General features: G+C 38.4%; 2 protein-coding genes across 4 annotated transcripts; one reads left to right on the top strand and one right to left on the bottom strand.

Moving 5' to 3' along the window:
* The first annotated feature begins 51,956 nt into the window (after positions 1-51,956).
* Positions 51,957-81,003, top strand: nr5a1a (nuclear receptor subfamily 5, group A, member 1a). Of its 2 annotated transcripts, none has more exons than XM_074637473.1 (7): positions 51,957-52,227; positions 54,326-54,444; positions 54,815-54,956; positions 55,734-56,377; positions 69,096-69,215; positions 70,701-70,848; positions 76,930-81,003. In XM_074637473.1, the coding sequence occupies exons 1-7, from the start codon at positions 52,206-52,208 to the stop codon at positions 77,181-77,183; spliced, it is 1,449 nt and encodes a 482-aa protein (XP_074493574.1). In that variant the 5' UTR covers positions 51,957-52,205; the 3' UTR covers positions 77,184-81,003. The 2 variants fall into 2 exon arrangements, with proteins under 2 accessions (XP_074493574.1, XP_074493573.1); XM_074637472.1 differs by having other exon boundaries at positions 51,958-52,227; positions 55,722-56,377.
* Positions 81,004-81,412: 409 nt separating this feature from the next.
* On the bottom strand, positions 81,413-120,773 carry adgrd2 (adhesion G protein-coupled receptor D2). Of its 2 annotated transcripts, XM_074637471.1 has the most exons (25): positions 120,339-120,773; positions 120,057-120,114; positions 119,637-119,876; positions 118,903-119,532; positions 116,754-116,876; positions 114,120-114,214; positions 113,195-113,485; positions 109,993-110,104; positions 108,586-108,720; positions 108,132-108,240; positions 105,781-105,886; positions 105,643-105,698; positions 105,314-105,440; positions 105,051-105,154; positions 104,715-104,817; positions 102,119-102,272; positions 98,705-98,838; positions 97,148-97,263; positions 93,557-93,677; positions 89,502-89,543; positions 89,308-89,361; positions 88,971-89,118; positions 88,263-88,321; positions 88,139-88,169; positions 81,413-86,081 (listed from the first exon to the last, which is right to left on the bottom strand). In XM_074637471.1, the coding sequence occupies exons 1-25, from the start codon at positions 120,381-120,383 to the stop codon at positions 86,074-86,076; spliced, it is 3,201 nt and encodes a 1,066-aa protein (XP_074493572.1). In that variant the 5' UTR covers positions 120,384-120,773; the 3' UTR covers positions 81,413-86,073. The 2 variants fall into 2 exon arrangements, with proteins under 2 accessions (XP_074493572.1, XP_074493571.1); XM_074637470.1 differs by lacking the exon at positions 81,413-86,081 and having other exon boundaries at positions 87,984-88,169.
* Between the last annotated feature and the right edge of the window lie 23,406 nt (positions 120,774-144,179).

Here is a 144,179-nt window from a genome sequence, read left to right as displayed (position 1 = left end):
AAGACTCATTCCATATTCTCAAATTTCATTCCATATCCTCAAGATTCATTCCACAAGATTCATTCCATATTCTCAAGATTCATTCCATATCCTCAAGATTCATTCCATATCATCAAGACTCATTCCATATCATCAAGACTCATTCCATATCCTCAAGATTAATTCCATATCATCAAGACTCATTCCATATCCTCAAGACTCATTCCATATTCTCAAATGTCATTCCATATCCTCAAGATTCATTCCACAAGATTCATTCCATATCCTCAAGATTCATTCCATATCCTCAAGATTCATTCCATATCCTCAAGATGCATTCCATATTCTCAAGTTTCATTCCATATCCTCAAGATTCATTCCATATCCTCAAGACTCATTCCATATTCTCAAGTTTCATTTCATATTCTCAAGATTCATTCCATATCCTCAAGATTCATTCCATATCCTCAAGACTCATTCCATATTCTCAAGATTCATTCCATATTATCAAGATTCATTCCATATTTTAAAGATTCATTCAATATCCTCAAGATTCATTCCATATTCTCAAGTTTCATTCCATATCCTCAAGATTCATTCCATATCCTCAAGATTCATTCCATATCCTCAAGATTCATTCCATATCCTCAAGGCTCATTCCATATTCTCAAATTTCATTCCATATCCTCAAGATTCATTCCACAAGATTCATTCCATATCCTCAAGATTCATTCCACATCCTCAAGATTCATTCCATATCCTCAAGATGCATTCCATATTCTCAAGTTTCATTCCATATCCTCAAAATGCATTCCATATCCTCAAGATGCATTCCAATTATCAAGATTCATCTCATATCCTCAAGATTCATTCCATATCCTCAAGATGCATTTTATATTCTCAAGATTCATTCCATATCCTCAAGATTCATTCCATATCCTCAAGATGCATTCCATATTCTCAAGTTTCATTCCATATTCTCAAGTTTCATTCCATATCCTCAAAATGCATTCCATATCCTCAAGATTCATTCCATATTATCAAGATTCATCTCATATCCTCAAGATTCATTCCATATTATCAAGATTCATTCCATATTTTAAAGATTCATTTCATATCCTCAAGATTCATTCCATATTTTAAAGATTCTTTCCATATCATCAAGACTCATTCCATATTCTCAAGATTCATTCCATATCCTCAAGATTCATTCCATATCCTCAAGATTCATTCCACAAGATTCATTCCATATCCTCAAGATTCATTCTATATCCTCAAGACTCATTCCATATTCTCAAGATTCATTCCATATTATCAAGATTCATTCCATATTTTAAAGATTCATTCCATATCCTCAAGATTCATTCCATATTCTCAAGTTTCATTCCATATCCTCAAGATTCATTCCATATCCTCAAGATTCATTCCATATCCTCAAGATTCATTCCATATCCTCAAGGCTCATTCCATATTCTCAAATTTCATTCCATATCCTCAAGATTCATTCCACAAGATTCATTCCATATTCTCAAGATTCATTCCATATCCTCAAGATTCATTCCATATCATCAAGACTCATTCCATATCATCAAGACTCATTCCATATCCTCAAGATTCATTCCATATCCTCAAGACTCATTCCATATTCTCAAATGTCATTCCATATCCTCAAGATTCATTCCACAAGATTCATTCCATATCCTCAAGATTCATTCCATATCCTCAAGATTCATTCCATATCCTCAAGATGCATTCCATATTCTCAAGTTTAATTCCATATCCTCAAGATTCATTCCATATCCTCAAGACTCATTCCATATTCTCAAGATTCATTCCATATCCTCAAGATTCATTCCATATCCTCAAGATTCATTCCATATCCTCAAGGCTCATTCCATATTCTCAAATTTCATTCCATATCCTCAAGATTCATTCCACAAGATTCATTCCATATCCTCAAGATTCATTCCATATCCTCAAGACTATTTCCATATTCTCAAGATTCATTCCATATTATCAAGATTCATTCCATATTTTAAAGATTCATTCCATATCCTCAAGATTCATTCCATATTCTCAAGTTTCATTCCATATCCTCAAGATTCATTCCATATCCTCAAGATTCATTCCATATCCTCAAGGCTCATTCCATATTCCCAAATTTCATTCCATATCCTCAAGATTCATTCCACAAGATTCATTCCATATCCTCAAGATTCATTCCATATCTTCAAGATTCATTCCATATCCTCAAGATGCATTCCATATTCTCAAGATTCATTCCATATCCTCAAGATGCATTTCATATTCTCAAGATTCATTCCATATCCTCAAGATTCATTCCATATCCTCAAGATGCATTCCATATTCTCAAGTTTCATTCCATATTCTCAAGTTCCATTCCATATCCTCAAAATGCATTCCATATCCTCAAGATTCATTCCATATTATCAAGATTCATCTCATATCCTCAAGATTCATTCCATATTATCAAGATTCATTCCATATTTTAAAGATTCATTCCATATTATCAAGATTCATTCCATATTTTAAAGATTCATTCCATATCATCAAGACTCATTCCATATTCTCAAGTTTCATTCCATATCCTCAAGATTCATTCCATATCCTCAAGATTCATTCCATATTCTCAAGTTTCATTCCATATCCTCAAGATTCATTCCAATATCATCAAGACTCATTCCATATCCTCAAGATTCATTCCATATCCTCAAGATTCATTCCATATCATCAAGACTCATTCCATATCATCAAGACTCATTCCATATCCTCAAGACTCATTCCATATCCTCAAGACTCATTCCATATTCTCAAATTTCATTCCATATCCTCAAGATTCATTCCACAAGATTCATTCCATATTCTCAAGATTCATTCCATATCCTCAAGATTCATTCCATATCCTCAAGATGCATTCCATATTCTCAAGTTTCATTCCATATCCTCAAGATTCATTCCATAACCTCAAGATTCATTCCATATTATCAAGATTCATCTCATATCCTCAAGATTCATTCCATATTATAAAGATTCATTCCATATTTTAAGGATCCATTCCATATTATCAAGATTCATTCCATATTTTAAAGATTCATTCCATATCATCAAGACTCATTCCATATTCTCAAGTTTCATTCCATATCCTCAAGATTCATTCCATATTCTCAAGTTTCATTCCATATCCTCAAGACTCATTCCATATTCTCAAGTTTCATTCCATATCCTCAAGATTCATTCCATATTTTAAAGATGCATTCCATATTATCAAGATTCATTCCATATTTTAAAGAATCATTCCATATCATCAAGACTCATTCCATATCATCAAGACTCATTCCATATCCTCAAGATTCATTCCATATCCTCAAGACTCATTCCATATTCTCAAATTTCATTCCATATCCTCAAGATTCATTCCACAAGATTCATTCCATATTCTCAAGATTCATTCCATATCCTCAAGATTCATTCCATATCATCAAGACTCATTCCATATCATCAAGACTCATTCCATATCCTCAAGATTAATTCCATATCATCAAGACTCATTCCATATCATCAAGACTCATTCCATATCCTCAAGATTCATTCCATATCCTCAAGACTCATTTCATATTCTCAAGATTCATTCCATATCCTCAAGATTCATTCCATATCCTCAAGATGCATTCCATATTCTCAAGTTTCATTCCATATTCTCAAGTTCCATTCCATATCCTCAAAATGCATTCCATATCCTCAAGATTCATTCCATATTATCAAGATTCATCTCATATACTCAAGATTCATTCCATATTATAAAGATTCATTCCATATTCTCAAGATTCATTCCATATTATCAAGATTCATTCCATATTTTAAAGATTCATTCCATATCCTCAAGATTCATTCCATATTCTCAAATTTCATTCCATATCCTCAAGATTCATTCCATATCCTCAAGATTCATTCCATATCCTCAAGATTCATTCCATATCCTCAAGGCTCATTCCATATTCTCAAATTTCATTCCATATCCTCAAGATTCATTCCACAAGATTCATTCCATATTCTCAAGATTCATTCCATATCCTCAAGAATGGAGATTCATTCCATATTTTAAAGATTCATTCCATATCCTCAAGATTCATTCCATATTTTAAAGATTCTTTCCATATCATCAAGACTCATTCCATATTCTCAAGTTTCATTCCATATCCTCAAGATTCATTCCATATCGTCAAGTTTCATTCCATATCCTCAAGATTCATTCCACAAGATTCATTCCATATTCTCAAGATTCATTCCATATCCTCAAGATTCATTCCATATCATCAAGACTCATTCCATATCATCAAGACTCATTCCATATCCTCAAGATTCATTCCATTTCCTCAAGACTCATTCCATATTCTCAAATGTCATTCCATATCCTCAAGATTCATTCCACAAGATTCATTCCATATCCTCAAGATTCATTCCATATCCTCAAGATTCATTCCATATCCTCAAGATGCATTCCATATTCTCAAGTTTCATTCCATATCCTCAAGATTCATTCCATATCGTCAAGACTCATTCCATATTCTCAAGATTCATTCCATATTATCAAGATTCATTCCATATTTTAAAGATTCATTCCATATCCTCAAGATTCATTCCATATTCTCAATATTCATTCCATATTCTCAAGAATTCATTCCATATCCTCAAGATTCATTCCATGTCCTCAAGATTCATTCCATATTATCAAGATTCAATCCATATTCTCAAGTTTCATTTCATATTCTCAAGATTCATTCCATATCCTCAAGATTCATTCCATATCCTCAAGACTCATTCCATATTCTCAAGATTCATTCCATATTATCAAGATTCATTCCATATTTTAAAGATTCATTCAATATCCTCAAGATTCATTCCATATTCTCAAGATTCATTCCATATTATCAAGATTCATCTCATATACTCAAGATTCATTCCATATTATAAAGATTCATTCCATATCCTGAAGATTCATTCCATATTCTCAAATTTCATTCCATATCCTCAAGATTCATTCCATATCCTCAAGATTCATTCCATATCCTCAAGATTCATTCCATATCCTCAAGGCTCATTCCATATTCTCAAATTTCATTCCATATCCTCAAGATTCATTCCACAAGATTCATTCCATATTCTCAAGATTCATTCCATATCCTCAAGAATGGAGATTCATTCCATATTTTAAAGATTCATTCCATATCCTCAAGATTCATTCCATATTTTAAAGATTCTTTCCATATCATCAAGACTCATTCCATATTCTCAAGTTTCATTCCATATCCTCAAGATTCATTCCATATCCTCAAGTTTCATTCCATATCCTCAAGATTCATTCCACAAGATTCATTCCATATTCTCAAGATTCATTCCATATCCTCAAGATTCATTCCATATCATCAAGACTCATTCCATATCATCAAGACTCATTCCATATCCTCAAGATTCATTCCATTTCCTCAAGACTCATTCCATATTCTCAAATGTCATTCCATATCCTCAAGATTCATTCCACAAGATTCATTCCATATCCTCAAGATTCATTCCATATCCTCAAGATTCATTCCATATCCTCAAGATGCATTCCATATTCTCAAGTTTCATTCCATATCCTCAAGATTCATTCCATATCCTCAAGACTCATTCCATATTCTCAAGATTCATTCCATATTATCAAGATTCATTCCATATTTTAAAGATTCATTCCATATCCTCAAGATTCATTCCATATTCTCAATATTCATTCGATATTCTCAAGAATTCATTCCATATCCTCAAGATTCATTCCATGTCCTCAAGATTCATTCCATATCCTCAAGGCTCATTCCATATTCTCAAATTTCATTCCATATCCTCAAGATTCATTCCACAAGATTCATTCCATATCCTCAAGATTCATTCCACATCCTCAAGATTCATTCCATATCCTCAAGATGCATTCCATATTCTCAAGTTTCATTCCATATCCTCAAAATGCATTCCATATCCTCAAGATGCATTCCAATTATCAAGATTCATCTCATATCCTCAAGATTCATTCCATATCCTCAAGATGCATTTTATATTCTCAAGATTCATTCCATATCCTCAAGATTCATTCCATATCCTCAAGATGCATTCCATATTCTCAAGTTTCATTCCATATTCTCAAGTTTCATTCCATATCCTCAAAATGCATTCCATATCCTCAAGATTCATTCCATATTATCAAGATTCATCTCATATCCTCAAGATTCATTCCATATTATCAAGATTCATTCCATATTTTAAAGATTCATTCCATATCCTCAAGATTCATTCCATATTTTAAAGATTCTTTCCATATCATCAAGACTCATTCCATATTCTCAAGTTTCATTCCATATCCTCAAGATTCATTCCATATCCTCAAGTTTCATTCCATATCCTCAAGATTCATTCCACAAGATTCATTCCATATTCTCAAGATTCATTCCATATCCTCAAGATTCATTCCATATCCTCAAGATTCATTCCATATCATCAAGACTCATTCCATATCATCAAGACTCATTCCATATCCTCAAGATTCATTCCATATCCTCAAGGCTCATTCCATATTCTCAAATTTCATTCCATATCCTCAAGATTCATTCCACAAGATTCATTCCATATCCTCAAGATTCATTCCACATCCTCAAGATTCATTCCATATCCTCAAGATGCATTCCATATTCTCAAGTTTCATTCCATATCCTCAAAATGCATTCCATATCCTCAAGATTCATTCCATATTATCAAGATTCATCTCATATCCTCAAGATTCATTCCATATTATCAAGATTCATTCCATATTTTAAAGATTCATTTCATATCCTCAAGATTCATTCCATATTTTAAAGATTCTTTCCATATCATCAAGACTCATTCCATATTCTCAAGATTCATTCCATATCCTCAAGATTCATTCCATATCCTCAAGATTCATTCCACAAGATTCATTCCATATCCTCAAGATTCATTCCATATCCTCAAGATTCATTCCATATTATCAAGATTCAATCCATATTCTCAAGTTTCATTTCATATTCTCAAGATTCATTCCATATCCTCAAGATTCATTCCATATCCTCAAGACTCATTCCATATTCTCAAGATTCATTCCATATTATCAAGATTCATTCCATATTTTAAAGATTCATTCAATATCCTCAAGATTCATTCCATATCCTCAAGATTCATTCCATATCCTCAAGATTCATTCCATATCCTCAAGATTCATTCCATATCCTCAAGGCTCATTCCATATTCTCAAATTTCATTCCATATCCTCAAGATTCATTCCACAAGATTCATTCCATATCCTCAAGATTCATTCCACATCCTCAAGATTCATTCCATATCCTCAAGGCTCATTCCATATTCTCAAATTTCATTCCATATCCTCAAGATTCATTCCACAAGATTCATTCCATATCCTCAAGATTCATTCCACATCCTCAAGATTCATTCCATATCCTCAAGATGCATTCCATATTCTCAAGTTTCATTCCATATCCTCAAAATGCATTCCATATCCTCAAGATGCATTCCAATTATCAAGATTCATCTCATATCCTCAAGATTCATTCCATATCCTCAAGACTCATTCCATATTCTCAAGATTCATTCCATATTATCAAGATTCATTCCATATTTTAAAGATTCATTCAATATCCTCAAGATTCATTCCATATTCTCAAGATTCATTCCATATTATCAAGATTCATCTCATATACTCAAGATTCATTCCATATTATAAAGATTCATTCCATATCCTGAAGATTCATTCCATATTCTCAAATTTCATTCCATATCCTCAAGATTCATTCCATATCCTCAAGATTCATTCCATATCCTCAAGATTCATTCCATATCCTCAAGGCTCATTCCATATTCTCAAATTTCATTCCATATCCTCAAGATTCATTCCACAAGATTCATTCCATATTCTCAAGATTCATTCCATATCCTCAAGAATGGAGATTCATTCCATATTTTAAAGATTCATTCCATATCCTCAAGATTCATTCCATATTTTAAAGATTCTTTCCATATCATCAAGACTCATTCCATATTCTCAAGTTTCATTCCATATCCTCAAGATTCATTCCATATCCTCAAGTTTCATTCCATATCCTCAAGATTCATTCCACAAGATTCATTCCATATTCTCAAGATTCATTCCATATCCTCAAGATTCATTCCATATCATCAAGACTCATTCCATATCATCAAGACTCATTCCATATCCTCAAGATTCATTCCATTTCCTCAAGACTCATTCCATATTCTCAAATGTCATTCCATATCCTCAAGATTCATTCCACAAGATTCATTCCATATCCTCAAGATTCATTCCATATCCTCAAGATTCATTCCATATCCTCAAGATGCATTCCATATTCTCAAGTTTCATTCCATATCCTCAAGATTCATTCCATATCCTCAAGACTCATTCCATATTCTCAAGATTCATTCCATATTATCAAGATTCATTCCATATTTTAAAGATTCATTCCATATCCTCAAGATTCATTCCATATTCTCAATATTCATTCGATATTCTCAAGAATTCATTCCATATCCTCAAGATTCATTCCATGTCCTCAAGATTCATTCCATATCCTCAAGGCTCATTCCATATTCTCAAATTTCATTCCATATCCTCAAGATTCATTCCACAAGATTCATTCCATATCCTCAAGATTCATTCCACATCCTCAAGATTCATTCCATATCCTCAAGATGCATTCCATATTCTCAAGTTTCATTCCATATCCTCAAAATGCATTCCATATCCTCAAGATGCATTCCAATTATCAAGATTCATCTCATATCCTCAAGATTCATTCCATATCCTCAAGATGCATTTTATATTCTCAAGATTCATTCCATATCCTCAAGATTCATTCCATATCCTCAAGATGCATTCCATATTCTCAAGTTTCATTCCATATTCTCAAGTTTCATTCCATATCCTCAAAATGCATTCCATATCCTCAAGATTCATTCCATATTATCAAGATTCATCTCATATCCTCAAGATTCATTCCATATTATCAAGATTCATTCCATATTTTAAAGATTCATTCCATATCCTCAAGATTCATTCCATATTTTAAAGATTCTTTCCATATCATCAAGACTCATTCCATATTCTCAAGTTTCATTCCATATCCTCAAGATTCATTCCATATCCTCAAGTTTCATTCCATATCCTCAAGATTCATTCCACAAGATTCATTCCATATTCTCAAGATTCATTCCATATCCTCAAGATTCATTCCATATCCTCAAGATTCATTCCATATCATCAAGACTCATTCCATATCATCAAGACTCATTCCATATCCTCAAGATTCATTCCATATCCTCAAGGCTCATTCCATATTCTCAAATTTCATTCCATATCCTCAAGATTCATTCCACAAGATTCATTCCATATCCTCAAGATTCATTCCACATCCTCAAGATTCATTCCATATCCTCAAGATGCATTCCATATTCTCAAGTTTCATTCCATATCCTCAAAATGCATTCCATATCCTCAAGATTCATTCCATATTATCAAGATTCATCTCATATCCTCAAGATTCATTCCATATTATCAAGATTCATTCCATATTTTAAAGATTCATTTCATATCCTCAAGATTCATTCCATATTTTAAAGATTCTTTCCATATCATCAAGACTCATTCCATATTCTCAAGATTCATTCCATATCCTCAAGATTCATTCCATATCCTCAAGATTCATTCCACAAGATTCATTCCATATCCTCAAGATTCATTCCATATCCTCAAGATTCATTCCATATTATCAAGATTCAATCCATATTCTCAAGTTTCATTTCATATTCTCAAGATTCATTCCATATCCTCAAGATTCATTCCATATCCTCAAGACTCATTCCATATTCTCAAGATTCATTCCATATTATCAAGATTCATTCCATATTTTAAAGATTCATTCAATATCCTCAAGATTCATTCCATATCCTCAAGATTCATTCCATATCCTCAAGATTCATTCCATATCCTCAAGATTCATTCCATATCCTCAAGGCTCATTCCATATTCTCAAATTTCATTCCATATCCTCAAGATTCATTCCACAAGATTCATTCCATATCCTCAAGATTCATTCCACATCCTCAAGATTCATTCCATATCCTCAAGGCTCATTCCATATTCTCAAATTTCATTCCATATCCTCAAGATTCATTCCACAAGATTCATTCCATATCCTCAAGATTCATTCCACATCCTCAAGATTCATTCCATATCCTCAAGATGCATTCCATATTCTCAAGTTTCATTCCATATCCTCAAAATGCATTCCATATCCTCAAGATGCATTCCAATTATCAAGATTCATCTCATATCCTCAAGATTCATTCCATATCCTCAAGATGCATTTTATATTCTCAAGATTCATTCCATATCCTCAAGATTCATTCCATATCCTCAAGATGCATTCCATATTCTCAAGTTTCATTCCATATTCTCAAGTTTCATTCCATATCCTCAAAATGCATTCCATATCCTCAAGATTCATTCCATATTATCAAGATTCATCTCATATCCTCAAGATTCATTCCATATTATCAAGATTCATTCCATATTTTAAAGATTCATTCCATATCCTCAAGATTCATTCCATATTTTAAAGATTCTTTCCATATCATCAAGACTCATTCCATATTCTCAAGATTCATTCCATATCCTCAAGATTCATTCCATATCCTCAAGATTCATTCCACAAGATTCATTCCATATCCTCAAGATTCATTCCATATCCTCAAGACTCATTCCATATTCTCAAGATTCATTCCATATTATCAAGATTCATTCCATATTTTAAAGATTCATTCCATATCCTCAAGATTCATTCCATATTCTCAAGTTTCATTCCATATCCTCAAGATTCATTCCATATCCTCAAGATTCATTCCATATCCTCAAGATTCATTCCATATCCTCAAGGCTCATTCCATATTCTCAAATTTCATTCCATATCCTCAAGATTCATTCCACAAGATTCATTCCATATTCTCAAGATTCATTCCATATCCTCAAGATTCATTCCATATCATCAAGACTCATTCCATATCATCAAGACTCATTCCATATCCTCAAGATTCATTCCATATCCTCAAGACTCATTCCATATTCTCAAATGTCATTCCATATCCTCAAGATTCATTCCACAAGATTCATTCCATATCCTCAAGATTCATTCCATATCCTAAAGATTCATTCCATATCCTCAAGATGCATTCCATATTCTCAAGTTTAATTCCATATCCTCAAGATTCATTCCATATCCTCAAGACTCATTCCATATTCTCAAGATTCATTCCATATCCTCAAGATTCATTCCATATCCTCAAGATTCATTCCATATCCTCAAGGCTCATTCCATATTCTCAAATTTCATTCCATATCCTCAAGATTCATTCCACAAGATTCATTCCATATCCTCAAGATTCATTCCATATCCTCAAGACTATTTCCATATTCTCAAGATTCATTCCATATTATCAAGATTCATTCCATATCCTCAAGATTCATTCCATAACCTCAAGATTCATTCCATATTATCAAGATTCATTCCATATCCTCAAGATTCATTCCATAACCTCAAGATGCATTCCATATTCTCAAGTTTCATTCCATATCCTCAAGATTCATTCCATAACCTCAAGATTCATTCCATATTATCAAGATTCATCTCATATCCTCAAGATTCATTCCATATTATAAAGATTCATTCCATATTTTAAAGATCCATTCCATATTATCAAGATTCATTCCATATTTTAAAGATTCATTCCATATCATCAAGACTCATTCCATATTCTCAAGTTTCATTCCATATCCTCAAGATTCATTCCATATTCTCAAGTTTCATTCCATATCCTCAAGACTCATTCCATATTCTCAAGTTTCATTCCATATCCTCAAGATTCATTCCATATTTTAAAGATGCATTCCATATTATCAAGATTCATTCCATATTTTAAAGAATCATTCCATATCATCAAGACTCATTCCATATCATCAAGACTCATTCCATATCCTCAAGATTCATTCCATATCCTCAAGACTCATTCCATATTCTCAAGACTCATTCCATATCCTCAAGATTCATTCCATATTTTAAAGATTCATTCAATATCCTCAAGATTCATTCCATATTCTCAAGTTTCATTCCATATCCTCAAGATTCATTCCATATCCTCAAGATTCATTCCATATCCTCAAGATTCATTCCATATTCTCAAGTTTCATTCCATATCCTCAAGTTCCATTCCATATCCTCAAAATGCATTCCATATCCTCAAGATTCATTCCATATTATCAAGATTCATCTCATATCCTCAAGATTCATTCCATATTATCAAGATTCATTCCATATTTTAAAGATTCATTCCATATTATCAAGATTCATTCCATATTTTAAAGATTCATTCCATATCATCAAGACTCATTCCATATTCTCAAGTTTCATTCCATATCCTCAAGATTCATTCCATATCCTCAAGATTCATTCCATATTCTCAAGTTTCATTCCATATCCTCAAGATTCATTCCAATATCATCAAGACTCATTCCATATCCTCAAGATTCATTCCATATCCTCAAGATTCATTCCATATCATCAAGACTCATTCCATATCATCAAGACTCATTCCATATCCTCAAGACTCATTCCATATCCTCAAGACTCATTCCATATTCTCAAATTTCATTCCATATCCTCAAGATTCATTCCACAAGATTCATTCCATATTCTCAAGATTCATTCCATATCCTCAAGATTCATTCCATATCCTCAAGATGCATTCCATATTCTCAAGTTTCATTCCATATCCTCAAGATTCATTCCATAACCTCAAGATTCATTCCATATTATCAAGATTCATCTCATATCCTCAAGATTCATTCCATATTATAAAGATTCATTCCATATTTTAAGGATCCATTCCATATTATCAAGATTCATTCCATATTTTAAAGATTCATTCCATATCATCAAGACTCATTCCATATTCTCAAGTTTCATTCCATATCCTCAAGATTCATTCCATATTCTCAAGTTTCATTCCATATCCTCAAGACTCATTCCATATTCTCAAGTTTCATTCCATATCCTCAAGATTCATTCCATATTTTAAAGATGCATTCCATATTATCAAGATTCATTCCATATTTTAAAGAATCATTCCATATCATCAAGACTCATTCCATATCATCAAGACTCATTCCATATCCTCAAGATTCATTCCATATCCTCAAGACTCATTCCATATTCTCAAATTTCATTCCATATCCTCAAGATTCATTCCACAAGATTCATTCCATATTCTCAAGATTCATTCCATATCCTCAAGATTCATTCCATATCATCAAGACTCATTCCATATCATCAAGACTCATTCCATATCCTCAAGATTAATTCCATATCATCAAGACTCATTCCATATCATCAAGACTCATTCCATATCCTCAAGATTCATTCCATATCCTCAAGACTCATTTCATATTCTCAAGATTCATTCCATATCCTCAAGATTCATTCCATATCCTCAAGATGCATTCCATATTCTCAAGTTTCATTCCATATTCTCAAGTTCCATTCCATATCCTCAAAATGCATTCCATATCCTCAAGATTCATTCCATATTATCAAGATTCATCTCATATACTCAAGATTCATTCCATATTATAAAGATTCATTCCATATTCTCAAGATTCATTCCATATTATCAAGATTCATTCCATATTTTAAAGATTCATTCCATATCCTCAAGATTCATTCCATATTCTCAAATTTCATTCCATATCCTCAAGATTCATTCCATATCCTCAAGATTCATTCCATATCCTCAAGATTCATTCCATATCCTCAAGGCTCATTCCATATTCTCAAATTTCATTCCATATCCTCAAGATTCATTCCACAAGATTCATTCCATATTCTCAAGATTCATTCCATATCCTCAAGAATGGAGATTCATTCCATATTTTAAAGATTCATTCCATATCCTCAAGATTCATTCCATATTTTAAAGATTCTTTCCATATCATCAAGACTCATTCCATATTCTCAAGTTTCATTCCATATCCTCAAGATTCATTCCATATCGTCAAGTTTCATTCCATATCCTCAAGATTCATTCCACAAGATTCATTCCATATTCTCAAGATTCATTCCATATCCTCAAGATTCATTCCATATCATCAAGACTCATTCCATATCATCAAGACTCATTCCATATCCTCAAGATTCATTCCATTTCCTCAAGACTCATTCCATATTCTCAAATGTCATTCCATATCCTCAAGATTCATTCCACAAGATTCATTCCATATCCTCAAGATTCATTCCATATCCTCAAGATTCATTCCATATCCTCAAGATGCATTCCATATTCTCAAGTTTCATTCCATATCCTCAAGATTCATTCCATATCGTCAAGACTCATTCCATATTCTCAAGATTCATTCCATATTATCAAGATTCATTCCATATTTTAAAGATTCATTCCATATCCTCAAGATTCATTCCATATTCTCAATATTCATTCCATATTCTCAAGAATTCATTCCATATCCTCAAGATTCATTCCATGTCCTCAAGATTCATTCCATATTATCAAGATTCAATCCATATTCTCAAGTTTCATTTCATATTCTCAAGATTCATTCCATATCCTCAAGATTCATTCCATATCCTCAAGACTCATTCCATATTCTCAAGATTCATTCCATATTATCAAGATTCATTCCATATTTTAAAGATTCATTCAATATCCTCAAGATTCATTCCATATTCTCAAGATTCATTCCATATTATCAAGATTCATCTCATATACTCAAGATTCATTCCATATTATAAAGATTCATTCCATATCCTGAAGATTCATTCCATATTCTCAAATTTCATTCCATATCCTCAAGATTCATTCCATATCCTCAAGATTCATTCCATATCCTCAAGATTCATTCCATATCCTCAAGGCTCATTCCATATTCTCAAATTTCATTCCATATCCTCAAGATTCATTCCACAAGATTCATTCCATATTCTCAAGATTCATTCCATATCCTCAAGAATGGAGATTCATTCCATATTTTAAAGATTCATTCCATATCCTCAAGATTCATTCCATATTTTAAAGATTCTTTCCATATCATCAAGACTCATTCCATATTCTCAAGTTTCATTCCATATCCTCAAGATTCATTCCATATCCTCAAGTTTCATTCCATATCCTCAAGATTCATTCCACAAGATTCATTCCATATTCTCAAGATTCATTCCATATCCTCAAGATTCATTCCATATCATCAAGACTCATTCCATATCATCAAGACTCATTCCATATCCTCAAGATTCATTCCATTTCCTCAAGACTCATTCCATATTCTCAAATGTCATTCCATATCCTCAAGATTCATTCCACAAGATTCATTCCATATCCTCAAGATTCATTCCATATCCTCAAGATTCATTCCATATCCTCAAGATGCATTCCATATTCTCAAGTTTCATTCCATATCCTCAAGATTCATTCCATATCCTCAAGACTCATTCCATATTCTCAAGATTCATTCCATATTATCAAGATTCATTCCATATTTTAAAGATTCATTCCATATCCTCAAGATTCATTCCATATTCTCAATATTCATTCGATATTCTCAAGAATTCATTCCATATCCTCAAGATTCATTCCATGTCCTCAAGATTCATTCCATATCCTCAAGGCTCATTCCATATTCTCAAATTTCATTCCATATCCTCAAGATTCATTCCACAAGATTCATTCCATATCCTCAAGATTCATTCCACATCCTCAAGATTCATTCCATATCCTCAAGATGCATTCCATATTCTCAAGTTTCATTCCATATCCTCAAAATGCATTCCATATCCTCAAGATGCATTCCAATTATCAAGATTCATCTCATATCCTCAAGATTCATTCCATATCCTCAAGATGCATTTTATATTCTCAAGATTCATTCCATATCCTCAAGATTCATTCCATATCCTCAAGATGCATTCCATATTCTCAAGTTTCATTCCATATTCTCAAGTTTCATTCCATATCCTCAAAATGCATTCCATATCCTCAAGATTCATTCCATATTATCAAGATTCATCTCATATCCTCAAGATTCATTCCATATTATCAAGATTCATTCCATATTTTAAAGATTCATTCCATATCCTCAAGATTCATTCCATATTTTAAAGATTCTTTCCATATCATCAAGACTCATTCCATATTCTCAAGTTTCATTCCATATCCTCAAGATTCATTCCATATCCTCAAGTTTCATTCCATATCCTCAAGATTCATTCCACAAGATTCATTCCATATTCTCAAGATTCATTCCATATCCTCAAGATTCATTCCATATCCTCAAGATTCATTCCATATCATCAAGACTCATTCCATATCATCAAGACTCATTCCATATCCTCAAGATTCATTCCATATCCTCAAGGCTCATTCCATATTCTCAAATTTCATTCCATATCCTCAAGATTCATTCCACAAGATTCATTCCATATCCTCAAGATTCATTCCACATCCTCAAGATTCATTCCATATCCTCAAGATGCATTCCATATTCTCAAGTTTCATTCCATATCCTCAAAATGCATTCCATATCCTCAAGATGCATTCCAATTATCAAGATTCATCTCATATCCTCAAGATTCATTCCATATCCTCAAGATGCATTTTATATTCTCAAGATTCATTCCATATCCTCAAGATTCATTCCATATCCTCAAGATGCATTCCATATTCTCAAGTTTCATTCCATATTCTCAAGTTTCATTCCATATCCTCAAAATGCATTCCATATCCTCAAGATTCATTCCATATTATCAAGATTCATCTCATATCCTCAAGATTCATTCCATATTATCAAGATTCATTCCATATTTTAAAGATTCATTCCATATCCTCAAGATTCATTCCATATTTTAAAGATTCTTTCCATATCATCAAGACTCATTCCATATTCTCAAGTTTCATTCCATATCCTCAAGATTCATTCCATATCCTCAAGTTTCATTCCATATCCTCAAGATTCATTCCACAAGATTCATTCCATATTCTCAAGATTCATTCCATATCCTCAAGATTCATTCCATATCCTCAAGATTCATTCCATATCATCAAGACTCATTCCATATCATCAAGACTCATTCCATATCCTCAAGATTCATTCCATTTCCTCAAGACTCATTCCATATTCTCAAATGTCATTCCATATCCTCAAGATTCATTCCACAAGATTCATTCCATATTCTCAAGATTCATTCCATATCCTCAAGATTCATTCCATATCATCAAGACTCATTCCATATCATCAAGACTCATTCCATATCCTCAAGATTCATTCCATTTCCTCAAGACTCATTCCATATTCTCAAATGTCATTCCATATTCTCAAGATTCATTCCATATTATCAAGATTCATTCCATATTTTAAAGATTCATTCCATATCCTCAAGATTCATTCCATATTCTCAAGATTCATTCGATATTCTCAAGAATTCATTCCATATCCTCAAGATTCATTCCATATCCTCAAGATTCATTCCATATTATCAAGATTCAATCCATATTCTCAAGTTTCATTTCATATTCTCAAGATTCATTCCATATCCTCAAGATTCATTCCATATCCTCAAGACTCATTCCATATTCTCAAGATTCATTCCATATTATCAAGATTCATTCCATATTTTAAAGATTCATTCAATATCCTCAAGATTCATTCCATATTCTCAAGTTTCATTCCATATCCTCAAGATTCATTCCATATCCTCAAGATTCATTCCATATCATCAAGACTCATTCCATATCATCAAGACTCATTCCATATCCTCAAGATTCATTCCATATCCTCAAGGCTCATTCCATATTCTCAAATTTCATTCCATATCCTCAAGATTCATTCCACAAGATTCATTCCATATCCTCAAGATTCATTCCACATCCTCAAGATTCATTCCATATCCTCAAGATGCATTCCATATTCTCAAGTTTCATTCCATATCCTCAAAATGCATTCCATATCCTCAAGATGCATTCCAATTATCAAGATTCATCTCATATCCTCAAGATTCATTCCATATCCTCAAGATGCATTTTATATTCTCAAGATTCATTCCATATCCTCAAGATTCATTCCATATCCTCAAGATGCATTCCATATTCTCAAGTTTCATTCCATATTCTCAAGTTTCATTCCATATCCTCAAAATGCATTCCATATCCTCAAGATTCATTCCATATTATCAAGATTCATCTCATATCCTCAAGATTCATTCCATATTATCAAGATTCATTCCATATTTTAAAGATTCATTCCATATCCTCAAGATTCATTCCATATTTTAAAGATTCTTTCCATATCATCAAGACTCATTCCATATTCTCAAGTTTCATTCCATATCCTCAAGATTCATTCCATATCCTCAAGTTTCATTCCATATCCTCAAGATTCATTCCACAAGATTCATTCCATATTCTCAAGATTCATTCCATATCCTCAAGATTCATTCCATATCCTCAAGATTCATTCCATATCATCAAGACTCATTCCATATCATCAAGACTCATTCCATATCCTCAAGATTCATTCCATTTCCTCAAGACTCATTCCATATTCTCAAATGTCATTCCATATCCTCAAGATTCATTCCACAAGATTCATTCCATATTCTCAAGATTCATTCCATATCCTCAAGATTCATTCCATATCATCAAGACTCATTCCATATCATCAAGACTCATTCCATATCCTCAAGATTCATTCCATTTCCTCAAGACTCATTCCATATTCTCAAATGTCATTCCATATTCTCAAGATTCATTCCATATTATCAAGATTCATTCCATATTTTAAAGATTCATTCCATATCCTCAAGATTCATTCCATATTCTCAAGATTCATTCGATATTCTCAAGAATTCATTCCATATCCTCAAGATTCATTCCATATCCTCAAGATTCATTCCATATTATCAAGATTCAATCCATATTCTCAAATTTCATTTCATATTCTCAAGATTCATTCCATATCCTCAAGATTCATTCCATATCCTCAAGACTCATTCCATATTCTCAAGATTCATTCCATATTATCAAGATTCATTCCATATTTTAAAGATTCATTCAATATCCTCAAGATTCATTCCATATTCTCAAGTTTCATTCCATATCCTCAAGATTCATTCCATATCCTCAAGATTCATTCCATATCCTCAAGATTCATTCCATATCCTCAAGGCTCATTCCATATTCTCAAATTTCATTCCATATCCTCAAGATTCATTCCACAAGATTCATTCCATATCCTCAAGATTCATTCCACATCCTCAAGATTCATTCCATATCCTCAAGATGCATTCCATATTCTCAAGTTTCATTCCATATCCTCAAAATGCATTCCATATCCTCAAGATGCATTCCAATTATCAAGATTCATCTCATATCCTCAAGATTCATTCCATATCCTCAAGATGCATTTTATATTCTCAAGATTCATTCCATATCCTCAAGATTCATTCCATATCCTCAAGATGCATTCCATATTCTCAAGTTTCATTCCATATTCTCAAGTTTCATTCCATATCCTCAAAATGCATTCCATATCCTCAAGATTCATTCCATATTGTCAAGATTCATCTCATATCCTCAAGATTCATTCCATATTATCAAGATTCATTCCATATTTTAAAGATTCATTCCATATCCTCAAGATTCATTCCATATTTTAAAGATTCTTTCCATATCATCAAGACTCATTCCATATCCTCAAGTTTCATTCCATATCCTCAAGATTCATTCCACAAGATTCATTCCATATTCTCAAGATTCATTCCATATCCTCAAGATTCATTCCATATCCTCAAGATTCATTCCATATCATCAAGACTCATTCCATATCATCAAGACTCATTCCATATCCTCAAGATTCATTCCATTTCCTCAAGACTCATTCCATATTCTCAAATGTCATTCCATATCCTCAAGATTCATTCCAAAAGATTCATTCCATATCCTCAAGATTCATTCCATATCCTCAAGATTCATTCCATATCCTCAAGATGCATTCCATATTCTCAAGTTTCATTCCATATCCTCAAGATTCATTCCATATCCTCAAGACTCATTCCATATTCTCAAGATTCATTCCATATTATCAAGATTCATTCCATATTTTAAAGATTCATTCCATATCCTCAAGATTCATTCCATATGCTCAAGATTCATTCGATATTCTCAAGAATTCATTCCATATCCTCAAGATTCATTCCATATCCTCAAGATTCATTCCATATTATCAAGATTTAATCCATATTCTCAAGTTTCATTTCATATTCTCAAGATTCATTCCATATCCTCAAGATTCATTCCATATCCTCAAGACTCATTCCATATCCTCAAGATTCATTCCATATTATCAAGATTCATTCCATATTTTAAAGATTCATTCAATATCCTCAAGATTCATTCCATATTCTCAAGTTTCATTCCATATCCTCAAGATTCATTCCATATCCTCAAGATTCATTCCATATCCTCAAGATTCATTCCATATCCTCAAGGCTCATTCCATATTCTCAAATTTCATTCCATATCCTCAAGATTCATTCCACAAGATTCATTCCATATCCTCAAGATTCATTCCACATCCTCAAGATTCATTCCTTATCCTCAAGATGCATTCCATATTCTCAAGTTTCATTCCATATCCTCAAGATTCATTCCATATCCTCAAGTTTCATTCCATATCCTCAAGATTCATTCCACAAGATTCATTCCATATTCTCAAGATTCATTCCATATCCTCAAGATTCATTCCATATCCTCAAGATTCATTCCATATCATCAAGACTCATTCCATATCATCAAGACTCATTCCATATCCTCAAGATTCATTCCATTTCCTCAGACTCATTCCATATTCTCAAATGTCATTCCATATCCTCAAGATTCATTCCACAAGATTCATTCCATATTCTCAAGATTCATTCCATATCCTCAAGATTCATTCCATATCATCAAGACTCATTCCATATCATCAAGACTCATTCCATATCCTCAAGATTCATTCCATTTCCTCAAGACTCATTCCATATTCTCAAATGTCATTCCATATTCTCAAGATTCATTCCATATTATCAAGATTCATTCCATATTTTAAAGATTCATTCCATATCCTCAAGATTCATTCCATATTCTCAAGATTCATTCGATATTCTCAAGAATTCATTCCATATCCTCAAGATTCATTCCATATCCTCAAGATTCATTCCATATTATCAAGATTCAATCCATATTCTCAAGTTTCATTTCATATTCTTAAGATTCATTCCATATCCTCAAGATTCATTCCATATCCTCAAGACTCATTCCATATTCTCAAGATTCATTCCATATTATCAAGATTCATTCCATATTTTAAAGATTCATTCAATATCCTCAAGATTCATTCCATATTCTCAAGTTTCATTCCATATCCTCAAGATTCATTCCATATCCTCAAGATTCATTCCATATCCTCAAGATTCATTCCATATCCTCAAGGCTCATTCCATATTCTCAAATTTCATTCCATATCCTCAAGATTCATTCCACAAGATTCATTCCATATCCTCAAGATTCATTCCACATCCTCAAGATTCATTCCATATCCTCAAGATGCATTCCATATTCTCAAGTTTCATTCCATATCCTCAAAATGCATTCCATATCCTTAAGATGCATTCCAATTATCAAGATTCATCTCATATCCTCAAGATTCATTCCATATCCTCAAGATGCATTTTTATATTCTCAAGATTCATTCCATATCCTCAAGATTCATTCCATATCCTCAAGATGCATTCCATATTCTCAAGATTCATTCCATATCCTCAAGATTCATTCCATATCATCAAGACTCATTCCATATCATCAAGACTCATTCCATATCCTCAAGATTCATTCCATTTCCTCAAGACTCATTCCATATTCTCAAATGTCATTCCATATTCTCAAGATTCATTCCATATTATCAAGATTCATTCCATATTTTAAAGATTCATATCATATCCTCAAGATTCATTCCATATTCTCAAGATTCATTCGATATTCTCAAGAATTCATTCCATATCCTCAAGATTCATTCCATATCCTCAAGATTCATTCCATATTATCAAGATTCAATCCATATTCTCAAGTTTCATTTCATATTCTCAAGATTCATTCCATATCCTCAAGATTCATTCCATATCCTCAAGACTCATTCCATATTCTCAAGATTCATTCCATATTATCAAGATTCATTCCATATTTTAAAGATTCATTCAATATCCTCAAGATTCATTCCATATTCTCAAGTTTCATTCCATATCCTCAAGATTCATTCCATATCCTCAAGATTCATTCCATATCCTCAAGATTCATTCCATATCCTCAAGGCTCATTCCATATTCTCAAATTTCATTCCATATCCTCAAGATTCATTCCACAAGATTCATTCCATATCCTCAAGATTCATTCCACATCCTCAAGATTCATTCCATATCCTCAAGATGCATTCCATATTCTCAAGTTTCATTCCATATCCTCAAAATGCATTCCATATCCTCAAGATGCATTCCAATTATCAAGATTCATCTCATATCCTCAAGATTCATTCCATATCCTCAAGATGCATTTTATATTCTCAAGATTCATTCCATATCCTCAAGATTCATTCCATATCCTCAAGATGCATTCCATATTCTCAAGTTTCATTCCATATTCTCAAGTTTCATTCCATATCCTCAAAATGCATTCCATATCCTCAAGATTCATTCCATATTATCAAGATTCATCTCATATCCTCAAGATTCATTCCATATTATCAAGATTCATTCCATATTTTAAAGATTCATTCCATATCCTCAAGATTCATTCCATATTTTAAAGATTCTTTCCATATCATCAAGACTCATTCCATATTCTCAAGTTTCATTCCATATCCTCAAGATTCATTCCATATCCTCAAGTTTCATTCCATATCCTCAAGATTCATTCCACAAGATTCATTCCATATTCTCAAGATTCATTCCATATCCTCAAGATTCATTCCATATCCTCAAGATTCATTCCATATCATCAAGACTCATTCCATATCATCAAGACTCATTCCATATCCTCAAGATTCATTCCATTTCCTCAAGACTCATTCCATATTCTCAAATGTCATTCCATATCCTCAAGATTCATTCCACAAGATTCATTCCATATCCTCAAGATTCATTCCATATCCTCAAGATTCATTCCATATCCTCAAGATGCATTCCATATTCTCAAATTTCATTCCATATCCTGAAGATTCATTCCATATCCTCAAGACTCATTCCATATTCTCAAGATTCATTCCATATTATCAAGATTCATTCCATATTTTAAAGATTCATTCCATATCCTCAAGATTCATTCCATATTCTCAAGATTCATTCGATATTCTCAAGAATTCATTCTATATCCTCAAGATTCATTCCATATCCTCAAGATTCATTCCATATTATCAAGATTCAATCCATATTCTCAAGTTTCATTTCATATTCTCAAGATTCATTCCATATCCTCAAGATTCTTTCCATATCCTCAAGACTCATTCCATATCCTCAAGATTCATTCCATATTATCAAGATTCATTCCATATTTTAAAGATTCATTCAATATCCTCAAGATTCATTCCATATTCTCAAGTTTCATTCCATATCCTCAAGATTCATTCCATATCCTCAAGTTTCATTCCATATCCTCAAGATTCATTCCATAAGATTCATTCCATATTCTCAAGATTCATTCCATATCCTCAAGATTCATTCCATATCCTCAAGATTCATTCCATATCATCAAGACTCATTCCATATCATCAAGACTCATTCCATATCCTCAAGATTCATTCCATTTCCTCAAGACTCATTCCATATTCTCAAATGTCATTCCATATCCTCAAGATTCATTCCACAAGATTCATTCCATATCCTCAAGATTCATTCCATATCCTCAAGATTCATTCCATATCCTCAAGATGCATTCCATATTCTCAAGTTTCATTCCATATCCTCAAGATTCATTCCATATCCTCAAGACTCATTCCATATTCTCAAGATTCATTCCATATTATCAAGATTCATTCCATATTTTAAAGATTCATTCCATATCCTCAAGATTCATTCCATATTCTCAAGATTCATTCGATATTCTCAAGAATTCATTCCATATCCTCAAGATTCATTCCATATCCTCAAGATTCATTCCATATTATCAAGATTCAATCCATATTCTCAAGTTTCATTTCATATTCTCAAGATTCATTCCATATCCTCAAGATTCATTCCATATCCTCAAGACTCATTCCATATCCTCAAGATTCATTCCATATTATCAAGATTCAATCCATATTCTCAAGTTTCATTTCATATCCTCAAGATTCATTCCATATCCTCAAGACTCATTCCATATTCTCAAGATTCATTCCATATTATCAAGATTCATTCCATATTTTAAAGATTCATTCCATATCCTCAAGATTCATTCCATATGCTCAAGATTCATTCGATATTCTCAAGAATTCATTCCATATCCTCAAGATTCATTCCATATCCTCAAGATTCATTCCATATTATCAAGATTCAATCCATATTCTCAAGTTTCATTCCATATTCTCAAGATTCATTCCATATTCTCAAGATTCATTCCATATCCTCAAGATTCATTCCATATCCTCAAGATGCATTCCATATTCTCAAGTTTCATTCCATATTCTCAAGTTTCATTCCATATCCTCAAAATGCATTCCATATCCTCAAGATTCATTTCATATTATCAAGATTCATCTCATATCCTCAAGATTCATTCCATATTATCAAGATTCATTCCATATTTTAAAGATTCATTCCATATCCTCAAGATTCATTCCATATTTTAAAGATTCTTTCCATATCATCAAGACTCATTCCATATTCTCAAGTTTCATTCCATATCCTCAAGATTCATTCCATATCCTCAAGATTCATTCCATATCATCAAGACTCATTCCATATCATCAAGACTCATTCCATATCCTCAAGATTCATTCCATTTCCTCAAGACTCATTCCATATTCTCAAATGTCATTCCATATCCTCAAGATTCATTCCACAAGATTCATTCCATATCCTCAAGATTCATTCCATATCCTCAAGTTTCATTCCATATCCTCAAGACTCATTCCATATCCTCAAGATTCATTCCATTTCCTCAAGACTCATTCCATATTCTCAAATGTCATTCCATATCCTCAAGATTCATTCCACAAGATTCATTCCATATCCTCAAGATTCATTCCATATTCTTAAGTTTCATTCCATATCCTCAAGATTCATTCCATATCCTCAAGACTCATTCCATATTCTCAAGATTCATTCCATATTATCAAGATTCATTCCATATTTTAAAGATTCATTCCATATCCTCAAGATTCATTCCATATTCTCAAGATTCATTTGATATTCTCAAGAATTCATTCCATATCCTCAAGATTCATTCCATATCCTCAAGATTCATTCCATATTATCAAGATTCAATCCATATTCTCAAGTTTCATTTCATATTCTCAGACTCCAATTTACTAATGGTAGCAACTGGTGGTAGATAATATCATCCGCATGAACACACACCGCAAGCATCTACAAATAGCAAAATACAGGCTGTATTACAGTTTTTCTCAATTGTTTACACACAAATACTGGTACTTGACACACAATGACCACAACATGTAACTCATGCACCAACCCCCTGAACCAATTCTGCTAAACTACAAGCACAATTCCTGCTTTACACTCAAATTGCAGTTCTAAAACACACATTTTTCAAAACACTACACACAATTCTCTGCATTTGGCACAATTTTCATGAAGAAAATCTCGTTTTCACAAGGAACACACTGTCATTCAAAATTCTAAAGTCAATTGCCCTACTATGCACACTGACTCATCACATGGGCAAACACCTGTCACACAGTGTTACAATTAGCAATCATGGAAAGTGTATGACCGAAATCCACAAACGCGTATACCCCTTCTCCAAGCTATGGAAGACGCATGTGGAGATATAGCAGTTGATGCTTTTCATGGCTGGATTCGACATGCTAAGCGATATTTCCCCCGCTGCTTGTCCAGGGAAAACATTGCTTGTGATGTGGATGAGGTGCTGTGGCCAGACCGAAACAGAAGAGAGGATGCAGCATAGTTTTTTTTTTCGTTTTTTTTTTTACTGTAACTGTATACAGTAAATTCTTCTGTTGTTTTGTATTTAGACCACTGTATGTGCAACTTTGTGTTGGTTGGGATGTACACTGTGTACATTGTTTTTGTGGGGAAAATAAAATATATTTGTTACCGTGTATTTGTGTGTTCTGAGTATAAAAACAATATTCTAAAATATTTTACAACACACTTATGTATGTACTGTCTGTAGTAAGTGTAACACTGAACAAAAAAAAGGCCTAAGTCATTATGATGAATGGAGAAGAAGTGTTTTCCATTCATCATAGTGTTTTACATTGAGCACATCAGTGTTCAACTGGTTCTTATAAATGTCTATTCATATGATGGTTTGTGTGTGTCATTTGAAAACAAAATACCATTTTGAGAAGAAATAACATTGTTTTGAATGTAAAGTTTCATTTTGCAGGAGAATTGAGGGGTTTTGCCCATTGTGTGTGTGTTTTTTGATTTGTGTGTAGAGTTCTGAGACTATGAGGCATGCTTTCAGAAAATGTGTGTAAACAATCGAGAAAAACTGTAAATGACGGATTGAAAGTAATGAGGCAGTGCATCAGATGGGTTTCACTCACAGTCCAGGATCAAGGCTAGGATTTATTCATGCTTCCTTTACAGACACTGACACTTAATGGACAAATGGGATTCAATTAATATCACTGCCTTTGCTTTCAGATTAGAGTATTTATTCAAACTGACTCTAATGATAACGTCAATAGACATTTCTTTACCAAAGACACAGTGACTTATCACAGAATTCAGGATGTATTGGTCTCTTGCAACATATAAATAAATTAAACAGCTTTGGAGTTGTTGGAAGCATTGTCAGAGTAATTCAATATTGGAGGAAAGACGCTTATTTGCTTTGTTGCAAAGAGTAAGATGAGAAGATCGATGCTACATTCCTATTTAGGCACAGAGACTTTCTGGAGTGTCCAGGAAGTAACTGTGCCTGAAATAACACATAACCCTCAGTAAACCATAGCTTGTCATTTGTACGCTGTGGTTTTTGTACGGATGAAACAAGATCTAACGTGTTAATTAAATTAGTGAGCTTTAGTGCTAAATTAATACCACCCGGCGGCTGGCTGTAGCTGTACCTCCTTATCTAGGCCTAACTCTCAGAAAGAAAGTGTATAAGCATATTTCCCAAAATGGCTGTCCCTTTAACCAGTGTTGTGCCAGTTCGTTCTCATTCCAAGGGTGTCAAATACCGAGGCTTTGTCACGGTCGTCGACCTGTGCCCTTTAAAACCGGTATGAGACGCACCGGGCTTTCCATTAACCTCGATGTTAACCCGTCCGCAGCAACAGTAAACGCACAGAGAACATGCTCCGGGAATGACTGTGGTGACGTAGTTTAAAGAGCTAAAAGACCCACTAATAAGGGTGGGCGGGAGTGATGGTTTATGGGTCCAACAAACACAATGCTTCATCTCGGAGACCACTGTTTGCATCCCATGTGTTACGTTTCACTTTCATGTTATAGGAAGGAGAGGAAAACATGCACAGTCTCAAAATAGTTTGTGGTGCTGGGAGTAGATCCCCTCCAATAAGTACTTTTTCAAAAAAATGACTTGCTCCCGCATACACTTTTCTCTGCTTTATTAATCAACGTTTCGGTCAACAAGGACCTTCATCAGGACATTAAGAAGATAAAATGGTGGTCTGTGTTTCTTTTAAACACCACCAAATTAATGGGATTGGATGATTTGAAGTGTCTGCCATCCCTATTGGTTGAGGAAGTGACATCATCACATATCCATTGCACCATGAAAAAAACAGGAAGAGAAGAGAAGAAAAATACATGTCAAACAAAGAACATCAAATATACATCACTATTGAAGGAAAATACTAATAATCTTACCATAAATTATCACATGGCACATGATCATAAGTATATAAAGTTACACATTATTCACTTTCATGTTACAATCAGCTATTCGTTCCTGTCCCGTGTTCACAATGTTGAGACTTTTATTGTGAAGAATATAGGACATGAAATGTGTTTTACAGCCCTGTTGGGGGCTAGAGGAGATGCAAATCCCTGCCGTGCTGCGCTGACATGCCAAGTCAAACTGAGTCGTGCCGAGTCAAACTGAGTCGTGCCGAGTCAAACCGAGTCGAGCCGAGCCAGCACACGTGTATGGAAAAACTCTACAAGCTTCAATGTGCTTTTGTTTTTGGTGCTGGGACTGCCACTACACAGTGATGCGAATTATATCATTCTACTCATCTGACTTTGACAGCTAAGACAAATATTTCTTTAAATGTTGGACGGATCCTTTAATATGATGCCAATATCAGCCCTGCATTGCTAAAATTATACGTCAGTCTAAGCCTAAACGCCCAGTCACCCTCCCACTCCCACGCACATATACCGATACCACATAGAGATTATCTTGTCGGAGATTGATGGTTGTCAAGCGGGCTGCTGATTGCATCATGAGTGCAGAGCAGGCCAGAGGTCCACGAGGCATCACTTCATCTCCTCAAGGCTGACAGAGGGGATTTTGACAGGCTGTCCTAACCCTTCCAACCCACCCCCGTCCCCACCCCCCACCTCACCCCCCTCCTAACAAGCCTCGAATCAGATCAGAGTCAGTCAAGGCTGCGGATCCCCCTGGGCACAACAACACCACTGACGGGCTGGGGGTGGGGGGTGGGGGCTCGGAGGATGGATTTCGTACGTGATTACATAAAAGGGCAGGACCTGCAATGAGTATCAGTGTGAAGAGTGTTTATTTGCCTGATGTGTTGGTGTTTCTGGTCTCACCTTGGCACAAAGCATCAGACGCTGCCCTTCGCAAATGCCAACCACTGCGATTGCGTTATCTGTACATAAAGTCCGACATCCTCTTTCTCTTTGATAAAACACGTAGACGTCTCACACACAGTGATAAGACCTCAAACTCACAGTGGGACCACAGATTTGATCGTAGTCACGGATGAAGTGTAAACGCAAATGTGAGTAATCAATAAGGTGATGTGTATATAAGGAACAAAATCAACCAATAGAAGACAGTCAACTGAATTTAGTTTCCACTTCAAGATACCTTTGTTCATCAGTTTACGTCACAGTTTATCCATCAGACTTGTTCTATAGCCATGTTGCCATGTCCTCAAATCTCAACAATTAATTTTTGTTACCTATAGAAATAATAGCCACAGATAGGAAAATATAACCCAACTTGCAATAAACCAGAACCTTCCTTTAAGATTTACAGTGTGCCAGCCTAAAAATTATGCATTGAATTTGTTTGCATGGTTTACCCTTCCCTTCATCACTGCTCCAAACTAACTCAGCTGTTCCGACCTCCTATGCAGCATGCTCTTTATGCTTCCCAGTGCACAATTTCTCAGATTACATACAAATTGAATGATTTGTGTCTATGTACATGAATCAATACATTACGTTTCGTGACTATTGATTAGCTCAGCCCCAGTGACTGCTTTCACTCTGGCAGAGTTTGAGGCTAACAACATCCACTTCTCCTCTTTTGTTGCAGACTGTCCACCTCGCCTCACCTCCAGTCCCTGCACCAAGCCAGCATGTACCTGCTTGGTCTGTCAACTGAACACATGGCGATCAAACTTATATCAACCCTTCATCAAACTATCCACAAACTGATCCCCAAAATGTCAAAGTGTTAACAGAAGTGTTACTGGGATTAGTATGTGTCATGTAAATACTAAATTTAAAATTATAATCCTTTACCGAAGTAATACGTTACTGATCATTGGGTAAAAAAATTATCACTTATTATCACTTACAAACATGAATCTTCTCAAGGCTAATCTGGCAAAGCAATCTCAACTGAAGGACCACTTACTAGCTTGTTCAGGAGCTTTCACGGTTGGATGGAGATTGCTCAGTTGTAAATGATCAAATTTACGTGATTCTGAGAATTTATAGGACTTCTCCCTCGAGCTGGCTTAAAGTCCAACTGAAATCACATTTACTCATTCTTTTTGTAGTCAAAAATAATGATATATAATAATAATAATAATATATACACAGAGGTGTAACAATTTGTAAAACAGTATATAAAGGTAAATAAAGGTAAAGTGACAAAGTTAAAATGATGAGCTCAGGAGCTCAAGAGTTCAGCAGTCTTATGGCCTGGTTGTTCATGACCTGATGCTGCGTAACCGTCTTCCAGACGACAGGCAGGCAGAACAGCGTGTGATAGGTATGTGATCATAGTGAACATTTGTTGTCCAGTTGCATTATTGTTGTTGACAAAAGAATTATTTAGAAAAGTGACTGTGTGTGTGTTCAAGGACGTCTGACAGATGGAGCTCACGGTGTGTAGACTCAGGATGGAACATAAAGCCATTAAAGCAAACCACATTGGCTGATCTCCCTCAGTGGCACCTATACACACATTGACGTAACACAGTACGTATAGTGCTATCAGACAATGTACACTAATACTTTGCAAGCTGTAAACATACCAGCTACCACCGGTCTGACTCATTTGAAGCTATTGCTGCTGCTAACTGATATTGCTACTGCTCAGAAGTATTCAGTTGCCAGTAGCAATGCAAACTGACTCATGTCACTATTTCTGACACATCGGACAATTGACGCCTACACATCAGAATTAGAATCATGTTTATTATAAGTAGGATTTCATATACAAGGAATTTGCCTTGGTATGTTGGTCTGGAGTGCCTACCAGCCCACAAACTGTGAAATAAGACAACCCATCTGAGTATCTCCAGCCACAGCTTGAGAACTAAAGAAAGGTGCACCATATTTTTCTCACAAGCAAATCAGAGTAAACTGTTCTTTTTTTGGGAGGGGGACTTAAAGTGGCAGTAGGCAGTATATTTTTGTCATCATTGGGCAAAAATCCCATAATAACCTTTCAGCATATTGTAATTCAAGTGTTCTGAGAGATAACTAGACTTCTGCTCCTCCTCGTGGCTCTGTTTTCAGGCTTTAAAAAATCTAGCTTGTGACGGGAGACTTTGACCAATCACAGGTCATTTCATTGAGAGAGCGTCCCTATTGTGACCGGTACATGGCGTTCCTTCAACAGATTTCAAGATGGCGGCGTGACAAAGATTCTCATTTTACAGCTAAACCGTACACTACAAGATGATTCTGAAAACATTTGAGGAGAGAAATAAGCATTAACGTAACATAATATTGATTCATATTTGATCAGTGCTGCCTAGTTTGACCGTTTGGTCGGAGTTCGCCAGTGATTGACAGCCGGCTCTCATAGACGATAGCTGGACAGCAGACCTCAGATCAGCTCTTACTGCTTGTTTTCCTCCGGTCTGTGAAATCTGGGGGCGTTAAACAACTTGGGGAGAATTTACATTCTACAATTGGAGAATTGGTGGAAATGTTAGAGGCTGATTTCAGTATTTTATATTATCAACGTATTTAAAGTGGACTACTTCAACAATAAATGAATGCATGAAACTAAAAGCTCTGGATCTTCATATTGGGAAATAACTGATAAGTTAACAAAATAAATAAAATATGAAAATCCAAAAAATGAAAAATGAACAGACTTAATAGACAACCACCTTGTTAATGACTGGATTGAAATTTTCGATTCGGCAGCTGAACGCAAACTTTTTTAAAGCTCGACATTCACATTGTCCTTTCTGCAACATCCATGTTGACTTATTATTTGCCTTCTAGGTTTGATTCCTCAACAACATAGCTTGTGAAGGCCAAGCTCTTTGGCAGATGATAATCAATTCTTGGGAGTTGGATCACCACCAAGTTTCTAAACATAAATGTCCCTGGAACCAAATGACTGTACAGAAACGTGTTCATCCATGACTGTGATACAGTGTGGTCTTTCAAAAAAAATAACAAAAATAATTGCTGTTCGACGACGTCACTGCAAAACATGTGCTGCTTTTAATGCTTTTAACATTTCTACTATAATGTTTTCTGTTCATTCATCTCTGCTTTGAATACACACTGACACAGCTCTGTGTCAATACTATTGCGTATTATTTCAACAAATGACCTTGTTTCGGTTAAGGAAATGTTCTGCGTCACTTGTGTCTCATTAATGGAACAGTTCTGACATCAACTCTGTGAGCTGTCCAACAGCACAAAGAGTTGATTCAGCCAGTTGAGTTGTTTGAAGAATATTCTGTACTGCATGATGAAAATACACCTCAGTGTGCCTGATTATGACTCATATCAAGTTAGAAAAAATAAATTACCTTTTTCATTTAACCCTGGTTAGGCTGATATGTAATGTGGAAGGACTGTAGGTGGACTGGAGCTATAAATAATCTGTACATTTCAGTCATTCATGCAGTTATTATTCTGCAAATGTAGCCTGACATCCAGTTCTTTATGACCATTTACTATATATGCATTAAATGAAATATTTGTTTCAATATTTATATCGTTATTGTTGTGAGGCATGTCAACACACATATGATGTGTTTGCACAAGTATAGCCATAATAGCCAACATCACAATATATTGTATTGTGACAAAACAAATGAAGTATTGGTTAGATCTGCAAACCGTGAACTGTAATTAGCTGCACTTTGTTCATAAGAGATTATTTATTATTACAATATTCGAAGGGTTTGTTCTGGTTCTAAATGCTTATTAGGTATGTTTGAGATTGCATCACAAGTGCGTAACTATTATGAAAGACTGACATTAATCATATGTAGTACTTGATCTGAAAAGAAAGACTTTGAAATAATGCAATCTGTGCACAATGTTGAATTGGATTAAACAGTGTTTGGCATTAATAGAACAGAATTTCTCATTTTCCCATGCTTTCTTTATATCCTCTGGAGAAGGTATTTTAGATTTTGAAAGGCATTGTAAAAGTCAGAAATGTGATTTTTTTTACCTCACACCCAATCAAAAACACTGATCAAGTTCATCTGGTTCAGTCTCACAGTCTCACGGCAGTTGGTGAAATAGTCACAAAATTAAATCTATTTGATTCATGTACATAGACACGAATTTCCCTTTTTTTCGTGACGCTCAGCACAACTTTCAGCAACGTATTTTTCGTGAGTTTCCAAATATCCAGCAACATGTGATGCACTTCTCAATTTCTGCTTCGGTCTTTTCAAAATAAAACTACTCAGTTAAGTTTAGGAATATATTGACTTGGTTAGGCTTAGGCAACAAAATACTATAGTTTAGTATATAGGTTTAGGAAGAGATCGTGGTTTGAGTTTAAATAACACCGGAAGTGGAGTAACTTTAGATTGACTTGTGGTGTCACAAGGGACACGAACGACGATCTCCTGGGCAAAACTCCTGTTCCCGCTTCACAATTATGTGGATTACATACAAATTGATTTCGTGCTGAACATCACGAAAAAAAAGATGAATTTGTGTCTATGTACACGAATCAATACATTCAATTTCGTGACCTTTTCACGAACTTCTGTGTGACTGGGCTGGTGATTCACTGAATTCCTAACCTGTAAAGGCAGTTGTATTTCACATGACATGACAGTAAAAAGTTCCTCCCAGATACACAGAAGCCTACATGTAAATCACTAATTGTCTCTAGCTTTATCTTTTTAGATTTTTTTTTACTTGAGCAATGTCTGAAGTGGAGGGAAAAACATATTATTATATGGATTTGCTGAAATAAGCATTTAAAAGGATAATATAGGCTACTTTCTAATTAGCTTTTTTACAGAGATAAAAGTGTTATATTAGATACTGAATGTGATATACAATGCTCCCTTTTTATCTTTAACCTCTCACCACAATCAAAAATTTCAGCAAATAAATCAGTTCAAATATTAAGATGTTTCAAGACTTCATCTCACACAAGGGTTAGAGTCTTACAGTAATCCGTGAAATAGTCACAAAATTTAATCTATTTGATCCGTGTATGTGGACACAAATTTCCCTTTTTTTCGTGATGCTCAGCACGACTTTCAACAACGTATTTTTAGTGCCTTTTCCTGAATGTCCAGTAACTTGATGCACGTGTCAATTTCCGCTCGAGTCTTTTAGAAATAAAACTACTTAGTTAGGTTTAGGAATGGATCGACTTGGTTAGGTTTAGGCAACAAAACGACTTAGTTAGGTTTAGGAAAAGATCGTGGTTTGGGTTAAAATAACTCTGGTTACGGAAGTTCCATGAATAAATCAACGCTGAATCGTGGTTTCACATGGGAAACGAACACCGGCCTCCTGGGTAAAAGTCCTGTGTTATTTGATCCACCCCGACCTACTCCCTACCTGGCGTTTGCCAATCTTTATACTTCCCGGTTCACAATTACGTGAATTAAATATAAATTGATTTTGTGCTGACCATCACGAAAAAAAATTAAATATTTGTGTCTTTGTACAATTATCTTTGCAACTATTTCAAAAACTGCTGTGCGACTGCTCTCGCTCACAACATCGTACTCTGCAAATGAAGCGTTCAGGGTACAGTGTACCGAGAAGACCCCCCTCTCTCTTCCCCTCCGCATTGTACAAACACACATTAGTTTGGTTTTTCGCCTACTGTATTTACGTCAGTCAGGACATCTCAAGGATAGAACTGGCTGTGCAGCTCAGCCTAAACTCTTCCACTTTGGCTTCTCCTGGCTTATGTTAGCAGTGCGTGCGCTCCACCACTCTCCTGAAGCGTGCCTTCACCAGGTGTGGTCCTCCTCCCTCCGCACTCCTCCCCTCTCCCTCTCATCTTGTTCCCCTTGACCCTGATCCGCCGCGACCTAGACGCCGATAACGGGAGAACGGCCCCGCCATTCCTCGCCCCTCGCCAACTGACACACTTCCAGAGGGGGATAACCTTGTTCCCTCACATTTCTCTGATGCCTCTGCAGCCGTTTCCTCAGTGCTCCTGAAAGTGCTCTCTCTCTCTCTCTCTCTCTCTCTCTCTGTCTTTATGACTACTTCCACTCTGATTTAATGAACAATTTACGACACAACCGTACCAATAAATTTCCACTTTGCAATTATCACCAGTTGAAATAACATCAAGATGATCCATCTTATAAAATATTTTACTTTTGCTCTTTCAAACACAAAAAAATCTCCATCTGCATTTTGACCAATGTATTTTTTTGTGTACAAATATAAAGATACTACAGACATCTAGCAAATAATGTGGGCTCTGCATTCAATTTGGGTAAGAACAATAATAATTGGACCAACACATGCCCCCTGACCGCAAAGGAAAGAGACAAAGAAACAAAAATGATTTTGATTTAGGTCTCATTTTGTCATTGTGTTTTGTAAATATAGGCATTCAGAATTGTCTTTCTCTCATCAGTGTTTTGCTCGTTCCTCAGTCTGAAGTCCATCCGTGGGTTTTTAAAGGCCTCTTTTATGACAGCTAATTACCAACCAGCCTGCTGTGGCCTTGAAAATGAATGTGACTCTGGCATGAATCTACACTTCAACATCTGGTGTCCAGATAATAAAATCTCTCAGCACTACACTCATAATGCAATAAATTCATTTTCAAAATAAATAGCGATAAGACTGGCAATTATCTGGCGAGGAAAAAAGAGATTTGAAGAAACCAAAAGGAGTCCGTTTCATTTCCCATTTTCAGCTGTTATGAAATGTATGCAAAAACTTTTAAGATCTCTTTCCAAATTCTCAGAGGGGAGTGTGGGTCAAGGATTATTTGAAAGGGGTTTAGACAGTGCTTGGCATGGTTTACGGCAATATCTGCACTGTAAAATGTCTGCAAACTCACATAGTTTTTTCAGACTATAAACATTTACACCGATCAGCCATAACATTAAGACCACTGACAGGTGAAGTGAATAACATGGATTATCTTGTTACAATGGCACCTGGCAGTGGGTGGGATATATTAGACAGCAAGTGAACATTTTGAACTTTGAACTTTGTGTTGGAAGCAAAAAAATCGGCAAGTGTAAGGATGTGAGCGACTTTGACAAGGGCCAAATTGTGATGGCTAGACGACAGGGTCAGAGCATCTCCAAAACTGCAGCTCTTGTGGGATGTTCCCGGTCTGCAGTCGTCAGGACCTACCAAAAGTGGTCCAAGGAAGGAAAACCGATGAACCGGCGACAGGGTCATGGGCGGCCAAGACTCATTGATGCACGTGGGGAGCGAAGGCTGGTCGTGTTGTCCCATTCAATAGAAGAGCTACTGTAGCTCAAATTGCTGATAAAGTTCATGCTGGTTCCGATAGAAAGGTGTCAGAACATTCAGTGCATCGCAGATTGTTACGTATGGGGCTGCGTAGCCGCAGACCGGTCAGGGTGACCATGCTGTCCCAATGTTATGGCTGATCGGTGTATATAGACAGGTACCAAACAAAGTGACTTAAATTGTGTGTATGGACTTCCGTTGGCCTGCTGTGCATCCCTCAATGCATATCTGGTCTTGTATATTTAATAATTCAATCAATAATAACAAGTTCTGGTGATAGCCTGTATTTTTTCACTGTCTTCAAATCCCATGAATTGACCAATGATTGGTATTGTGTGTTTATCAAAGCCTGATATATCTTCTTCCTCTGTGCCATAGAGCTCCATTGTTGTCTAAACTCTTAAAAACACATCAATGAGCCCCATTGTTGCACTGGGTGACATGTTCCTTCATTACAGCGAACACACACAGTGTAGTTTAGTCTCGCATACACCGTCCTGCTGCACCAAATAGGTGGCAGCAATACACTGCCATACCAAAACACTCACTAGAGCACTAAATGTATTAGTTTTAGGAAATTACTGAGACTTAATTTTTTTTTTTTACATTGTTAAATATTATCAAAGATTTACCTTTTCAGTGGGCAGGGATTAAAAATGGTGCTTGACTTTTGACCCAGAGTTATATATCATGAACTCCTTTTCACATAATACAGTCAAATACGACACTACCACAACAAAAATGACCACATAACTGAGTCAACAAACAACTAAATGAATAGTATCAACAATATCTGAACATCCCATAAAAATGTCATGAATGCATGGCCAATTTCTTATGGGTTAATAAGTGAGGCAACAAGTATTTATTGCTTTGCATTACATTATACAGGTGTTTGTAGTTTTTATGTTCCACTCACTGTATACTAACTTCAAGTATTAGTACAGACTAGAATTGATTAGAAATATTTTTCTCTTTATATAAACCAAATTTATAAACCGGCACATTGGGAGAGCTCCCACTACTCCAGATTGCAAATCCATTTTGTTCAGTAGGAATAACTAAAGTCATATTATAGTATGTTGAAAAAAGTCATGAAAAAATCATAGTATAGTATGTTGAAAAAAGTCATAGTATAGTATGTCGAGTGAGGGTCGCACTGTAGAGGACAGACGGTGTCGTTTCTGTACAGATTGTAAAGACCCCTGAGGCAAATTTGTGATATGTGATTTTGGGCTATACAAATAAATTTACTATGTCGAGAAAAAAAAATCATTGAGTCATAGTAAAGTATGTCAAAAACATAAAGTCATAATATAGTATGTCAAAGAAAATTATAGTATAGTATATCCAAAAAAAGACATAAAAAAGTCATAGGATAGTATGTCGAAAAAAGTCATAGGCTAGTATGTAGAAAAAAATTCATAAAAAAGTAATAGTATAGTATGTCGAAAAAAGTCAAAGTATAGTATGTCGAAAAAAGTCATAAAAAGTCATTAGAGCATGTCAAAAAAAGTCATAAAAAGTCATAGTATAGTATGTTGAAAATTTAAAAAAAAATCATAGTATAGTATGTCGAAAAAAGTCAAAGTGTAGTATGTCATAAAAATGTCATAGAAAAGTCATAGTATAGTATGTCGAAAAAAGTCTTAAAAAAGTCATAGTATAGTATGTTAAAAAAAGTCTTAACAAAGTCATAGTATAGTATGTCAAAAAAAGTCATAGTGTTGTATGTCGAAAAAAAGTCATAGTATAGTATGTTAAAAAAAGTCATATAATATTATGTCGAAAAAAGTAATTAAAAAGTCATAGTATAGACTGTCGAAATAAGTCATAAAAAAGTCATAGAATAATATGTTTGAAAAAATCATGAAAAAGTCATACCATAGTATGTTGAAAAAAGCCATAGTATAGTCTGTCGAAAAAAGTAAGGTAAATACACCTCTCGTTTTAGCTGCACTGTGGATATTATTCAGCACCAGTTTGTGATGTCTGTGGTTTCATCCACCTCAACTGCAACAAACTGTGCCACACTCAGTTCCTCTTTTATGTCTTCCTTCAGAACATCTGCAATCGCTTCCATTAAGTCATTTGGGATTTTGTTTGACCTGCCGGAAAACACTGTAGATGATGCCAGGTGGGAGGCTATATTAGCATCCTTGCTGGCTAACAGGTGCAACAGTTCAATTAAATTCCCCCGGTTTGAGGAACTTGCACTCTCATTGTTCCCACAGAAAGCTAGCTCATGTTTACCAAGGAAACATACAGCATCTATGAGACATTTAATGATTTCTCTATTTTTCTTTACCTTAGCTTAGCCGCCGTTGTTCATCCAAAGCCAGATCGATTCTGTTGTGTTCAAATATTTTCAGAGCAATCTGGCTCTGAATGTGGACCACCCACTGACTTTTCGTGCTTGGCTATCGCACAGGGCAAGTTGTTCGGGTCAGAATATCCTGCATTGGTCCAGACCTTGTTGGTGGTACAGCTAAACAGTAAACATGGGAAACAGAACAGCCTGTTCAGTGTAGCACATCCACAGAGCCAATCCTTCCTTTTGTACCACTCGGTCTGAAAAGTACGAACAATTTTCTGTCCCTTCCTTTGGTGAAGATCCGCTAGGTCAGGCGTTGGTCTCCCGACACTTAAAGGTTGACGCTTTTCTTCCGAAGAAAGCCGTGGAAATTGTTTTAGCAGTGATAGCGGTGTCATCATGTCGGTGAGCCCGCGCTTGAACTTGCTGTACGTACGAAGGAGCTGCCGGGAGGGTGTGTGTCGATTCAAGAAAGCATCATAGTATAGCATGTCAAAAAAAGTCCTACTATAATCGGTTGAAAAAAAGTCCTAAAAAGTCATTAAAGCATGTCGAAAAGTCATAAAAAAGTCATAGTATAGTATGTCAAAAAAAGTTATAGTATAGCATGCCGAAAAAAGTCATAGTATAGTATGTGGAAAAAAAGTCATAAAAAAGTCATAGTATAGTATGTCGAAAGAAATCATGAAAAAGTCATAGTATAGTATGTTGAAAAAAGTAAAAAAAGTAATTGTCTAGTATGTTGAAAAAAGTCATAAAAAAGTCATAGTATACTTATTATGTTCTGGTTAACAAAACGTGGGCCCAAAAGCAGCACACAACTAGTAACTTGAAGTTGCAACAAAAAGAGAATTTATTATAATAATAATTGTACGGGGGACAGGGCTGGGGGTCCTCAGAGTCCGACATGGCAGTGAAAATGACTATCAGTCTTAAAGGAAGCGAGGGGGCATGGGGAATGGGGTTCCAGGGATCCTCCAGATGGTGAGTCGTGTCAACGAGTGATCCGAGCAGGAAGAATGGCGTCGGAGAGTGAGCAGGCAGGTGGGCAACTAAGGGAATGGATCCGAGGTGAGTAAGGACGGCGTGGAGGAGTGAGCAGGCAAGTTACTGGCAGGAAACGGAGGCAGCTGACAGGTAAGTAGACCACGCTGGGTGACGGAACGATCTGGCGATGAATGGCAGGAAGACCGGAGTTGATATACTGCAGGAGCACAGTTTCATATAGTATGTTGAAAAAAGTCATAAATAAAGTCATAGTATAGTATGTCGAAAAAAATTCATGAAAAATTCATAGTATAGTATGTCGAAAAAAGTAATAAAAAGGTCATAGTATAGTATGTTGAAAAAAGTCATAAATAAAGTCATGGTATAGTATGTCGAAAAAGTCATAGTATAGTATGTCGAATAAGGTCATAAAAAACTCACATTACAGTATGTTGAAAAAAGTCATAGTATATTATTTTGAAAAGAGTCATTAAAAAGTCATAATAGACTTGGGGCTGAGAATCACAGACACGTTAGGTAGGTCAAAACGTATTTTACTGTAAGATGGAAGAACACATTGTTGGTTTTTGCTCATTTCATGCAATTTGTTGACAAAATGGAAAATATAGCAAAACAAGCCTTATCTGTGTACACAGCTCCCTCTGATTGGAACATTTCAATCAGGAACCTGTTTCCTTGCAAGTTATTAGATCTTATTTTCTTTGAATTAGAGGCAAGCAAATCTACCTATAATAGTAATTTGTTTTGTTCAATGGTGTCATCTGTCTCATGATTTTATTTATCCATTTTAATTTTTTATTTTATTTCTATAAGCACTGAGCACAGGTGAACTGTCACACGTATATTCATGCAAACCAAGTAAGCCCACCAGGGGAGGATCCAGACGTTGTAAACCCCTAGGTTTGGGGGGTCCAGGGGCCTGCTCCCCTGGGAGATTTTATTTTCCCATTTACGGCAGCTATATGTACTATTTTTCAAGTCATTTGATAACAGAATACCTAAAAACATGTAGCCTACATCATCTGGGAAAAACATATGGTTGCCAAGGAAAAAACGTATCCTGTAGCCTCGATCCTATTTTGTATCTAACTGTTCTCCAACTGTCTTCATCATTCTGAAACCATAACACAAAAGATATTAAGGGTGATTAATTTTCTCTCCTGCCACCTAAAAAGACGCAAAAATTGTCTGATGTTATTATTTTTAAGTTAATTAGAGGGTAGGAATTTGGTGTAGACCGCATTACTAATCTTGTATACTAATCTTGTGTTGTACTATGCTGGAGCAGAGTTCACAGAATGAATATTTAGCTGACAAATCTGCTACATTTGAATCCATGCTATAATAATCTGGGCTGCTCTAATTGCAAATCAAGGATCCCCAACAATTTCAAGTAAATGTGCATGTCTTCCATACTCTGAATTGAATATTAGGCCAACAGAAGATCTTTTTATATTACAGATATTAGATTTCTTTAGGAAATAGCATAGGCGTAGTGGTAAAGAACAACCCCACATGACAATGTTAGGGCGGTCAAAGATTTCAATATTTTCCCAGTAATAGAACTTTTGCTCTATTGATTTGCCGGTTCAGTCAGAGAGACTGAGGGGAAATGACAAAAAGTTAGAGGTATTTCAAAAACCTAAAAGATTCGAGGCTTTTGAGAAAACATATCGAGGCTGGAGCCCCAGAAGTCCTCCCCCAGAAGCCTACAGTGATGGATTACTACACAGGAGATATATTTAAGAGTGAGCAAGGTTGCTATTGAGTTTAGCCTTAACTAACGTTTTCCTATTGTTAACCGAACACAAAAGGCGAGTTCTGAGAGGGGCACTGTCAAGAATAGGCTGTTCAAAATCAGGAACCTTGTCAAGGGCAAGAAGAGGTGGTGATTTGTAATGTACCCCCACCCCATGCGTTGATTCTGTACAGCTCTTACGAGTGTCATGCGTCACACAGCGTACACTGCTAAGACAATGTTTTTGTGCTGTTATTCATTTGGCATTCACTGTCTTGATAATGACTTTCTCACAGAATATTGAAATACCTATTCATATGTTATTTGCTACCAATTTAATCTCTGCCACAGTAAAAATGTTACTGTAGAAAAGCTCTTAAATCATTGCATATAATGTGAAGAAATGTCATATATAACAAGTGCTTACTGATTTATTTGCTTGCTTGATTATAGTTGTGCTCATGTATTTGCCTCTGCTTATCTAATTATATCTATTTTAAACTTAAAAGATACTCTCTTTGTATTTAGATACTAATTTAGTATCTACTTAACTCGTATCGTTTTAAATTATGCTGCTGACCTTGGCCCATTTCATGGGAGCAACTTTAAACAACAACAACATTAAACAACAAGATATGCCCTCCAGATAATCTTAAGTGTTCTCTGATCTGACAGCCCTATCACCAGGACAACATCATTCGCCTGCGCCTTCCAACATCTGTTACAAATCCCTAAAAAACGATATGAGTTTTAGGATGTGTAATTAACAACCCTTAAGGTTTGGTTAGGTTTAGGTACAAAAACAACCTGGATAGGGTTAGGGAAAGATCATGGTTTTGGTTAAAATAAGTTGTCTGTTGATTGGATATGGGAAAAGAACAGCAGTCTCCCGTGGTATGGTCTCATGTTTTGTTTATTCATATATCCACTGCGATTAAGGGGTTGATGGTGTGGGGCATGGGGAGAGATATTTTGGGTGGTAAGGTACAAGGGGGGCCAGAGGGCTGGCTTATGTGAGCTAGTTGTGAAGTCGAAAAGGCTCCAGAGAGGGACGCTGCTGAGGATCTACAGCCAGACACAGACGCAACACGTCCTGGCAATTTTTAGACAACTCCTCGTTGATGTTGAGTTTGTCTCTCAGGAACCTTGATGTCTCAAATCGTGTGTGCCTGTGCAGCATGTCATACAGAACCACTCCCAGTTGTCACACTGTGGTGGGACCAGCCCTGCAAGTCCAGCACTGGTATACCATTCTCGTGGGATGTGGGCTGAGGTACTGTACCATAGAAGATCCTGTTCGATGAGGTCTTCTTTGTAAAGCAGATGAGGCTGCAGTCAATCAGCGCTGCTTTCAATCAAAATGTTTTCCGCCCCGATGTCCCGGTAGAGGACAGACTCAGAGACACTCTTCCTCTTCTGAGGTGGTGTCTTTGTCAGTACCGATCTTTCTCTTTCTGCTCCTGGTCCTGACAGAGACATCACTGGACTCTGTGCTTGCTGCTGTTACTGTCTATAAATGAGAAAAATCCAGTGAACCATCATGTTGTTAAGTGCATGCAATTCTGGTTACTAATTGTATGAAATGGCCTCTCTTGTGAAGTCACGACACAGAGCCAGATCACAAATGCCTCGTCAGTATTTTCGAAAAGGAACAGGAAAAGGAATCTGTGCAATAATTCATCATACTAGATTTCATACTACTTGCATGGATTAAGTAGTGGTTGAAATGAACTAAGTATGTTTACTCATGTAAGTACAATTTTGAGGTACCTCTCCTACATTTCAGACAGAGAGATATCTGATAGCTTCAGTTAAGGGTTACTTTCTAGAAATGTTTACACAAAATGAGATGATCCTGTTACAGACAGTAGTGGAAGACGTATCCTGATAATTTACTTAGAAAAGGTAGCCTACTACATTACATTGAACGCACTCCATTGCAAGCAAACATCCTGTATTTAACATGTTACTAAGGTAAAACTAGATACATAGACTACATATTAGTAGGTAGTTGGTAATATTTGTGTCTGCTACTAATGAGTAGCACTTAATACTGTCTGTACATGGTGTGTAGGTGTTTAAATATGTACATTGCCTGAATTGGTAATACCTTGTGGTTCAATGATCAGTTGTCAGTCAGTGATTAATTTATACCAGCAGGGGGCATGAGCCAATAAGACAAGTTAACAGCTATGATTTATTATCCTACTCAAACAATCCATCATTCAGTGCAATGCTAAGGCAGGTCAACTGATAGACTGAATTAATTTTCTTGAGTAAATTTTAAGAAGCTGAGTGTTATAGGATCAGAGAGATAGATTAGTTTTTTTTTTTTTTTTTGACCTTGTAGGATGACACTGAGGAAAACCCCTGCCATGTCTGCTTTCTCTCCATGCTATTGTAGTCGTTCTATTTAATTTCCCTTTTCTAAGTGGTTTGTTGTGGTTGCGCCCCAGCTTGGTCAAGGACAGACATGAGGACACTGAATGCAGGCTGTTTAGCACAAAATCGCACTATTCTTCTTTACTTATTGTGGAACATGATGCCCTGGCGCTCTCACCTGTTCATACAGCTCTCCTCTCTGGTACAGATTAACCAATTAGTTAAATATAAAGGTTGTGGCTGTGTCTCATAGTTGGAATACAGGCCTTTCTTGAGGATTTGAACATCTTTTCATTGGTAAATAATGGGATTAGTGGTATTTGGTAATGTTCTCAATGATATGAGGTGACCTATATGGAAGGTTATTAGTGTCAAAATGATCGGGCTAGCCATAAATGTTAATCAATCTTTAGTCAAAAGCACACAGGGACAAATTAATATTACAAGCCAGGTTTTGATGTCAAAACCCCGATTTCATGCATGCTTTGTTCAAAATAAGTTATAGCACTGTCGCTGAACCAGAAAATAGTCACAGTGTAACAATGCAGTCACATAACATTTTTTTTTGCGGAAGCATAAATTAGCCTTGGAGGTCATAGTATATTTTACTGTCGTGCCTGGCAAATACGAAAGCTTCTGGACCATGCTCGGAAGTAGCCTAACACGTCATAGCGGGCAGGATGACACTTCACTCGAAGGTCGAACCCTGTAAAACTGGAGTTTGCATAGAATAGAGACAGAGCGCAACGCATCATACTCTGAAAACCACAGCCAGCGGAAGGGGAAAACAATCGCCGCCACAATATGCAACCAAGGGCTGAAACGCTAACAAAATGCCTGTAGCTAGCTAAAAACATTAGATTTCAGCATGTCAAATGATTGTTTCAACACCTTACGTCTACCAGGGGTGCAGTTGATAACTAAAATGATGATGAATGTTGATGAAGATGATGAAGTAAGCTATACAGTGGGTATGGTGCAGAGAAAAGGGAAACACCGGGCACAGGAGTTCTGGATTGTGGTTGAGACCGATATGCTTTATTCGCCGAAGACATTGGCTGTCATCTCTGCTGCTGGTCCACAACCTTACGAAGCAGTGAAAGCAAAGTAAACTTCCATGAGGAAATATATTCTAGTGCAAAAGTAAACAGAGTAAAATACTAATCTAACACTGAAAATGAATTACAACACATCAAATTATATAAGGCACTCTTAACATCTAACATAAGCTCTAACGTGAAAATAATTTAAATGAAACAACAAGACAGATAGCAGACAATAACTGAAAAGGCTAATTCTCCAGCCTGCACTGTTTTCTTCTCCACTGCTCGTACTCAGCAACAAGCCAACATTACGGCCACCATTTATATACGAAACATATCTTCTCACTTTTACAACTCTCGCCAGTAAAAGTCAACATCTTAATTAACGCAACAGATTAACTGCAAGAGTGTTTATAGTTTTAACTATACTATGACCTTTTTATGATTTTTTTTACATTCTATAATATGACATTTTTATGAAATTTTTCGACATACTATACTATGACTTTTTTTATTACATACTATGCTATGAAATTTTCAACATGCTGTACCGTGACTTTTCATGATATTTTTCTATATACTATACTACTAGTTTTTTCTGACATTTTTTAGACATACTATACTATAAAAAAAATGTTGCATACTATACTATGACTTTTTTTCATGAAAGTTTTCGACATTCTATGCTGAGACTTTTTTCATGATTCTTCGACATTCTATACTATGATATTTTTCGACATACTATTGGATGACTTTTTTCATGGAATTCTTTAACGTACTATACTATGACTATGCTATGACTTTTTCTATTCCAATTTTTCAGTATACTATGTAATATTATTTAATTTTTAAATATCAGGGTAAATTTGATCGTTGCGACTGTGATGGGAAAAAAACTAGGACTGTCAATTGATTAAAATATTTAATCGCGATTAATCGCACATTCTTTTATCTGTTCAAAATGTATCTTAAAGGGAGATTTGTCAAGTATTTAATACTCTTATCAACATGAGAGAGGAGAAATATGCATGCTTTATGCAAATGTATGTATATTATATATGTACTGTATATTGGAAATTAATTAACAACCCAAAACAATGACAAATATTGTCCAGAAACCCTCACAGGTACTGCATTTAGCATTAAAAATATGCTCAAATCATAACATGGCAAACTCAAGCCCAACAGGACACAACAGCTGTCAGTGTGTCAGTGTGCTGACTTGACTATGACTTGCTCAAAACTGCATGTGATATCATAGAGTGGGCATGTCTGTAAAGGGGAGACTCGTGGGTATAATAATTTAGCGTAAGTTTTGAGCGTCATTTAGCCTCCTTCACGACAAGCTAGTATGACATGGTTGGTACCAATGGATTCCTTAGATTTTCTAGTTTCATATGATGACTCTAGCTTTAAAACTTAGCCTGTTACAATCTAAAAATCACTAGTTGCGTTTATGCATTAAAGAAATCAGTGGCGTTAAAACAAATTTGCTTTAACGTGTAATTATCGCGTTAACTTTGGCAGCCCTAGAAAAAACTGAAACTTTAACAAATAATGGGTTTCTAATTTGTGATCTTGTTTGGGAAAGATGACAATTTTGGGATGATGGCTTCTAACAACCCAACTCAGACTGGATGTCCATTCACTGTGTGTTAGAAAAAGGTTGTCTGTCATCCCGAGTGTCGAGTTTGCTGTGCATCCTGTTGAGCAAGTAACACAGCCAGGTCGCAGGGCATCAACTGATGGCTGAAGCACACAATGAATGCATCATACAGAGAGAAGAACTAGTCAAGGTACTGTACAGTATCCAGCATGTGCTGATCCATGGACAGTAAGAACGTGATAAATTACTGCTTTTCTGGAGGGTTGATGCATATCAACAAAGGAAGTAGGACAGTGAAAGAACTGCCATTCACTGGATATTTTCTCTTTTTCAGACTTTTTCGGTCCCAGTAGATCAGCAGTTTCTGAGATACTCAAGCCAGCCCGCCTGGCGCCAACAACCAAGCCACATTCAAAGTCACTTAAATCACTTTTCTTCCCCATTATGATGCTCAGTAGATCGTCTTGACCATGTCTAAATGCCTAAATGCATTGCGTTGCTGCCACGTGATTGGGTAATATTTGGGTTAACGAGCAGTTGAACAGGTGTACCTAATAAAGTGGCCTCTCTCCCTCTTTCTCTTTTCCAGAACTTGACTCAAAGTGAAACTAAAAGAAAGAAGTAGAAACTTAGGTAGAAAAAGAACTATAGGCTTTGTGTGTAAGTACAATCGAAGCACTGTGTTATCCCGCTGGTCACTATTGTTGCCATCAACATGCACTGAACAAAGTTGAGTAGCCCAATTGCAAATGTATATATCAATACTAAACACCTTAAAGATGATGTGTACCAAAAATATTTGTCCTATCTTTATGTGAATGTTCTTTAATAACCTTTTGTTTGGGAAATTTGATGCAGCCATCCTCTTCTCATAGTGCAACCAAGGACTGGAGCCGATCCCAGCTGACATTGGGCGAAGGCGGGGTACACCCTGGACAGGTCGCAAGACTATTCAGGGCTGACACAAACAGACAGGACATACAACCATTCACACTCACATTCACACCTATGGGCAGTTTTTAGAGTCAACAATGAACCAAACCTCCATGGCTTTGGACGGTAAGAGGAAGCCAGAGAAAAACCCACGCTAACACGGGGAGAGCATGCAAACTCCTAAACTCTAAACATGTAACATTGCATATATTTAACTTAGACCCTTTATTATTTCAATATTTGCTGCTAAATAATTCAGTAACAGTTTTAGAGTCTTATAATTGAAACATTTGTGACTGATGGGATTAAATCAGTTAATTGTCCATGATGTCTGCACAAGCACTTTTTCACATTACACAAGCCCATTTGGTTTCAGTGTTTCATGGGGTGATTGACAGTGTAATTCTGATTTAAGTTTAGCACCATACAACAAAGTTGGTATAACAAAAAAAAAAATGTGTGTTGTTTTTACCAACGAGAATATATCTGCCTACAGAGCATCTCGTTTGTATACATTAAACTGATTTGACCTATTTAACATTGCTGTGAAGCTGTGCTATGTTTCAATATTCTATAGGCTGTGTCTCTGAATAGTCCAGTTGATTATTTATTATACCAGCAAACCAACTCATGTAAAATGATAGTTTACAGGATTCTCTCCTGTGAACTATAATCAACCCACTCAGAATCTGAAAGCTTACAAATTCGGGTCAAATTCTATACAGCATATAGAAACTCATCCTCCTGTAGCTTTCACCCAGAGTGATTGTGGCGCTATCTTCTTTTGTCCACAAAGATCCTGCCACTCCAGCAGAAAATGGTTGTCGTGTGGGGGTACAAAATGAACAAAATATAAATGATGAAGTCAAAACACGAGCCAGGCCTCAGCCCTTCCCCTTTGTTTATTTTACAAATATATCTGGAAGACAGAGACAGAGCTTGTCTGATGCTGGGGCTCCGCTGACCTGTAGCCACAGCACACTTGCAAAACAAAATCGTGCCAGAGACAAACAGCAGATAGGCCATATTTCTTGGCCCCGGTGACAGAGGGCCCGGCTCAGCAGGGGCCTCCTGCCCCAGTCAGCCTGCCTTGTTTTCAGGCCTGTGCTCCCTAAGTCGGATGAGCAGATATAGGCTAATCGAGGACCTTGCAGTGACTCTGGGAGGTCAGGGGTGAAACAGATTGATAGATATCTGCCTGTATGAACCTTCTGCTGAGCAAACAATCTAATGGCAGAGATGTGCTGTGCAAGTTTATTCAGAGGCGGGGCAACTTCGACATGAGTTCACGTAGTTTACTAATCTTTGCATTAAGCTGTTATGAAGTTCCATCTACTATCATTTACTACCAAAACATAATAACAAAGTGTGAATCTTGAAAGTGTAGCAATGACTGATGACAGACCAGGATATTATTGTATTTTAAATGTACATTCATCATGTATTTAAATTGCTTATATCAATAGAAATGAAATTGCATTAAATGTAGACTCTCTCAGGGTAATACTCTCAGAGGTGATCCTAGACTCTGAAGGGGGCCCCATGGGCAAAGAAGCCCATCGAGGTAGGTAAAAAAAATATAATGGAATATATTGCAGTAAGGCTCTCAGATATTATTTATTGCTTTCAGATATGTATTCTCCTGTAGATCAACTATTTTCATTTAATTTCATACTGTATATTGCAACTGCTGCACAGCAATTTTCCTTAAGTTCTATCTTATCTTGAAATATCATTCAGCTATTCATTTTATTTTATTTTTGCTTTTCCTGTCAACATCAAGGCCAGAAAACAAAGCAGGGCCAGGGTCTTACCCGATTACAACTTCTTCCACCCTGACAGCTCATACTGTATCTTTAGCATCTTTGTCAAGCGATGTGAGAATTTACAATTTAAGAGCATCTTTTAGTGCATATAGCTCATTTAGTTCCTTGGTTCCTTGGCCCGTGGAGGGACATGGCTGTTTAGTTGATTTCTTTTATTGTATATTTATGGTAATGTATGCCTTTTTATTGGATAGCCAAGCAGAGAAGCGACAACAAATGAGGGAAATAAACCTCTTAAACTTTTCATCATAACATTGTGGTGGAATGGAACGGAGAAAGTGGAGCAGTGGTTAGAAGAAATGAATTTGATAATAGACCAAATTCAATTTAAATCTGTCCTCAGTTCCAGGATAACAGCAAAATGACTTATAGCAAATTCTAGCAACGTACCAGGAAGTAGTGTAACAATTTTATTCCTCCAATAAAGGTTTTACAGAAGAGGTCAGATTCGATGAATGAGCTCCTTTGGCATCTCTTATCCATGATCAATCTATCTAGTGCTGGCTTGTCTTCATCTCACCGCCGCTAATTCAAGATCATCAAACCCTTTTATGTACTGAGAAACATCCTGTTGGTATGAAGACTTGTTGAGCCATTTCTAACTGTATATAGAATAATTACAGGATTGCGATTGTGAAAGAGGCCAATCCACTAAGATCTGTGAGACCTAATTGAGGTATTAATTAACAGTAATGTAAGGGTTCATTGGTATCAAGATTTGCATGTGTAAAACGTGATTAAGATGTTTTAAGGCTATGAAATGGTTTTCTATCCAATTATTTATCATGACTTATAGAACTGTCTTAAATTTGAGAAAAAAACTGTCATTCGTATACATTGTCTAATGGGTACAATTCTGGTGAATTAGGAAATCTGAATGAACATTCATAGGACCCCACCTCCCCAAGGACAGCCAGGGGTTTGGACATTTTTTACCAAGAGGGATCGTCCTAAGATCAAGAGGGAGATGAGCGAAACCTTCACTCTGCTGCAGAGACTGAACCCAGCTGACAGTGTCCAAAGTGACAGTGGTCAAACACAGTGAATCGACGTGAATGTTTTGTGTTGACTTCAGGCATCTTCGTATTTCCTGGCTTTTTAAAATTATGGTCTGTAGCTGAGGACCCTGAGCTTTGTTCGTGTTTCCACACAATGACCCTCAGCAGCCACCCACTGCTTCCTGTCTCAGCTAACAATAGACAGTTTGACTTTCCATAGCGCTTACCAAGCAAAATGCCCTGTCAGAGTCAATTAATATTAATGCCAATGTACTGTATTTCATTCTGCTGAAACATATGTTCTGGGACTATGTGTATACAGTCAACCAAGCATAGATAAATATAGAAATCTATACAGAATGAAACAGCACTACATTGTTTCAATTGCCATGCAGTGTAAAAATAAAACTGCCACAAGCCGCAAATATGTCTATAAGATTATGTGCAATATATTTCTCTATGATCTATTTAGGATAATACCAAACAAAACAGAGTGTCCAATGACTAATCAGCATAATATATCCCAATTAATACAATTAATAATAATAATGAAGACAATAAGATAAGATAACATAAGATAAGATATTCATTTATTATTCCTGCAGTGGGGAAATTTACAGTGTACAGCAGCAAAGGGGATATATAGTGCAAAAAACAAGAAGCATCAGCTAACACAGTAAAAAAAGAGCTAAACAAAGTGTTACAAAATATGAACCATTTAAATAGAAGAAAGTATAAAAATAGGGGCAGTAGATACAGTATTGACAATAAACAGACTATTAACAAATTCGACCTGAAAATATCAGGTTATTATAATAATAATAATCATAATATTAATTATAAGTGTTATTATTATTATCATTATTATTGATAAGAAGTTTTATTTAATTATAGAAGTATTATTACTGTAACAATAATTCAATACAGCTGTACAGTACACATGGCAGAACTTAATAATAGCCTACCATATTAGGCTATAACCATATCCGGTGTGGTGCATTCAGCTATCAGTTATCGCGATTTAAAAGTAATATGAAGACTAAAAGTTGGTCCATGAAAATGATATTGCACAGAAATGAAATTCCACCTGAAAATATTGGTTATTATATTATATATAATAATAATAATCATAATATTAATTATAAGTATTATTATTATTATTATTATTATTATCATTATTATTGATAAGAAGTTTTATGTAATTATAGAAGTATTATTACTGTAACAATATTTCAATACAGCTGTACAGTATGGCAGAACTTAATAATAGCCTACCATATTAGGCTATAACCATATCCGGTCTGCTGCATTCAGCTATTAAAAGTAATTTGTAGACTAAAAGTTGGTCTATGAAAAATCTCCTCTGCAATTTAAGCTGTGTACACATTTAGGGCAGTTATCTTTTTTTTGTATTAGTCTTTTTAGTCGTTTTGTGCGGTTCTTATGTGCCTTTATGTGTCGAGGGACTCCTCCATCAGCACCGCTCCTCTCTCCTGTCCAGGCATCTCACTGGAGGAGGCAGTGCCAGCGAGCATCTGTCACGTGACTCGACCTCCACCAATGGCATCGTGGCAGTCTAACTTTTGTGATAAGGGGAAGCGCAGTAAAGCACGAGAGGACCAAAGGAGTTTCACTCTGAGATCTTTAATGGTCATCATCACACACGCTTTACTGGCCCTACTGTTGGCTAATTTTTTTTTTAAAAAACAGCATTATTATTATTATAGACGGTGACCATCCGGATCTGTAGGCTATTGGTCTTTTTTTTTTCTTTAATTGTGTTCTCCTCAGCAGCCCATGCAAGGCTGCAGCAACACCTCCAGGTTCTAAGAATCAGACAATCATCACTGACTGGCTGCTGTGCTCATGTTGGGAGACAAGGCTCACGGTAAGTCTGTCTACTATTCTACTAGTCTGTGTTGTGCATTCACAGCTTGCATATATCCATGATAGATAGGACTTTTTCTTTTGTTCGAGTCAAGAAAAGCAATTTAAACCCACTACATTCAGATAAAGGCCTAAATGTTGAAACAAAGGCTCAATGGCCTGAACCTAATAACTTCCAGGGCATGCAGAGATCCATGCTGTTTAATTATTGAGATGAATAATTGTCTGATAAAAAAGAAATGACAGCATTTTCTTTTTTCCTTTTTTTTTTTATAGCCAAACACAGTTTTAGCCCTATTATAGAACGGCAAGTAACTGAACCAACAGCCCAACAGAATGGCACTTTTAAAGTATGTGAAAAAAAGAATTCAAAATTAAAGTGATACCATAAATTGTGAAATGTTAATTTGAAAACAACATAATCTTTGATAACATCTGATAACAATTTTGCAAAAAATAAATAGGAAATAATACAATATAATAAAAGTATAACTTAAAACGCTATGACTGGTTCTACTACAGTATAATCTCTGAAATAAATAAATAATAATAGTTAATAATAGTAATAGCTTAAGGATGTAAAAACACGCGTATAATAATAATAATAATAATAATAATAATAATAATAATAATAATAAAAATAATAATAATAATAATCTTTCAAGATTTGTTTATGTGGTGCTGATGGCGCGAGACCCCCCTATAGCTTGCGTGCAGCCCAGGACTGTTTCACGCGGGGCGAGATGCGCCTCTATATTTCGCGGCCTGCACATCAAACGGCCGCTGATCATTGCGCCCTATTCAGTTCAATTCAACTCTTTATTCTAACAGCCTATATGGCTTGTTGACGGCAGCGGTATAACACCATATATTTCGCAGCTGTCGCCTACAGAGAGGCCGTTACCTCGCTGCGTCCTGCGGGACAACGAGAAGAGTTGAGCTCCACAGCATGAAGGATCTGCCAATGCTGCTTCCTCCGTCATATTCATCGCTGTGTAGGCTAAACGTTATAGGCGACTGACTGAGTGATTCATTTAACTTCACTTTTTTTTACACTCACCGATAAAGGTAAGGTGTAAATCTGTCACCTGTCAGGTCGGTGCCATATTATCAGGCAACATCCGCTTCCACAGAGTATAGTCGCTAGAAATAAAACATATTTAAACAAGATACATGACGTGTTCTAATGTGGAGGATTCAGTGGAGGTTAAATTTCACTTAAGCTTATTTTACTGTGGGGATAGTTTGACACCGTAATAAAAAAATCTATAGGAATATATTTGGAGCGGCTTTAAATTGATTGATGGAAATTACCATTTATCAGTGGTATATCGGTGCTTATTCGAGTGGTTTAAACGTCCTTTTTAAATAGTTGTATCTGTTTTATAGGCTATGATGACAGGCCTAGAAATATTTTGGGCAACTTACGTGAGCTTTGATATTTTATTTTATATATATATATATATATATATATATATATATATCATTTAATAATAAATTATAATATAATCAATTTTTACATTATATTATAATACATAAATGATAAGTAAATTATTTGTAATAATAAATCATAATTTTTTTATTAGGCCTATTACTATAATAATGATTATAATTTCGATCAGATAAACACAGATAAAAACATTTTTTAATAAGAAATATAAAAGCTTATTTTTTTCTCTAAAAATGGTTTCTTATTTTTATCCCAGATGAAATATCATTAAATGTGAAAAACAACAACTGGGCAGCACTGAAACTATAGTCAACTAGTCGACTGCGTTAAAATTAATGCAAATTACTAGTTTAAAGAAGAAAAAAACAGACGGCAAATTATTATGTTTGCATAATAAAATAATATTGTGACATCACGCTCTTCAAACTGGCGTCTGTCTATCTGAAACACGGACACATTAAATGCACATTTACTGTTTAGGATTCGCTTTTTTTTTAATTTTCGTATTTCTCTTTATAAATTACCGACAATAGATTGTTCATGCTATATATTGCATTGTCCGCTTAATTCGTGTGCCGTGTTGACTTTGGGTGTTGCTTGTGTCTGTGTGTGTGTGTGTGTGTGAGTGGATGCCACGTGTGTGTACCAGGTGTCACGCTGAAGGTTATGGAATACACATATGATGATGACTTGGAAGAGCTGTGTCCTGTGTGTGGAGACAAAGTGTCCGGATACCACTACGGTCTGCTCACCTGCGAGAGCTGCAAGGTAACACATGGGACCTTCAACACAAATTATAAAAAACATTCTCACCAAACCTTAAACGAATCCAATTACACATTACTGATAGTCCGAAACACCAAAAACCTAAAAAATAGTGTTTTATTTAAAAATATTTCTTTCTATTCTAAATGCGTTTTATCCTTCAGGCTACTTAAAAGAAAAACGCACTACATTTTGGCTGCTTCCCTGAGCACTTGCTTTAACGCACAATATGCCATTATCGAGTATTAATGTATCCAATACAATTATTGGATCATTTGTAATTTTGTAATTGTTGAGGATGCATCCTAAAATGTTTAATACCACGTATAATATTGTCTCCACCGCTGTTTTCTAACGTGTTTCTGTTCCTCAGGGCTTCTTCAAGAGGACAGTGCAGAACAACAAGAGGTACACATGTGCGGAAAACCAGGAGTGTAAAATAGACAAAACCCAGAGGAAGAGATGTCCTTTCTGTCGCTTCCAAAAGTGCCTCAACGTCGGGATGCGGCTAGAAGGTACACTTTACAACCCGTTATTACAATAGATTAGTTCACCATAATAATAATAATAATAATACTACTAATAATAATAATAATGTTATCACTAGGTTTATGTTATTATTCTGGAAAAAAAATAAAATCATAGGGATTTAAATTTTTGCCATTGTTGCACATTCCTCATTGTGCATTTCAAGGTATTTTAATTCCATCAATAATTCAAATAATATAACTATGCACTTATTGTTTTTGTGTATTCATTTTAAAAGTAATTTTACAATTGTATCATATGAATACTATTATTAAAACCCTTGAAATATCTTGTGATTTGTGGGTAGGGTGGCTCTCATGTTGTTTCCTATATACACATCGGATGGGATTAATTCCCTGACAGCAATGCAGGAAAGCACCTGCTTCCGTAGCAGAAAAAAAGGACACATTCTTGACTTACTGATAAAACCCCAGAGACTCCCCTGTTTTAAATCAAAAGCTCTATTTAGACTACTAAGAAGGAGTAGAGCATGCGCAGGCTCTGGGGGATTCTTCTCAGCCCTAAAAAGGGAAGTATACATGACCAACATGTCTGTTATTTACTCTTGTAAGGGATAGTTGGGGATACTGATGAAATGCAAGTTATGATTTTTCTCTCTGCTGTTAAAGTTCAATGCTCATCAAGGAGTCTTTTTTTTCCAAAGGGGGATCTTGGCAAGTGCATGAAAATTACAGCAGAGTCCCTGTTTCATCTGTAAATCTGTTTTTCACCTCTTGTCTCTTGTGTGACAGCGGTGCGCGCAGACCGCATGCGTGGGGGGAGGAATAAATTTGGCCCCATGTACAAGAGAGACAGGGCCTTGAAGCAGCAGAAGAAGGCTTTGATACGATCCAACGGGTTCAAGCTGGAGAGCGCGGCTCCTCCGCTGGCCTCTCCTCTGCAGGCCGACTACGGCTTCACCGGCACCCTGCACAGCCTACCCACCATCTCCAAAAGTCTGCTCCCATCCACCCCGAGCTCCATCACCCCCACAGACTACGAGGCCAACCTCTATGGACCCCCGTCCCTGGGCATGGCCATGCAGTCCCACGTGCCCCTCGCCGCTCAGTACCAGTACACGGCCTTCCCTGGCAGGGCGATCAAAGCCGAGTGTCCCGACTACACCAGCTCCCCCGAGTCTCTGACAGGATACCCCTACCCAGACATGTACCCCTCGGCCTCGCCACAGCCGCCCAGCCTGCCGCCGCTGGTGCTGGAGCTGCTGCGCTGCGATCCGGACGAGCTGGTGGTGCAGAACAAGATCGTGGCTCACCTGCAGCAGGAGCAGAACGGCCGGGGCCGGCTGGACAAGCCCAGCACCTTCAGCCTCATGTGTCGCATGGCAGACCAGACTCTCTTCTCCATAGTGGAGTGGGCCAGGAGCTGTATCTTCTTCAAGGAGCTCAGGGTGAGTACCCTTCGTCCTATCCATCACGGTCACATAGGCACACATGCTGCACACACACTCCAGATGGTGGAGGATAATGTCACATTTCACAGATGCACTCCACAATTACTTTTGTGCCGCAGTCTTTAGGCCAACATTACAACACAGCTTTGGTTTGTCTACACTTCCATTAACCTTGTTTTATATACATTCTCACACAATCCATAAATGTTTGTATTATATCCTACAAAAACAGTCATATTTTTTGTGACATTTTTGTGGCATTACAACAGAATTCTGTTTTTGTCAAATAAGAATTAAATTACTGCCACACTCCCAGATCTGAATTCTGGCATGTCTGTACCAACACAGACATGGTTATCCATCAAAAATAATTAGTGTTGCTCATTTATGCTGCAGAGAAGATAGAGGGAAACAAGTTACACACAAATGAAGTGTTGCACGGAAAGATGAGGACAACACAGAGCTGTGGCTCTGCACTGAATCCTCTCTGATTTGTCTGTTTGTTTCGTTCTGTTTGTTATTTCCTTTCACATTCTTTTTTATCACTATTTCTCCTCCTAACCTTGAGACATCTGTGGTCCTAATTTCAGGAATAAACATGTTGTGAAGAAATGTTTCAATAAATCAACTGGTGTCAGGAGTCAAAAATTAGAAAGCTTTCTCCCTGAGCCAGTCTGCTCAGACTACAACAGACCAAATTACTCTGATTAGTCGTGATGTCCATAATCATAACTGTAATTGACCTGCCAATCATAATGTGTGTCCATCTGTTTAGGAATTTACGAATCAAAACTAAAATTTGAAATTCAAAAATGACCAAAACCCAGAAGTGTCCCCTCCCAAAGAGCAGTGAACAAGCGCTCACTGTTGTACCTTTTGAATACCTTCTCCCATCAAATGTGGAAAAAACAAAAACAAGCTACTGAAGAGAAAAAAAAATAAACATTCAAGTCAGCCTTTATTGTAGTAATTCACAGTAGTCTCATTTAAGGCCTCAAATTGTATGAACATGTGAAACTTGGGTGAATCCATCAATACAATTGATCCAATCCAATCAAATGCGCAAGCGTGCAATAAGAAGGCCGTTTTGCTTTTTGTAAATATGCTACGCTCAGAGCTAGTGACAGAATTCAAATTGATAAAGACTGCTTATGGTGGGTGGGAGGGGAGGTGGATGGGTAAAAATTCAGGACTTTCAACAAAGGACACCAGTGTTTTGTTTTACAAGTTATTTTAGTGACATTTGTGATGTGTTTTTCGTACTTTTCGTACTATGTATTGTACTTAGTTTACGTTCTTATTTTAGGCCCAACCATGACGTTTTTCTTAAACCTAACTAAATGGTTTTGTTGCCTAAACCTAAGTGAGTGTTTTTTTTGCCCGTGACAATGACACGCTATCCTTTTGTGGACTAACCCGTTCTCACTCCCAACTCCTCGCCGTTTGGTTAAGTGCATCAGAAACCAATGTACGAAGGCAGCCTTTAGCAACAGCATGTGAAGAACCGAGCTTTCAACTAACTCCAATGTAAACCTACCCACGGCATTATTTGACGGTCTGGGCAAGTGACATAGTATTAATAACAAACACAAGACTTTCAACCAGGAAACCGGTGTTCGTGTCCCATGTGAAACTAAAAGTAACGTTGACTTATTTTGTCGTCAGTCTTTAGTCACATGACTCGTCGGTATCGACAGTCCCGTGAGTCCTGTGAGTCGCTAGTCAATGACGTTAACGTCAACCACAATCGTTTCCTAAACCTACTCTAAGCGGTTGTGTTGCCTAAACCTAACTAACTTCCTGTGAAAACAGAAGTTTATTTTGAAAGGACACTATGCATGTAACAAGCGTATATTGACACGCCATCCCTGGTCTGTCCAAAAGTAAAGCAAGAGGGGTACCCCGTGCATCGGTCTCCGATGCTGTGGGGCACTGACGGTATTTGACGAGTTGGGAGTGAGAATGTGTTGGGTGGACAGGCGGCTCTATTACACGCTTTGGCGTGGTACTGGGTTGCTACTTATGAAAAGCTGACTTGAAAAGGGATGTATCATGCTCATTTTCAGGTTCATACTTGTATTTTGGGTTTCTATCAGAATATGTTTACATGCTTTAACGTTCAAAAACACATTATTGTTCTCATACTGTATATGTGTACTGAATATAAATGTATTCACCCTCTGTCTGCAACACTCCGTTTTAAGCGCCTGTCTCTTTAAGCCCCCCTCCCCAAAAATCCCACTCTGCTCTGATTGGCTTGCGAGAAAAATATGGTGCACCTTTGCAAAGATAGTTCTCAAGCCGCGGGCGGTATATTCTAATGAGCCTGCATGTCATGTCATGACATAGGAAGGGGAGCCAAATCTGAATGGCTTGTTGAATCACAGGTTTTCTGATCTAAGCAGCCCACAAAAAAACTGACTGGGTGGTCTTATTTCACAGTTTGTGGGTTGGTACACACTCCAGATACCCAAATGTATGTGCACAAGCACTGAAAAAAAGTTACTTTTTTTCCACGATATGTCCCCTTTAATGGTTGTTTTTAAACGGCAGCTACAGCTGATGTTCTGTTTGCCATTGTGCATGTCCATCACTATAATAATCAGAAGCTTTAGCGAGGATTACATCTTGTTCTTCCTTTATTCCTGTTTAATATTTTCTGTTTGTTACTTTTTCTTTTACAATACAAAATGTTAATGGCACAAACATAACAAAAACATGACTACATAACATTTGCTTTGCTAAAAAGGAATACGAAAGGCTGTTTTAAAACTTGTTTTAGGTCTGTATTACGGTTCACAAGCTTACATGCCTGTAATACATGGATGCATTCAAAGTTGATGACTCATACACCCACAATTCACTCTCCTGCAATCCACTCAGAATGGACTCGCAGCTTACTGTAGGAGCACACACGACACAGTTGGCAACTCCTGATTTTTGTATTTTAAAGATTATTTGAGACTAGAGAGCTGCTTGAGGTATTAATGTAAATGTAATATCAGATTTGACATTTGTCAAAATGAATGTTCACTGTGATGGACTGGCCTACCGAAGTCTTTGCAAGTGGATTTTCATACATGAAATAATGACTGGAGACCAGAAGGGAAAAAAATGTGGTCTGCTTCAGAATAATACTGGAGAGTATACTGTTCATGATTTTAACTAAAACAGTCCCTATTTATTTTATGATTTTGCTCTGCAGGAAGAGAAGCAAAAGATTAATGGGTTATAAATTATAAATACTTACAAAGCTTTATGAAATAACACATATTAGACAACAACACAACTCAACAAACAACAACACAAAACACAAAGCTTTCATCCAGGAGACTGCTGTCCGTGTCCGTTAAGTTTCACTTCCTCGATACACTCAGCTGTACGTTTGTGTCCTGTGTTCACAACGCTCAGTTTCATTTTCACAGTACAAACGTAGTTGTTTTTAAGGGATAGTTTGGGTGTTTTGAAGTGAGGTTGTAGGAGGTATTTATCCATAGTTGGTGTAATACTTACAGCAGATGACGGTCGACGTGCCCCCAACATAAAAAAAAAGACAAGAGCACCGGCACCGGAGAAAATGAAATATAGTGCTGTGGACGGGGACGACAGAAAAAAACATATTTTTTGCCACTTAAAGGAAAGGCTCACCTAAAAAAAATTATATCTGTTTAAGTGTACGCTATATTTTTAATATTTTCTGACGGTGAACTGAACTGAAAGTGAAATGTATCTATACGGTTTTTGCCATCTAAGCCTGCTGGCTTTGGAAGGAGCATAGACACAAGTTTCACTTTATGTTCAGTTCCCTGTCAGAGAGGAGAAGGAAAGAAAAAGCTGTGAAAATATTCTGAATATAGCGTAAACTTAAAGGGACTAAAAGGGATTGATTTTTTTAGGTGAGTCTTTCTTTTAGGTGGCTAAAATACGTTTTTCTGCCGTACCCGTCCCCAGCACTGTATTGGTTTGCTCCGGTGCTCCTGTCTGTTTCTCGATGCTGGGGGCGCCAAGGGGTCTGACACAACGCGTCAGTATGTGACCAGTTGGGATGAGAAGGTGTTGTATTAGATTATGTTGCATCATAACCATTTACTGTGCTTTTAGGTCATATAAGCTCTGGTGCTCAGTTTTAAAACTATAAGGAAGTAATAAGGAATCCATTGGTACTAACCATGTCATACTAGCTTGTTGTAAAGGAGGTTAAATATAGTGCTCCAAACCTATGCTGAATTTTGGCGAGGAAAAACTGGCATGTCCATTTTCAAAGGGGTCCCTTGACCTCTGACCTCTAGATATGTGAATGAAAATGGGTTTTATGGGTACCCACGAGTCTTCCCTTAACAGAACTGACCACTTTATGATAATCACATGCAGTTTGGGGCAAGTCTTAGTCAAGTCAGCACACTGACACACTGACAGCTGTTGTTGCCTGTTGGGCTGCAGTTTGTCATGTTATGATTGGAGCATATTTTTGAATGCTAAATGCAGTACCTGTGAGGGTTTCTGGACAATATTTATCATTGTTTTGTGTTGTTAATTGATTTCCAATAATAAATATCTACATACATTTGCATAAAGCAAGCATATTTGCACACTCCCATGTTGATAAGAGTATTTAATACTTGACAAATCTCAATTTAAGGTACATTTTGAACTGATAAAAGATGTGCTATTAATTTGCGATTAATCGCAATTAACTATGGACAATCATGCGATTAATCGCGATTCAATATTTCATCTAATATTGACACATAAACATGCGACTGTGTTCAATGGACATGTACAAAAATAAATGTTTGTACTTTCTTCCTTATTTCCATTCATGGCAACCGTCGCGGATAATGCAGCATAATCTTGAATGTAATGATGTCGCAGCTCTGAAAATATGAATGCTGCGGTGGAATACTTTCAGCCTTGTAAGGGCAATTCTTCCTGTCTGGTGTTTCCTCGGTGCTGAACAGTAGCTGTCGACACACAGACACATCTGGGAATAATGATAGGACATACATCAGTGTCCCACTCCATCGTCTCCAGCACTGTGATTGTGCCACGGACACACTGTTGGACAGTGCAGATGATTGAGTAACAGAGTCCCATGCTGGAGGAATCAATACTGTTGTTGCTGTTAACTGTGCCGCTGCTGACAGTATGGCTGAATACGCCTACTGCTCCGAGTGAAAATGGAGGATTATAATTATTTTCTGACAAATCAGGCCGGTTACACAACAATAAAGAAAACCTTCCTCTGCGAGTCATGATACAATGTGCTGACAAACAAACATCTGTCGACAAGCCATGGTCAGACTGATTCAACCAATTAACAAAAGGTTGATTCTGGCCTTGGTGAGATTTGGTGAGATTCCTCCCAGTCTTTTCATCAAATCGAGTTTATTTACTGAGGTACAGCCGGAGCAGGTCTGCTCCTTTCCTGCTTCACTCATTCACTTGTGTCATTCCCAGGCTTGGATATGGGGTCTTCTACTGCTGGTTACATACTCACAATCTGTTTATAACCCCATTTGGCAGTACTCTTCGCACCTGGGATTTCTATTTAGCTAGAAACTATAATAAGCAGACCTTGATCAACAGAGCTGGATCACTTGTCAGTGTTTCAAATTCCTACAACGCATGTAAAGCTTCTTCTGGTTTCTTACCATGTGGGATTCTCTGCTTGTCACATTAAAGGGTTGGTTCACCCAAAATTACAAAAAAAGCAGCACATATGTTGTGGAAACAAGAGAATTGCATAATTGATTTTATCAATATCAATGCTCTGTTGTTCAATGCTATTTTGTTGTCATGTGTGGACGACCAGTAGACTTCAGCTGAATTAGTGCAGGCTGTTCTCATACACAATTTGTAGCTATACCTACGAAAAGTAATGCTCTAGAATCTGATAAATCGAATGTAATCAATTTGTAATCCACGTACTCGTGATCCAGGACAGGTGATTTAAGTAACACTATTTCCGTAGCTATTCTTGCACAAACGTTGACTTATTTGTTGAACTTCCGTACTTAAAGGACCCGTGTGTAATTAGGGGGATAATAAGGCATCAACGCAAATTTATTTAAATTCCACTGTAATTTCTTTATTGCATTAACGCAACTTGCGATTTTTAGGTTGTAGCAGCTCAGTTTTAAAGCTAGAGTGAAGATACTGGTATCATATGAAACTAGAAAAAACCTAAGGAATCCATTGGTACCATGTCATACTAGTTTTTCAGGAAGGAGGCTTAATAACGCTCCAAACTTAAGATAAAGTTTGGTGAGTAAAAACTGGCATTGCCATTTTCAAAGGGGTCCCTTGACCTCTGACCTCAGACATACCCACTTTATGATAGTCACATACAGTTTTGGGGCAAGTCATAGTCAAGTCAGCACACTGACAAACTGACAGCTGTTGTTGCCTGTTGGGCTGCAGTTTGACATGTTATGATTAGAGCATATTTTTTTAATGCTAAATGCTGTACCTGTGAGGGTTTCTGCATAATATTTGTCATTGTTTTGTGTTGTCGATTGATTTCCAATAATAAATATACAAACATTTGCATAAAGCAGCATATTTGAGTATTAAATACTTGACAAATCTCCTTTTAAGGTACATTTTGAACTATATTAACTATTAACTATATTAACTATATTATAATTAATCATGGTTAACTATGGACAAACATGCGATTAATTGCGATTAAATATTTGAATCGATTGACAGCCCTAATAAGTATATTTTCTTTAGTGTATAATCACCTGAAAATGAGAATCGTTGTTTTTGTTACCTTGGAATGAGCTGTTTATATCTCCATGGAGTCTGCCATGTTGCACCGCCATGATTCAACAGTAGCCCAGAACGGACAAACCAAACACTGATAACTTTTCCTGCTTGGGCCAAAGTCGATAACGTTACTCGCTGCCATCGCCGCCGCTTTCTCTCTCTTGCTTCACCACTCACTTTTCACGTACACACACATGCATGCAATCTGCAACCTCACCGCTAGATAACGGCAGATCCTACACACTGCTCCTTTAAGTAACACCAATTCCGGACTTATTTTAACTCAAACCACAATCTTTTTCCAAACCTAACCAAGTAGTTTTGATGCCTAAACACGGCAGGGACTTGGCGTTGCTGGACATTTGTATGAAATTGCACGAAATATAACAAAATAACTTTTCGTAGGATATTATACGAACCATTGTATGAGGATACAATAATAATTAATAATAATAATAATGTGAACACAGTATCTCCGTTTCTCCACATAGCACACTGTCAAAGCTTCCCTTCTTCAGTAGGACGTAATTCCTGTAAAAACAGTTGACACTGTGTTAGGATATCTCCGATGGATATCTCAGACTCAGACATTTTTGTTATTTGCATGAACCTTTTAACTGGATAATTTACTCACACTACACCAATAAATACAGCAAAGTAATCTGGTACAATAAATAAGCGTTTGGCATTTTGTGTTCCTTAATGATCTGTTAAATAAATGGAACTGATTTTACAACATTTTATCTGCTCTCACTGTCCAAATACCAAACCCAAAGTATGAAAATGACTAAAGGTGATGATTGAATTCTTAGTTTCTGAGAACATCCAGAAAGATGTGCTTTTTTTGCTGTTACTTTTGTACCTTCCTTGTCACAGAAACAAAGAGCACATTGTGGTGCTGAGGATATTTGTTGTATCTTCTCAGACTAACAACAACAAGGTATCTTTATACTGCCTGTATTCGTTAGAGGGATACTTGGCTGAAATGCAACCCCTGAATTACTGATACAGGAGAGAAGCGCAACGGTTGCTCATCTTTCATTATCACGAAATTGTTACATAAACATACTAATACATATAAACATATTAACACATTTCTGTGGAATCCTCACCAGAATATACAGATTATACGTTTGTCAACTTGTTTCCATTTGTTTTGACATTCTCTGTCAAAAACACCCACTGTCCCTGTTTTCATTTGAGAAATCCCTCGGTGCGTTAAAACATACATTTCATGCATGTTACAGCCTTGTCATCATGTTGTTTAATGCACAAAAGTGGAACCTCGCTCAGATGCCGTCTCAGTGGGTCCCTTTACCATCTTAATGCATTCATTCTCACCAGCCCTGTCTCCTAAAAATCATGTTTCCCATACAACGAAACTGCTTTGTGAATTACGTTTTTAGGGAAAAGTATTTTGTCGCAGTTGTTACGTTTGTTCTTGACGTATCACAAATAAATTTTTAATGATAGTCCATGGAAGTTCACTCAGGGAAGGGTTCGGGTGGTGGATCAGTCAAACAAACACAGGACTTTCACCCACAGGAGACCACTGTTTGTGTCCTGTGTGAAACCAGAAGTAAATTTTGACTCATTTTAATTTACTTCCGTAGCTTAAATAACGAAACAAACATAGTCCGTTTAAGCCAAACCATGATGTTTTTTTTTTTATTACAACTGTGGGAATTATATAGTATCTGTAAAGGGGAGACTCGTGGGTACCCATAGAACCCGTTTTCATTCACATATCTTGAGGTCAGACGTCAAGGGACCCTTTTGAAAATGGCCATGTCAGTTTTTCCGACCAAAATTTAGCATAGCTAGTTTCATAAAATACCAGTATCTTCACTCTAGCTTTAAAACTGAGCCCACTACAACCTAAAAATCACAAGTTGCGTTTATGCGTTAAAGAAATTAGTGACGTTAAAATAAATGTACGTTAAAAAGTTATGGTAAATGGTAAATGGACTTGCATTTATAGAGCGCTTTTCTAGTCTTTCGACCACCATAAGTGCTTCACACTACATGTCAGCATTCACCCATTGATACACATTCAATCATTCGTTATGAGTAATTACTAATAATACAGTACCCATTTTAAATTGCTGTATTTGTTCTGATAGGCTTACTTAATGATTTTACTGTGCATTGTGAGTTACTTATAAGAAAAAAAGTCTCAGATACCAGAAAATATAAATATAAATTCAGGTTAATATTCCTTCAGAGATAGTAAAAACTCCGACTCTCTTATTTCAAAATAAAGGGATCTTTTCATTTGATGAAATGGCCGCATATTGTGAAAAAAAGGTCACATCCACAGTTTCCCAGTTTTCCACTTAATTTTTTGTAATATGACTAATAACAGTTAGTAATAGTTTTTCTAACCGTAACAACTGTGCAGCCTTATTTTGCCTCCTCGGAGCCTTGTGTTATACACATCTGATGTATTTCTGCTGACAGTCAGACCACTCTTATGTACGGTGGAAAACCAAACATGGACAGTGAGAACAAAGCTGTTCATGTTTCGCGGAGAAAGCCTTACACACTGAAAGAGCTGGGCTGGATAATGACATTCCATGCAGGCGATAACAGGGAAATGTCCGCTCTCCACTGCTCTGCTCTCGCTGCGCTCGTCTACATTGTTGCTGAATTGTGAGCAGAATGGAAGCTATTGATTTGTGCAGTTCCCCAGGGGCGGTGTTCTTCGTGTTCCATTCACCTGTTGAACATGGAAGATGTTGTTGAGGAAGTGCACACAATGAACATCATAAATGTTCAGCTACTAAAGGCAGCATACGGTAGACATTCAAATGTGTTTTTCTGCCGCTCAACCGCACAGGTTTGTTGATGAGGTGCAGCACAAATTAAGTTTATTTTGAGTCTGTCTATGTGCTGGCTGGTTTGCCTATAGTTTGTTCTTAGGCTACCAGAGTATGTTGTGTTGTGTATTAGACTATTTAAAGCAGTTCACTACAGCTATGCACAGATTTTTCATCTCAAAACATTTATACTGAACATTGACACGGGTCTCTCCAGGGCGAGGAGCCTCACTACAGCACACCGAACATTTCTCCCACTGGCAACACAGCTAGACAGCGAGGGGACACTTCTTGTGCATGATTTAAAAACTACAAATCCCACTCAGTGCACATGTTTAGCCTTGATCAACAATTCCTCAAAATATAAAGAATTGGTTTGATTGGCAAGTGTAAGTATATGACAATGTCTTCTCCGGTACTGTATTCCCACTGCAAGCAATTTAAATCCAGAAATGGTTCTTCTTGATCTTGTTGCAGACAGGGTCGCTACTTTTCTTTTTTCTTTTTTTTTTTTACCAGAATTGATTTTTTAAGGTTTATACTAATATAATATATTGTGTGCTAATGCCAGACATTTTTACTGATATGAAATGTCCATAACAACATTAGCATGTGTTGCTCATAATGGAATACTATCTAACATGTCTCTGTGATGAAATGCAAAATGCTGCCAATACAGAGTTCAGTTATTTGGAATAATAATTTAATATAAAAATGCAATTCATAGGTTTTTGTTTTGTTTTTTAAAGGTCAACACTGGCCTCTCACCCGTAAACATAACAAGCAAATGGAATAAAGGGTGATGGGAAATAAAAAAAAAAGAAACAATGTGAACCTTAAAAAACACCCTCTTTATCATGATCGTCTCTGGTAGCTCTTCCTCAACACAGTCGTCAGAAAAAGGATGTTGGTATTGTACGTTTCTGCAAACCACGGATATGTTGAATGTCGATGTTTTTTAACCAAAAATACGTTTCATATGAGCCTCTAATGCCACGTGGTTAACGTTGTGAAACGATGCTTATAGGTTTAGGCAACAAAACTACTTGGTTAAGTTTAGAAAAAAACATCATGGTTTGTGTTAAAATAATTACGAAACAACATAACAACCGTAACAACCGACCTTAGCGGACTTTCTTACTTAATGTTACGTAACAAACTAGGGCTTTTCTAAGTTAACATGATAATAACGCGTTACCGCAAATTTGTTTTAACGCCACCAATTTCTTTTCACGCATTAACGCAACTTGCAATTTTTAGGTTGTAGCGGGCTCAAAAGAAATGCTAGAGTGAACTTACTGGTATCATATGAAACTAGAAAACCTAAGGAATCTTCTAAAGCTAAATAACGCTAAAAACCCATGCAGTTTTGGGCAAGTCATTGTCAAGTCAGCACACTGAGAGCTGTTGCCTGTTGGGCTTGAGTTTGCCATGTTATGATTTGAGCATATTTTTTATGCTAAATGCAGTACCTGTGAGGGTTTCTGGACAATATTTGTCATTGTTTTGTGTTGTTGATTGATTTCCAATAATAAATATCTTCATACATTTGCATAAAGTAATCATATTTGTCCACTCCCATGTTGATAAGAGTATTAAGTACTTGACAAATCTTCCTGCGAGGTACATTTTGAACAGATACAAAAATGTGCCATTACATGTTTTAATTGATTGACAGCCCCATAACGAACATAACAACGTTACGTAACAAGCATTGAGTCAATGTTTAATTTTGGTTTCACACGGGACACGAACAGCCGTTTCCAGTTTGTTTGACCCATTGGATTTACTCACTTGTTATACTCGCTATTATACCACATAACTTTCAACGGTTGCTTGATATACTACATAACTTGCTCTGACCGAATGCAAAAACAGCCACATTCAACATATTGGTTCGCAGAAATGTACAAAGCCAACATTTTTTCCCGGCGACTGGGCAGTCCTCCTCTATACTGCTGGCCAGCTGACAGCGCTGTCAGCAGCCATACAGTATGTTGACAGGATTACGATGAGCACTTTTTATTCCCGGTGACAATCCCAGAGATTTTGACTTCATGGCTGTGAGATAAAATGTGGCTTCCACAGGTAAAACATGATATTTGACAGGTATATAACCTGATATATATCTGTCTAATCACGCTCTAACATGGACAAACAGAAACGTTGAGAATCCAAAATAAAACCCTTCTCCCCACGTTCAGTGTTTGAGGGTTTTTTCACAGTGACTTTTTTTGGCTGCAGCGGAGTGTCCAACTCCTCTTGAAGAGGAAGCGCATGGAGGTCGCCGAGACCTCTTGCTTCCTTAACCCTTTCCTTTATCACTGTACACCCAGACCCCCACCACTGCACCATTCCAGATGTGGCCAAAACCAGATTGGACCCTCCCCTCTGCGACTGATATATAGTTTCATTCAGATGGACAGTAATTCTGTCAGCTTGGTGTCAGATGAATGTGCGTCTGGGCCTATTAGCAGCTGCGGCTGCAGAATTACTGACTGCCGTGTCCTTCAGTTTGCAGACAATATTGCAGCGAGGGGAGGGGAGGGAGGGGCTCAATCTGAAAACACACCCAACCCCCAGAGCAGAGCAGATGTGACTGGGAAGGGTGGTGATGGTGGGGTGGTGGGGGGAGGTTGGGAGAGGTGAGCAGGTTGAAGAGGTCTCAGACGATGCTCGTAAATACACAACATGGGACATGGCAATAACATAAACATCAGCGCATTCACACAAATACCAACAAGCGTCACTTCATTTCTCTTCCCTCCTTGTTTTTATGGTCTCCCCATTTTTCTCTTTATCTCTTTTTGGCGCATATTTCTGTGAGATTTGGCTTAATAGCGAGACAGTAGGGTAGATAGCAGTGTTGTATTCATTTGAAATCAGAATCAAATTGAATGGCTGAGCGAGTTTACGTATAAAAGGAATCCATTCATGTGCGATGTTTCCGTAGACCATGATAAACAACACAAAATGATAGAAATTACAAATTACTTCGAAAAAGAGGATATTGATTTCCGCTTCAACATGACCATAGAATAATCTCAGACTGTAGACTTGCTTTAAGATAGCGTCTCCATTTTTGTCTCTCCCTCTGTGTGTGTGTGTGTGTTTGTTTCCTGGAGGTGGGAGATCAAATGAAGCTGCTCCATAACTGCTGGTCTGAACTTCTGGTCCTGGATCACATTTTCAGACAAGTGCAACATGGACAGGAAGAGAGTATCCTGCTGGTGACCGGCCAGGAGGTAACGACTCCCTCACACGACTTCCCATCAGCACAATGCACATGTCTACTTCATTCATTTACACTGCACTTCATTCAAAATGTGGTTAAAGATGGGCTCTTTTCCAAAATCTTTGGACTGTCCGCCCCAGTGTGGAGTCCCAACGTGTTTGCTTGATCTATCAAATAGACCAGCTGTAAAACCAAATTAATGAAATTTTTTTTGCTAATGTACAGTCATTTGTAAGACTTTAAAGTTAACAGCAATGCTGATATATCTCTTTATACAGAAGTCATTGAGAGTGAGACTAGATAGATAAACCAAAACTCAAAACACCTGTAAATTCTGTTATTTAAGTGCCTAAAACTACACGTACAGTATATTATAGTGTAATGTTTCCTCCAGAACTGTGTGTTCTATCAGCCTGTGAAACAGATGAAAGTGAAATTCTCTGTAAGGCATGTTGACCCACCACACCTATTCAGTGGAAGGAATTCTGGAATTCATTAAAACACTTAAAATGAAAAATAGATTTGCAATCATATATCCACAAAATCAAATGTAGGGTTTCCATACTTTTGTGGTCTTCATAGAGCTGGTTAAATACTTGAGGTCAATTTATTCCTGAAGACATTTATTTAATAAGGGGATGTATGTTTTGATGTAATGTTAGAGAGAGAGAGAGAGAGAGAGTAATAATAAGGAGAATTTGCTGATGACTGAAAGAACACATTAAGGACATTTTTTGCTGCTGTTCTGCTGTATAACACCATGTGGCCATGACTGGAAAAAAAAAAAAAATAGTTTTCAATCTTTCAGGTTTGTGTCTCTATTTTGCATGCCATGCTTATGAGGATGAACTTCTGTTGCAAAATCAAATCCACCACACCCATGAGCAAGCACTCTGTGACGGTAGCAAAAAAATCCTCCCCTTTAACGGGTAGAAACCTTGGGCAGAGAGATGGAGAGAGATGCACACATAAATGCACAACAACAGCTATAATAATAATAATAATATGAATAAGAATAATATCATTGAAAATAGTAGTGGTGGATATAATAGAATGATAATAAGAATAATAGCAATAATACATGTAGTAGCATTAATAATAATAATAAAAATAAGACTGATAATAATAATGCTAGTGGGTGTCAAGCAGGGCCGCGGCAGCAGGCGGAACCACGATCCAGGTGTAACCCCGATCCATGGATACCTGCGAGGACAGGAAGTCCTCCGGCAGTCTAGGCCTATAGCAGTAAAACTAGGGGCTGGTCCAAGGCAGCCTGAGCCAGCCTTGTGCCAGCCCTTATTATAAGCGTTATCAAAGAGGAAAGTCTTAAGCCTACTCTTAAATGTGGAGAGGGTGTCTGCCTCCCGGACTGAAACTGGGAGCTGGTTCCACAGAAGAGGAGGTTGATGGCTGAAGGCTCCTATTCTACTTTTCACTGACGCAAGTCTCATGAATACAAGGGACATAGAAAGTAACCAGTAGTGTCTGTTTTCAGGTCGAGCTGTCGTTCATCTTGTCCCAAGCTGAGGCGACTCTGTCCAGTCTGATCCAGAGAGGACAGGAGCTGGCAGCGAGGCTGCGGGCGCTGCAGCTGGACCGCAGAGAGATCGCCTGTCTGAAATTCCTCCTCCTGTTCAACCCCAGTGAGTCAACCTTGTGTTTGTGCTTCATCGGTGTGTTGAATAAAAAACAAAACATAATGACTTCTAGTCAGTGATCATCATCTGGCAGAAATTATAATTTGAGAAGAGATGCTGTCATCATATCTCAAATTATTAACATCGAACAGCAAAAACAGTATTCATATTTCCTATACAGTTAGAATCTCATCCTTTAAACATTAGTATTAGTATTAGTTAGAGTGATTGATCCTTCATTGACCTATCTGCAAATGAATGTGTTCTTGAGCTTGCCTGAGCTTACATGAGTGTGGAGTGTATTTTCGGAAGAATGATGGGTTTTGTTGTAAAAATCAATCAACTTGGTGGGGCTGCAGGGCCATACTGATGCTGTCCTTTGGCGGAATTTGAATAGCAACACTGACATTTTAATGAAAAAAATTTCACAATTGCAAATTATCTGCAGTACCTATTTATCTGTAAGGTTACAAGCGTTTTTTTCAAACTGGCCTTTTTCCCTCCAATAAATTCACTTAATTAAATTTCTAGGGTTGACAAAAGCCAATATTAACAAAGACATCCTCCTCCACCATTGTCCACTAATGGCATTCAAAAGAAGCGTAATGGATGGTCTATCATTTGATGGCAGGACCGACATTCATGTAGCGGCTTGTGCAGATGGAGAGAGCATAGATGTGGCTTGCCCAGATTCTCAGAAGTGTTTGCTGTTTAGCGCTGGCAAGCGGGGAACAAAGAGCTTTTGAATGGGGAGAGCACTTGTCATAGACAGAAAATATTTGCTGTCTTTGCCTGTGGCTGCTTTGCTCTCGCTTTTCCTCATCTTCAGAGTCAGGTTTGTCGGGGGTAATTTAATTGCCCTTAAGCAGTTTGAAAAGATGATTCAGAACATTGATTCAAAACATTTAATTACTGTGTGAATGGATTCTCCAAGATGGGCTCAGCTGATGCTGAATGCCGGTCCACCGGAGGGCTTGGCTATTGTCTCACACAAACACACACAGCCACCCACACTCCATGCACTCACCTTATTTCATACTTGAAGTATAGATACAGCATACAAATAATACATAGTAGCTAGCATTTATATCATAAATTAATGGTTTACATGGAACATTCAAACCGTTATTTCTTCTTTCGGATATACAACTATTTACTTATATAACGTTACAATACTTACATAGTAGAGAAAAATTAAGGAATTTCTCTGAAGAAAATGGTCAAATTTGATACTAAATATTGACTTTGAGCAGCTTGAGTGCAAATATATTATCTGTACAACCCTTCAAAAAAGACTTTCCATCCAAATATGTACATTTTAAGCAATTTGTTCAAAAAAATCTACAAAGCAAAACAGGAATATTCTAGAAACTGATCTTAACCTGCCTTTTCTTTCAACAGCATCTCACAATCCTCACCAATGCATCATGGAGTTTGCTCAGTTGTGATGGAGTTGGCTCAGTTGTTACAACGTGACCTAAGTATAAAACTCCATTCCATGATGAAGACTGTGAGATGCGGTTGAAAGCTCCTGAACAAAACCTATTGTAGTACTTGACAAAATGTACATTTGCAGCGTTATTTAGCCCATGACATGACAGGCTAGTATGACATGGTCAGTACTAAATGGATTCCTTAGTTTTTCTAGTTTCATATGATGCAATATTCATTCTAGCTTTAACACTGAGCCCACAACAACCCTAAAATTGCAAGTTGCGTTAATGCGCTAAAGAAATTAGTGGCGTTAAAACAAATATTTCGTTAACGCGTTATCGCGTTAACTTTGACAGCCCTAATTTTCCATAATTCTCAAATACACCAAACTCCATTCCATGTGAATCTTTAAGCGCTTTTATATGCAATTGTTTCCCGGACGAGCCCCCCCCCCGATGTTACAATCAGGGCTCAGGGGAACAAGGCAGCCAAACTAAGCAGACAGTTAATTCAACAATATTAATTTTACATCTTGCAGGATTTTACCACATCCAGGAGTGCGCCTTGGCCAACACATGGTCTCTCCACAAAAATAGTTATCTCTAGGCGGTCTTCCTGCAGAAGCAAACTCTTAAACATTGGTTTGATCATAGACCCCAAATCAATCCGTGTCTGAACAAAGTGTTTTAATTCTTAGCAACATGCAGCTCCCCTGATGGATTAACCAAAAAGTCTACACATTCTGCCATGCCAACTTATTTACCAAGGACAAAGACATTTCCAAGGGTCCACACTTGGTCTCATAAGACGCTAGTTACAGGCACAAAGACCTTCAACAACAACAACTCTGAGAAAACACTTTACCAGTGCCAATAAACACAGCTAAAGCGTGCCAATATACACCACATAAGTATCCGCTAAATGTATACAGAACACACAATGCTCCCTCAACACAAAACTTCAGCTACCAAAGACTACAGACTGAAGTTACACAACAAAGGCGCTTAGAGCTTGGATTGGTAATCTTCTTCAACAACATTTTTGTTATATTTGTTGAAATTCTCGTTACCTCCCAACAGCAGTATCTGTGGCTGTCGCAGGACTGTAATAATGCCTGTCTGCACACATTCTGCCCTGCACTTATTGAAGTGCACATGGGAGTACCAACAATAGCTATGTTCGTTGTTCGAGTTCATTATTATTTACGGGGCGGCTGTGGCTCAGAGGTAGAGCGAGTCGGGTTCGATCCACGGCTCCTCCAGTCAGCATGTCTAAGTGTCCTTGGGCAAGATACTTAACCCCAAATTGCTCTCGAAGGCTGTGCCATCGGTGTGTGAATGAGTATTTAGATTAGATCCTGATTGGCAGGTTGGCACCTTTTATGGCAGCTTCTGCCATCAGTGTATGAATGTGTGTGAAAGGGTAAATGTTGGTATGTAGTGTGCTTTGAGTGGTCAGAGGACTAAAAAAGTCCATTATGATATGTTTATGTTCATAATGATCATTTTTGGAGAGTGGCTTTGAAGGGAGGCCTGAAGGGATGGACTGTGAGTATTGCCGACTTGGCGACTCTTACTAGATTTGGCGACTTTTGGAGCAAGTGCTGCTAGCTACTTTCATTGGAAAAGAGTTGGCAACGCTTGGCTTGGTTTTTCAGTTGGATACGTTTTAACATCTAGTGCATTGCTGGTTTCTCGTAACTCAACAATTTACTAGTCACCAAATCATCCTTAAACAACAAAAAGGAACCAAGCTCGTAGACAAAGCTCATACACACAGAGACAACTAAAGTATTAACTTAGCGCGAACGAAGCCGCTAACTAAGCTGCCAACGTGAGGACATTAAAACACGACAGCTAAATCCAGCTACTGTCTCCCTTGACAACATTTAGCAGACAAAAGCTTTATAGTAAACCCCAGTCCCGTCCTACCAGAAACTATAATGCCTAACTGTCTGTCTTTGAGGTACAGCATACCCCCAACTGGTACAAGAGTCCCCACCCAAGATTACTTACTAACAAAAAAAGGCATGAAACAACACACTATGTAATAACACTGCAATATGTAATCTCAACAGAACTCAACAGAATGTAATACATTTTCACTTCATTATGTTATAACACCCACATTTTGTAACAACCGGCTGCATTTTGTTATAAACAGTCTGAACACAAGATTAATACATTTCCTTTTGTAATAAATCCTTACATATTGCAGCGTTTATTACAAAATGTGGGAGTTGCATTTTTTTTTTAATGAAAATGTCATAATACATACAACAACAATGTTTATTTTATGCATTCTAGCATAAATTATCCTGACTCAAAAGTATTTTTTTTTTTTTTTTTATTAAATTAAAAGATTAGTAGATTATCTTTCATTGGCGAAAACTCACATCAAGTGTCATTGTATTCCTTAGCCTTCCTTAAAGTGTCTTGAAATAACCACTGCAATATGTAATCATTTATTACAAAAATCAAGCTGTTTATTACAAAATGCAGTAGATTATTACAATATACTGGTATTATTACATGATGAAGTGAAGATTTACTACATTATGTCTAGTTATTACATTATACAGTCTATGGTGTTATTACATAATGTGTTCAAGGTAAAATAATAAAGTAAGTGAGCCGATGGAAGAACTGAGAAGGTTCAGCTGGTTCACTCGGTACCTAACCTTCTAAACTCAGACATAACGTGCTCCACTGTGCAGCAAACAAAAGGGAGAGACAGCCTGACTCTGCAACTTGGTCTCTACCCCAACTCAATCAAATACCAACACAGCAAGGCACCCTTTAGAATCTGTATGAGACGCACCAGGCTTTCAACTAACTCCAATGTAAACCCATCTGCGTGATAATTAAACACTCAGAGAAACTGACGTAGTATGAAGAGAGAGAAAGCCCCGTCTTAGAATGAATGGGTCAAGCAAACTTTCAGCCAGGAGGCTGCTGTTAGTGTCTCGTGTGAAACCAAATGTCAGCGTTGACTCATTTTACCTTAGTTTTGTTACGCAACTTACGTACTTTACTAAGGCCAGTTACGTGATAATCTTAACTATTTCAAACTTATTTGAACCCAAACCACAATGTTTTCCTAAACTTAACCAAGTAGTTTTGTTTCTTAAACCTGCAGTAGGCAGAATGTTTTTTAGCATCATTAGGCAAAAAAATCCATAATGACCTTTCAGCATATTGTAATTCAAGTGTTCTGAGAGAAAACTAGACTACTGCTCCTCCTCATGGCTCTGTTTTCAGTCTTTAGAAAATCTAGCCCGTAATGGAAGACTTATGGTCATTTCAGAGAGAGAGAGAGAGCGTTCCTATTGGCTTTTCATTCAACGGAGGCAGCTGTCAATCACACATGAACTCCGATCAAACTAGGCAGCCCTGATCAAATATGAACCAATATTCTGTTACTGTAATGACTATTTCTCACGTAATGTCAGGCTAATAGCAAAACTGGCAGAGTGAAACCCAAAAGCACGACCAGGAGGCAGGCAGTTCAGCAGTCAAGTAAAGTTTTTACTTAATAAAACAGGCAGAGGTATATACAACCAGGAATATAATATAATAGTAGTAGTAGTAGATAATAGGAATCAGGCAGGTCAAGAAAACTAATAAGTCAGGCAGGATAAGGAAACGCTGGAAAGCTTGGTGGCAAAAAACTCTAGACAATCTGGCAAGTGACTGGTCAACTAGGACGGGTATATATGGGCTTGGGAACTGATTAGTGAACAAGCTGCAGGTGAGGAGGTGGCCAGGGAAACCCAGGTGAAGGGAATGAGGTGATCGCAAGCAGGGGGGTGGGGGCGGGGCAGGCTCTGAAATGACATGAGAGGTTAGTGATGAGGCATGAAAACAGAACAGATGAATAAATAAACTAAGAGTTGGCAGGGGTCATGACACGTCAAATATTTTCAGAAACATCTTGTAGTGTACTGTTTGGCTGTAAAATGAGAAAATGGTGCTTGGTATTTCCTACTCTTACCTCGACATGGCTACCGGGTCACAAACTTTCTCGTTTTACAGCTAAATGTTTCTGAAAACATTTGAGGCGAGAAATAGGCATTACAGTAACAGAATATTGATTCATATTTGATCAGCGCTGCCTAGTTTGACCGAGTTTGCGAGTGATTGACAGCCGGCTCTCATAGACGGCAGGCTCCATATCAGCTCTGACTGCTTGTTTTCCTCCGGTCTGTGAAATCTTATAGATGCCATTAGGAGCACCGGAGGACACAGAGGAACATGATGTTTTTTTCAGATTATTTGTCTCATGCATTTAAATCATATTTGCTCCATTTGTACCCACTGCTGAATTTAAGTAAACCTTAAAAACTAAGTAAACCTACACTGGAAGTTTATTTTGAAAAGAGTCCGTATGCATGTAACAAGCGAAAACTACGTTTCCTGTGAATACGGAAGTTTATTTTGAAAAGACACTGTACATGTAACGAGCGGAAACTGACACACCATCCCTGACACGTCCAAAACTGACGCTATAGGGTTTGCGTCATATTTTGACGCTTATAAATCCACTGACCGAGAGTTGAAAGTGAGAACGTGTTGGACTCTGCCACATATCAGCAGATTCATATTTCCCTCACTGAGTCATGATGCATGTTTTCCTTTGTGTGTGTGTGTGCAGATGTGAAGCTACTGGAGGACCAGGCATTCGTGGAGGGCGTCCAGGAGCAGGTGAACGGGGCTTTGCTGGAGTACACCCTGTCCACCTACCCTCAGTTCCAGGAGAAGTTCAGCCAGCTGGTCGTGCGGCTGCCGGAGCTGCGCTCCCTCAGCACGCAGGCTGAGGACTACCTGTGCTACATGCATCTGAGCGGAGAGGTGCCCTGCAACAACCTGCTCATCGAGATGCTGCACGCCAAGCGGGCGTGCGTGTGAGGGGACGCGCGCAGGATGCTCCACTGTCATGTGTTGTTTCTCTAGGTGAGACTGTGTGTGTGGGAGGGAAAGTGTGAGTGAGATGAAAAAAAACTGAAAAATGGAGATAGACAGGTTCATTTTGGGTCATCTTGTGAGGGCTTTGGTTTGAGTTGGAGAGGAGAAAATGTTCTTTAGAGTTTGGAATTATAAAGCTCCATCTGTACTCAAGGTAAAACTACCTGTTACATTTTGAATGTTTTCATATCCTGCAGAGCTACATTAATGACCCCTTTACAAACTGGATTTTATACCCTGTTTTCAAAAAATAAAAAATTAGATCTGCCTGTAGAGTTACATAATATCCTCTTTGACCAAATATCACATGAATTCAACATCGCACACACGATTTTCTACGTCCCACAGAGCTGCCCAGCAAACATTTAGACTCAGAGGAAGAGGCTCCAGCCTGCATCAGTGCTGAGCAGCCATGAAAACATGGTGACTGTTGAGACATCAGTCCATAGCTGCAACCTGCATCATTTTGAAACATCCTAAATATTGTTCTGATATCACTGTAACACTGTTTCCAATATAACTTTAGGAATTCTGTTGTGACATCTGGTGCTGGGTGGGCTGATGTTGAACTGTCACATCACAAAATGGGACTATTTGAATGGAAACACGTGTTGAATGCTTGCTGGGTGAGCTGATGCGCACTTTCTTTCCCCCCCAACAGATTTTTTAGCTTCTTTTCAGAAATTCAATTTTAATGTTAAATGAGTCATTTTTGATCCAACTGTCAGATGCGACTTTATGATTCCAAGTTCACCAACACTGTTCCTAGATTATTATTATTATTATTATTATTATTATTAATATTATTATTATTATTATTATTATTTTAGAGGCTTCCGGATAACTCAACACACTGTGGTCTCGTCGGACTAGACTAGCGCTGCTCATATCTCTACACTTTTTCTTTTTGCCACCAATGTTTTAAAAAAAAAATATGAAAGCTCTATGGGGTTCAATATAGTTTTGTTTTAATCTATTTAGATGTTAATATATTGATATATAGAATCCAGACATGTTAAGAAAAACACATTCTTATTATCAGTTATTCATCAAACCCTTACCAAGAAAGAGGAAAGGAACGATAGAGAAAGACAAAATAAATAGATGTGACGCTTTAGGGATGAACAAATAAAAAGAAGCCAGAGCAGTGATGAGCAGAAAGAGTGAGGGGGGGAAAAGACACATCAACGTGCAAATGGTAAGAGGGAGATGAATGGAAAAGACAGCCTTTTTCTTTATTTAAGTAAAGATGTGAATAACAAAAGGAAGCATCTGTCAGTGTTTGCCCTTCAGTTTCCACCGAGGAGACACACACAGAGACGACACAGGGAGGGAAAAGATGCATCTGGTGACATTTTGATTTCAAGTTCCTGTGTAAAAATTTGATTTGTTTATGGGTCAATGCCTCAAGAAACAATGGATCCTCAAAAAAGAAATTGAAGGTGTCATGTTCACACTCACATTTGTGTCCCTTTTCAACACACTGTACTGTATGTGGAGTAGAGATGGATGGATCTGAGTGTGTGCGGATACTCCATTTGTTTTGCACTGGAGCTGCTGTAGAGATGGTTTTTATTACCCATAATGAAAATGATTACATTGTCCAAACTTATATGTTCTGTAAATAATGTTAATGCTTATTTTTTTCTTTTCTTATTGTCAACAAATTCCATGAAAAGACCAAAACCAACAATGTATTAGTCCGCCTCTCAATGCTTTCTGACTTCCCGCCTCTGTCTGTGACTCTCAGTCTCAAGCCGCATTTGTTGGGGACTATTTATTATTTTAACAGCTGATTTTTACACATTCGGTGCTCTAGTGAGTATTTACACCAGCAGGATGGCAATTTCCACCCCAGTCCCCCCAAATATATATAAAATGGAAATTTGTCCCCCCACCCTCCAATAGTTGAAATGACTATCATCAAATGCCACCAAGACCTAAAAGAAAACTATTTTTCTCTCCTCAATATTCCATGTTAAACAAACTCCAAAACACACTGGATGCTCACTGAACACGTCCTGCTTCATGTTGGTGTTCCTGTCAACCAGCAAGAGTGAACACAACAGCTGTACACAACACACAGTCCGTTTAAATCACAGGTGCATATGTCAAATATAAACCATTGTGTTATGAGGACATCATGTGACAGGAGGATGATCTGAGTTTCACTGGTCTTTAGTAAACTGATTTTCCACTTAACTGTATCACTGTGAACCGACCAGGTTACCACTGTGTTGGTGGCGCACGGTCTTGATCGCTCTGCCCTGTGTGTGTTCTGTGTTTAACTGAACATCTGTCATGTAGCTTGCTGGTTAAAGGCTTCATACTTTGTGTTTGATCATTTTTACACAATGAGCTCATACACAGACTGCGTGTCAGGATTTTGGTTAAATATTGAAAAAGTAAACATCCCATCTCATGCACCAAAGCCACGTTGACTTTCTCAATATTCAACCAAGACCGTGATGTTTCCCCTAATCTTAACCTAGAGTTCTGAGCAGAACCATAAATATATGAATCATGTTTTAGTTGCCACAAGTAAACAAATGAAATACGTTGTCAGAGAATGTTAACCGATATTATGAACATCGCAAATACATTTATTTAAAAAATTTAATTATGTTGATAAAAGACATAATTCAGGCGGCATCACATTTCTTTTCAAATGTATTTTGCTGTTGTGAATTAGTAGTGCTGAAACATAATTTTTTTCGTGTTAATATTATTTTTTTAATGATAAAGTTTTTTTTTAGCTCTAAACAATCAGAAGCGAGTGACATATCCGCCCTGCCGGCATAATTTTTTTCAACACAGAAATGTGTTAAGTTTCTGTAAGTCGACTTATAACAACAACGTGTACAGTTGCCTCAATCTCATCCACACCTGTCGCCACTTTTGTGGACTAGTTTTCATGGATGTAGCTCGGTAGCTAGCTAGATACGTAGGAAGATGATCTCTAAACTTGAAGGACCAGTGTGTAACAATTAAAGGGATCTATTGGCAGAAATGGAATAAAATATCAATACGAAAATAAGAATCGTTGTGTTTTCGTTACCTTAGAATGAGCCGTTTATATCTACATCAATGGAGTCCACCATGTTTCAACAGTAGCCCAGAACGAACAAACCGAACACTGATAACTTTTTCCCTGCAACGTTACTCGCTGCCGTCGCCGCCGCTCTCTCTCTCTTGCTTCACCACTCACTTTCCACGTACACACAAACTCTGAGCACTCATTCGCGTTTTTGCGTTGGCCACCGTAGCAATTCTGCACGCTTAACACACGGGAGAAGTTGTAATCTGCAACCTGTTCCTTTAAACCTGCCTAAAGAGCTCTACTAGCCGTCAATGGGCACAACACCTGACCTTTTGTATCATTTTGAAAAAACGAGAGTCGTGTGTTGTGATTCAGAGTTGTGGAACCAGTCTAGGAGAGACATTTCATGATTTCTTTATTATTTGTACCAAAGTATGTCTCCTATAAATAATTAAATAAATAATCAAGTTAGTGTTAAATACAGAATTTTGTTCTCAGGTTGATGAGTGTAACCATCATGGGTCACTAAAAGCTCTCCACTGATAAGAATATCTGACATATTCTTGCATATTGTATACATTTTAAACAAAATATCTTATCAGACGACCTGTGGAGAACACTGCAGGCCTTAAACCTAAACTCTGTACTGTATATTTGTAGCAGTCAGTGATTTATCTGTGGCACTTACTATGTTGGAAAGTAACACTAATGTCTTTTTTTTTTTTTAAAAACTGGACTCCCAGATGTATGAAAAGTGACACACCCTTTTTAAAAGCACATGACTTTCACAGAGAAAAACAAAGACACAGCCAAAGCAGTGTTTATAATATTGTCCAACTCTCTTTGTCCAATTTTCTCACTGTGGAAATTGAAAATCATTCCTTGTTCGTCCATTTCAAGGTGTCGTAGACAATCACTCCACCTGCCTTAACTTAATGTCTGCCTGAAAACATACACACACACACAGACTTTGGTTTTCCAGTTGAGATAGCTGTGTGTTATCACTCTGTACAGTATATTTATGTTGTGAAGTGAATATCTACTGCAAGATGAAGATACATTTCAACCGAAAAAGTTCTCCGCTTTATGTTGGGTCAAATCGCTACTGTTGTGGAACTGATTCTCTTGATATTGCCTTTGTTTTTGCTCTTTGTTCACTTTTTATTTTCCTGTGAGTTGATAGTCCCGTCTTAAACTGAAGTGTTTTTGGTTTTTTTTCTCCCAAAAAAGAAAGTGACCAAAACATTTTTTTCTTTAAATATATTTTATTGTAATAGCATCAAACCAATAAATTTCAGTGAAGTAAAGCTCCACTTGCGTGTCGGCTATTATTTCACAACGTTCATCAGTTGTGCAACAAGTGATACCGAGCTCATAAATACAAGATTCATTACAGCGGTCATAGTGTGGCTGTTATTCAGCCTCGTCTGACTTTTAACACAGAAACATGATTCACATCAGTTACATTCTAAAACATTAAACATCAGTTTTAGAAACAAATCATTACAGGAAATGTATGTCTCTCTTCAAATAGACATCAGTCAAACTGTGACATTGTCATTTTTAAAGTGTAAAATGTTTTTTAATCCTTAATATTCTTCTAATATTTTAAGGAGCGATTAAAATTCATGGTGGAACACAAGACTTTAGTGGGAAATTGATTTAGTCTTCAAATGTCCATCTACAAAAATGTTGAAATGTAGAACATGTCGATCATGTTGAAGAATACACTATGATGTCTGACATTAGAGGCGAGGGGTCATTTGGGACAAAACTCGCTGCTTTGCTGGCAGCAGAAAAAAAAATCTTACTTTAGTGGTAGCCTACTGAGAAAAAGCCTTTACACACTGGGGGCGTTTTTTTTTTGTGCTATTAATTCGCACGACAATATTTTTTTAATATTTCTTATTACAGTATTTAATATTATTTGGGAACGGTTGTTTTTGTCATGAATATTTTCATACATAATGCAGATATTATTTTTTTTTTTATTTGACAAAAGTTGAATTAGGTTAACAAAGGTAACAAAAATATGAATTGTAACGAACGATGCTGGCAGAAAACATGCTGCCAGGGTAACTTCATGAATGCTACAACAAAATAAAAGGTGACATAGCACCAGGTGGTGCCGGGGGAGTGACGTCCATAGACTCTCAGGATGGGGCGGGTCTTATAGACCGGAGAAACAGTGGCCAGCTGTCTCCAATATCTTGAACACCTCCAGCTCCAACGAACCGGGGACCAGGAACACTGCAAGGCACATACACACGCACACACACTCACACGCACACACACACATACAATCCCTGGCAGAGGCCCTGGGGCCGACACAGCATCAACCAATCAAGTTGTGCGGACCGGGTTGAGTGGCACCTATAGTTATGAAACAACAACAGAGGATCCGTAGTCCAAACCAAGACAGCAAACTGTATTACTCCCTTCAACTTTGACAAAGGCAGCGCAGCACAGATCCACTCCTTCTGTTCTTCCTTCACAATAAAAGCCCTAGACATATAATATTCGTATTTTTGTGTTATTTATTTGCATGCCCCCGGTGTGTAAAGGCCTTAACTCAATGCATGACATAAACACTCTTGTTTGCTGCTGTTATATGCTATTATTCTACAATTTAGGGTAAGTGGCGGATAGAATAGTTTTAAAATGGTATTTTAATTGTGCTTGGCTCTTGCAGCCGCTACGTCGGGATAGCCCCACGCTCTCAAGACTGCCTTTGGCGATGAAAGCGGATGGCAAAAAATGTGATACCAAGTGTGGCTGATTTCCTGTTGCCCCACTGTAATTTGATTTGCTATTTGCCAAATAGGCGTTGTCGTCATTTGCACAAGTTAGTATTTATTTTAAAGAAGATGATAACTGTGGTCACCTCACGATGTGGATGATCTTCTACAGCACAAATTTGAAAGTCTGTCTTCTGAAGAAAAATTTGGGATTAAACACCTCAGTGCCCACCAGCCGTGGGACACACTGCTGAGTATCAAGTATTGTTGTGTATTGTCTGTGTTATCTTATATACCAGTACCAAAGAAACTAATTTCCATTTTATTGAAAAAAAATAATGGACAATAATAGTAATCTGAATCGGAATATTGTTATAAACCAAACCGCTGGGAAAAATAATCAGATTTAACGTGGAGTGGTTTTCCAGGACAAAATGGCTAGCTTGTCAGAGAAGACGCTTTTTTTTGCTTCCCATGTGTTTTATTCGAAGGGGATGGCACCTGGTCAAGAACAGGCATTCAGTATCTGAAGCTGAGATGATTAACCAAACATGAAAGCAGCAGGACAACAATCGGCAGAGCAAACATACAGTAGCTATCCAAACTGACGACACATACAAACTGGGAATTGAGCAGTCGGCCTATAACAACATATTGAGGATAACAAGTATGTGCTCTGTCGGATTATCTAAACTGCCTGGGAAATGTGAAATGGCGCATTATTTCAAATTGCAAAATTATGTAATTTTCTGGTTTCGCATCGGTGCACAGTAATCCTTGCCCCGCTTTTTATATGCACCTAAAAACGCCTCTATCAAACACAACAGAGAGAACACATTTTAGACCATAGCAGACCTTGTTGAGTACAGTAACAAACATCAAGAATTGTGATTCTTATTTGAAGATATACATCAGCAACTATAGACTACAACGTGATTCCTGGTAGGTCAGGCTATCTACCAGCCCAGCAGAGTCACACACAGACCTCTGGTGTATCCACAGACATTCAGCATGTTGTAACAGTTGGAGTTTATAGTGCATCCTGCTGTAGGAAACATAGGGGAGAGTTAAAATCACTGCTGCTTGTAGTAATACAGAACAAGGGAGAAACAAAGACGATTCTGCAGTGTCTAAAAGCCATCACTAGTTTGAGAATATATAGGTTTAAGAGCGATTAGAGGCAACAGAACATGTGCCTCCTGTCTCTCAAGTCTTCAGAATATATCTGAACATGTGAGTTTTACACTCACAGCATCATACTGCTGTCTGCTGTTGTTGCACATCGCTCCATGCCTGATGAGCTGCAATGGTACAGGCTTATTTAATGCGTTATGTAATCATCTATTTATAACAGTTAGACTGTAAACACACTTACAGGGAGGCATTATCAAACTTGGTCATCCACGCTGAAGATGTTTGGTAACTATAAGACAACATGTCAAGAACTACAATATATTGCCATATCAGGGGTGATAGGATTTTGTTATTTGCGGTAACCTTGAATTACTACTGAATTGTAGAGCTATTTACACGACGTGAGGGCAGAACTGTAAGAATGAAGCCCAGCATTAAAGGGGACATATTATGAAAAATCACTTTTTCAGTGCTTGTGCACATACTGTACATTGGGTAGCCACAAACTGTAAAATAAGACAAGCCAGTCAAACTGGATCAGAAAACATGTGATTCAATTCAATTTACCCACAGCTTGAGAACTACCTTTGCAAAGGTGTACCATATTTTTTTTCGTAAGCCAATCAGAGCAGACTGGGCTTTTGGAAGGGGAAGGCTTAAAGAGACAGGCTCTAAAACTGAGCGTTTCAGACAGGGTGGGTGAATGAGGGTTGAATACAGGTATATTCAGACAGACCGGATGAGAAAAATAATGTGTTTTCTGAACATTAAAGCATGTAAACATGTCCTAGTAGAAACCCAAAATACAAGCATGGACCTGAACATGAGCATGATATATCCCCTTTAATATTCGTCACACATAACCAGATCATTCTTCATTCTCTTGGAGGTCTAGTAGAGAACTGTGTTTGTATTTAAAAACCCTCTAGATGTCTTCAGCGAAGACAGTTAGACAATACATAGAAAATATAGTTGCTGTGTGGGTGTAGGTACTGTAAGCCAGTAATACTTTAAGAAAAAGTAAAAAAAAAAATAATGTTATTTGTTTTTTAATTAAAGGAAGGGTTTGTTCACGCATATTGCAAAAGTATATTTTATTTACTGACGTTTTCAGATACCTGTTGCTGAGATTTCTATCTCCACCCACTACATTAATGCTGAAAACAACAACAGCAATGTGTCTTCCCAGATACAATATCCCGATTACACAGAATAATTCACATAAAGAACTGTCTACAGTTTTCATGGAAATATCTTAACTCTACTGTACAGATTCCTGTTCACAGTGAGGTCTGTGGAGTAAGTTACTGTGCTGTTTTCAAATGCTATTTTCTGATGCTAGGGGCACCACAAGAGAAAAACAAAAAAAATCTGCTCCACTGTACCCACAATCTTAGTAAATAAAACTGATTTGGTTGAGCTGACCCTTTAAAGTTTTATGTGACGCAATAAAGTTTAAATTAATTTGAAGAGATCAGCTTATACTTCTATCAGGCAACAAGCGATAAATAGGATATTTTTTAGACCGATGTATTACTCACTACTCTATTTGTTCCAATGCTGGGGACTTTCTGCCAGAGAGTCAGCTACCTCACCTACAACTTGTCCATTTGTCATTTTGTTGGCGATATACAACACACAATATACACACGACAGAGGCTACGTTAGAAAAATTAGTAGTTGAGGGAACATTGATCTGATCTGAGAACAGAACAGTGACAGAGTGAGAGAAGCTCACTTCTTCTTCATCCTTTCTTCGTTCTTATTTTATTCCACACTCCTCCCAGCAGAGTGTGTGTGTGTGTGTGTTTGTGTTTGTTTGTGGTGGCAGACAGTGCACTTCTTCAGGTGGGATCTGTGTGTGTGTGTCCAGCGTGGTGAATGCTTGTAATTGCGTATCAGGATCCACTCCATTTGCGGTTCAACAACCTGCGGTGAAATAAAGTGAAAGGCGTTAGCTACGTCTCCTGGCTCAATCTGATGTTTAATGTTTTTGCAATATAGGAGTGCGAGTGTGTGTTTGTGTACAAAAGAGGAAACCAGAAAGGAGGGGAAATGAAAGGCAGAGTGAGAGAGAGAGCAGGTGTTGGAGTGGTTAATGGCTGACGGCGTGAATAGCCAGCTCTGTCCGTTCCTGATTAAGGGAATGAACTTCTCCTTTGTCTCGTCGGTCAACAATGAACACCCAGCAGCACTCAAACACCATCCATCAGGCGTTCTTCACAGACGGCTAAATATTTAATGAATCTAAAAACTTCCTTTCCCCATACTGCCAGGCAATTTAGAGCCATTGACAGTGACTTGACCCTTTGGAAAAATGGGGGGACCATCTGTTGTGTTCATCTGCGCATTCAAATCAACAAAAGATACCGGGGGAGTTTTCACACAGGCCTAAATGCTGTGCACTGTGCAGGTAAATGGAGACAATCTAGGAAAAATAAAACCCCTTTTTGCTCTTTCTCCTCCGGTCAGTTGTCAGCTGTTTGGATTGAGGTCATTATTAGATGATGCTTTCTACAAATACTCAGTTTTTCATGACAGAAAAATTCTATTCTGTGTTTGTGAAAATTAAGAATAAACATAAACATACTATAAAAAACAGCATTCAGACCATCATCCCACATGGAACACTTCTGCTAATTCTAACAATATTAACATAAACCGGCAGAATAATGAGTTCATTCAGTCAACTAAAATGAGGAATTCCAATGATGTATGTATGAAAATGCAAATACATATTTTTCTTTTTGTTCTCAAGGCTGCTTCAAAATACTCTATATGTCAGTTAAAACCAGACAAAGCAGGTAGAGCTCAATACATTCCTAACATGAGAAACCAAGAGGCCACAGGTGGATGCTGGGATTGGAAGCATATACTGTACGCGGTGTACAATTCCCATTTTCCGAAATGTATAGGTGATGGCATTGACCAAACTCCTTTCACAAAGTGTGACTCAATTTAAAGATTGATGTATTTGCCATCAAAGCTCTATTTCGCATCAGCAGTGAGAGACCAGTGCAGCCCCTAAAATCTGTCTTCACCACAGGGTAAGACACCTGCTACAGTATGGATCACCCACCATACGACAGAAACAATCCTTAAAATGCGTGTTGAGATTTAATTGGAAAATTCATTCCTTTCTCTCTAATTTCAAGCCACACTAGTAATCTAAAAGCTCTTACTTTTACAAATCGCTTATAGGACTCCTTACTAAACAGTTATTTTTCGAGGGTCTGGATTTGGCAGTTTTTACCAGTACTTGGACTAAATCTGGGCCAGTTCGCTGCCTTATATACTGTGGAGTCCGCACGTATTTGGGTAGGCACATCCTGATTGGCCGGCTAAGTTTATGCAAAATTCAGTGTGCGTGATTGGAGGAGAGTATTACCCATAGAGTCTTGTACTTATGTAAGCAAGTCCGCTCAGGGGGTTGTTATTTATTCACAGTAGTTACTCTGTTACGTTATTCAAACACAAGCCATGATCTTTTTTCTAACCTTACCCAAGCAGTTTTGTTGCCTACACCTAACCAATCGTTTCATAGCGTTAACCGCGCGACATTGTGCATTTCTACAAGCGTGATACAAGGCTGATATGAGACATACTTTTTTAAATCTATTTTTGGTTCAGAAACGCTGACATTCAACGTATCCCGTGGTTTGCAGAAACCTGTGCTGACGTCTTTGCTGTATGAGAGACTCGGTTCACACACTTGTTTTTGCAGTTAAAAGTAGAATAGCTGCGTTCTATGCTGCTAAGACTGCTTTCTGCAGAAACAAGACCCCTCGAGTGCAATTTGTTGTATTTAATAATTAAAACTTCCTCATCTCCTCACTTTATTTGTGACTATTTTGAGAGTATTTTTGTTTCAGTACAGTTTATAGTATCTATACCATGCATCTGTTGTTGTTCTTCTGATGCTGTGACACTTGACTTCAACTAATACACACTCTTCAATGAAGACCACTGTCAAGTGTAAGTTGTACCTGATGGCTTGAACCCAATCAGCTGGACCACCTGTTTTAATTGAAAAGACATACACAATAGTCAGTCATATTTAAACAGTATGATATGACAATAATGCAGAGATAATGCATACGTGTTACTTACTTGATTTCCTGATGCTGGTTTTAAAGAGAAACTCACAAAGCTTTCCTTTCTGAAGCTCTCTGAAAGACGAAAAAACACACACCTATTTGTATTTAAGGTTTGCACTTCTCTTTCAAGTCCAACACAAGCAAGGTCACACCATACCAGACAAAGACATACAAGCAGCACGAAGCACAATTATAAAAAGACTGCTTTGTAAAAATACACACAGCAAAACAAAAATGCAAAAAATGTGAATTCCAAAAGAACATTATGAGAACTCTCATCTTTTGGTTCCTTCTGTATGCAGATCTCTATTATTATTTGTCCTTTTCTTTCTAAACAATTAATGACATTTAGTTACAGCCTTGTGTCTGCTGGAAAGATTGCTGCAGATGAGATAAACCAAGATATGAAAAGAAGTGAAAACTGATGTCTATCACCATCATTCATCTTTCACTTATTTCAGCCACAAAATGCAGTGAAGGTGCAGGAGAGAGTGTCATTCACAGCAAGGGTGAACATGTCACTCCTTTTGCGCTTCTAAACAGTTGCACTTGAAACACATATTACGGTAGCACAAAACCTCAGTGCGGTCCTTTGGTAAATAGTGACACATTTTTGGCTATGGTCCACAAATCCTCACAAAAGATCTCCTCTTACTCCCCCTAGCCGCATAACACCATGTCACACACAGCACACACATCAGCCACAGGTTATGCAGCCTACCGTTCTTGATGACCAATGACGTGGAGGTGGAGCTGGGGGGTCCAGAGGTCTCGCTGGTCTCTGGGCTGGAGGGGGTTGCTGGACTGCGACCCCAGGAGGTAATCGGGGCCCGCTGGGAAGGTAGAAAGCTGGTTGGCTGGGAACAGTTCTGGAAAATACATCACAATCAGAAATGTTTCAAAGTGCTGAATTTATCATAGTATTATATAATATGTAATATGTGGGCTATAGTCTACTAAACTTAAGAAAACTTCCACTAAAGTTCCACTAAAATCAACATATTTTCTGTCCTGTACCGATGGACCCGATCACTGCTGTGTACTTTTTGCTCACTCACCGTGAAAGATAAGGCCTTTCTTTTTTCTTTGATCCTCTTTATGGCATTCCTCACCTAAATGAGAAGCAGTGTTTACACCCACTGGTTTGTCCAAAAGGCGGGCAATCTCACATACCGTACAAAGTTACATTCTGATATTCTGCCGCAGTGGGAAACAGGCAGCAGCACTGACAATGGACTGAATGCCTCCTTACCTCACTGTTGTAAACAGCATACACTAAGAAGATATACAGGCCCTGCGGAGAGGAGAGGAGAGAGGCACATGAGGCATGCGAAAGGTGGAAAAGTAGAGAAGAAATAAATTCCTATTCCATTCATACAGCTTTTATTGACAATACCTTCATCAAGTCTATTTAGTACTCCACTCACTCTCAGTCAAACCCTGCTTTTCTCTAGACAACAAAAAGAGAGAACCATGTATTGCAAAATACCTCTTCATGCTCTCAATCTGTTTGATTTGCTACTCCCTTTTGGCATGAGCTTCTGTCGAATGCAGCAGGGTGCGGCACTCAACTCTTAGCTGAAGAATCCAATCTATATCTGTACCAGAAATGGGGATCTTTTAAATACTCGGATAACGGCGCACATTTTCCGACAGTCTCTCCTGGAAGACATTCATAGTGTTGCAGTTCAAAGTCTCAGTCTCGGTAAATGTCTTCTTGTTGCTTTCAGAAAGTTTCAGAAATTGTTGGACACCCATCACCTTCTCCAGTTCCAGTTAAGGTTTGATGATACTGGTATCATATGAAAACCTAAGGAATCCATTGGTACCAATCATGTAATACTAGCTTGTCGCAAATCAGGTTAAATAACGCTCCGAATATATGCAAATTTTGGCGAGAAAAAACTGTCATGACCATTTTTAAAGGGGTCCCTTGATCTCTGACCTCAAGATATGTGAATGAAAATGGGTTCTATGGGTACCCACGAGTCTCCCCTTTACAGACATGCCCACTTTATGATAATCATATGCAGTTTGGGGCAAGTCATAGTCAAGTCAGCACACTGACACACTGACAGCTGTTGTTGCCTGTTGGGCTGCAGTTTGCCATGTTATGATATGAGCATATTTTTTAGGGTTTCTGGACTATATCTGTCATTGTTTTGTGTTATTAATTGATTTCCAAAAATAAATATATACATACATTTGCGTAAAGCAAGCATATTTGCCCACTCCCATGTTGATAAGAGTATTAAATATTTGAAAAATCTCCCTTTAAGGTACATTTTGAACAGATAAAAAATGTGTGACTAATTTGCGATTAATTGCAGTTAACTATAAATCAGGGTTAGGATTGACAGCTCTACTATAAACATATGCTGCACTTGTGGTTTTCGTTTGTAGTCTGAGTGGTATTGACCGGTCACGTTCAACAGGCTTCAGTTGAATGCAGGTAAACAGTCCATGTGGAGAGCGAAAGAGGAGGAAAGCATTGGCAGAAAATGCAGTCTCGGAACCCACTTGTGGCTCTTGGCTACTTGTGAAACAATCTGGTTGTACACGTTGTGTCTCTACTCCAACTCCTGTCTTGCGTGTAAAGTTGCTAATCGGACTGTAAACAGTGGTTACCGGACAATCGAACATACTGCCATAATCTGGAGTGGTTGTTATTATCATTGTTTTACTAATTGTCTCTGCTTATGTGCTTTTGTATGTTTTCTTTAATGCCATCAACCTGCCAGGGACTGCAGATGGAAATTAGGTACATTTACGTTATGGCTCATGTTAATTAATACCTTAGTGCATTAACCCTTCTTAAATAAAATAAACATAATAAATCAGACTGCCAGATAATTCAGTGTTGATACAGACATTTAGTGGACAGAAGCATATAGTGGAAGATTTAGTGATATCAGAGACAGAGATTAGTTTAGTGAATTAAAACCTCTGCTGGATGTTGTTATTCAGCCCTGTTTTGCTCTCACGCTCTGCTGTCTTGGCCCTCAGAGTCTCTCCATAATAGACTGTTGAAGCAGCCTAGAAAAATAACTTTTTTCTTTTTTTTTTGGTGAGAAGAAGATGGGCTGGCTCAGCATCATCCTCCTACCTACATGAGGAAGAACTCCTACTGTAGTGTTATCTGCCCTCAGCTGGACACTGGCTGTAAATCTAAATTAACTAGCAGCTCTCTGGGGGTCACCCAGGGGCTAGCTCATTTTGATTAATTAAAGACCAGGGAAGAGTATGGAGGGGTGGGTGGGGTAAAGACAAGACCAGGAGAGAGATGTACAGAATGGACAGAGAGTATAAGAAAGACGGGACAGTGTGTGGAAAAAAGGTTGAAGTGAGGGAAGAGAGTCAGAGAGAGGAAGTAACTGCTGTGTTATCAGGGGAGGAGAGCTGGAGGTAGATGGGGTATGACCTGCCGTTCAAAGGACTCACTGTCTTCTCCCCCACATATGCATGCACGCACGGACACACATGCAAGCAGACACAGTTATGAAGTTACAACTGCAGATGACCAGATAAAGACATTACATTTGTACAAAAAACATCTGCATAGACCAGGGGTCAGGGGTCTGTTTTTTGTTTACATTTTCATTTTTATTTATCATTGTTGTAGGTCTATGGTACGACGGTACGACGGAGTATTAGGGCCACATTGAGGAAAAAAAAAAAATCTGAGATTTTGAGAATAAAGTCATAATATTACAAGAATAAAGTCATAATATTATAAAGTAGTAATTTTACGTGTTATTTTCTTTTTTTCTCGTAAAGTTATGACTTTATTCTTGTAATATTATGACTTTTTTCTCTGAATATTATGACTTTATTCTGGAAATATCCGTTTTTTTCCCCCTCAATGTGGCCCTAATACTCCGTAGTACATTTAAATAATATCAATAATGCAGCTCTTCTAGACTTTCTGAATGTTATCAGACCAGAATTCTGAAAATAGTCATTTCACGGGAATTATGACGATCAAAACAATTTATCCATTGTTTTACAGCTGCAATAGTAGCGACGGACTTTGCTATGGCGGAGCGCCTATGACATAAGCACAAGTTGAACTAACTTTAAAACAGTTTTATGGTCTAACTCCAAAATTCAGTACTATATAGTTCTTTTCACATGTTTTCAGAAGTTATTTTAACATTTATATTGTGTTTAGAAATAATTCTCTGATTTTATTTTACCCATACTTTAAACCTGTCATAACAGATGGTTTTGGCCAACTTGGGTGGGGGGTGTAAACACATTGACTTATCACCTGGGCTGTAAATTGATTAAAATATTTAATCACAATTGATCACAAATTAATCACGCATTTTTTATTTGTTCAAAATGTATCTTAAAGGGAGATTTGTCAAGTATTTAATACTCTTATCAACATGGGAGTGGGTAAATATGCTGCTTTATGCTAATGTGTGTATATATTTATTACTGGAAATCAATTAACAACACAAAACAATAACAAATATTGTCCAGAAACCCTCACAGGTACTGCATTTAGCATAACATTTTTTTTCAAATCATAACATGGCAAACTGCAGCCCAACAGGCAACAACAGCTGTCAGTGTGTCAGTGTGCTGACTTAACTATAACTTGCCCCAAACTGCATGTGATTATCATATTACATGTCTGTAAAGGGGAGACCCGTGGGTACCCATAGAACCCATTTTCATTCACATATCTGGAGATCAGAGGTCAAGGAACCCCTTTGAAAATGGCCATGCTAGTTTTTCCTCGCCAAAACTTTGCATACATTTGGAGCGTTATTTAACCTGTTTTGTGACAAGCTAGTATGACATGATTGGTACCAATGGATTCCTTAGGTTTTCATATGATGCCAGTATCTTCACAGCTTTAAAACTGAGCCCGCTACAACCTAAAAAGCGCAATTTGCGTTAACGCGTTGTTATAGTGTTAACTTTGACAGCCCTACTTATCACCTTTTAAGTTGATGTGGCGGACTTGTTATAGAAAACAGTTGCTTATTCACACATCCAGCAACATTATCATTCATTTGGAGTTGTGTTTGTGTCCACCTGATGAAGTCCATTCACCCTCTTTTAGCTCTGTGTTTGGTCTCCACCAACTCCTGAGGGAAATATCTGTCTCTAGCTGCTAAATGCTCCACTATGTTCACCAGCTAGTCTCTAAGTATGTCTGTCTTCTGTTTGTTGCTGAGCAGATAGTGTACAGTAGGTTTTTTTTTTACATCTTTTTCATTGGAAACTCAGCTGCCTGCTGCTGCTAATGCTGGAAACCACGCTCATGAGACCGGTGAGATTTTGTTTGTTTACCTGGACGGCATTGAGAGCGATGAAGACATAAGCCACTACTACCGACAGATGGACCAGCACTCCGCACAGCCAGGTCAGACCCAGCACTGGCAGCAGGATGAGAACTGGACGGGTCACGGCCCTGCACACAGAATGCAGATACATGAGTCATAAATGCACATACAGTGTGTGCATGAATTACAAACACAAATACAGATACATGAGGATAGGGTCTAATAGACCACTGGAACTAAACTCCACACTCCACACGTTGTGGCCCCTTTTGATTCCTCAGTGCTGTGTATACCTTCTCTTTGTCAACCATTTTACAAAACAGGAGTATAGACCGACAGAAGGAGCCAGCAAAGTGGAGTTTTCAAGGTATTTTAATGACATTCTCCCCTCAAATATTTCCTCCTTGAATCCTCGTCAAACATCTCTGCACAGCTATAGATTTTACCGCCTACCACAGTCATACTCCCGTTTCTTTGCAATCATCCTTTCAGTGATCCTGGTGCTTATACGGCCAATAACCATTTCACGGGGCAAGGCAGAAAAGGTTGCCTTTGTTCAAACCACTATTGTTGTCACACTGCTGCACCTGGGTAGAGAGATTGAGTTTTCAGGCTGCACTGTGTCTGCAAGGACAAAGCCGGCACTCACTTCCCTCTCTTCCCTTTTATTTTTGAAAGTCGTTTTTCCCTCTAATCTCCTGAATTCACGTTAACACTCCAGAGCTGGCAGAGACATTTACTTTCAGTCTGTTTGTGAGGGAATGAAGAGAGACACAGTGAGAGACAGAGAGAGAGGGGAAGACAAATGTGCGAAAAGAAAATCTGGAAGGAACAATATAATGTAGAGGAAATATAGAAGGGAAATGCAGATGCTAAATCTTCATGTGGAAGCTTGAATCTTCTGTGTTTTTTGGACTATGTGTTGGCAGCACGGTTTTGGAGAGGTTAGCATCACGCGGCAAACTCCAGTGCTTAGAAATTAAGCCAACACGGAAGCAAAGAACATATTCTTTTTGGACTGAATGCGACTACCAGACCAGTAAAACGTCCGCCAACAATGTGCCGTAGAAAAGTAAAACTATATAATTCCTACAGTTCCAATAGGGCCTTTGCTGCCCGACATTGTCGGTGCTCGGGTCATATATTTGATGTTGCTCTATACCGAAATGGCCTGTTTTGAACAATACAAATATTATAAATATGCATGCTATTATAACTATTTACTTACTTACTTACTTACTTATTTATTTATTAGACTTTTTTGCCCAACAGAGGAGCATAAAATGAGCGATGGGCATAAATGGAAGTTAGAAAAATCCAGCACACTGATTTTGAGAGCAATCTCAAACTTTTTCATGTCAAGGACCTCCAAAATGGATGAACAATAGTCCACAGACCATGGATGTATAAGAGAGTTGTGTCCTACGTGTTAATAAAATACTAGCTTTCTGCTGCGTGTTGGGTTGAAGGACTTTTTTGCCTGAATATGAAAATAAACCCAAGTTTTGCCTCAGCTTTAAGACATTAATAATACCTTCTAATTCTAGTGTACTTGCCTGTTTTTAACTTCTTAAATACTGAAATAAAAATGTCACTAATACATACTGCACATAATAATATAATCCTATTATAAGTACAATATTAGGATGATTTTAGATGGATTTTTACTGCACATGTATCGTTAGGGTGAATCAGCCAATCACAGAAGATCATTCAATACATTAAAGAGAGCTCTAGTGAATAAAGCCGTACATAGTTTTGGATGTATTTGTGCAGGTTTGGAGACATCTGTCTCTGAGAGTTCTGCCTCCACACAAGTACAATGGAGGTGAATTGAGTTTTATTTGTTTTGCTCACAGAATTGCATTGAAAAAATTCTCAACATCAGCATCTCTTCCCTAAATAATTGTTCCCATGGATACGTCACAGGCGTCACTATATCTGTTTTCATTGGAACTATGTATTGGGTAGAAGGTATAGCTCCAAAAACAAGTGCTAACAACAAGGTATGAGGATTGTCATGGGTAATATGTTTAATGACCCTTTAATGTCTATGCATATGTGTATGTTTTGCCAGAAAAGCATCATCTATTTGTACAGTATATGGAAAGAAGTCATCTGCACCATGGTTAGCATCAGCGGCTCAGGTGCTAAGAAATGTTGCTTGAATATATAACTGCACTGTAGCAGAATTACCAGAAATGTTTGTACTATAATCCTGTAACCATAGCAACATAGACAGACACAATGAAAAGGGAAATTATGTTTGCTGCTCAGCTCCGCTGACTGCCAATAATACAGTATGTATTCAAAGTTGAAGCAGAGTGGTTGTAATAGGAAATACTAATTTTGTAAGGACAAAGCAAAAAATGTCTCTCTACTACAAACTGGCTCATTTAAAGGTTAAGGCTGGAGATATATGTTCCTTATTGTTAACAAACAATGAATGTATCATCTAACAAGTATAGTGTGTGTATAAAAGCCTGTCTATCTTCTTCTGTGCCATAGAGCTCCTTTAAAAAAATGAGCCACACTGTTGCACTGTGTGATATGCTCCTTCATTACCATGAACACACACACTGTGGTTTATTCTGATTCAATCCCACATATGCCGTCCTGATGCCCTGAATACTCACTAGACTAGAGCACTGAATGTGGATTAATCCACCACTGAAAATAGTCCCCAATAAATGCACTATTTCCTCATGTTTGAGTAACATTTGATAAAAACTACAGCGACCAGTTGTTTCAGGAAATTACTGAGCCTTTTTCTAAAGATGAGATGATAATTTGTGTCACATTTTGACAATTTTGAATGGGTTTGAGGCTGACAGGGTACGGAAGTCAAACAAGTCTTTTCACAGGATTTGTTGACAGCATGAATACATGGCCAGCCTTATCCATTAACTTGATCATAAAAGTAGAAGTATTTCTGTATGATGTGGTGAAAAAAACTACGAATGGGTTCCATCGCCATTCAGAACTGTGTTTTTTCAAGATGAAAGATGTGCATGTTTTACAAAAAAAGGCCTTCAAACTGTCCTCAGTAATTAGGCTTTTGTTCAGTGAATGGCAGAAACTTTAAAGGTACAATTCTGACTTCCCTCGTTCACCCGTTGCCCGCATATGTTTTCATGTTTTAGACACTGATCGCGTTGTTAAGTGTCTAGCAGAACTGAACACTGCTAGATGGAAGCACTTATAAAATAACAGAATTTACGGCTGACTAAATAAAAGACGGAACCCAAGATGGAGCGCTCACACACATACACAGTTGTGTTGGGACCAGGTGTTAAGCTGATAAGCTCTTACAACTCCCACAGCAGACTCCCAAACCTAAACTCCCAATCTCTCACACTGTCTCTATTGACTGTGGTTGGCTCGGAAAAAAGGAAACAGCAGAGTACGTGTGCATGTGTGAGAGGGAGAGAGTGTGAGAGAGAGAGAGTGGGCGCATGAGAGAAAAAAAGACTCATGAAAGAGGGCGCACAAAAAGCAGGAGGAGAGAGAGAGAGAGAGAGAGAGAGAGAGAGAGAGAGAGAGAGAGAGAGAGAGAGAGAGAGACACAGAGAGAGGTAGAGAAGCCACTGTATCTCACCAGGTGAGGTCAAAGGTCTGCATCTTTGATGCTGAGCTTGGACTGAGCATCTTAGCACGACGACGAGCGCTGGAGACAGTCACCATGACAACCCGACACAGCACGACTGCGTTGACCTGCAGGCAGAGGACAACAGCATCAACATGGCTTCCAGCGAACATGAGACGTGCCGCTGCAGAACCACTTGGCCTCAAGCTCACATGTAGAGGAGGGCACGTTTAGCCCTCCTCCTCAGGCTGCAGGAAATCACATCACACTAGACAGCACTCAGCTGATGGACATTATTTCATTTTTTTCACTGGACCTGGCTGACCTGAGATGAAAAAATAGAATATAGAGAGAATATATAGAAGGGAACTACATACAGTAAAGCTCAATCTTCATGTGGAAGCTTGAGTCTTCTGTGTTGTTTGGACTCATCTTATGTGTTGGCAGCATTGTGGTGCGGTGGTTAGCACTGTCGCCTCACAGCAGGGCTGGACTGGGACAAAAAATCAGCCCTGGCATTTTGGCCCAGACCGACCCCATCACCGGTTATCTGTGCTGGATGTACCATTTTTTGTTGAAGGCCAAATTAGATTTTCAGAGACTTTGTTTCCTGAATTCTTGTGACTTTAAAACAATGAAAATAACACAATAATAAGTACACTGCAACAACATTTTGATGTTAAACTTCTAATTTTACCTTTAAATCTCAGGAAAGAAAACTGAATTATTTGCCCCTCTGGCATAAACGTTGCATGTGAATATCTAGCATCACCTAATATTCATCAGTTATAATTCATTTATTTGTCCCTTTTTTTAGGATTATACATGCTGTACAGTGCCAGAAACAGGTTAAAAAAAGTAAATTTGACATAAATTGGGAGAAATACGCATTGTGACCCAGAGAGGAAACCAGGAGACGGCAATGAAAAATGGGAGTCACCCGGCACAGAGCGATTGGGCCAGCCCAGTGTCAATTAAGGAAAAGAAATGGGCCGATTTACTTGTTTTATGGCCCAAAAAAAGAAGAAGACATACGTCGGCCTAAAAGGACGTCGGCCCAACGGGAAAACGCCCGGTATGCCAGATGGCCAGTCCAGCCCTGCCTCACAGCAAAACATGTATTGCCTTCCTCATAAAACATCTGTAAAGCCACTTTTATTTGAATATTTTGAAACTTGTATTTTTCACATCCATGTTTTGCCAGCTAGCAGTCTTCTTCTTCTCTTCCTTTTGCTAGTGGGTTAAGGGCCGGGATGCATCACCCGCATGCTCCTGCACATTTAGGTGCATGTTCACGCTAGAAAACATTTCTCCCTCGCGCCACTAGCGGTCAAAAACTCCTTGGGGATTCAAGGTGAAACTGTCAAATATGGCATTGGGCTTCAACACAGAGTGCAAGCTGTCACTATCTAAATTTAATATTACTGTCCCTTCTTTTTCCTCTTCCTCCTGTAAACGTTTAAAATGAAACACAAAAGAACAAAAAACAATTTCAAGGTTTTCTAGATTTCTAGACACACACACACACACACACACACACACACACACACACATAGTGAGATTACATACCGCCAAGACAAATATAACAGGTCCCACAAAGGCCCAGATGGTGTCAGTCTTCACATTGAGCCAGCAGTGATCATCTGCCTTGTACTCATCCACTGATACCGCCAATGTAACACCAACTATTAGAACAGGTAGTCCTGAAAAACAATTGGATTAGAAGACAATGAACTGTGATAGTGTTGTGACAACACAATAATCAGCATGTTTAAAATACATATTTATGGAACAGGCTAGTTGGTCTGTCCTGTTCTCTCAGTCTATTTAGTCTGAAGGAAATATTCGGCACATCTGCTTGGGAGAGCTGACAGAACCCCGTAATATCGTGTGTTTGTGGTGATTATACTGTACAAACACTGTTCTCGACGACATAACACACTTGCAGATGGATTTGGGAACATGAACAGTGGCAGCTGCAGGATGTTTTAAAAAAAAAAAAAACTGGGTTAAGGTTGTAGTACAGCACAACATGACATCACATCACATCCACCACATAATGTTTAACCCAGTGAGACCTGACCGACTTTACTGTCTTTCAGAGGCTGCAGGTTCAGTTTTAGAGCTAGGGTGAAGGTACAGATATCATTATGAAACTATAAAAACCTAAGGAATCCATGGTAACAACTATGTCATACTAGCTTGTCAGAAAGGAAGCTAAATAACGCTCCAAAGTTAGGCAACATTTTGGCGAGGAAAAACTGGCATGGCCATTTTCAAAGGGGTCCCTTGACCTCTGACCTTAAGAAATGTGAATGAAAATGGGTTCTATTGGTACCCACGAGTCTCCCCTTTACAGACATGCCCACTTTATGATAATTACATGCAGTTTTGGGGTAAAAAACATGCATTATTTTTGCAATAAATTGGGTATGATTTGAAAGCTGAGACTCTTGTGGAACCAATGAGCCCAACTGTATTCATGTGTGATGATGTTAGTCCCCTTATTAGCCACTTCATTGTAGTGAGACCATTTTTTTAAACTTGACCCCTGTTGTGACTTCTAGGATAATAAAAGAGGATGTATGGAGGTATATTGATAATAATAGGATTTGTGAGCAGTTTGCGGAACAGACGTACTCGCCATTCAATCGCCGAAAAATGCAGTTCCAGCAGAAATCTCCAAATGTTGAAGGTTTTTGATACCAAATCACAGCGTGGCTTTTTCTATGGTGTTCCTGGAGGTCTTGGTGTCTTAATGTGGTAATTTGGAGGGATTATTGATAATTTTTATCAATTCTCGAGTGGTAAAAAATGGTTAAATTTAACAATTTAAATCTATGTAACGAATGGTATTAATCCAAAAATTGATGCAACAACTTATGAGACATAATAGAGCATTGGAATGACCATCATATACTTCTATCACCATGTTCTAAGTCCTTATACGCTTTCACAATTTATTTTAATTAATTAATAAATAATTAATGTTTATTTCTGATTCATGACTAGAACAAGTTGAAACACAGTGCTGAGCTGCATCTCAAATTGATTTTCAGGTTCCCATGAGCTTTCAGATGATGTACATCACTTATATGTGACATCTACTGATGCACAGTTTTTATATAAAGCATGGGTTATTTATTAATAAGATGGCCAAGATGCTATGAGGCCCTGAAACGGACAACATGTTGTAAGTATCAGACATGTCAAAAAATATAACACAATAATACATCAATAAATAATATTGTTACTCAGGTGAATAAATAGTGCACAACCTGTGTTTTGGTATTCATTATTAATATAATACCTGTCTATTAGTTTAGGTCGGAAAAAAAAAAGTCCAAATTTGACATTTCACACTTTTCACACTTTCTTATTATTTCACTTCCCAAAAGGAATGAATCAATAGAGGTACTATTGAACAACTGCAGCCCGGTGAAGCTGGCTGCCTGTGTCCTCCTCACCCTGTGTGTCTCCACATGAACTCTCCCTATCATCTGTCAGAGAGAGAGAGAGAGAGAGAGAGAGAGAGAGAGAGAGAGAGAGAGAGAGGGCAGCAAAATGCCCCGTTCCTCCAGCAGCCAAGCCTGGCAAAGTAAATTCCACCCTCACAACTCAGGTCATTTATGGCTAAACACACACAAGGGAGATTATTGCTATTCCTTCAAACTAACTGCGCTGTAGCACTTTAGACACATGTTGTTGTTTTTTTGTTCTACATTCTATTGTGCTTATTGTTGTTCTTAATCCTGATTTGACAAAAAAAACTATATCGCAAAGATTGGAACTTGTTGATATGTTATCACCTAAATTCTGCACAAACAGTGAGAGAAACAAAGTTAGTAAGTATCTGATGTTTGAACATCCATCAGTCCATCCATTATCTGTGCCCGCTTATCCCATTCAGGGTCGCGGGGAGGGGCTGGAGCCAATCTCAGCTGATGTTTGAACAATCAAGCAAATATATGCATATTTGTTTTTAAGTGTAAATTGTGACAGCCACATTTCGCCGACGGTTCGGTTTGTACGTCACTTAACAGTTCCGTTATACGCTTCGGTTTTGCTTCCTCAGTGAATATATTTTCAGCAGTTTTTTTGAAAGTTACACATTATGGATTTCTGCCGGGAGAGAGATCCAAAGAGTGGGGACTGGCACACTGATTCACTGCATAAAGACACAGTCAGTGCAACAACAACTGCACCAAATTTAGCTGCAGTCTGATTTAGCTGTCTATAACATGGCTCTCAAATAGGTTTATAGATTAAGAAATTTGACATTAAAGAAAATTTGGTAAATAAATGTGTGAAATCAAATCAGAGACATTACATAACAATATAATTATCTAGAGATATATTAAGATCATTGTTCTCTTCATCTGTATCGCATTATCAATCTTTTAATTTAATTTTATTCACCCTTATTTATCCAGGGAAGTTTTACAGAGAAGAAGCCTCTCTTTTTCAGCATCATATTCACACAGTTACACACATTCACACCTGGAAGCTGTCCAGTGCAACCACAGTCGGATCTGCTGGAGCAGCTCCACTGGAGCGGTTGGGGCTAAGGGCCTTGCTCAAGGGCATCTCAGTGGTGGTAATGAGGGAGGGGCAAGTGCTGCTTTTCGCTTTCTCCGCCCAAATTTCCAGGGGGATTGAACTGACGACCTTCCGGTCACAAGCTCGCTTCTCTAATAAACTTTAGGTGCGCCACTGCCCTCAATCTCATCATCCATAGGTAATAAACTTAATAAACTTCATTTGGTGTTCTGGGAAAATCACCAGGGATAGGGACTGTTGTGATGATGTCATGATGCAGGATCATAGTGAGCAGGATCCTGACTATGTAAATCACAATCAGTTAGGTGATACATTGTGGTAGTGACTTTGAATATTGAATTCATGCAGTCCCTCTCCATCCAAATCAGGTCATAAATCAAACTCCAACTTGACACTTGTCACTGAAGGGAGATGAGAGTTTACCCCAGCCGATGATGTAGTAGAGCTTCATCCTGCGGTCCTCGCTGATGTTGACGGACACGACTTTGCTCCAGAGCAGCAGGCCCTCCACCAGCATCCAGGAGAAGGAGGCCATGAAGAAGAGGTGGAGTAGTGCAGTCACCACGAAGCACGCTACCTATACAGGATTAAAAAATATACAAAGATGGTCTGTGGGCTACAACTAAACAGCAACATCCCTGGGATGGAAGTGGTTTTATTATTATTTGAAACGGTATTTCATCAGTAGTGGAGCAAAAATGTTCAATTTTGTCCTGAGAAATCAGTGTCCAACACATACTGTAGAGGTTATCAGTAGATTTCATGACAATCTTGATATTTATACTGAATTGAAAAAAAAAAAATCAAAGATGTGGGTGGCATTTTAAAGGTGGCATAGTAGGAGTTGGTAGCATCTCGTTGTGAGGTTGCAGATTGCAACAAACTGAAACTTCTCCCGTGTGCTTGTGTAGGAGTACTACAGTGGCCGACGCAAAAACTTGAAAACGCGAGTGGCCCTATCCAGAGCCAGTGATTGGTTTGTCCATTCTGGGCTACTGTAGAAACTGTCATGATATCACTTTGGCAGTCTAGTGTTTCCTTTTGTTTCCTCTGTTTCCCTGCCCTTTTGTCTCCTGTGTGTTTTTCCCTGGTTTGTCTAGTCTGTCAGTGTGTTGGGAGGTGTGGCCTTCCTCCTCCTCCTCCTCCTTCTCCTGGGAAGGCACTGCTGGAGCAGCTGACAGCAATCAACCAATCATCACACACACCTGCAGTATATCTACCCCGGTCTTCCTGCCAGTCATTGCCAGATCGTTCCGTCGCCCTCAGTGGTACTAAACTAAATCAGGCTCCCTAGTATTTTGCTCTTGACTTTGCTGTTGCTCTTGTTTTGGATTGTTTGGACTCACCTCGTTTTTGCTCTGTGCTCAGGTCTGTTCACCTGCCAGCTGTGGCTGCTTCCAACCTGCCTGCTCACTCCTGCACTCTGCTCCTCCTCAACCTGGAACCCTGCTTTAGTTAATTCCTGCCTATTCACTCTCCGACGCCATTCCACCGCTCGGAGCTTTTGTGGATTCACCTGTTCCTCCGGAAGGATTTCTGGACACCCCCTCCCCGTACCCCCCGTTCCGTGTATTAAGTATTGACTTTGTTACTGCATGTTTCGGACCACCAGGAACCCCAGCCCTGTTCATTGAACATTTATTATTTGTGTAAATAAATGATCTTTGTTCACCTTAAAAGAATCGAGTCTGTGTCTGCATTTGAGTTCAAGCTATTGTTGAAAAACCAGAACATAACAGAAACAATGAGAGGACCCGTTCCGTACGTAGATATAAACGGTTCATTCTAAGGTAACAAAAACACAACAATTCTTATTTTCTTACTTTTCTTTGTGTTTTTTTCGCTGTTGTATCTTTTACAGAAGCCTGTATGAGAAAATTCTAAAGTTATACAGTACTACTCAAGGACTAAACACGGCAGTGTTTTGCATAAATTTGTACATCAGTGTGTTGTTGCTGCTTTGAAAGATTAATTCAAATGCTGCATGTGTGTATCATTTTGTTGCAAAAATTGCCATTTTGAAAAAGGATTGTTTGGTTCGGATTGCAGAGTTTCTTTTAGAAATAAAAGTGAGATGTTTATCTCGAAGTGTTGTGTCTTATTTGGATTGTGTGTAGAGTTTTGAGACAATGAGAAAAAGTGTGAAAGCAAATGCAAAAAAAAAAATTGTGACTGAAATCCGTACAAGTACAGTACGTCAAGATTGTACAGTACCTGAGTAAATGTACTTAGTTACATTAAGATGGTCTTTAAAGCATTTTTTTGCTGAAAACAGACGCCTACTAAAACAAGATTGAGAGCGGTGAGAGTGAACCACAACAGTAAGTGTGGGTGAGTATTGTATAATAACTAGGGCTGTCAACGTTAACGTGATAACGCGTTAACGCAAATTCGTTTTAACGCCACTGATTTCTTTAACGCATTAACGCAACTTGCATTATTGATCTCACGTAGGTTGTAGTGGGCTCAGTTTTAAAGCTAGCGGCATCATATGAAACTAGGAAATCGAAGGAGTCCGTCTGTACCAACCATGTCATACTAGCTTGTCAGCAAAAAGGCGCTCCAAATTTACGCTAAATTTTGGCGAGGAAAAACTGTCATGGCCATTTTCAAAGGGGTCCCTTGACCTCTGACCTCAAGATATGGGAATGAAAATGGGTTCTATGGGTACCCACAAGTTTCCTGTCTGCCTGTTGGACTTTGTGCATAACTTTTTATGCTAAATGCAGTACCTGTGAGGGTTTCTGGACAATATTTGTCATTGTTGGTATTTTGAACAGATAGAAAATGTGTGATTAATTTGTAATTAATTGCAATTAAATATTTTTAATCAACTCCAGTTATGTCTTGTGTCTGCATTGTGCTTTGTTTTATACTGTGGCTGAGAGATTTGATTGTCTACGAGCACATTTTTATTTTGTAATGAATGTAGAAAGAACCCTTTTCTGATTAGTTTGTGAATATTCCACCGACTGTAACACACTTCAAATGTACAGATATGTCATAAGTTGATTCTCACCTCATTAGCAGATGCCCAGTCGCTGCACATCAACAGCAGCTCAGCGAGGCCCAGAGCAACAATCAGGTTCTTATGGACGGTGGTACGGTCTGATTTAGGGACACTGCGCGGGTACACACACACACACACGCACACACACACATGCATGCGAACACACCGCATACAATATTTGAGTGAAGACCTCACAGTAGTTTTGAGTATTTTTCAAAAACGGTTCGCTGTGTTTTTCTTTTTTTTTCTTCCTTCCATTTATCAATGTGAATCTGGGAGGGTTTTATGAAATGCTTTTCACCCTCTGTGCTTTACAGAGTGCACTCTGTGATGTTTCTGACTCACCCCACAGCGATGAAGAGGATGAAGGTGAAGAGGAGGCCACACAGAGACACTCCACAGCCGATGAACGTCAGCACCTGCAGAGCTTTTTCGTTCTCCGGGCTCCTCTGACACACACACACACACACACACGCGCACGCACACACACACACACACACACACACACACACACACATAGAGCATGAGCTGTAAATAGCAGGATATACAGTAGATGAAAGCCTACATAAAATACACAGTGATAATTAGAGAGAGTATAATAATGTTACCTGGACTTCATAAACCTGAAGCAGCAACGCAAAATTGGTGGTGTGGTTGCAGTAGCACACAGTGTATCCATATTGTTTGGACACTACTTCACAGCCTTTGGTATTCCACCACCCACCAGCCTCCGGACTAGTTAGACACAACAGCACATACTTACATATCTACATACACACAGGGATGGAAAAGAATGAAAATATGCTCCTATCTAAAGCTCTTGCAGCATTTTTCACATTTCTTTTGGCGAAACACGTAAGATAACAACGATATTACAGAGGAACAGGAGACCTCCAAATTTACCAAGCTTTTTTAAAAACGTTCCATTGGTACTTACGTGAGATCAAAATCCCAGAAGGCGCACACTGGATCATACACAGTACCAGTGGGATTCTGTAATACGTATAAAATACATAATGAATATGATATTTAAATAAGAAAAAAAATGGTGGAGATTTGAGAGATGTTTGCTAACCTGTACTCTGTGCTGGAGCTGGAAGCGAACTGCTGTGCTGACCGGCTGGTCGTCTCCCAGCACTGTGGTGGATATGACAGAGGAGCCCAGGACGGTGCCCAAATACCTGGTTATGAAACAAATTCACACATTATAGCAGTGGTGGAGAGGAGGTTGTGTTGCTCGGGCTCTATCTATCTGGCGTGGAGAGGAGGTTGTGTTGCTCGGGCTCTATCTATCTGGCGTGGAGAGGAGGTTGTGTTGCTCAGGCTCTATCTATCTGGTGTGGAGAGGAGGTTGTGTTGCTCTGATTCTACATATCTGGCGTGGAGAGGAGGTCGGGTTGCTAAGGCTCTATCTGGTTGGCGTGGAGAGGAGGTCGTGTTGCTCTGGCTCTACCTGTTTGGCCACGCCTGGAAGCTGCTTGACATTTGTGTGACAAATTTGTGATTTGTGATTTTGGGCTATACAAATAAAATTGACTTGACTTGACTCGACATAAAAAGCAAGCTACGACAATAAATGGAAGAACATGAAAAAAAAAAAAGTGTTCATTTTATTTGCAAGTTAATTAGCTGGTAATTCTTTGCACACATTTGTGTGTTCAATGTAAAAACACTGTCAATAAGCTAATTTTTTTCCAGTAAAGAAAAGGCTAAGGGAACCTGAATTTAAAATAAATAATATGTAATATTTGAAATGGGTTCCCAAAATGATCCCTGTACATATGATGCACTGCTACGCTTCTAGCTATAACGTTAACGGTACTGTTAACTTTGCCGTCAGTCCGTCACACACACGCTCCCTCTCGGTCTCTGTCTGTCTCTCTCTCTCTCTCAACCGTACATCAACACTCACTGACGTTAAGAACACAACCTAGTTCTTCCTTAAAGGATTTCACTACTCGTTTAACACATTTTAGTTTAAAAAAACATCTTAAAGATACATTATTCCTGATGCTTAGGCCCGACGGGGAGTCAATTTAGGCCCGCCGGGCTTGCAATACACTGGCGTAAACCCTGACCAAACTTTCTGTTCATGCAGCTATAACAGCATGTGTCATCTTAGGAATTCACCTCATCAAATAGAAATGGTCAAATAGAAATGATGGAAAAGCATCATAAACCACCAAACATAATTCAGTGATTTAACATACAGACATATTGACTGAAAAAATTAACTTGGCTGATTAAGTTTCCACACTTTTTAAGTGAACTGAACTCAGGGTGATGAATCAGCATCATTTTATGATGTCTGGATGTTGGCAAGTATGCTAATCAACCATACTTATTCATCATTGACCATGATTATTGACTTGCCTTTCCATCTATGAATGCTTTAAAATTGTGAATTTGGCTGCTGAACTTATTAAACAAAATTCCTTTTTGGGTTGAGGAGTGATGACTCCCGACCCCTGCGGTGGGTAATGTCACATAAGGCCGACTCATAAAATGCACCGACTTCATATACGATACCGAATCTCACTCTAAACTAAATTGAAAACTTGGCAGCCCTGACTGTGGACCGTTGTCTGAGCAGACATATACTGACATGTCAAACACAGGTCGAACTAATAAAATGAATTATAGGCTGCATGACATTTATGCTAGCTCATTAGCATGACTTACTGGCACAGCTAAATGGAAAGGAGCCATCGTTAAAGGGGACATATCATGAAAAACTCACATTTTCAGTGCTTGTGCAGATACATTTGGGTATCTGGAGTGCCTACTAACCCACAAACTGTGAATTAAGACAACCCAATGCGGGCTGCCTAGATCAGAAAACATGTGATTCAACAAGCCGTTCAGATTTGGCCCCCCCTTCCTATGTCACATGCAGGCTCATTAGAATATATAACCCGCGGCTTGAGAACTACCTTTCGCAAAGGGGCACCGTATTTTTTTCGCAGGCCAATCAGAGCAGACTGAGCTTTATCGAGAGGGAGGCTTAAAGAGGCAGGCGCTAAAACGGAGCATTTCAGACAGAGGGTGAATACAGGTATATTCAGACAGACAGCATACAGTATGTCCCCTTTAAGCATATTCGATATCTGTGCTTTATCTGTGATAACAAATAGGTAAGGAGGTGGATTAAACTCTATTCCTGTAACATGTAGTGTCTGATTCTAGACGACAAAAATGTGGGGACAAAAGTGTTGGGCGTACTCATTATTTTGGTGGAAAAAACACTTTTCAGCATGAAAATATTTCTTATTCAATAGCCCACAAGTAATTTGCAAGCTGTACCGCAATATCTGGCGTACAAAAAAAACATGCTATACTGTGATGTGTGTGAATGTACAGTAGAAAATGTCATGAAAGAAAAACAAAAAGCATTAATTTCCAGCTCCACTTGAGCTTGTATATTACCTCTGACTGCCATCCGTGACGGTAGGAACCATGGTGATGTTCTCCTCAGGATTGAAAAGAGGCCGCAGAGAGCCGTACCACGTGTTGACCAACGTGAGCTTGAGGAAGCCTGCGCATTCAACACAACAGCAAGATGAGGCTTTTCTTCAGCTTGCAACAGACTACCAAATAAAACTACTAAGAGAGATGTAGTTCATTTAGGATCACTTATTGTTCAAGATGAAATGGTTGTTTCAAAACCCAACAATGAGCCTCCATCTGCACTTCACTGCAAGACCTTGGGAGCGTAAGTGAATGCATGCTACACATTCACAAGTTTGTCGTTCATTTGCGAGACTTGGGTTAATAAAATGCATCTTCTTTCTTTGCAAACACTCATTGATTTGATAAGTGTGAATAAGTGATTGCTTTCAGTGCGGAGGAAGATGATTGGTTCCTGTGGCATTTTACCTACCGTTGTTATGGAGATCCTGTATCTTCTGTTGGGGGACTGAAATACAGTCGAGGTCGGTGTATTTCTCCGTCTCAGGCCCACAGAAGCTCGATCCTCTGGATCCTTCCTGCAGCCTCTGCTGCTGCACCTCCACTTCTGAATAAGACAGGACAACAAAGAGCAAAGTTCAATTTCTCTTCATAAAAGAGCCTTAAGAAAGAGTATACTGTCTTTAGTTACGCCATTAAGAAATTTCCTTAGATAAATGATGTTTCATTAGTCTAGTATAAATACATTTTGATGGTGTAAGAAATTATGAATTGTAGATCCTAAAAAATTTGCCAAAAAAAATAAAAGTTTTGGGTCAGATCATATTTACTTTACAACATGTTTTCTCATGTTATATTTAACAAAATGTTCCGTGCTTATTACCATACATTTTTAAAAAACACATTATACAGTGATGGTTTGAATTTCAATCACATTTGATTAATCTGAGCTGGAACAGTGTTACCATGGCAACTTTAGCATATTTCTGCTGGGTTTTAAGAAGTCAGTCACTTTAATTCATCTCAGGAATCTACTTGATGTTTTTCTTACTATGTCCTTTAGTAACAATGACCGGTAAGGAGGTATGGGAAATTGGACACCTTAAAAGAAAAATTTAGGTTTTGGAAGTTCCATTGACAAATCTTTACAGCTCTCCACCTCCCACCGGAGCTCCGACTACAGGTCGAAGGAGGCAGCCGGATCTGGGTCTGTCTGCGTCGGGCTGGCCGCTGCCGGAGGCCCCGCTGGAGTCTGAGCTGAAAGAGTTTCTGGTGAACCTGCATGATTTTGTCTGATTTTGTGAGGAATCTGATTCGATGGCACCGATGACAAGCATTAAGAACAAGGCAAAAGTGAGCATGGCTCACATACCCCCCACCCCACCATATTTGCCCACTCCCATGTTGATAAGAGTATTAATACTTGACACATCTCCCTTTAAGGTACATTTTCAACGGATACAAATTATTAATTTGCAATTAATCACAATTAACTATGGCCAATCATGCAATCACGATTAAATATTTTAATCGATTGGCAGCCCTAGTATATATATATATATATATATATATATATATATATATATATAGAGAGAGAGAGAGAGAGAGAGAATATGAATGGGAGCTGATCATATTATCCATGAAACATCTGTTGTTTCCCACTCTGTTACTGTGTGATTATTCTGTTACTGTTGGGTAATGGACCATTATCTTCTTCTTAAAGGTCAACTGTTCATCTGGCATCTTCAGTGCAGCCAGTTTTCTAAAGGACCTTCTTGATGGACTCAGACCTGGCACAAATGTGTCATCCCTTTTATCAAAATTCCTTTGCTATAATTTGTTTCACGTTTTCACATGTCAGTGTGTGTGCGTGACTCACTGATGTTGGGTCTGTGAATGATCAGGTGATCAGTCTCTGCCATCAAGCGAGGGCTCAAGCTGGTCACCATCCGGTCAATACTCTTGACCACATCCATGGGGCCGTTCACCACCTAAAACACACACAGAGCAAAGGCAGCAGCAACGCTCATCCTCTCTGCCCCGATGAGCACGGCCGTCAAAGCCAAAGAGGAAGGCCTACATTTCAAAATGACCATTCAAATGCCGCACAATGAGGAAAATGCTTTCAGCGATAACTGTTTGCCAGAGTCTATGCACAGTTTGGCTGAAGAGGGCACACACAGTTCAATAGATTGGCCTATAATGATGGGTACAATCGTGGATGTTGCCATTGTCTGTTTTGTAACCCCTCCTTCTGAATTCAATATGCCCATCTAAGAGCTGAGCCTTAGAGACAGAGCTGGGAGCAGAGCGAGGGAGATTTGTGGATGAGTACAGCCACAGTTTTTCAGAGTGCTGTTCATCCATTGAGTCTGGGCTGAGGTGGCCTTGGAGCGCTGAGAGGCCTAGGGGGAAGGGAGCCAAGCGCTGAGAGAAACACAACACTTGTCATAAGGCAACCTCATCAAGTTGCACACATCAATAGTGCCGAGGCAGAAGTGACAAAAAAAAGACTCGGTTGAGAGAACGCGATGTACCAACTGTGAACTGGGTGAGAGCACGGTTTCCTTTCTGAATTATGTTCTGATATCAGAAATTCACAATATGAAAATTGTATGATACAGCTTTTTGTGTCAATCAAGACGTATGGAGGATGCTGTAGCATTTGTCAGCTCTGTTTCTGCCATTCTTGTGGTAACTTCACAGGTGCTGATGATGAGCTGTTATAATGGTGTAATCTATAGAAGCACACTGCCCTCTAGTGCTTTAGAGCAGAGATAGCATCTATCTATCTATCTATCTATCTATCTATCTATCTATCTATCTATCTATCTATCTATCTATCTATCTATCTATCTATCTATCTATCTATCTATCCTAATCTATCTATTCTAATCTATCTAATAATTGAAATAACTTCAACTTGGTTATGAATTGTAGGATATTTATGAGTACAATTATCCAAACAATGCAGAACATGGACATTTTAATTCACAGACCATTACATTACATTCTGAGGTGACAATTGGGTATGGGAGGTAATAAAGGCCAAATACCAAATTAGAATAATATTACTATGGCTAAATAATATCCTGAAACAAAGAGAGAAGGGAGTATAATACAAGTAAAAATGATTAACAGGTAGAACACATGAGTCCTGGAACAGTATACCCAAAATTATTTAGAATTTTGAAAATGTCAGAAATGGATTCAGCATCCTCAATAAACCCCCAAACCTCTCTCTCTCTGCGATTTCAAAATATATTCCTTAGTATATATATATATAAAAGCTAAAGACCCTATTTCCTGTAAATCTAATAATGCCTGAAAATTGAATAAGATCTTCACTCAACCTGATCAAAAATGTAATAAAACCCAATAACAAAATAACTTGCCAAATAATGTAATAAAATGTCTCATAATGTATGATAATGATAATGTAATACTATATGTTCATTTTCAGTCCAGTCCAGAGTTCTACATTTTGTGTTTTAATAATTTAAGAATGTTATATACTTTGGATTTGAAATGAAAGACTGACTACAAGGTTAAAGTGCAGACTTTGAGCACCATACAGCCATATGCACACATGGGCAGAAACTCAGACATGCAACAACATCCTGGTCTTCACCCCGTCATTATCTCTGCACATACAATTGAGTAAAATTCAAAAACCTTCTACTTGTATGTTTTTCTCAGTCGGTTTGGTACATTTTTCTATTCATGCATAACATTTTCAAAACAGTAGCTGTGTTTCCATTCAATTGTCAAGCGAATTTTAAGCGAACTTTTGAAATGTTACAAAAAAGAAATGTCCATTAGGTGAGTTTCCATCAACCTGTTTGGAGCAAATAAACTCGGCTACAGCGTAGTTTGGTCAGAAGTTGGCGCTATAGGCTACGCATGGCTGTAATCCGCCAGTAAACAGAGTAGAAGAAGAAGAAGTAGCGAACTGGAAACAAAACAAGTCACCTTGGCACATCCAACCATCTATGAGAAAAAAATGGAGAAAGGTCTTCAGGAATTTGTTTCATATGGGCAAGTTTTAATTGTTCTTTCATGTCAGCTAGTATTGGCCATGTTTCATGCTGTCTGAAGACGAAGACGAGCATTCGCACGTTATGGGAATAACCGAGAAGATGCTGACAGCACAAACAGCTGAGTTAAATGTTGGCTAGTACAGAATTTGTTTGGCTAAGGCGTTTCCATGATCCATTTAGCGCATCAACTCTTTTTTGACAAAGGCAAGCGAACGTAAAAACTTTTTTTGTATTTTCCACTCAATTTTGCCATTTCAATAAAGCTTTTCTAAAGCAATACTTTAAAAAAAAAAATCTGAATGGAAACACGGCTAGTACGTGCATTTCTCGTAAAACAATTAGTACAAACAGCACCACATTGCTGGATTACCTGCAAAAGCCCCTAACTTAAAGCTCAAAGCTCAAAGTCCTGAGTTTCCCTCTCAAAAATAAATATTGAGGTCAACAAACATGTCAGTGCTATCCTTGTGTCATTGGTTTCAAACACTGTAGTCAAGATGCTTAGTCATGTTGTCAATATAACAGTGTACTCTTAATATTTTCAGGCTTTGATGACAATGATATAAAAGTCACAAGGCCACACTTTTCCTGCTTGGCGTATACCAATTTCAACAGTACAGAGTTACACATCAACCTATTATATGTGGGAGATTGATTGCAAGAGACTGGACAGGTATCATATTTGCAAATTGCTTATGATGTGCACACATGTGACAAGAAGATGTGGATGTTGAACAAGTAGTTTTGAGAATTTCAATTTTAATCTGAGAAATGTACCAAAGCAACTGAGAAAAACTGTAAGTATCATCGATAACATTCGGCCACTAGATGTTGCATTCTCTCTCCCCCATTCCATTGCATTAACTTCAAAACAAGTTGTTGCCAGTTCATTGCATAACCTGCATATTTTATGGTTGAGTGGAGTGAAACTCAGTGACGAATCCATCGTAGTAAAGTAATGAAGTCATTTTGCAACATGTAGCTATAAGCCTACATCAGGTGCGTGTGTGAGACTAGGCAGTGTTGCTGTGTATGTGCTACCTCTTTGATGGCCTGCCACTTGAGGGCGTTGTCTTCACTAATGATACTGTCGGCCACACTGATGAAGTGCTGGCTGAGCTCCTGGATGGTGTCCTGGCTGTGGTTGGTGGCATCGGTGAGTGGCTGTGTGGGGGTGTCGGCGGCCAGAGAGAGCAGCTGGATGAGGGACACCATGTCCGTTGGCTGCAGTCCCTCCTGCTCTGTGTCCTCCAGGGCCTGGACAGAGATGTCCAGCAGGGCAGACGCCTGGGCCAGGCTGCTCAGCCCTGACGGCTGCTGCCCCAGCACTGCCTGGGGGGTGGGGGTGGAGACAGAGACACTGGGTTCAACAGAGCTATGGGACGTCTATTTTTATTTCAGTTTCATTACGAACATTAGGGAGTGCTCCACCTATATCTGATACGATGGATATAATTTAGCTTATTTGATTAAGTTTGTATTATTGTTATTTTGAATAATTTGTCAGTATGTTGGGGAGCCGTTAACTTGAACTGATGGATATGATTATTTTAAAATGTCGTGATCTAAAGTTTTAACGTTTTTTTTTCTGCTTGGGTGCATAATAAACTGAATTATTTGGCCTAACCAAAATATTGGTATCGGCATCATAGAAACCTGTATCAAACACCCATGAAAATACATGTCAGACTTACAATTGAATTATTTATTAATGTAGAATGGTGTAGAACTAAACAAAGGAAAATCAATCAATCAATAAAGAATGAAAATGTAATTTTCCACCCTAAATACACCTTACAGTAAAATACTCTCTGGCTTAATTGAAGACAACTCTATGTTAGGCATGGTTAACAGGCTAAGAAGTCATTTGACAGCAAAAGGTTTGGAAGGAACGTAGTCAAATCTTTAAAGGAGTGGGGAAAAGAAAGGGAAGTTATGCTACATGAAGATGTATGGGGTTGTCTACCTGGGTTTTGTTGGAAAGCTTCATCAGATGGTTCATAAACGCCGTGGGCTGGGAGCTCTGAGAGTCTCTCATCTGCTTCATCTTCAGGTAACGCTCTGTGCCAAAAACAATGTTGACATCAGTGCAGATGAAGTAATGGCAGCATGCTCTGCTGCTCAAAGAACTCATCCTTCAGCTGGAAGAGTTCAACTCTGAGCCTGCTGAAGCGTCCAGGATAAAACACTGAACTCTCTGACCTCCCTGTCAACAGGGGGGATATCCCTCAAGTATTAGTTACAGCAGGTAAATGTTGTATACTCTTAATCTTATCAGTCACTCGAGTGGTTACCGTCAGTAACAGGTCAACACTATACTGAAATGACACATTAAATGCTTCACATCATGTACTGAATGTAAACATCTCCCTTTTCAGATTGCCAGTTTACTTTATGTCACTGCATGAAGAGGTTTTCATATGCATAGCCTGTAGACCCTTATTACAGCCGACATAAAAAAATATGCGTGCAATATTTCAAACATTGTGGAAAATTTTAAAAATTGTGTCCATTTCCAAAAAAACCTGGAGCTTCAGAACTAAACGATTTCAGGTCTATAGCACTTGCCTCCATCCTTTGTAAATGTATGGAGAGAGTTCTAAGCAGAAACATGACATCTCCTATAGCTGCTTAGACCACCTATACAGCTTTCATATAAAAGTCCGAGGGGCACAGATGATGCGACTGTAACCTTGGTTAACAACCTAACAAAGCATCTACAAGTCTCCACTCACTATGCCGGAGTACTTTTCATTGATTTTACCTCTGCAAATACATATTCTTCTGCAGAGACTTGTGCAGGAGCACCACAGGGGACAATCTTATCACCGCTGCTTTTCTATGTTACCACAAACAAGGTCAAGATGGATCATGTTCATTTTAGTTTATTTAAATATGCTGATGACATGGTTCTGGTTGCCCTACTGCAGAAAACTGATACTGAGAAAGAGTTTATATTTTAATCATGTGTGTCAACTCTTCAGAACTGGTACTTAACTAGCTCCTTAGAAATAAATGCGCATCTTCGGATTTGAGTTCGACTTCAACTTTGGTGAATTTTCAGACAAGGCTCTCGCTTGCATTCGCGCATGTGTGACCGTGCCACGCGGTCACTTGTTAAACCAAAACACTGCCGGGGTCTATGGTTGCAAGCTAATTAGATGTGTTGACACTGGACTGAGGACACAATCAAAAATCCAGCGCCCATTTAAATGAATTTGCATATATATGCGAGCATTTGTATGCTCGTAATTTCTTGCTGGCGTAATGTTACACACTAGGTTTCTCCACCAAATACATGTCTATATCTGGCCACTAAATATTAGACCACTACGTAATGTATTCTACCCACTCAGTGATAGCACACAGATCTGAAAAGTCAATTTGTTTAGGTTCCATTTGCGATCTTTGGTGGTTAATGCTCCCTGCATAGCTTGACAAGCCATTGCATTCCACCGTGCTTCTGTTGGCAAACAGAAGCCATGTTCGTCATCAAGTGTTCAATGATCACGAACACTTGTTCGTCATCATTGTTTGCAAACTGTAAAAGGGTCTATTGTGTTACAGCAGTATTATAAATAAGCAACCATGTCACTGAATCCTCTATTACTGTAAGTCAATGTTATTTATTTATTTATCTTACTAACATATTTAACATACAGACTAAACTATTGTAAGAAACAACCGTCATAGCAAAATGTCAACTTATTTGTCCTCTAAACATTATTAGTTATGTATTAACGTCATCTGATGAAAAAAAAAAAAAAAAAAAAGATTATTATTATTTTAGGAAAGTTACAGTTCAGTTGCATATTGTGTAAAACGAAAATAGACAAAGACACGAGGAGATCTGTGTCTGCTGCATCTGTGTCTGTCTCCTTCAAAATGACTGACAGAGTGCCCCTACCCCACCTGATAGTATGTGATACTTTAAAGTAGCACCCATGGCAAACATTTCATTTATCTATTGTAGTTTATCTATTAAAACTGTATAGGGGTACCTTTGACGGAAAAGTAGCCTATACCTCTGGGGTCTGCGGGGACCCTATAGTTGGTATAGGGTGAGGGGGAGGAAAAGGGGGTATAAACAGGGCTGTAGCTAATATTGAGCATCACAGGTGTATATGTACAGTATATATGATTATGACAGAAACTGGCTGGTAAAAAATAGAAATGCCATGTAAACCTCTGTAGGCTATGTGCACTAACTTTCTGATTATATTTGTGTCTTCACTTATTTGTGTCTTATCTTTGACTGATGTTCAATTCTAGTATCTTTTCAGAAGAAATAACATATGAATAAAGATTAAATGTTTTTTTTTTTTTTCAAACTGAAAAACATTGTTCTCCTGGCTACAGCCCTTGGTAGAATTTTGTGAAATGACCTGGTTTCTGATATGAATCAACTCTAATGTTCTCGCTGCATTGGTAGATTCAACATTAAAGTGAATGTTTGAAATCTCAGTTTTTTGTCTAATCAATCCCATCACTTCATGCAGGCTATACGCCACCATTACCCCTCATATTCTGTCATTAACAATAACGATTAGAAGACAAACCCTGAGCTGTTGTTGTGGACAGTGTACAGTATGAGGCTCACCTCTGCTGCTCCTGCAGATGAACGACAGTGGATCAGAGCAGTCCGTCAGGCCGAACAGTGGGAGCTGATCTGACCAGCCCTGCAGCGTCCTGCAGCCCTGAAGCTCCATCTGCTGGTGCACTGCTGCTCACACATTTCATATGATCACACATTCACATTCACACACACACACACACACACACACACACACACACACACACACACACACACACACACACACACACACACACACACACACACACACAGTGACACACAAACAGACGAGAGACAGCTTGAGTATGAGTAAATGTCTGAATGAGATAAATATAAGATAACTAAGAACTAAAAACTCTTCAAGCATGAATTGTTATTGTAAAGAAAAAAAACTGATTGCATGGATCTTGTAAGAGGAAAAGGAACTTAGACAGTGGGGGAGTTATTGTTCACCACTGCATGGAGCTCTGTTCTTCCCCCCAAGCTGCCCCCGCACTGCTGGAGCTGTGGGAATCCCCTCCATCCATAACTCTCTCCCTGCCTCACTGCCCTTCCTTCTGTCAGTCAGTCAGTCAGCTTAATGTGTTTCTAGAGGTGTCCTGATCTCAGACTGTTCGGTCTCACACTGTCTGGTTTAACAGGCCTCTTAAGGGAGGAATTCATCCTACTATACACACACTGTGATATTAACATGTAGTGTCGTCAGAGGTCAGAAATGTCAAAAATATACCGAAGTGGAAGATACAGTATGATGAATGACTGATGTGTGATGAGGAGATCGACTTTTAGTTTACAGTAAAGCAGGGTGAGTGGGGGCACAGTCATATTTTGGTTTCTTTGGTCTTTAAGATTGAGAAAACATTTGCTATGAAGCATTTTGTAGTATTTGACCACTTAGGAATGGACAAAAACTCACACAAACTCACAAGAAGTTTGCTTAATGGACAGTTTTGGCAAAGTTACACTCCAAGTTAGAGATTCTGGTGGAATTAGAATTGCTTTCATATACAAGCATGATGCAAAGACGCATTATGAGCATCAATAAAGACTGGAATTAAAGTAAAAAAGTCAGAGTCTATCAGTTATGATAACGTACTCACAAAAGAAATTGATGAGATCTGGAAAACGACATTGCTACAACAAAGTCCAAAAGTGTGCTACAGGAATGAGTTCTAAAACCTGGAAATTAGTTTAATTATTATTTTCATTCAGTTCATTTTAAGACTTCCGGTTCCCTCAATCTTGCTGGCTAAATGAGACCAATAAACATCAACCCGTCGGCCTTTACAGCTTCATTGTGATTACTCACGTTCATGCAACCGTGGTATAGTTTGTTTATAGCAAAACGTTAGCTTTTTAGTTCTGGCGATTGGTTCCCCGCTTCAAAAATCATAGAAGTGGTGTTCAGTTGTGGAGATTATCTTGCCGAACAAAACGTTTAAGTATCATAAACTTGTATTTAGCGACCCTAATAAAATCTCCTGCGACCCAACTGTGGGTCCCGACCCAGTCTTTGGGAATGACTGTTTTATTCCAACCGAACGCTGAACAATGCCGTGGTATCAACACAGTGGTAGCGACCTGTAACTCAAAGCGGCCACGCCTTAATTATGCATAACTTTAAGTCTTAATATAATTTAAACCGGTGAGTTTAAAAAAATCCCCCCCCCCCATTCAGTTGTCATGAACGGGGAAATTATCTATAGAAACCAGAACTGTTTTTTGTACCAGGCTGTAAACATGTCTATGGGGATTGAGTCGCTTTTGGAGCCAGCCTCAAGTGACCATTTGAGGAACTGCCATTCTTGGCACTTCAGCGCTGGCTTCATTTTTCGGCCCCGGAGGTTGCCGCTTGGTTCCAATGCAATGCTTTGGCAAGAAAGATGCAGTGCCGGCCAGCAAAAAAGTTTAACCTGGCTCAACTTTCAACACAATTCCTGAAACATGCCCCAACCAATGAAGCCCCTTACATTTTTCAAACAAGGGTTTTACTCGGTCTGAACAGTCACTTACTGGACGTCCTGCCCTCACCTACAAAGACATTAGTTATCTCCTCCATATTCAGGCACAGAGAGATTGGATATAACAGAAACATTTGATGGATCCCTTTGGAAAGGATCAGTCCTAGTCACCCACAATGAAATGCTGACTGAGCATATACATAATGTGATCTTACCTGGGCAAAACAGAAGGACCTGCACCTCTTTGACCACTGGGTGGCTGCTTAGGTGGTCAAGATTCCAACTGAAAAGCACTTCCTGGGTCATGGGTGTACATGCGTTGAGGGCATGGACATGCCTTGTTTCCAGGGACATATTCCAAACATTCAGGTCAGTGATATTTCCAAAAAAGGGCTCTGTGAAATTCCCTCCGAACGAATCTTGGTCCTGACCCAGAATGAGTATACCATCTCCATAGATATTCCTAGAAGTGTCTGTGCCTGAGCCTGTGTCCTTCCTGTCCCCGTCCACATAGATAGCCCATTGGCCGCTGCTCTGGCGCCACGTGACACAGATGTGATGCCAAGCTCCGTCGTTAGGGAAGGACGCCTTGTACGGCAGGTGCTTCCCGTGGATGATGAGCGCCAGAAGGATGCGTCCCTGCATGTCCACTTGGCCTCGTAGCTGGAACTCATTGGTAAAGACGGGTGCGGCGTAGGAAAAGATGGTGGACACGTCGTTCCACTCCGGGTTCCACTGGACTCGAACGCACACGCTGACGGACGACAGGGTGGGAAAGGACATGTTGACACGAGTAAAGCTCTCACGGGATTCCTTTGGGAAGTTTAGAGCTGAGAATTGTGAATCTAAACAAGAGCAGAAGAAGAGTTCATTGATCAAATTGTACGTTTTTTATTTTGTATTTCGTAACTTGCTTTATAAGATTGCAGGTCCCACTGATTGCACTCACACTGTTTGGAGAGGGCCACAGGCTTGGAGGCTGCTTTGCTGGGATCCCTGACCCAGATCGGCAAGCGATGTCCAGTCTGGCGAAGTAGCTCCGAGGCTGCCTCCCGGTCCTCTGACTGTTCAAGGGTGACAAGGGAGCTGAACTGGCCTCTGCAGAATCTGTCGGCCCCGGAGAAGGCCAGTGAGTCATTGACCAGCTGGAAGGCCCAGTGAGAAGTTAGATGGACCAGTCTGGATTGTTCTGGAGAGTCAGACACAGAAACAATCACAACAAGCATGAATGAAAAAATAATGAGGCATCAATCAAATACATATTTAATGATTTTTCTCGATGGATCGAGTGGATGGACAAGAGAAGCCAGTAATAAGGATTAATACTGCTGGCCACTAAATGCCCACTAAAAGTGATTAACGGTCTCACCATGTGAATCCCCCACTCTGTCTGGCCCAGCATGTGTTGGCTCACTCTTACATACCACCTACAGGAGAAAAAAGTCATTTACTTTATTATTTTAACAGTTGCTGTGCAGAATTTGTCTGTAATTCAAAAGTTTGAAAATAGAATCCGTCGTTGTTGTAATATTCAAAAGTTGATATACTGAGTAGCATTTTCAAATAAAACAACGAAAACTTAATTCAAGTTAAAAATTAAACTATTTGCATGGCACAAATATAATATTATGTAGTATAGAATGGGTATTACCACAAATGAGAAGAGTATGAGTCCAGTATGCAGGGCTCCAGTCATCTCTAAGCCAGTGTAGTCTCCAGCTGAAGTAAACCACTGGTCTTATCTAGAAAATAATATTTCCGCTGGATCCAGACGTACTTCAGTCACAAAGTGAATACAAGACCTTGTTAGTGTGTCACTCTTCAACAGGTAGTTTTCAAAAATTCTGGAGTTAATGTCCTGATTCATTGTTGCACTCTCCCCATTTTCCCCTAAAGCAGCGGACAGTCTCTTTGAGTAATCTGGGAACGAACTCCATTGTGTGGTATGATCAAACCCAAATCTGGTCCAGACTCCTCATCCAGTACCTCGGCTTCAATATCCAGCATATCCGATAGAGTTTCTGGTCTCCTGACTGGGAGAGAGCCAGCGATCCCAGTGCGTCTGTCCAAGAGTCCCAGTCTGTCTCCTGCCTCCCTTCAGACCCTCAACCCCTCCCTCCCTCTTTAGTACCCTGAAGCCATCTGCCTTTGTCATGCAAATGCAGTAATTTTTTAAAAGAACCCTACTTACGCAAGCAGTGTCAAGCGTTTGGCACAGAGAGTGCAGCGGGGCGGCAGACATTTTTACCACACAGCCCTTCTTTATGCCTTCTATATGACTCTCTAAAGTTAATTAAAACATCTGTTTTATTGTTGTACTTCACAGTCAATAAAAGATTAGTTCTACTCATGTAACCATTGTATAGTAAATCGTAAAGTTTGTCCGTTTTGGATGGCTTTCATCCGGTGATTTTGTCCAACATGCTTGAAAAGCTTTTGTATGCATTTTGACATCAAATGCATCTGCATCCACAATACACCTGTCGCATGCTTTTCACGGGCATTTGCAGATCAACAGATTGATGACTAAGTAATTGTATAGGTTACAGAGTTAAACACTGGATCCCAAATCTACATTTGGGCAAAAGAGAAAGAAGTTAATGTGGGACAAGCATTTTGCAAACACCAGCCTGACTGAAACACAGGGAGGTCACCTATCCATCACTAACACACATATCATGACTCTTCAATTTAGACACAGCATGAGTTATTTGGTTATTTTTCTGGTTTGGTTATCATTTCTATCAGGTATTTTATTTTTATTAGCCTATATTTTAAGTGGAGGTACATTTAAATTTAGCACACTTTGAGGAATGTTAACAATGAGAGAAGGCCCACTCACTGTTTAACAACCTGGTCAAAGGACAGTGCCACTACTCTTAAACCACCACAGTCTTTGTATAAACGAACACTCAAAATACATGGTAAGAAATCGGTATACATTCTCATTATTGTCCAATATTTAAAGAATACAATGTGTTGAGTTGGGAAAACATGATTAAACATGCAAATGTTTGTTTGCTTGTCTGCTACCCCAACCTTTGCTTCACATTGTTCTCCTCCCATCGCCAGCTTCATGCATCCCTGAACACACAGACGTTCTATATTGTAATGACTGTAATGTGTAGAAAGAAGTTAGATGACATCTAGCAAATTATATATTTAAATGGTGTAAGTGCCACAGAGTAATTTGTCATATGATTTGTCAATCATAACAATTTGTTTTGTTTTAAATTAGAAGAAAATTACAACTAAAGTCCTTAACTACAGTTGAACAGTTTACAAGCACTGCGTGTGTTTAGGAAGTAAAGATGTCCATGCACACCGTTATGTCAGCAGAGTTACAGAAGTCGCAGCTTGTTTGAACTGCTGTCCGTGTTGTTGGACGAAAACTGAACATCATTACACATCACAACTTATTTTGTCATTTTACTCGGGAGATCTTTGCAAGAAACAACTGCATGCCAAAAACCCACAGCACTCGATATCAGACAGTCAGCTGCAGCAGAAGTTGATGTTTGCAAGCAGAAACAGTTCTGAAACATCAGGGTTCCCTCCAAACCCTCAGGTCTGTACACAAACGCACTGACACTGGAACCATTTTTTGGAAAGTTGTTCTTCCAACTGTGGTGTGTTTAACTCGATGTGCTTCAAGTCGTAAAGTGGAAACAATGTGGACGCTACAAAGAAGATGTGCTGTATTTTATTGATTCAAAAACACGTTAGCTGTTTTTGAGTTGTTCTAATCTGAGGGGGCGTTCCCGTGAATTTTCCCAGTCGGGAACCCATTTTTCTGATTGAGATAGTTTCAAAGATTGAGAAAGTTTGTTGAGATCAGTTGAGGAAATACCAAGCACCGCCCACCAGCCAAAGCAAACGTTCTCATTTTGCAGATAAATAGTACACTACACGATGTTTCTGAAAACATTTTACACGAGAAATAGGCATTATAGTGACAGAATATTAGTTAATATTTGATCAGCGATGCCTTTAGTTTGACCATTTGATCGGAGTTCACGAGTGATTGACAGCTGCATACGCTCAATGAACAGCCAATAGGAATGCTCTCTGTCTGAAATGACCAGTGATTGGCCAAAGATTTTTTGAAGCCTCAAAACAGAGCCATGAGGAGGTGCAGAAGTCTAGTTTTCTCCCATAACACTTGAAATACAATATGCTGAAAGGTTGTTATGACATTTTTGCCCAATGATGCCAAAAACATTCTGCCTACCATCACTTTAACATGAACAACTTGCCTAGTGTGGCTTTACACACCTGTCTAGACAGACTCACACACAGACACTGCTGTAGCCTACTTGAGAGTAAGACTGTTGGAGTAAAGCCTTAACATCCCTAATGCCCCGAATCCAGTGATCCAGACAAAGACTGATTGAGACAAAGCCAGCCATTGGTATTCCACCCAGGTATCTACTCTCAGTGAGAAAAACTGGACCATAGCCCATATCAACAAAGGCTCCTCCAGAGTGAGACTCCTGGACTTCGCTCTCCCTTGTGCCCCCCTCTCCGGTCGCCTGTTCATCTAACTGAACAAGAACTTTCTCTTTCAGTTACACCGGAGTGAGCTCCTTGTCAGCAAACAGATACATTGGTCTGACCATGTTACACATTTTAAAGAGTGTCCGCAAGAGAATGTTACTCCAAATAATCATCCAACTCGACTGCAAACGAGAGAGCACGAAACCAGATACCACACTGCTGTGTCATCATCAAGTAAAAACAATTAAAGGTTAATATAACTTATAACCACCACATTAAAAGATGCCACCTGGTCTTTACACAGTGACAGGACAACATCTAGTTGTAGAAGGTCCTTGAGGAAATCGGCTGAGGCCGCACTGCTCCAAAGAAACCTCTGCACTAATGCCACAGACAAATTCCTGTTGCTATGACATGACAAATAAAGTTATTCCCAAAGACGGAGTGAAGCACGCTGAAGTGATAGGGCAACAATGTCTATTTTTAAAACATTGATATTATTCTGGAGGCTATATAACATGGTGGAAAAAATACTGCAACTTGCTCATGGAAACTCATATTGCAAGGGTGAGCCGAGAAACCATAAAGTGGCAGCGTCATTACGGTAAACGACAAACTGCCTGTCAGTGGCAATTTGAATGCAGTATAGAATTTCAACAATATTTTCTATTTTTTGAATCTATTTTATGTAAATAATAAACACAGGGAAACCGTGTGATACCTTTCTTACTTCTTTCTTCCAGTAGTTATATTATGAGTGTTGTCCAATTGGAACCAAGCAATCCACTGGAACAGGGAGATCCATGATAGGATTTGGGCAGCAGCTAATTTGTAGCAGCTTGTAGATTCCACGGTGAGGAACAGCAAGTCAACAAGTTTAGTACTGTATTTATGGAATTAGTTATAGCTAACTTTATTTTATTCTCTAACTAACGAGTTACCAATATGCCGTGCCTGTTGCTAGCATGGTCGCTAGCCGTGGGATGACCGTCACAACATGCGCTGAAATCCTGTCATGGATTACTCTGCTCCAGTGGATATCTCTTTTAAGAGAGATGGTGATGTCAAAAGGGGCCTCAGACCACCACCAGAATTGTACCAGTGCTGGACCTACAGGGCCGGTCCCACCACAGCGTGGCAACTGGGAGTGGTCCTGTAAGACATGCTGTACAGGCACACACGATTTGAGACAGTAAGGCTCCTGAGAGACAAACTCAACATCAACGAGGAGTTGTCTCAAAATTGCCAGGACGTGTTGCATCTGTGTCTGGCTGTAGATCCTCAGCAGTGTCCCTCTCTGGAGCCGCTCTGGCTTCACAACTAGCTCACATAAGACAGCCCTCTGGACCCCCTTGTGCCTTACCACCCTAAACCTCTATTCCCACCCACATGGATGGTTTTAATGACCTGACAATGAGTTTATTTCAGTCAGGACCACTTTGTCAAAGAAAAACTTTATTTCCATTTCCAGTAATATATATACAGTATATTTGACGTCATACAGAGCCGGCATCAATGACAACAGAAATTACATTGATTAAGTCTGACACAGTATTAAAAGGAGGTGCTGGGGTGGAGGTGGGATGGAAGCGGCTTGTAGAGGAAGCAGCAATGGTAGGCAGGCTGAAGCAGCTTAAATAAGGCGCCCTGTATGAGATTTGCCAATTGAATGTGTGGAGGGGAACCAGCTGATGCATCAGCGGATGCATCAGCTGATTGGGCTGGCTTAAGATCAGCTATTATCAGCTGATAGAGCTGTGATATGCTTACATCTTAAGTTTAGAGTACATTTTGTGGTTTTAAACAAAAGATTCAAGCATGTGGACACCAAGTGATTGGCAAGTTTGCAATTTGTTTCCGCCGCCCACAAAGTCAGCTATTGCAAGTTTAATTAAAGGATCTGCCACGTCTGAATAAAGCCGTAAGTAACATTTATTTAATAGACACCCATGTCCGAATGACAAAAAGCCAATACTTTAACGGATAGATACCCGAAAGGGGCTTAGGAAACTTGTTAAAAAAAAGAAAGAAAGAAGGAAAGCGAATTTTCCTTTAACCCCAACACTGGTTGTGGTGTAGCAAACTCCTTGTAAACTTGACAGCTGGTGAAAACAGGGAGGTGCTGGAGTGGGTCAACTAAAATCCAGTGAACTGGGTCATAAAAACAGTGGCAGTCAACAGAAATGCCGAGCAAGAGACGCTAAGGCATTTCCCTGTGCATCCCAGAGCAACACGTACACAGAACACGGTGGAACGGCCCTGACCTACCTAACATTTAATGTTTGGAAGATTTCTGTTGTGAAAATAAAATAAGGCAAAAGCCTAAATGTGCCCAATGTGTCCTGGCTTAAACATGCTGCATTAATGCCTATACTCTCTTATCATAATGTACAGACATAACAGCAACATATCTGGAGTCTGGAGTGAAAAAAAAGTAAGGTATCATAGTTCTGTGCGTGTGTTTATGCATACAGAGTGTTTCTTTACACTATCAGCCCTAAGCTCAGTGTGCAAACAGTAGTTCAGGGCTCTTTTACTGGCTCCGAGTCAACACTTCACTCTGCACACTTCAGTTCAGTAGATGAGCAACTGACTGAGCATTCAGGAGAGGACCATTCAGGTTTTTTGGGGGGAACGGTTCAGCAAGTCAGTAACGCCACATACTGTAAATCTAATATCTTTTAACACATGTGTTTTGACCACATTGAAGAGTTGCGGTCCTTAACGAGGCTCCTCGGTGATAAATAGTGCTCTGGATTTTTCATTTGAATAATCTTTCCTGCTTTTTTTTGCCTGAAGTCAACTAACACCGTTGGTCAGAGCTCTATTAATCAACAGGCTTGGCCACAGTGAGCATAAAGCTCACAAAAGAGGCCGGGCTAATTGACCTCCTCCCTTTCGCTCGCTCTTTCCTCCACTGTAACTCCGCTGCCATTGCCACCCAGTGTATTTCCATGACAACCTGGGGATTGTAAGAGCGGTATGGAAACGTCAAACACTCGGTGGGCTCGCATCGTCGCACACAAAAGGCCAGTGACCTACATGTGGAGCGAGGATGAAGGCTTTTCCCAGAAGAACATAGCCCAGCAGCATTAGAGGACGGGACGGAAACACTGTGACAATCCCCCTCCTCCTCCTTTTTTTTGTCTCACCCAGCTGCTCGGTTGCAGACCAGACTTGAAATGAAGTTGACTCCTCTAGTATGTAAACCTGCTTCATGGGAAATATACTGCATCCTGATCTCACAGTAACGTGATATGAAAATGGAGCAGCTGTTTAAATGGAGTTGGTAAATTCTCAACAAGCTTGTATTCCAACTTACATCATCGCGTATAGAGTAAATAGCCGACGCTTTCAATCCTCTCCTTTTAGATATCTGAGAGGATACATGTCTGTAAATCTGAGGGCAGAAAATGCTCCCTTGTAAACAAGCATTCCTGGTTGGTCAGTATTCGGGGGGCCATGTTTGTCTGACCTAATCTGGCAACAGCAGATAGTCTTTATGGCCGCCCATCGGCCATCAATCAGGCCCGCTACTGAGGACCTGGTTGACAGAAGCAGGGGTCACACCGTCGCTATGGAGACCGCCTTTGAAAGCAGCCATATAAACGATATAGGGTGCTGGCATGAAACAAAGAGAAGGAGAAAGACAGAGGGAGAGAGGGACGAGCCAGTCCAGTGTTAATTGTGTCCTCTTTGGACAGAATCAGGCTTCAGCGTGAGTGAAACAATACGGAGCTGAGTCAACCCCTCTCTTTGCAGAAAGAGTTCATGCAGTGCAACACAACAAGGTTCACACCTGGTTTTTGCCTCTATAGGATATAGGACAGCTTTGATTGATTTGCATTTTTTTATAGAATTGACCAGAAACAGTTTTTCGGGTTGAAATGCTGCTCAAATGTGTTATAGCGTTAACAATAGCGTTAACAATACAATTGAGTTTTTTTTTTACGACAAAAGCATGAAAATGTCAGATTTGATCGGGTTCAGCACAAAAATATCAATATCAGTACCAATGTAATACATTGGTGATTGATTGAATCTGAAGCCGCCATCACTCAGATGAACACGTCGTAGCAACACTGTACAGATGCTATAGAAGCAATTCTTGCTTATTTATTTATTCATATTGATTCGCTTTATTTTAGCGGTTTTAATGATCAGCTTTGAGTATTCTTATCATGTTTGTCTATTGTCTGTGTTGTTTGTCACAATGGATAGCTTGTTTTTCTACTGCAAACCTAATCTACATATGGATGCAAATAAAGGAACCTGAGACTGAACCTCATCATATTGTAAGGCAGGATATGAGCCAAGGCGTATGAACGACACGATAATTCACATGGCATTTATCGTAATGAGTAATAATAATAATCTGTACTGAATGAAATGTAATCGCATCCATGTAAATATGCTACGCTCAGAGTCAGTGACGTAGAAAAAGAGTGAAAGAGATTGCTGATGGTGGGCGGAGGTGGATGGGTTTTCAGGGTTTTAATTTAAAAGGTGGACCCAAACGCAGAGAGACCAAGCAGGCAGGTGAATTTAACAAAAAGCGAGCTTTTAATCTCTAAAACTGAAGTAACAAAACAAAGTTGACAAGAAAACAAAACCAGAGTCCAGACTTGAGGAAACAAACAAAGTACAAATGAAATACACCAAAAACTGGGAACAAAAAACTAAATTACAAACCAGAAGACACGAGGAACACTATTAGAACAAGGCAGGAGTGGCGACGAACTGACAAAGACAAAGGGGAACACACAGACTTAAATACACAAGGAGGGCAGGATGATTAGACACAGGTGGAACAAATCAGGGCGGGGCAGACAATCAAAAAAGGCGGGAAAACCAACAAAAGTAGAAAGTAAAACCAGATAAGACACAGGAGGAGTGAATTTCAAAATAAAACAGGAAACACTGGAATGAATGAATATAAATGAAAACCCAAAACCAAGAAACCAAAATCACAAATAAAAGAAACTAATACCACTAAAAGGACAAACACAAGATGTTAACAAAAAGGAAAAGTCCAATGTCCTCTGGCACAGCCAGACCATGACATGGGTCCAACAAACCTGTTGCTGCCAGAGATGTGGATAGCAGCCGGTCTATCAGAGGAGTGTACAGTATATCTATAACATAATGTTATATATACAGTATGTATGTTGCTGCTGACTGATGCCTTTTTTAATTGTTGCCTACCTTGTGAACAAAAATAAATGTATCAGTGTTTGATAGTCTCTCAATATTCATATATATTTTGACATGTTGTATGCTACTCCATCTATCTACATCCACAGATGATATCGAATACATGGATGGATAAATAGACCTGTATACCTATCCATCCATGATATAGATGGAAAGACAGACAGTGGATAGATTCACAAACACTATCCACCTATAGTATATATACTGGAAAAACAAAGTTCGGAAACTTGTGTTTGGACGATTATTTCTCTGTTGTTACAATGCTAATTGGCATTGTATTTTGCATCATTGGAAAGCCTGTTTATTTACCTTCGCAATGATGTCCAACCTGTAAGGATCATGCATTTGTGGGATGAGCAGCACAGCTGATTATGTGGGGAGCGCCCAAGAAAAATTTGCCAAAATGCTCTGCCAATGGTAAACAGTGTATTCTCATAAGGCTACAAGGAAGCCTGCAATCACTGCCCTTCACCGTCAGGCCCATTTGCGCTGGTGTCGACAACACAGACAATGGGACCTGAACATGTGGGGGAATGTCATGTTCAGTGATGAGTCCAGGTTCTGTCGGCGAAAGTTGGATGGCAAGGTCAAAGTATGGAGACGACGCGGAGAACGCTATGCTGATTGTTGAACCGATGGAGTAACAGCTTTTGGTGGGGGCAGTGTCATGGTGTGGGGCGGCATCTCCCTCACTGGCAAAACAAGGCTTGTCATCATTGAAGGCCATCTCAATGCAGTGAGATATCGGGATGAGATTCTGCAGCCAGTGGCGATCCCATATCTCCACAATCTGGGACCTAACTTCATCCTCCAAGATGACAACGCTCGCCCCCTAAGAGCCAGGGTTATCACAGACTACCTCCACAATGTGGGAGTAGAGAGAATGGAACGGCCTGCCAAGAGTCCAGACCTCAACCCAATTCAACACTTGTGGGATCAGGTTGGGCGTGCTGTACGTGTTAGAGTGACCAACACAACCACGCTGGCTGACCTGAAACGAATCCTGGTTGAGGAATGGAACGCCATCCCACAGCAACGTGTGACCAGGTTGGTGACCAGCATGAGGAGGAGGTGCCAGGCTGTTGTGGCTGCGTATGGATCTTCCACCGCTACTGAGGCTCCTGACGGTGGATTAAATGAATAAAGTGTAAAATTGCCAATATGTCTTGTTTGTTCCTTGTTAATTATAGAGAGTTCAATCATCCAATCCACCAAACAACTCAAAACAAGAGTCAACACTAACAGGAGAATACCCTGTTTACCATTGATGGAGCATTTTGGCAAATTTTTCTTGGGCGCTACCCACATAATCAGCTGTGCTGCTCATCCCACAAATTGCAAAGGTAAATAAACAGGCTTTCCAACGATGTAAAATACAATGCCAATTAGCATTGTCACAACAGAGAAATAATCGGCCAAACACAAGTTTCCGAACTTTGTTTTTCCAGTTTAGATAGAATTGTATTGAATGAATTGCTTTCAGACAGACTTTTCTAGCAAGTGTTACAACTAACCCGTTATCTGTTTCTCTTCCGCCTCTATCGGTAGGTCACAGAAGCAAACTTCAAGTGTCATTTGTAGCAGAGATGTGTTGCTTGCATAAAAAAACATGATTAAATACCTCAAATATTTTTAGGATTATTAAGCCCAAACCAAAATGTGTAAGGGTGTGCCCCTCTTTCCCCTAATTATGCTATAAATTACGTTATTTTAACAGTTTATTGTTACACACATTCTAACATTATACAATATATTAAGTATGTGTTAATGGTTACCAAAAGATTTGTAAAACATCTATAAACATTGTATAGATAGATGGAGCTGATATTTGTAAAACTGTGTTAAATGTTAATAATTGGTTTGTAAACCGTCTATAAACAGTATTTAGACAGTTAATGATTGGTTTCTGGTCGGTTTATCAATGTCATGCTTATAACTGTTTTACAAACAAATTTCTTAAAGGTGTGCAAATCATTTTTTAATCATTAAATATCTAATACAGTATATACATGTTATAATGTCTGCAAAAATAAACTGTTAATAAATAGTGTACTAATGTAATCAGAATGTAATTATTATTTTCTCTTATCAGCTATGATACAATATATAATTTGTAAACTATTTTGTTTTTACATTACACCAACTAATGATAAAATAACACATTATAGCAGTGCTAATAATTAGTAAACATATTTACTTATTTAATTGTTTGTTAACAGTAAAATAACTATTAACTGAAGTTGAATTAACTATCAATTTGCCATTTATTAGTTATGGTTATTAGAATGTGATAGCGTGTAATCATGTCAAATTACATGTGAATGCCTGAGCTAAATTCATTCATCACATTTTCATAATCGACACTTAACGACACTTAAATAAAAGTTGCTCTTATTCATTACATAACATTTAATGCAACATCCTTTTACAGGAACATACATATTCTCAGCAAAATTCATGGCAATCTGGCCAAAAGGCTTCAAGACACTTTGTCATAAATCAAGGTGTTGGACAGACAGACAAACAGACAGACAGACTGAGAGACAGACAGACAGACAGACAGACCATTGACTGACTAACATTGTCTTTCTTTGCCAGGGAAAATGATCTTATCTTATATAAACACATTTTAGCATATATTGAGCTTAGCTTTAACAGCTTATCTATACATACATGTATATCGTGTTCTACTGAGTACACTGAGGCTCCAAGAGAACCATTTGTCATCTTCTGTAAAAGAAATCCATCCACTTGTTCTTCATTAACACTGCAGGTGAAACAAATAAAGATTTCACAGAGGTTTTAGGGTTTAGGGGTAAAATATGGAACGAGAGATGCTTAAAGAGATTCACTCATCTGCCTCTGTTTTTGTGACCTTTCTGTTTTGTAGGAGATGAGCTTTATGTGTCTGTGTATATCATACGAGCTAATGTAAGTCTCTTTTATAGGGAATCCTCAAAGGAAATGTCTGGCAATAGGAAATCCCACCAAGAGAGAAACCTGGAAATGAAAAGAAGCAGCTGTAAAGGGAATACGGGAGAATGTAAACCATGAACTTATTGGCCCTATGAGACTATAGTGAATTAATGTGATGGGGATTTCGCAATCATCGTTTCCCATATATAATGGCTGGTACATTTTCTTAATATTTCCTCATCTATATATTATTTTATTCTTTTTTGAATAGATATTGTTTATATTCTCCAGGGAGTGTTTGTTTCACCTGCACTTTTTACTGGAACTACTACCCTGTATTAGAAAGTCTACTATGAATGAGGGTATGCTGTTGTACAATTTGAGGTACTTGTTTATGCTACTTTATGCTTCTTCTCCACTAAATTTGTACAGCTATTCATAAGAGAGTAAAAGTTCATAATTCATCATCCTGGTATCACACTTGCAGAAACGCATGACAGGGGGTTAACGTTGTGAAATAATTAGTTGGGTTTAGGCAACAAAACTACTTAGAAAAAACATCATGGTTCGTGTTAAAATAACCTAATAATGTAGCTTAACAACGTAACGTAACAATGTAAATACCATAAATAAACAACAACCGCCCTTAGCAGACTTTCTTACATAATGTTACATAAAAAGTGTAATAACGTTACATAACAAGCGTAAAATTAGCATTTACTTTAGGTTTCACACAGGACACGATCAGCGGCCTTCTGGGTGAAAGTCCTGTGTTTGTTTGACCCATCTGACACCCCTCCCAACTGCCTTGAGTGGATTTGTTATACTTGTTATTATACCATGTTCACTTGCAAAAATTTACCACGCCAATATTTTTTTCCTGGCGACTGGGCTGCACAGTAAGATATCATCAAATTATCATAGAAAATATGTTGCTTTTTTTTGGGGGGGGGGGGGATTTATCTACCTGAATAGTATTTGAAATAGTAAAAAAGCTATAACATTAGATTGCTGCTCACTAAGTACTGCATTACTAATAATTATCCAATGATATACTATACGTAATAATATAAAGGTGCCTTTCTGCATAATGAGTACTGCTTGATACTTCAATATTTTGCTCATAATACTTCTGTACCTTTAGTAAAATTTGAATGTGGAACTTTTATTTTTCCAGGAGTATTTTTACATTTTGGTATTTATTTAGTTTTTACATTTGTTTAGGTCTGAATACTTCTTCCACCACTGACTTTATGATCTTACATTTTTCACAAAAGACCCTTATCTCAAACTGCTACTTATTTTGATGTATATAATGAATGTTTATAATAATAAATAACCATTAAAAGGTGGTAAATTATATTTTACCACTTCAAAAGTGGGCTAATTTACTGATAATTGTAGGTGTATTTTTTGCCTCTTTTTGAACACGGTGTAGTAGAGAGAAGATACATAAGGCTCAGTCCTCTTCATTTTGGCACACTGACACCATGTGGCACAATGCTGCACAGCTTTGCCACAAGACCACATTATACCACAATCCTGCTTCATTTCACACTTTGTTCTCTTTGCGCTCAGTAAAAGAACACCTCACGTTTTAGACACCCACACCAATAACACTTATATTTTCCCACCACATTAATGCATTGTGAGATCACTTAAATCACTGCATATGTCTTTGTATGGAGTGAGATATATTTCTTTTCTTGTTACTTTTTATTTCTTTGTTATCATTAATTTATCTAATGAATTATGTAATTACTGGGTTCTTAACCCCCGATTTTTTAAAAACTTTTGCAGCTAAAATGGTGTGAGCTCTAATCATAGTGTTTGCTCTATTATACCTTAAACTGTTACACTGCACATAATTGCAATATATTAAAACAATAAAGTAAAAGAAAGACAAAAAGGTGTGTCCTTAATACAGTGAAGTCCAGTAAAACCTTTCATTAATAAATCGAGAAAGACAGGATGGACGTATGTGTACTTATACACATATACAAATGACATGTATAATATACACTGATACATATGTACGTGTACACATTCCTTTCGTCCGCTGGCTTACTTTACGTACAGTAGCACCATCTTGTTTCAAAACAGTCAGTATTGCCTCTGATTTTATTCATGATTTCTCCAAGCTTTTAATTAGCTCTATTAAATCTTCCCATGTGTCTTCGCTTTGCCTCCAATTTCTTGTAATTACTTTTAAAGAATTGTTCTAAAAATTCTAATAATCTTTTTTATACTTTAATCGATTATTTCAGGAGGTATTCCGTCATCAGAAACATCATAGGACCCATAGAAATGTTCTTAATTTCTAAAAAGAGACGTTATACTGTATGACGTTTTCTTTCTTTCAACTCCACAGGTTGTATTTGTTCCTTTCTTTGCTTTCAGGGTTTATAGATCAGATACAAACAGCCAGAAGCCTTCAGGTGCTCTTGAAGATATAGGTGTTCACGACTGAGTTCAAAATGACCTAACAATTTCATGTATTTTCATTCTTTAAACTTTAGTTTTATTTTTAAGGACCACCTCCAGACACGATTTAATTGTAGTCACAAGATGCGCATGCTTGGAGTTTTCACGTCACACTTTGACCACAGATGGCTTTCAAACTAGTTGTGACGTCACAACATTTTGCTTGTACGTCCTTGTTGAGCTGGGCGAGACACATTGTTCTACATGCAATGGTCAATTTTGTGATTTTAAAATATTATTTCTATTTCTAAATTCAAGAAAAGTTAGCATTAGATAATGTCTCATTTGCATATTTAAACATATACTGTAATTTCAGAAAACTTGTAATACAAAAAATAATTGTCTTAATGTAAGTAAGCAACTTGGGAAGTTTCATGGTGATATCTATTAGCTAAAAATGTATCTCGCAAAATATATGGAATTTTACAATATATGTCTTTGAGGTTTTTCTCAGACTCATAGGCAGATATCTCCACTTCAGTAGCACTTACATACTCCAAACTTTTCAGTTCTAACTCTGCGCCCTCAACTAGACTCTATATGCGTCAGAGCAGACCATGCAGAAGAGGGCGTATAGTTGGTCGATTCCCAAGATTCAAACGCCAGCAGAGACCGGATCATTTTCGACACTGCGACATGAGACTGTGATGACAGTGACCGGGAGTCTGAGTTTGACGCTGCTGAGATCCCAGCTCTGGCCTCCACCGCTGCCTTAGGCCATTTCTGCTGATGCTGAATTCGTCGGCTGATGAAGGCGATGATATTTTTTCAGTTTCTCCCTAAAAAGGGCATAAAAACCCCCCCGCAGGATACCAGGCAGTGCGAGACGCCGCCGTATATACTGTGGCACGTATTTGGTAAGCACATCCCGATTGGTTGGCAAGGAATATGAAAATCTCAGTGGGCGAACACGTGTTAGAAGAGAGTATTACCCATAGAGTCCAGTAGAGGGCTCCGCCTGTGCTTTTAGAGCTAGGGTTACAATATTGTAACCTTCGTTTTACAGAGGGGTTGAGTGATAGAGTGATAAAAAGAGATATCCAAATTTCCCTCTGTAAAAACCTTTGACTCTAATATGTCAACAAAATGAAACCTGGCTTTATCCAGTGTTCAGATTACTGTTCTGGAAATGTGCAAATTAGCACATATTTGATAAGATAATGTCTCATTTGCATATTTAAACATACAATTTCAGAAAACTTGTAATACAGGAAATAATTGTCTTAATGTAAGTAATCAACTTGGGGAGTTTCATGGTGATATCTATTAATTTATGATTTGTTACCCTATTCTCCTGGGGTGTCTCCCCTTAAACTGAGAATTTAAGGTGAATGCAGAAAAACAAAGAAAAAACCCTTCTAGTATCAAACTCTGCAAAAGGAACAATTAATAAAACATTTTTTCGAGTGGAGTGGGACTTTAATTATACAATTTATATACCTGAGTGTATTTTGTCCATGTTTCTCCATGCACTTGAAGGCAATAGTGTACAACATAGCAATCCATGTGTCCCCATGTGTCTGAACGTACATGTGTGTGATAGCTTGGGATCACACCATCATACAATGTCTTCATTTCATTTAATCTATACAATTTTCACCTGCTAGTCTCTCTACAACCACTAGATGATGCTCTGGTGTAGGACTTGACAGTGTACTCGATATGTATACATACTCTGTGTGTGCATGTGTGTGTGTGTGTGTGTGTGTGTGCGTTTGTGTGTGTATGTGTGTGTGTGCCCAGGAGAAGCTGTCAAAACATCCGTCCCAGTTGTCCCTGCATATCTCTGCTGATCAGAGAGCAGACAGATTTCCTGGTCCCGTTTTACCTGCAGTCACCTGCAGCTGGCCTCCGTAGAGATGACTGAGGTGGAGGCAATTACAGGAGCAAGCAACGGGAAACAGATGTGCAATTATGAGAACAGAGGTTTGCACTTAGCCCGCTCATTGCCCCAGCGTCGTCACTGCAATCCACAATGCAATCCGCGGCAGCCAAATCCACAAACAGCTAATTAAGTCCTCATAGCACCTAGAGAGCTACACGCAATGATCATCACAAACACAAGTCAGAGTCAAACCCTCTGCTCGTCACAAGGTGCCTCCGCAGCTCAAAAATCACCTTTCATTACTGATGAATTTTCAGGGACAGGGATAAACTGAATCCAAAATATGCTTTCACCAGGCTGCCATGGTTGAGATCAAGAGCTGTGCTAATGAGTTTGTACCTTTAGACTGAGGGTGCCACCAACTAATATTTCTGCTGATACTCTGATACTGGTCTTTAAATTTCACCTTTTCAGTTGTAACTCAGTCATTTTGTAAAAAAAAAAAAAAAAATACCTCTCAAGTAGTAGTTACACCATCATGGCACATTACAATTCTCCACTGAAATGTATCCATCCACCATCCATCCATATTTTCTGACACAATATTAAAGGTCACAGGGGGGCAGGGGCCTATTCCAGCAGACACGGGACAGAAGGCAGACTATGCCCTCGACTATCCCTGTTGCCAGACCAGAGCATTGATATTGGATCATTCTAAAAATCACATTAATTGACAACATTTTTAAAAGTTTAGCGCCAATCTTTTTAAATATGATTTATCTTTTTAATATACTGTATATAAAACAACATTTATTGTCTATGACTGGACACTATCTCTGGTTCCTGGCATGAAGGGTGGATGCACTTCATGCTCATGGTCGTCCTTTAACCACAAGGTTGGAGATTTAATCTCTGGTTCCTACTGATGGCAAATTGAAGTGTCCTTAAGGGACACACTGAACCCCAAGATGCTCCTCGGGCGCTTTACAGCAGCTCACTGCTCCTAAGGATAAGTTAAATGCAGAATTCATGAATTGTATTCAAATTTCCTGTATGTACCTGTATGTATATGATGATTCTAATAACGTTTAAGTTACACCCTTTCCATCTCGCTAAATAAAGAGTACTCTACTGTTTGCATTAGCACTGAATGTTGGCATTGGTGTCAAATGGCCATAAATACTTCTCCCCCAGGTTAACAGTTAGCTCTGTCAGCACTGTGGCCGTTGTTTTCACTGTTAACGCCGTTAGCACCGTTAGCTAACAGCCGCTGACTCAGCCGTCGCCATGTTGAGAGCCGTGTGGAGGCAATAGAAATGCTTTCACAAGTCTTACATTTAGCACCTTTAAGGCTATCTCACTCTAAAGGCTCAGAGAATTGCGGCCAACAATTGTTTGGAGCTGAAGAACACAACGGGCGTATCGTTTTGTCCACAGTGCTTGTGTGGCTGGGGGTGATAACTTGCGATGATGACATGGTGAATTTTCATTCAGGAAGGAGGTGCAGGTTCAGCCCACAGTCCTCCCAGATACCACATGCCCCTGATTTGGGATACATTTATCATCTGAGTTAATTCACCTAATCAACTAATGTGAAAGATGGATTGGTAACGATGAAATAACCACTGTGTGTACCAAACATACAGGACATGTATGCTGACTGGCTATATCTCCTCATTTGGACAGGAGACTAAAAACATGTTTCAAGTGCCAACTCCAAGCAATGGAATGTGTGAAGACAGCAAAGCATATTATATACACACATCCACAACCTGAGTAATGACACAGCTTTGAAATGCTAGCATGCCATTGATGGGGCACCTGCATTCTCTGATGGTGTAAACAGCAGTGCCTGTCTGTCTGTGTCACCACAGACCTTAGATTATTATCACAGACCAGGGTTTCTTCAACTCATTGCTAGTTGGGGTAGACTCAATATTAAGTGGTCACAAATTGTGCATAGAATAAAAAGAGAATTCATTCAAGAGCTGTAGGTATTTCACTGACAGCTTTATCCAGGGGAACATAAGGGGGGAATTCTGAATTAAGAATTCAAATATGTTTTATCTATGATTTAGGAAAGTTCAATCAATATTTTTTGACATGAGTTACTCTCTCTCAAAGCCAGAAAATAGTCTCAAACTTGTGATGTCATAGGCCATAAAGTCTGGAGCTGCAATGAATGGGAGGCTGATTTTGTGAACCCAATGTTTGATTTCTTTTTTTACACCCAAATAAGCGTCATTCTATTGTAGTGTTCTCAGAAAATGTCCCCATATACTCAGAACATTCCCCTGGATGCTCTCAGTATCATGTAACACCATTCCTAATTCATATGTCTATGGAGCAGTTCCACACTTTATACCCTATGACATCACAAATTTGAGTTTTAGCACAATAGTTTTTGGATTTAGGCAGAGAGAGTTGTTCATGCTTACTAATATTTTTGGACTGTCTTAGACCATAGGAATAACATGTATGCATTTTGAAAATGGGCATAGTTGCCCTTTAAGTGTTCATATGCTTCAAATGATCAGGGTTGGGTGTCATCCAACCACGTCTAAAGACAAACGTGGTTATACCTGTTCTAAATGGTCACCCAAAAAACTGCTGTCAGAGCCTCCTGTTTGCTGTCTCCCAACGCCTCCCTGATCTCTCTCCAAGAAACCTTGCAGTTTCTATGTCAGTAATCCCCCAAATTCCAAGTTTCAAGGTTGAAATTTGAAATTTGATGGATTACAAATGGGGATAACGGTACTTACACTTTCATACAGTCACTCGTTGAAGGCATTTATGGTGTCGCACTCACTGGACACTTCCGTCACGCATGAAAAGTAACGGAAGTATACTCGTGTGAAGAATACTACATGTGAGCCCCTTGGGTGTTTCAGTATCAGGGTCTGTTGCAGGGCTCTAACCTGTGGTGTACTCAATTGCAGTTTTAACTGATTGTTCACCTTGCCACCACAGGCCCATTTTAACAACTGACATGTTTCAGAAAGAAACGTCCTGTCTATAGACAAACGGCAATCCTCTAACGGCAACTTACTCTACACCTGTTTTAAAGGAATACTTCACCCTTAAAATTATCATTTGTATATCAGTTGCTCACCCTGAGTTAACCTTGAATTCTTGAAGAAAAAGTTTTTTCTCGCATGCCTCCGCGGTGAATCCGAAAACGGACAAAAACGGAGTAAATCTTCGATGAATTGAAGTAAACGGAGGCCAGATTTCACTTCCGCAACTACCGTCTCATGCACGGACTTGCAGTGCACCTGCACAAGCATGAGACAGTAGTGGTGGAATTGTTTTAAGTACGTTACTGAATAAATGAGACTTGGATTATACAGCACAAGTTGTGTGAGAGTTCGTTAACGGATGTTTTTATATAGTTTTGCTGTTGTTCAAGGATTTACTCCATTTTTTAATTCTTCGTTCACCGTGGAGGGAAACAAGAAGATTTTTTTTTTTGAAGAATTCAAGATAACACAGGTGAGTAATTGATATACAAATTGTAATTTTAAGGGTGAAGTATTCCCTTAAGCTCTAACCACGATGTAAACGCCATGTTGTGCTGTTGTGCTGATGTCTGTGACTGTGTTTCAGACTGTAGTAAAACATCCGGTAAACTCTTCTGCATAAGGCAGCATTTTAAGACTTCACAACAATCGGTGTGACCGCTGGTCGTGTCGGCTATTTATATTCTGACACACCTGCACTTTCCCTCTCCTTTTGACTTATGCATGCCCCCGCTGACTGATAAAAAACATGGAGGCCATGCGGAATGAAGTGTGCCTCTGCTGATGAGGGAGAGATTGAAGGACCCACATGCGTTTCCTGTGTCTCTCCGGGCTTCTGAGGAGATCTGCTGCTTACTCAGGAGTGAAAGCCTCAAATTAAAGTGTTTGTGCTGACAAAGGACAAATGGGATTTTTCTTTCGCGCAAACGGTGCAGGATTGTGTTGGCTTGCTCAAAGTGTCAGGGAAAAATTGTCTCCTGGTCGACACCTCTAATGAAACATGCGCATGAAATTAAGGCCTGCATATTGCTGCCGATGTTTAGGTTGTACACGTATAAAGAGGTAGGCAGAGGAAGAGGAGGAGGGAAAAAAGAGAGATAAGGCAAGATACAAGAAGAGAGCGAACGGAGAGAGAGATGAAGCTCCTCTCTCCTGTGTATAGATATGTCTTTTGTACCCTTGAAGAAGGAGTAAATTGAATATTCATGAGTGAGCATGAATAAGTGCTCTGTCAGCCAGTAGTGTCACTGATAGATGAGGGGTGGACCTGCACGGAGCTCCAATGGCCAGCCACGGTCCTCCATAGAGAGCCACGGAGGCGGGGGGTGGGGGGGCATCAGGTACAGAGAAGGCTTGCCCTGGAAATAGACAGGATAGAGGGGTTAACTTCAATCCATGCATATACTGAGCTCTATCTTTAGGAGGCCTTGCCACAGGCAGGTACAGTAAGGCCGATGTTGACTTGACAGTTTCAAGCTTTACTGACTGGGCAGCTGGACTGGAGATCACTGGAGATGAGGGAGGGGGGGGGGGAGAGCCAAAATATTCTTTTCCTTTTACACACGGTTGGACAGAAGTCTGGGGGTCTCTCTCTCTGATTCCTGTTTTCCAGCCAGTGAGTCCATGGTCCAGAAACCCACTCTAATTTCCTCTGACAAGTTCTCACAGTTGCTTCTCAATCCCCAGCGTCTACCTCCTCCTCCTCCTCTTCCCTCTCCGCAAGAGGAGGAGGCTGACACACACACACACACACACACACACACACACACACACACACACACACACACACACACACACACACACACACACACACACACACACACACACACACACACACAGAAACAGATAATTTTACCGCTGATATTTTGATATGATAATTTTATTCATGATGCCACTCCTCGGCCGCTGTGCAGCTCGTCTGTACAAGTGTAAATGAGGAGTGTTCCAAATGTAAAATGTTCTGCTGAGGGGGATCAACGAGGCTCTGTGGCCAAAACAAGGCGATATACAAAGTGAGTTGTGTTCCAGTACGCAGACTGGCCTGGTCCGCACCAACTCCAGTCAGCATGCCTGGCTCCACCAACATACACCAGATGGCCTCATCCTCAGGCAGAGAGAGAGAGAGAGAGATGGAGGGAGAGAGAAACACAAATAGAGAATGAGAGAGAGAAAGCACCGGTGCTTGACGTGTCCCAGAGGGGCCGGGCTCAGTCAAAGTTATATCCAACACTGGGCTTGGATGCTACTGGAGCTCATCTAATGTAAAGACTAACTAACTGGAAAAGCCTAAATCCCACAAAATGGACATAGTAGGCAACCTTATTTCATTATCTCTCTCTCTTCCTTCCATCTCATTACATATGAGGACTTCCTGTCTGAATTCAACCAAATAAAACTGACCCTTAAAATTATTTGTGGTCAATTTCACCACAGAGATTTACTGGCAGAATACTCCCATCCCAACACAGTATGTTTGTGAGAAGGGTTGAACAAGTTATATGCAATTCACTTCCTGTTGGGGGACAGACAAAAAACAAAAAAAAGGACGGTCAAAATAGACTGAGACACCCTGACTTTTATGCCTAGTATGGCTCAAACACTGGATCCTACATTACCCATAATGCAACTTGACAGTGCCTTTCATTCAACCCTCCCTGCCTAGTAAACACCCACATTGTTCAAACTCCACACCCCCGGTTTGTATTATTAGGCAATATGTTAAAAATTCTTCGTTTCCAAGCCCAAGATGAAATAACCTAAATGACATCATCAAGGGTTATTACATCAGACGTTAGAAAGCTCCTTCAGAACCACAGAAGTCATTATACAACTGTTTTCATTGGCTGTGCAGTAGCAGCCTACTCCCCGTGACAAAGGAAATTGACTTTGACATTTGAAATTGGTGGAGTGCCCCTTTAGCATCAATAAAACAGCAGTGTCTTTAAAACATTTGTATAATAATTACCATGAAAATACAAAAAACAGACTGTAGATTGGCAGCATGTGAAGTGCATTTAACTCTTTGTGCCATCAGACTGGAAGGATTTTAATCCTTTTCAATAAACTCAAAGACACCAGTGAGTTGGGAAAGGGGTCGGGAAGTAACGGGGTATTATGGGAGATGTGGTCTTAAATCAGAGAAACGATAGCACTAGCAAGAGGCTTCCAATCATCTATATGGTCTCATTTGTTAAAGCCTGCGTTGGTAATCTTGAGAAACTAGCAGGAATGTACTAGATTTTAAAAACATCTAACCGATCACCCAGGCCATTGTTGCCAGCTCTTTTCCAATGAAAGTAGCTCGCAGCACTGGCTCCAAAAGTCGCTAAATCTAGCGAGAATGTCGCCGAATGAAACAATTGGACGGGCTTATTTCAGTCTTGCGACAGCCACAGGTACCAGATTTGTTTTCTTAATTTTTGTCAGAGCATTTGATTTATTGACTGTTGTCGGGATGTAATGAAAATTTCAATAAATATAACAAAGTATGTTTTTGAAGAACATTACCAACCGTAGCGTTAAGAACAGTTATAACACAGTATCTAAGTTCACTTTAATACAGTATACTGTGGTTAAATAAACGTTTAATAAAAGTAGACCTACAAGCAGGTATACCAGGTCCAAGCGCCCGACACAACTCTGAATCAACGGTTATCCAAACCAGTATCACGTCAAAGCGTGTAACAGGCCCGCTTGTCCACCAGAGGATAGCGTGTCAGTGTCACGTTTTGCCTCACAAAGACTTTAATATTACACGCCTGTATAAACGTGCGGTACCAGCAGGGGGCAACAAAACCAATGATTTATGTTCAGGCAAGAAAAACACTTCGTCATGGTTGGGCTTAAAATAAGTAAGTAAACTAAGTAAAACACGTAAAAAAAAAACTTAAAATCAGTACGTAAAACATGAGACAACCGTCACTACAAAACACGTGACAAACGTCACTTACGTAGCTTGCAAAACAAACCACCGGTCTGTAACACGGGTCTCCCGGTTGAAAGTTTTGTGTTGGTTGGACCCATCCCATCCACCTCACCCCTTTGCCAACTATAAGTGGTCTTTCTCACCATATATACTATATAACTAGCTGTGAAGTTACACTTACGTCACTGCTGTACAACAACCGTCACTAGAACACACTGCACCTTCATGCGGGCGTGTAATATTCACGTCACGGCGACTGACAAGCTTTCTTCCAGTGGACAGGCGGGTCTGTTGCACACTTTGCCGTGAGACTGCAACTGGGGGGGGGGGCGGATGAACACATGAAACAGAACCTACACCTCTTGCCTTGACTTCAACATGGTTGGAACTGCTTTGTCCCATCACAATTAATCTGATCATATAGCATGAAGTCTAAGAATCATACATTGAGCGCCTTGAAGAAATCGACACTTGCAGATATTTTTTTTTAAAGTGTGCAAAAGTGCTAAAAGCACACAGGAGTACTTGAAAGATGTGGAAAGCAAGTGTCATTTTCCATCTCCGAATGGCCGCCCAAAGCCATAATACAGATGGCCCAGCGGCCCCTCCTTGCCTCCCACTGCTCTGTTTTCATTCCTCTCTTTTGGTGATAATGTATTGTCTACAGGGTGTGTAATGATCCTCGCGAGCAGTCGTATACCACTAACAGGCACTTCTGTCAAACACATCACCATCGCTGTGCTCATTGATTTGTGTTGCCTTTAAAATGGGGCTGTTTCCCCCTGCGCCGGGCGCAGCCGTAATTGCATCTTGCTTAAATGATTCAAATAAGGCGGTCTGTTGCTCTTACCTCCGCTTCCCCTCCCTCCCCTGTCACTGTCACCCTCACTTATTTCATTACGGATTCAGCAGACTTGATAAAACAGCAGGGGTGCCCCATTCCACAGCGCTTAGCCAGCCCGGCCGAGACAAAGAAGTGGTCAAGCGGGGCAACAAATCACACCAAATGGAGCGTTTGCTCTTTGTGCAGCCTAGTTATGGAAAACTGATAGCAGCATCCAGAATACTGAATAGGTGTAATAAATGCTGAAGAAGGGGGATTCTTCTCCTAATTGGTGAGGGGGAGGGGGGGGCGATGGAAGCACCGGCATTCCCCTTTTTGTATCTGAAAATGAGTTCTGTGAAATAGTCTAATAGCCTGTACACAGTTAAAAGGGGCAGTGCGATCCCCCCCCCCTCCTTCTCCTCAAAGTCATCCCATCCTGTCTTTGGGCTGACAGATAAACATGTTCTCCGCTGGCTAATTGCACTACCTGTTTCTACCCAGTCTCAAGTGACAGGCTAGCTGTGTCTATGTGAAGCTTCAGATCTCCCGGACCCCGCCATGCTAGAGTAAAACACTCAAATATACAACAGCCAAAGTGAGGCTGAGGAGCTTCTGAGGGAGAAAGTGGAGGATTATGTACCTTGAAGCGCACTGTGTAACTTTCCAAATGAACGGCGAAGTTTACAGCTAAAAGAGACAGCTGTTGGACAGGCATTGATGGATTACCTAACATGACAAGTGCGGCAGGAAATATGACAGCGCCTGTCTAACGATATCAACGTCAA

This window comes from Sebastes fasciatus, chromosome 6 (genome assembly GCF_043250625.1).
Source record: "Sebastes fasciatus isolate fSebFas1 chromosome 6, fSebFas1.pri, whole genome shotgun sequence".
Classification (NCBI taxonomy): domain Eukaryota; kingdom Metazoa; phylum Chordata; class Actinopteri; order Perciformes; family Sebastidae; genus Sebastes; species Sebastes fasciatus.
This window is presented reverse-complemented; position numbering and strand designations above follow the sequence as displayed.

What these genes read in the sequence shown, in the direction of transcription:
- nr5a1a (XM_074637472.1), top strand. Translation starts at nt 52,206, where the DNA reads ATGTTGGGAGACAAGGCTCACG. An exon ending in TCTTCTTCAAGGAGCTCAGG is followed by an intron (nt 56,378 to 69,095) that starts GTGAGTACCCTT and finishes TGTTTCCTGGAG; the next exon opens with GTGGGAGATCAAATGAAGCT. An exon ending in CCTCCTCCTGTTCAACCCCA is followed by an intron (nt 70,849 to 76,929) that starts GTGAGTCAACCT and finishes GTGTGTGTGCAG; the next exon opens with ATGTGAAGCTACTGGAGGAC.
- adgrd2 (XM_074637470.1), bottom strand. Translation starts at nt 120,383, where the DNA reads ATGACTGGAGCCCTGCATACTGGACTCATACTCTTCTCATTTGTG. An exon ending in CTACTACATCATCGGCTGGG is followed by an intron (nt 98,839 to 102,118) that starts GTAAACTCTCAT and finishes ATTGTTTTTCAG; the next exon opens with GACTACCTGTTCTAATAGTT. An exon ending in GAAAGGCCTTATCTTTCACG is followed by an intron (nt 89,119 to 89,307) that starts GTGAGTGAGCAA and finishes TGTATTTTCCAG; the next exon opens with AACTGTTCCCAGCCAACCAG.